Source organism: Pinus tabuliformis, chromosome 5_2 (genome assembly GCF_031772625.1).
Source record: "Pinus tabuliformis cultivar Carrire ecotype Pingquan chromosome 5_2, CPIR1, whole genome shotgun sequence".
NCBI classification, from domain to species: Eukaryota; Viridiplantae; Streptophyta; class Pinopsida; order Pinales; family Pinaceae; genus Pinus; species Pinus tabuliformis.
Window position 1 is genome coordinate 233,955,481 of NC_142306.1, and position 144,179 is coordinate 234,099,659.

The window sequence follows — 144,179 nt, forward strand, 5'->3', positions numbered from 1 at the left end:
GTGTCTCATCCTACAAAGTGGTTTATCAACCTTCTATTGGGTCAAGAAAAAGGTATGTTTTATCCTTGGTAATAGCTTTATTTAGCACTCATCCTCACATGATTATCTATATTTATGAATAAAAGTATAGGAAATAATAGCTAAAGTTGGGTAAAAGTAATCAATAACAAATTAGATGAATCTAAGCAGGAAAAACTAGTTTTTACTATCTTTATGTGGAGAAGACGTGAATTGATGGATAGTTGCTCAATCAGTAGAACAACAACATCTCATAAGGGAAAGGGACAACATCAGAGGCAAGGCAGGACAACGAAAGACCGGGAAAACCAATGACTATTTTATGAAAGAATCAGATCAAGTATAGTGAAATCCTCAGGATCCCCTGATCCTGAGGATTCACTTTTATATATTTACTTTCTAAAGGTAATATATAAGGCCGAAAGGCAAAATTGCACGAGAGTTCAGAATTTCACAATTTGTAATTATTCTTTTGGACATATAATACTGTTATCTGGATGTTGTAACTTGGTTACTTATTTTAATGAAGAAAGATTACGTTTAACTCATACTTATATTATGGGTATCTCTTAGAAGAGACTTATGGCGACTCTAGGCCCAGTTAAGTGAAGATCTATTTCTTCACCTATGTCATAATATTTTCTATTTTATTCTTTACTACTTGTTAGTTTTAAGTGAATATTACTTTTGATTATCGTAAGGATTGTCTATTCAATTTGCTTTTGTTGTTCATTCAAGATTCAGATTGATCCGTCTGTTATGTGTGAAGTAATACTTTTGATTGAATTGGTTATGCTAGTTATAGCTCAGATCGTTGTTCATTTTAAGTAATTTTATCATATATTTCAGAGATAGAATTGATCGTCTTATGCTTATACAAACATTTTCTATTCAGATACCATTTGTTATTCCAGTATCATTTGTTGTTCAATTAGGATTTGTTGTTCAATTCAGATTTGTTGTTCAATTAGGATTTGTTGTTTAATTATCATTGTTGTCAATTGTTACAGTTCTCTTTCATGAGTGAGTGAGTTATCTTCAATTCTATTTAAGACTGCCAAGCATGATTCTTTATAAGTTGTATTTAGGTCCATTTGATTTCATGATAGGTTAAGTAGAATTGCAGAGTATTTTATGAATTTCTTTTAGAGTTGTTTGGATTGAGTTTGAAGAAGATAGTCATTAGTAATTGCAACGATTTGTTATTATTTAACCTCTGAATTCACTGCATATATAGTGATGACACTCTTGAAATAAAAAGACTTTCCTTGGGTTGACAATTAATGTAGGAATTAAGGTTTCCTGTAAAAAGACATCCTAGTGCACCAACATTTTGGCATCGTTGTCGGAGAGAGTGTTTCAAAGTGATTTCATTTTTATCTTTCTGCAAAAGAATTGGTTTTAAAAATGGGAGGTAAGAACCTATGTACATAGAAAGTAAAGTGCTTTCTTACCAGCCTGCTTTTCAGCAAAATCTTAGAGGTTAAATAGGAATTGGTTTTTATGAATGACTACAAATAAAAAGATAGAAAAATAATAGAACCCCCCTCCAAAATCCACAAAACCCAAGGGATCGGTGAACGTTTGGAGAACAACCTTTATAGACGAAATTGTTAGAAAAGTAGAGTCTTAAGCATCAATAGGATTCCGGGCTATATCTAGAAAAAGTCCTACTGTAATCCCTCAAGTAGCAAGCTCACCATCTACAGCTCACGTTGAGATTCAAAGCCAAATTGGAGGATCTAAATAGAGACTTCAAGCTACAGTAAGTTTACATTATGATCCTCTACAAGAGGGAAAATCATGTAACTTAAGAGAAGGAGAAGGAGAAACTAGTGGAACTGCTAAGGCAGGACCTCAGTTATCTAACCAAGGGTCCCCTGTGATCCTAGATCTAGGCAGTGTTGCAAAGCCATCTCAGGTTGCTAATCCTCCGCTCACTCAAAAAGCACCTCCTGAAATCCCTGAAGGGTATTGGCACATCTTTGACCAAATGGAAAATCAACCACCTCAATGTCAAACCTCGACATTGGAATACCCCATAGTCGACCCAGTGGCCAATGCCCCCATGAAGGATATTCCTCTGCAGAGGATCCCAACTTTTCATGGGATGATCACAGAGGATCTTGATGCCTTCATGTTCAAATTTGATGTCCTCTGCAGAGGGTATGACTACAACACTGACCCCAAAAAGATAAAACTATTCCCTTCTACTTTGAAAGGAGAAGCTTTAAGATGGTTCATGGGTCTGGGTGGATGTAGCATTAATTCTTGGGATGATATGAAAACCTCCTTCCTCACAAGATACCAAGATTTTTTCAAGACTAGGGAGCTAAAAGATGAAGTCTTTAAGATGGTTGTAAAGGATAATGAAACTCTAGAAGAATACGTCAAACGATTTCATTATAAATTGCAGAGATCTCCACACACCACCCTACCAAAAGAAGTCCTAAGAGCTATCTTAATTAAAGGAATGAAAGAGGAGTGGTTAGAAACTCTAAATTTAATAAGGAAAGGAGATATTTCTTGGGAATATTATGCTGAAATCATTTGCTTTTGTATCAGGTGTTCACGAGGAAGCACATGCACATGAGTAGCAAGCTGAGATACCATGAGCAAGGGAAGAAAACCACACAGTGGATGTATAACACAAATGGAAATCAGTAACCTCCTAGAAGATTTCAAAACGAACATCCTAGGCACCCTCACAATGCAGCTGGACATCCTACAGGTTAAACAATAACAAGCTTAGCAGAACAAAACTTGGTCATTTTCTACCCACACTATTGGAAGAAGCATAGCCAACGAGAGTGTCCATTAGAGATGGGTCAGGCATGTGCTATCTATACCAAGGATCATGCCACTAAATAATTTCCATCACTTCTAGGGCTGTAAGAAGTGTTCAAGGAAGCAGAATAAGAGATAGAGCCAGTATATCTAATGAACCTGCATCGATAGTGGCAGGCCAACCTCCAGATATGTCACAAGATGCATCCTAGTTCTTTCCTTCTTCACAGTTTAATCAGCAACAAAACCTTGGGGCAGCATGGTGAGGCCAATCACACTACTCGAATTGGCAACCTCAACCATTCCCTATGACACCATGGTCAACTCAATCATTTCTGGGTAATGGATGGCCAAATTACTCATGTTTGACAAGGCAATTCCTATCAATCCTAGTGGCCTGCCTCCACTTCTCAAAATCCGAATTGGTCTACAAATTGGCAATGACCTTTGGGAATATCCAATGCTCCTATGGGGACAGGTCCTCAACCTCAACCTGCATTTTCAGCTCCCTATCCATTACAACAAAATCCTCAACCTCTTCTACACCCTCAACTAGCATCCCAACTGAATCCGAATCCCAATAACAGACCGGTCTAGTTGGTGCAAATTGTAGAAAGCTCAGACTATGAGATTGAGAAAAAATAATGTAATGAACTTAGATTGAGATAAGTACATATCATCACCCCTAAGGAAAACAGGGATTAGCCATCAATTGAGATTGAAACACCACCTATACATATACCACCACCTGTAATTGATACTGAAATAAAATGAGGAGAAGAGACGAATCAGCATAAAGATCCAGAGGAACTCATTGTCACTTCTCCCCCATTCCCGAAAGGTTAATGATACCTAAGCTGATTGGTTACCCAGATTTTGATCTTGTAGGGGAATTAAAAAATATCTGTATAAAAATTCTGCTCCTCCAGGCCATCCAAGACATTCCCATCTATGCTAAAACAATTAAAGAGGTATGTGTAAAGAAGCCTATGAGGAAAGAAAAAATTTCACCCACCATTCATGTTGTAGGAACCTTATTTTATTTACTCTTGGGAGGGGAAACTCGGTAAAGTATGAAGATCCTGGGAATCCCATAGTGACAGTTCAGATATATGGCCACTCTTTTCCTAATACGCTAGTTGATCCAGACGCATCCATTAACATTTTAATAGCAGAAACCTGTCAAGCACTTGGTATTACAACCTTGGAACCAACCACCACCTTACTAGAACTTGCTGATCGTTCAGTGGTAAGGCCAGAAGGAACTCTACAAGATATTATGGTTTCTATTGACTCATGGGAATATCCAGTAGATTTTCTTGTTATAAACCCGAAGACTCGATTGGATGGGCATCCTCTGATACTGGGCCGACCTTGGCTGGCGACAACTGATGCATATATAGGCTACTGAGAGGGAAGCATGACTATTGCAAAGGGGGATGCTGTAAAAAACCTTGTTTAATATCCCCCTGCCAAACCAAGTCTACCCATTGTAAAAATATGTAAACAACCACCAACATACCCGAAAGAAAGCATCTATGCACCACTCATAGTAGCAAAAGCACTGGAATTCAAAGATCAGACTAAAGATGATGTTATCAACAATTTCATCAATCAGCCAACTAATGTGAGCAATGTAAAGTGTCAAATGCTAAAATAAATTCTTGATAACGAAGCCTTGGAAGATCCCTTAAAGGATATCGATGATCAGCACATCCAGACGACTGTTGTTCATAACAGCAAGCTTGTGGAAATTGAAGCAGGGAAATTTTTAAACGTTAATGATAGGTTGGACAGTGATCAACAGCAAAATCTCATTCAGGTCTTGCAAAAATTAAAGGGGATTTTTCCTGGATTATCCCGATATGAAGGCTATAGATCTGCAACTGTGTACACATCACATCTATACCGAAAAGGATGCTCGACCTATCCGGCAACCTCAGTGGAGATTGAATCCACACCTTAAGGACATTGTGAAAGAAGAATTACAAAATTTGTTGGATGTGAATTTCATTTATCCTATTTCGGATAGCAAATGGATTTCTCCATTGGTGGTCGTCACCAAGAAAAATGGGAAGTGGCGTATCTGTGTAGATTACCAGGAATTTAACAAGGCAACACAAAAAGATCACTTACCTCTCCCATTTATCGATCAAATCCTTGATACCTTGGCAGGGAAGCGATTCTTTTCCTTCCTAGACGGCTTTAGTGGCTACAATCAGATTCAAATCACCCCTAAAGACCAAGACAAAAAAACCTTCACCTATCCCTCAGTACGTTCACTTATATATTATTACCATTTGGCTTGTGCAATGCCCTAGCCACATTTCAAAGAGCTATACTCAACATTTTTGCCGACCTGGTAAATAAAGGAATTGAGGTATATATGGATGAATTTACTCCATATGGGGATGACTTTGATCAAGCACTGTAAACATTAGAAAAGGTTTTAGAACAATGCATTGCTACCAGGTTATGTTTAAGCAATGTCAAGTGTCAAATGATGATGAACCAAGGTGTAATCTTGGAACACTATATTTCTGTAGCAGGGATGTGGGTAGATCCAACCAAAATACAGGTAATTCTTTTACTACCTACTCCTTGTACTCAGACAAAGGTACATAGTTTCCAAGGATATGAAAGCTATTAGCGCAGTTTTATTAAAAACTTCTCATGAATTGTTGTGCCTTTATATGCCTTAACTAGAAATGTTGATTACAAATGGTCTGACAAATGTGACATAGCTTTTATAGTTTTAAAGAAGCTAGTCTAGATGGCACCAGTATTACGTGGACTAAACTAGGATCTGCCTTTTCACATATCCACGGACACATCAGATGCATCTATAGGCATTTTCCTTGGCTAGGAAGAGGAAATGAAGCCATATGCTGTATATTATATTAGTAAAAATATTACTCCTACAGAACTTCATTATACAGTAACAGAAAAAGAATTCTTAGTTGCTATTTATGCAATAAACAAATTTAGACATTACATAACTGGCTACCAAGTTTTGTTGTATACTGATTACTCTACCATTCAGTATTTAGCTAACAAACCTATCACAAATGGTCGAGTGACTCGTTGGCTATTGTTTTTGCAGGAATTTGACATTACTATCAAGGATCGTCCAGGGAAGGAAAGCCTAGTTGTTGATTTTCTGTCTCGAATCCCAAAGGTAAATGATCCATTTGCAGTAGATGACCAATTCCCAAATGAACATTGGTTTGTCATGACATTCAAGATGCCATGGTATGCAGATGTGGAAAATTATCTAGTAGTAGGGAAGTTTCCCAAGCATTTGATAGCAAGGGAGAGGAAGCAGATCATTTAGCGTAACGCCCGATTTTCTTGGATTGGTGAATATCTTTTTCACGCAAGGTCCGACATGTGTATATGCAGATGCATTCGTGAGGATGATATTTATACATCCTGAAAGCTTGCCATGACGAGCCTTGCGGAGGACACTTCACAGACCGAGGGACAGGGCATAAGGTACTACAGATGAGCTATTATGGGCCCACTATTTTTAAAGATGCTAAGATATATGCCCAGGCTTGTGATAGCTACCAAAGGATGGGCCAACCCAGCCAATATGATGAAATATCGCTGCAACCCCACCTGGGAATAGAACCCTTCTAACGATGGCCGTTGGAATTTGTTGGCCCATTCCATTCGCCATCGAATCAAAAATCCTACATACTGGTTGCCACAAATTATGTGACGAAATGGGTGGAAACAGTAGATTTACCAAGAGCTAGAGAGGAAGCAGTGATTAACTTCCTCTTTGGTCTATTCGTGTAGTATGGTTTACTGTGGGAAGTGATAACAGACGGGGGAGGGGAATTCGTAGGACATAAGATTACTGCCACTCTTAGAAACCATCACATTCCACATAGGATCATGTCCCCGTAACACCCATAGGAGATTAGGTAGGTCGAAAGCACCAATAATGTCATTGAAGCAATTCTGACGAAAAAAGTCTTAATGCATCGGTGAGACTGGGCTACTAGACTGCCAAAGGCCTTGTGGGCCTATTGCATGACTTGGAGGAATACTACTAGATACTCTCTGTACCAACTCGTGTTCGAAAAAAACCTATTTTTCTGATCGAATTCGAAATAAAGACACTAAGAATGGCTGAGGAAGTGGGGTTGGATTTAACAAAAGCCAAAACCAAGTGACTTCAACGAATCAACAAAATTCTAGATGAAACTCAACTAGTAGCTTTGCAATGGACTGCAATTATTCAGCATTAAATGGAAAGTGGCATGAAAACCTTATAAAAAAGAAGACATTTCAAAAGGGGGATTGGGCACTCCTTTACGACTCCAGATTCTAGGATTTTTTGGGCAAGTTGCAAACAAGATGGCTCAGCCCTTATGAGATTCAAGAAGTACATAACAATGGCACTCTTACTTTGACTACCATTGACAGTTCTAGCCATTATTTTAAGGTGAATGGACATCGGGTTCGTCTCTACCACAAACCACTCACCAAGGAGTCTTTTTGCCAGCAGGTACGTGAGGACCCCTCCATGCAAATTTTAGCTGCATAGAGTGATGACCCTGCAGATTTTCTTTCAAAAAACTGAGATTTTCTTTAAATTGTAAATAATGTATATATTATTTTTGATTGATTATAATTCAGTTAGGTATCACCATGTAAATATGAGGATTTTTCTTGTTTTAGGTGCTTGGCAAGTGTTATTCAATCGATTGAACAATTGTTTTTCAATCAATTTAACAACATTTATTTTTATGTGTGCGTTGTTGTTCAGTCGATTCAACAATTTTTGTTCAATCAATTGAACAACACTTATTTTCGCATGAGTATTGTTGTTCAATCAATTGAACATCGCTTATTATTTTGTGTGAAAATTGTTGTTCAATCAATTGAGAAGCATTTTTGTGTTTTTTATTTTGTTATTCAAATGATTGAACGATTGTTGTTCAATCGATTGAACAACACTTCTACGGTTTTTGTTGATATTTCTTGTTCAAACGATTGAACGATTGTTGTTCAATCAATTGAACTATTGTTGTTCAATCGATTGAACAACACTTTTTGCACTTTTTATTTTTCAATTTTCATTGTTCAATCGACTGAACAATTACTATTCATTCGATTGAACAACACTTTTGTGTTTTTATTTATTGATATTTGTTTTTCAAATGATTGAACAATTGTTGTTCAATTGATTGAACAACACTTTTGAGCTTTTTATTTTTCAAATTTTTGTTGTTCAAACGATTGAATGATTGTTATTCAATTGATTGAACAACACTTTCACATTTTATTTGTTGATATTTTATGTTCAAACGATTAAACTATTGTTGTTCAATCAATTGAAAAACACTTTTGCACTTTTTATTTTTCAATTTTCGTTGTTCAAATGATTGAATGATTGCTGTTAAATAAATTGAACAACACTTTTGTGTTTTTTTTTATGATAGTTGCTGTTCAAATGATTGAACAATAATTTTGAGATTTTATTTTCAATTTTTTTTGTTCAAACAATTGAACGATTGTTGTTCAATCGATTGAACAACACTTTTGTGTTTTTTCTTATTGATATTTTGTTGTTCAAACAATTGAATGATTGTTGTTCAATCGATTGAACAACATTTTTGTGTGATTTCCTTTTTGATTTTTTTGTTCAATCGATTAAACAATTGTCATTCAATCAATTGAATAACAGTTTGGATTTCCTTTCGATTTTGTTGTTCAATCGATTGAATGATTGTCATTCAATCAATTGAATAGAAGTTTGGTTTTCCTTTCGTTTTTTCTATTCAAGCGATTGAACGATTGCTATTCAATCAATTGAACAATAGTTTTGTTTTCTTTTTTGATTTTTCTGTTCGAATGATTGAACGATCATTGTTCAATCAATTGAACAACACTTTTGTGCTTATTATATGATGAATTGTGATTTCTTTTATTGATTCATTGCTGATCATTGTGCCATATTTTTTTTTCTTTTATATTTTGAATAAACACCATCTGAGTGGATTTGTGCCTAACATAAAGAAAAACAATAATGTCAATACTATTATGATCTATGAAGCCTCTTGATGGTTATGTTTATTCAAAAGCTGTTATGGTGCATCTCTATAATGACTCGCTAAACATCTTTTCTTTGGACACATCATAAAATGATTCATTATTTTCAAACCATGCTGACTTATTTACCACACTTTCAAATGGACAAATCCTTTTGATATGATGAGATGGGGGTAAAAGTATAAACTATCCTTGGCATATTTTTACTTCTTACACCATCCCTATCTCTTAAGGAGAAAATTAGCCTCCCTCTTTTTATAAAATAATCAAAAGATAAAAAATTAAAATAAAGAAATATGAAAATGCAATGAACATTGTCTTAAAGAGGATAGGGGGTCTCATCATGAGACAGCCTACCATGATCATAACGATGTAACAGGTGACATTCCATTTTTGGCCACCAAACTAAGGTAATGACCTTCTTGATGATTAAAACTGTCAGAAGGACACAGGGTCTCATTATGAGCCAGCTTGATCACTTTGTTATATCTTGGTGAATGGCGCTATGATCATCTAGTCACCATGCCAGCATAGTGGTCTCCTCATGGCAGGAAAAAAAGAATCATCTACATACTAAAAGGAGGAATTTGACTCATTTGTGGGGTTAAAAAGAAACCCTGTCGAGGCTATGAACGCCTGCTGGCAATAGTGGCTATGCTTGTGGTATTGGAGTATTATCTTACACTTCCAAATGCTCTCCATTCTATTACCACCTATTGATTCATTTCTAAAGAAATTTCCCATTTGAACAACACTCTTACAAGCCCAAATGCATGGTAACTTATGTTATACATTCATTATATTATATTTGTCCAATCACTTTATGACAGTCATTACTACTTACCACCAATTATGCATTTATTACTAATACCACTTAAGGTGAAAATATTTTCACATAATGATTTAAATATCTGTTTTTATTTTTTCAGCCATTTTTACCTCTGATACGTGTATTGCTTTAATTTCTTTGTCATAAATTGCGCCGCTTTTATGGATTGGTTGCCTGCATTTATGAATTATCAATTCATGTGCTTGCTTTTCACATGCTTGGTAGACGTGGACGCCCTTTTCCCATTGGAGGGGGGATGGTCTGCATATGAACAACGTGTGTGACAGTTATGGATAATTGAATGATAATTATTAAATTGATTTCTAGGTAAGGACTGCATGATGATTGGGTATGTGTAATAATTATCAAGGTATTTCTGATTGGAGAAACAATGACGACCATTATGGATGGCATGTGAATTGATTATGAGCCTACATCAAATATGGTTGACAAGACAAATGACTTGACTGTATATGTTGTTAATTCCCAAATCAACATCATTTTCCTATTAATTTCTTTAACGATCTTTGTTGTTGTTCTAAATTGCGAAAGTGAAAGAGAAGTCCATGCAGGTGAACTGTTGGGCATGGAATCCCCCCACAGCATATTTTGGGGCTCAAAACGAAAGTTTTGATTAATATTATTGTAAAGCCCCGCGAATTGCAGGCGCGGAATGTATGTTAGAGTCATAGGGTTCTCTGCCCTAAGTTTGAATGTAATGTTGGCCTACTCATGATCCATGGACCATGGGATTGTATAAATAAGAATGAGGCTCTATGTTGTAAAGAGAATCAGATCATGATAGAATAAAATGGATAGAATGAGATAGTGAAGCATAAAAGAAGAGTCTAAGTGTGTCTTGGGTCATAGTAGCAGTAAGAGGCTCTGGAGATGAGTGCGCAGAGGCCTAGTAGAGTTTGCAACTGAGTGCACGGACCCCTGCAGCTGAGTGCACAGGGTAGAGCTGAGCCTGTAACTGGAGAAAGGATTAATAAAGAAAGGTTATGTTACAAATTTTGTGCATCTATTCTGAGTTATTACATGCTTGAGTTTAAATTGCAATTATACTGTTTATTTACTATGCGCACTTATATGAATTGTGAATACTATTAAGTGTAACCGAAAGCATACTAATATCAGGCTACTAGTAAGGATTCGGGTAATAACACTGTTTGGCCCCCGAGTAGGGTTGCGCGAAGGCAACATCCCAAGCTACGAGGTACATGTAAGCGCACTTAGCGACATATGCACAGGGTCAAACTGTGGACCACTTGAAGCCATTAGACATCTCCAGGGTGCAGAAACCTGGCTCTAGCACCCTCCCATACTACTTTGAGTGAGACCTCAATCCGCACTCTGCAGACTGTTGCCGAAAGGGCCAGTAGTACCGGGATTTGTTTGGCTAAATCACCTCTAAACCTGGGTCAGGCCCCAATAATCCAACAAATGGTTCTGTTACTGGGACCAAGATCTGCATAAGAGATGTCTGATGTTGTGTCATTGGATTATGACGAAGAAATAAATTGAAGGATGGTTGGACAGAAAGATTCACGAGTTCGCAACAGAGGAAAATAGGAATCCGCAAATATAAAAAGAAAAGTGGTTGGAGCACTACTTATATATGGAAATCCACGAAATTTTCTTTGCATCCTTCCCCTCTGAGTTGTATGAGTGGATCACGAAGCTAGCAGACAGTCAGGGAAGGTGTAGGCTCAACAAACCGATTGTGTGGACTCCAGAATTAGTGCACAGACTAGAAGCATCGGAAGATAAAATCATGCACGTTTTGGACAATTGGCTCGATCGAATTATAGGGGGGTTTATCACCGAGTTTGCAGTAGACACAACAGTCAGCTACAGCGAGGCGGAACGATGCTTCCTCAAAGGACCACCAGGTAAGTACATTAAATCTTTGAACACTTGGATTAAGATGCTATTGTGTGAAAAGTGGGTTATGCTAATAAATTGATGTTTAGGGCTACGTGAAGTGGGAAGATCTATAGAAATGAAGGTAGCACAGAGATAAGAAATAGCCCCTTGATTTTTCCACAGTGGGAAAGTGAGGAAGAGCTTGCAAAAGTTTCTCCGAGAAGCGCAATCAGTATGATAAGGTAACGAATTCCGTGCATACCACCTCCACCTACACCACCACCAGTGTCACTGCCTTCACCTCCATCTCTGCCCACACCACCTCCGCCACCACCACAGTTCAATATGGTGAGTGCGTTAAAATCGCTGGTATTCATAGGAGTAGGGAATGAAGATCCAGACCAATTTTGGTTCATGGTAAGGGCCGTATGGGAAGCACAAGGAGTCATGGATGACAATATAAAGAAGGCAATGCTAGTAAGCGCATTGCAGGATCACACACTAACATGGTACATTAAGCATTCTAATGACCATCCAAACGTGGGGATCGCAAATATCTAGGCCACGCTAAACAGGGAATTTAGCAGGCCAAAATTGGAGCCATAATCCATTATCAAGTTTAAGGAAATCGGGATTCTTCTAGGCGAGACCCCATGGGATCTGGACCAGATACTGAAGAGTATGATTCACGAAGCCAACATGACATTGACGGATGGACAACATCGCGCATGGTTTGTAGCATCACTAACACCACATTTAAGGACGACGTTGTCACAACAGAAGCTGTCCACCCAGGCCGAAGCTTTGGGGATTGCAATGAGACTGCACGAGACCCTAATACAAGATCCTAGACTGGGAGTCCAACAAATACATGCGCAACTATAAAATTTGTGTTTGGAAATGCAAGTTTTAAATAGTACAGGACAACTTGCCTAGAATCGTGCGAGGAGGTATGTTGCATAAAATGAAAAGGCCGAGGTCATGACAAGGACCATTATCCAGTCTTCGAGAACTACTTGGAGGTACAAGGGTTAATGCCATTAATACCAGAGGCACGAGCAGGACCGAGCACGACACCTGTATTATGGTGCGTGATTTTTCAGATAGGAGGAAAACATGCTACAGATAATTGTCATCTATTACAGAAGTATACAAAGACATCCCAGCAATTATTTTGTAATTTATGTAGGTGAGTAGGCCATGATGAGTGCACTTGCAGAAGCTATGAACTAATGATGGATCGGCCCCCTAGCTATAGAGTACAGACTGAAATGCAAGCCCTCAATCCGAATGTAGGGATGGCATGCACTAGATTTTAGGGGTGCAGACGAGGTTGAGGTGGAATGGTACTAGGAAGGGGTCACGGATAGTTGATTTGTTACAATTGTGGAGGGTCAAGGCATCATGCCCACAATTGTACAAATCGGACAAGAGCATCATGTTTATATTGTACTTAGTTTGATCATGAGATGGAGGACTACCCTACACTGATAGTGAGGCTATGTGATAAAGGGATACTCCAACCTCCCCCGACTCAGAATTCGCAAATGATGAGGTTTGAGCTGTGCAAAGAGGACCCAAATGTAAACATAGTGCTTTGAAGCAGTATCACGACAATAGATGACAAAGGTAAGCAACCTAAAGAAATTGCATGGGTTCACAAGGCTCCTACAAAGGAACCTGAATTTGATCTGAAGCACATGAAGGAGACATTCATGGAAGCTAAGAAGATCTTCACGGAGGCCTCCACTTCAGGTAGTAAGGATCAACTAGAACCGGGGATGGATCCTTCAATGCTCACTACCTTTCTAGAGACATGCATGAAACTACTACATGACAGCAAGGTTATAAAAGGACTACAGGAACTTATCACTAGGTGTGCTAGGTCCGGAGAACCGCACATAGTCCAGAAACTAGGAAAGCATGCACTATGAATAGGAAGGGAAATGAGATTGACTACATAAATCGGGGAGTATGAAATGGATCAAGTAATTCTGGATCTTGGATCGGATGTGAATGTACTACCAAAGAAAAGATGGGAACGCATGGGCAAGCCCACGTTGCAGTGGTCTCCCATTCAATTGTGAATGGTGAACCAGCAGAAGATCCTACCGATGGGAAGATTATAGGGAATAACGGTAGAAATCGAAGGTGTGAGCGCGCTTGCATATTTCGAGGTGATAGAGATTGTCGATGACAGCAATCCCTATCCCGCACTATTGGGAATATATTGGGCCAATGATATGAATGGAGTGATAAATCTAAAGAAGCGTAAAATGATCTTTGAGAAAAAGTCACTGCGCGTAGTGCTACCTTTAGACCCTGCGGAAGGATTGCGCTACACAGAGCCAGTGCGTGATGATGAGAGCGATGATGAAATAGAGTGTATCTATAAGATAACCACTTGAGAAGAGGATTGGGTAAATCCTACATCTGTTGATAGGATTTCGTGGGAACACGAAAGCTCCTGCACATCAGATTTAGATGAAGAAACAGAACGATGGCAGAACTGGTTACACGAGGTAACCGGCTCAATTGCAACATGATGGTAAGATCATTGTGCTGCATGACAATAGAGGTAAGGTATCTACCTATGTATGATGGGTTGATAGCAGTGGATGAATTCTTGAACAAATTTGAAAGCGCGATGCTGAAAGAGCAGCAGTTCGATGCTCTAAAATGGGCACTGTGCACTACGTCAGCAAGGTTGTGGGGTACGCATCAAAAAAGTATTGAGAGTTGGCGTGAATGTAGAAGGATGATGCGCTTACGATTTGGGAAGCCTTAGATATGGGTGGAAGCCGGGCATGATGGATGAAACAACCTGTGTGCTCACCCTTCTAGATGGGTACAGGTGTATGGTACGCAGCCTGCATGAACACACACCGCTATCATAATAGGAAACAGGAACAACAAGCAGAAGCAGGTAGGGCAAGTGCGTGAACGAAAAAGTAAGATAAGAGCTTGCACGCCAAAAATAATACACGGGGAATCCTTTGAAAAGGTGTGCGAAGTACTGAACAAGGTCCACCACATGAGACACACCGATTGAGACCTGTGCGTACCAGCGGTTGTATGGGCATATAGGACCATGTGCAAAACTCTGACTGTGCAACTTCCGAAGCTGAAGTATGAAGCAGGGGATAAAATCCCTGTGGAGCATGCGACGCTGAGTCCAAGCACAACAACACCCATAGATATGATGGTCCACGCAGACCGGAAAAAGAAATCACACAGCTACGGGAAATAGAACATATAAGACTTGAGGAAGAAATCTAACAGAGAAACTTTAGACTTCGCGAACTTGAAAAAGATCAGGTACGGCTAAGGGAGAAAACCACTTTAATGGATGCAGATGTCAAGAAGCTAGAAAACAAAATAGAGGAATCATTTCTCGACGAAAAACCAAGGATGGCAAGGAAAGGTGCGTACAATCATACTGAAAAATTCGAAAACTATCGTCATGAACTAGTTAGTCTGCTGCCATGGCTAAGACCACATCTTGCCAAATGTAGTGACCAGAGTAGTGCATTGCAAATAGTAGAGTGCACGATGCCGATCACCACAATGGAAGATGGGGATTCTTCACAAACCATGGTGGAAGATGAGATGAAGCCCCACACAGGTGGTGCGCCCACCTGACTAGCCATAGGAAGGATAGTCTTAGCACTCTAAGCAGTTGAAAGGGAGCACGGGACTATAAAATATTTTGCCTGGGGGCTGCGCGATATGGGAGATGCACATAGAATCATAACATCATAAGGTTTGCGACCGCACATGGAAGGCTATGCTGCCACACGTGTTGGCTAGGAAGTGACCGTTGGTGTCACTATTCACGATGGGATGTTTGATTTGAGGCCAAATGGAGTGGGTGGTGAGCATTTAAGACACAATTTACGGGAAATATTTGGGAAAATCTGCCACCAAGAAAGCATTAATGGCCCAAAATTGGGGGAAACGGTCGAACTCGAATTCGAAAGGCGTTATAAAACTCACAGGGCTAGCTAGCAAACAAAACTTGGTCATTTGAGAATTGAGTGTTTAAGCAGAGCACAGAATGTTGAGAGCCGAGTGATAATTGAGCCCCTAAGTTCACGAGAGACAGAATACAGACTAGAAATGATGACAGCCACTAAGGATGGGTTGGGGATTGAAGAGGTAACCAACGACGAGGCCACGTAGACCCAAATGGTGGGGGATGTCCCAGAAGGCATGGCAGTGGTGACAGAAATCCCCAAATCACCGCGAACACCACAGGCCAAGAAAGATAAACAAGTAATGGGTCTAGTACACATTTCCTTGAGGAATCCGCGACACAATAAACTATCCATGGAAGAGAAAGGGAAAGCAGTCACAATAGAAATGGACGAGGAAGAGGAAGACATGCAGGACCTGATTGCTATAGTAGAAGAAGAAGAAGACGTGGAGGAGGATATCCAACCATTGTGCACTACAAAAAAACTGTCAGCATATGTCCCTCCATGGAAAGGGGAAACCAAAGTGCTGAAGAACCTAGACGAAATGAAAAGATCCCTCCAGACCCCACTCCTCCCCAACGGCATTGTATTTGAGGGCACACACCTAGGCCGCATACCAACCATGAAATTTGAAGACTAGGACCTCATTGAAAGCAAAAATTTTCCACACATAAAGACCAAGAACTTAATGAAGCAGAACACCTAGGGAGCGGTGATAACATTAGAGCCACGAAAATGGTTGTGCGGTGTGGAAAAGGCCGGGTTGCTGCACTTGTTATGGATACCACATTTCCACCACGTGCCCATCACCATTTTCGTCATCAGGCAGCTACTCTACCTGGTGCATGATGGGTATCTATGGTTGGAGGAGCCTATTCCCATCACTGCAGACCTCATTCACAGGATTTCTCGGCTCCCCTGTAAAGGAAAGGACCCCGCGACTATAGCCAGAAAAGGAAGAGATTTGAGCCTTGCAGAAGCCATGAAGACAAAATATAAGCTGGAGAAGAAGAAGAGTGGCTATGTCATCTCAAGCATCAAGGAAAAAGGGGTGCCCATAGCGACCCAACTCCTAGCTGGCAAAATTATGAGAAAGTGTCGCATCGATGAGGTACTGGAACCAATGGTCGTGCTAGCCGAGCAGTGCGCAAAGGGGGTCTAGTTCAACTGGGTCGAATTCCTCTGCGAGGAGTTTTTGATAAACTATCGCAAAGCCCAAGAGCAAGGTAAGACCTTCCACTATCCGTGGTTGCTATTATCCATACTGCTCGTAGCAGGAGAACTACCGGAGGATAGTCAATTCCCCAACATTGATAGAGAGATATCAGAGGCTACAAACTACACTTCGCTCTTGGCCACCAAGGACGCAAAACGAATTCGCAACATCAATATTTTCTGGGTGCTCATGGAGGCGAGAATCCAGATGTGGATCAATAGGAGACCGCGCCTATCACCTACGGTGCACAATAGTCTGCAGAGTTTTGCAGAGTTCAAAGCTGATATGCACAACATCTATGTCAGGGTGTGAAAGGATCCAGTGAAGCAGTGGATGAAGCTGCCATTTGTAGCCACTGTCGACGTGATTTTCATTATCTTGGAGACATGGCCTCCCAAATGGCGCACTCCAGACCTCGAAAAACTGGAGAAGGCCGTAGCCCAGAAGAAAAAGGACGATGTGAAGTTGCACATCACTCAATTAGCAGAGAAAAGGCCGAATGAAAAAGTAGCAACTGAGGTAAGGGCAGTGCACGAAGCATCACAGAAAGCCGCGGAGCAGAAGAAGGCCGTAGAAGCAGTAGCAATAGCAGAGGCAGCAATGACACAGGAAGACGAGGGCCAAGCAACGTCCTTAGGGTAGGAGGTAGAAGAAACAAAAACAATAGAAGGGAGCACGGACCTAGGGACCGTGTCCACACAATTAAAGTGGCCACACATCGTAGAGAGATTGGACTCGAGAAAGAAGATCAAGGCATCGAAGTTGGCCATTGACCCAATCACCTTAACCAAAGGTGATCTCCATGACATCGGCGAGACAGTTTGTGATGTCACAAGTGAAGTGCTTTAGGAGTTCATGCAGGAGTATCAAACTATGTTTGGGGCTTTTAGGGCATAGCTACAGGAGTTACAAGTGCAGCCCCCTCAGGAAGACACCTTTTCCATGCGCGTTGCAATAGGAACTTTAGCAGCAGAGCAAATGTTGTTCGCAAGGATGGAAAACACAATAGTGTTGCCAGAGGGAGCTCTAGTGTTGTCCAATGTGATGGCTCGAATGTTGCTTAACATGATGAAAGACATTGGCCTTAACCTAGCTGCCATTCCCTGGGAAACGCTATATCACTTACAGGATGGGATAACGGCAGAGCTGCAGGCCATGGAGAGCCATGCGATCCAAGTTCTCAATGAGAAGAAAATTAACATATAACAACTCAGCTTGCAGTGCGACAAGTTCATGTCGTAGAATCAACATTTGGTGCACACAGTAGATGATGCTTGCCAATGCGTCCTAGAGTTAGCCATCACAGTAGATCTACCATTAGAAGTACGGATCCATAGTTTGGCAAGTGGAGTCTATGATGTGAGAGAAGAGATGACAAGGGTGAAACTAGAGCTGAATCTCCATAACACCAAGTTGCGATTGAAGGCACAGCCTTCCACTCCCCTGGAAATTAGAGAATAGCATGCCAGTGCTATTGTAGCAGAGTTGGAAGATATTGGAGGTGCAATGCACGACTATATGAATATGTTGGAAAAAGCACTAGAGGTCCTCATGACTGTGCAAGAGGATCCCAACATCCAGCGGCTGGAGACAGAGGCATGTGAACTCCAGTAGTAGTACAACAACATCAGAGGGACTACACAGACAGTAGTCCCCACTTAGCGACTTGTGAGGATGAAGGAAGCCAAGGCATTAAAGGAGCAGGTGGATGTGGCATGCCATAAGGAAGCAGTTCTCAAATCACGCATTCAACCATGGATTAATGAGGCCTTCACAATCATGGCGAATATTGAAGGGAAGCGCATGCACATTTAGGGGATGCATGCATAGATGCAAGAAAGTGCACCAACCACGGAGGTCTCAGGAAAAAGGATGCAGCAGGTTCAGCAAGCAGCAGCTCAGTGCACTGCAGACATCAGCACTATACAAGAATAGTTGGACGGACTCTGTGCCAAGATTGTAGCACCAATAGAGTGACTCGAGGGTGAGTCATGATGTTTGTGTTGGGAGCCTGTTGGGCATGGAATCCCCCCACATCATGTTTTGGGGCTCAAAACCCAAGTTTTGAGTAATATTATTGTAAAGCCCCGTGAATTGCGGGCACAGAATGTATGTTAGAGTCATAGGGCTATTCACCCTAAGTTTGAATGTAATGTTGGCCTACCCATGGTCTGCGGACCATGCGATTGTATAAATAATAGCGAGGCTCTAAGTTGTAAAGAGAATCAGATCATGATAGAATAGAATAGATAGAATGAGATAGCGAAGCATAGAAGAAGAGTCTAAGTGCATCTTGGGTCGTAGTAGTAGTAAGAGGCTCTGTAACTAAGTACACAGAGGCCTAGTAGAGTTTGTAGTTGAGTTCGCGGACCCCTACAGCTGAGTGCGCAGGGTAGAGTTGAGTCTATAACTGGAGAAAGGATTAATAAAGAAAGGTTCTGTTACAAATTATGTGCATCTATTTTGAGTTATTACATGTTTGATCTTAAATTTCAATTATACTATTTATTTACTCCACACACTTATATGAATTGTGAATATTGTTGAGTGTAACTAAAAGCATACTAATATCGAGCTACTAGTAAGGATTTGGGTAATAACATTGTTCGGCCCATGAGTAGGGCTGCGCGAAGGTAGCATCCCAGGCTGCGAGGTACGGGTAAGCGCACGTAGCGACGTATGCACAAGGTCAAACCGTGAACCACTTGAAATCATTAGACATCTCCAGGGTATGGAAACCTAGTTCTAGCACCCTCCCATACTACTTCAGGTGAGCCCTCAGTCTGTGCTCTACAGACTATTGCCGAAAGGGCCAGTAGTACCAGGATCTGTTTGGCTAAATCACTTTCGAACCTGAGTGAGGCCCCAATAATCCAACGACAATGACCATTAAGGATGGCATATGAATTGATTATGAGCCTGCGTCAAATATGGTTGACGAGACAAATGACTTGACTGTATATGTTGTTAATTCCCAAATCAACATAATTTTCCTGTTAATTTATTTAACGATCTTTGTTGTTGTTCTAAATTGCGAAAGTGCAAGAGAAGTCCATGCTTGTGAACCAGTCACAAGAACACAACAACCATGGGAGTTAGAGTTATCTGAAATGAACCCACAGTACTCATGGAATCGGACCAGGCTTGTGCAATTCTCGAGCGCACTGGCTGGCTGCAATATCTAAATAAATTGCACAAATTTCATGAAGAAATGACACTCGAATTCTTGTAGAATTTGTAGAATGGCAGTACCACAATAAAAAGCAGGGACATAATGGTCTCTAAAGCGGTCATAGCTGAATTCACTGGACTTCCGACTAAGGGAACAAAGTGGAAAAACAAGCACGTCATTCTGCACAATGCGGTCACAGTGTTCTAGAACTTAGGTGAGAAATTAGCGCAAATAGGGAAATGGATTCACCCTTCAGCGTTAAGACAGCCATGGCAAGAATTGGTAGTCATTGTGCAATGGTACATCACATGCGATGGTCGCCAGGATGTTCTAAAGCCCCACCAACTCAAATTTTAGCCATCCTAAATTAGAAAATTTCAATTAATTTGTTGTTTTATATGAATTCTTTATTGCATGCAGTCGCTCGAAGAGTTAGGAAATCTAAGGACCCATGCACCATCATCATTTGTCACAGATTGATCAAATTGATTATCATGCATGGACTAGCCATGCCGCAGCTAACCTGGGACAATATTGTAAATCCTACTCTAGCCCCACCTCTAAAAAATCTAGTAACAGAACAATAAGGGCCTAGAACCCTAGGTCTGAGAAGGACACTTAAGAGGAAAATTTCCTCTATGCCCTTGAACCCAACAAAATGTGGGTGCTCTGTGCAGGTGACATCCCAGGGACATACCCCAATTCAAATAAATGAGGCTGGGCCATTATTCACACCACCTCCAAGTCCACAGAATACCCCTTTGCAAGACTACAAGGAAGAGGTGGTCAGGGAATTGGAAAACATGGGGATGTTTGGTGAGGGAAGAGAACAATATGAGAATGTTTAAGGACAGAATTGTACCCCCAACCACTCTGCTTCTTCTAATAGCCCTGGTTGTGATCAAACCCTGCCATTTACTGATCTCTTGGAAGAACAAAGGGAACGAGTCCCTTCTTTGGAAAAACACCTTGAAGCCGAGGTGCATGAAGAAGAAGCCATTAGAGAAGAAAATTAGACAACAAATACCAATCTCCTGGATGCCCCAACTGAAGAAAATCCTGTAGATGAAACCCTGTGAGATGAATATCAACCAGGTAATACTAATTTTCCTAAGTCCCCTGAGGATGAGGCTTACCCAGAAGAAAATCTGGAGAACGATAACTGCTCAGGAGACGCCATTGTATTGGGGTCTCCTGAGAGAAAAAATCATGACAAATAAAATATAGAAGGTGAAGCTCCATTGAGAGACACATTGCCAGTTGAAACTCTCCTCGATGCTGACACAATACCACCTGAGCATGAACCTGAGGAAAATGTGGTTGCACCATCGCTGGTTGGAAGTCCTAGAATAAATAAGTCCTACAAGGACAGGCTCAGAAAAATTCTTTAAAAATATAGAAAACAGAAGTGAATAATTGGGCAGCTAAGAAAGTGGTTAAAAGAGGCAATCAAAGCCAAAAAATTGAAAGTGGAAATGGACACCATAGGAACATAGACAGAACATTGTTCTGGAAATGATGCTAAAACCGAAACTGAGATTCTTTTGGTCTGTTCAAAGGAAACTCAGACAGATCCATGTCTTCTAAAGGACACTGAAATGTAGACTGAAGACCCCTGTGTTTGTTCATAGGAGACCCAAACAGACTACCCTACTATGACTGTTTCCATTCAGACTGATGTTGAAGAAAGCATCCCAATTGATTGTTGCATAACTCAAGAAGTCGTTGAGGCTGCTGTTCAAACTAAGCCTATGGAGACACAAGATAATGAAGCCCAAATAGAGGACACACATGCTTACATTCCCTTAGTAAGGGAGGTATTTATTAGGAGACTGCAGAATGAACTATTGAAGGTTCAACAGGAATTAACTCATCACAAGGAGGAGGTAGTGCCCCTACGTATACATCAAGAATTAAGGAAAATTTTTGAGGGGCTCACAGTGACTGAGGATGAGACCTTCGCTCAGTACAAGGCTGAACAAAAAAAGGTTGAGAAAGCACAGGACAAATTACAAAAGGCTAAAGAGTAGTTGGAAATTGTCTGCTCTCTTTATTCAGACACCTTGTCATGCAGGGCCCCTGCTACAAACTATGAACTATTTCTCTTGGAAAGGTACCTCCTGCTGAAAATCAAAGTTGTTAAGGTTGGGGAGTCTATGGAAATCAAAACTACCACGGAATTTGTCAAGTGCTTTAGAGAGCAAAACGAGCAGGTCCAACGCCTCCTCTTTGAACTTTATATGCAGAATTTCTTTTTGGAAGATGACAGAGACAACAACCCTGGCCCCTTTGTAGGGGATGTCCAATTCTAGGAATTTCTCTCTTTTTCTACTAACCAACTCAAGTGGTCTAAGGCTCACAATACTTTTAGAAAGCATGAATATGGAATCGACCTATGGGTTATAGGGCAACCTACAAAACCCTCGCATCTCTCTGTTAGGCACGAGCAATTTATGAAGTGACATGGTGTTGTGGGCCAATTGGGGCCATGTCACACAAATATTATATAATATGGAGAGGAGTACTTCTAAGAGATTAAGGAGGAAGACTTGTCTGCATCCAGACAAAGGTGGGAAGTCTCCAGCACTACTGTTAGAAACTGAGAACCATTTGGATACCGGAACTTTAAAGCTGCCTTCTCTCGTTTCCATAAGTACAGTAACATGGTCTTAACCATGGGGCCTGAATGGATAGGATGTCAATATAGAACTCCAATTATATGGTATCCTCCAAATAAGTATCGCAGTGACTACAACTTGAAGGATCAAGAATTTAACTAGGATTTTGTTGTACTTAAGAAGAAAAATGGCTTTAGAATTTATAGGGAAGAGGTATATCCTGCCTATTCCCTAACTCAGCTACACCTAAACCATTTAATTGCATGAGGACACAAAACAAGGTAAGCTGGGGAGTAGTTGGGTCAAGAAAAAGTTATGTTTTCTACTTGGTAATAGCTTTATTTAGCACTCATCCTCACATGATTATCTCTGTTTATGAATAAAATTAGAGGAAATAATAGCTAAAGTCAGGTAAAAGTAATCAATAACTAATTAGACGAATCTAAGAAGGAAAAACTAATTTTAACTATCTTTATGTCTAGAATATGTGAATTGGTCGAAAGATGCTCAATCAACAGAACAACAACATCTCATAAGGGAAAGAGACAGTGTCAGAGGTAAGGCAGGATAACGGAAGACCGCGAAAACCAATGACTATTTTATGAAAGGATCAGATCAAGTATAGTGAAATCCTTAGGATCCCATGATCCTGATGATTCACTTTTATCTATTTACTTTCTAAATGTAATATATAAGGCCGAAAGGCAAAACTGCGTGGGAGTTCAAAATTTCACAGTTTGTAATTATTCTTTTGGACATATAATATTGTTATCTTGGATGTTGTAACTTGGTTACTTATTTTAGTGAAGAAAGATTGTGTTTAACTCATACTTATATTCTGAGTATCTCTTAGCGAAGACTTCTAGCAACTTTGGGCCCAATAAAGAGAAGATCTACTACTTCACTTGTGTCATAATATTTTCTATTTTATTCTTTACTACTTGCTAATGTTAATTTAATATTACTTTTGATTATCGTAAGGATTTTCGATTCAATTTTCTTTTGTTGTTCATTTGAGATTCAGATTGATCCATGTGTTATCTATGAGTAATAATTTTGATTGAATTGGTTATGATAGTTCCAAATCAAATCATTTTTCATTTCAAGTAATGTTATCATATATTTCAGAGATAGAATTGATCGCCTTATGCTTATATAGTCATTTTCGATTCAGATACCATTTGTTATTCCACTATTGTTTGTTGTTCAATTAGGATTTGTTGTTCAATTCGGATTTGTTGTTCAAATAGGATTTGCTATTTAATTATCATTGTTGTCAATTGTTATAGTTCTCTTTCATGAGTGAGTGAGTTAGCTTCAATTGTATTTAACACTGCCAAGCATGATTCTTTATAATTTGTATTCAGATCCATTTTCTTTCATGATAGGTTAAGTAGAATTGCAGAGAATGTTATGAATTTCTTTCAGAGTTACTTCTTTTAGAGTTGTTTGGATTGAGTTTGAAGAAGATAGTCATTAACAATTGCAATGATTTTTTATTAGTTACCTCTGAATTCACTACATATATAGTGCTGACACGCTTGAAATAAAAATACTTGCCTTGGGTTGACAATTAATGTAGGAATTAAGATTGCCTGTAAAAATACATCTTAGTGCACCAACACCTTCCAACAAGCACCCCACTGGTTTATTTTCCCCAAAGCAATCACTGAGTTATTCGATTTCTCCACTGAACTTTCATTTCTTAAACAATAATGTGAACCATACCATTCCTACAATTTGTGTTCCGTTCACATTTAGTGTTCAATTTTTCTTCTTTTGTGAGTTATCTTTCACTTCAATACCAAATTCTGTAACTTTTAATACCACACATACACGCCATGTAAGTATATTTATGCATATCACATCACGTATTACCAAATGCATCCCTTCTCTCTTGTTTGCCTTTTCCTTTCTCTTTGCATTGACCACACAACATGCTACATGAGAATCAAGATTGTACGGGCTTGTCCTTTTACACAAACAACCCATAAACCACTTGGCAACTCCTATTTCTTACCCCATAGAAAAGTTAATGCAGTCTGACATGCTAGGGGAATAGCAGTTTCCTTGCATTTATATTTCCCTCAAAGTTGACTTTGGCACTTTAGCAGCAAGGAAACTGCTATTCCCCTTGCATGTCAGACTGCATTAACTTTTCTATGGGGTAAGAAATAGGAGTTTCCTAAACCACTTGAATGCTTGCACGAACAAGGCCGTAAATTCATTAGGAGATACGTGGTAAAATAAATGCAGTATTTTCGGTTTACAATTATCACAAATAACTCCTCCTCCTCAGACCCAATTCATTTCCACTCCTCCGACCCAATCATTGTTTACATTTCAATAAAATTTACATGAATATCATTCATAGTAACTTCTAAAAGAGTGAGCGAAAAAAAGGGTTTTTATGGCACGCCTATCATTAACCATTCTATTATTAAAGATAATTAGAGCGAAGTTCTTTTACATCAAAATAGCTTTTTGTTTTAAATATTTTAATTAAAAATAAAATAAAACCAAAAAAATATTATCTATATTAATTCAAGTTATAAAAATATTGTTAAGTAATTAGTGTTAATAGTTTTGTTTGTTTCTATTTTTAAATGATTATATTATCATTATATAATTTATAACCTTGTTTTCTAATATTTTGAAAATTTTGTAATAGACTGTTAGTCACTTTCAACCCAACAAAAAATTGTCACTAAATTTATCTAAAACTTAATTAGAAATTTAATAATTTAAAGTCAAGTGATATAACTAAAATGACATAAAATTAATCAAAATGGTTCTATATTTCTAAAATATTTTTACTAAAAAGTTAGTTGTAATTAACTTATTAGAAATTAAAAACATTAATTAATATTGTTGTTAATTTTCTTTTATTCTTATTTAATATAACAAGAATATATATTAATCCTCATATGGTGGGCGATGGGTGTGTCCATTGTCACCCCGCAAGAATTAATGGTGGATGTGGCTAAAAACCACCTAAAGACATTACTTCAATATCACGTCCCAAATTTGAAATCAATGCTCACATGTAGGGAAATTATGTAGGTTAAACACAGTGACAAATTTGGGTTAATGGCATTGTCTACGGGAATTAGTCAACTAGTTATTAGTGAGAGAGGGAGGCTACAAGTGTTGTTAATGGGTTCACTACATCCCCTTATTCTCATGCTATTCTTTCTTTCTTAGCAAAGTGGGATGCATATTTGATGCAAACATGAAATATAGCATTCATAAAGGGTAATTTCAAGGTATATGTTTCAAATGTTGAATTTTTTATGGCCACTCATGTATCTTAGCTCCCGGTGATTGAGTTTATTATAGAAAATGTGCACCACAATGGATAAATTAACATTCTCTATATGGTTGTTGTCCCTAGTCAACTATTTCCATTTGGAACAAGGTTTTTTCTCAAGTATTTGGTTGACATGTTCACTGGGTAAGCTTATTTTATGGTCTTGTCTTTTATTTCATTTCCTTTCCCTACTTCTAACTGCCCAATTTTCTCCCCCACCTAGCCATTCTTGCCCCTTACTTTGTCTCTTGAACCTCTATGGCTTCATTTTCTTATCGCTTCTTGATTGACACTGCCATGCTCTTTCTTTGTTCTCATCTTAGCCTCCATCATCTATTATTGACCTTGACTCCTTATTGTGGCATTTCTCATCTCTAGCCATAAATCCTTTTATTTATCCTGGTTAATCGAACACTTTGCTCCTCCTTTCTCTCTCAACCCCCAATGGCTCCTTTCTATATTTTTAACCTACTCAACCTGGTTTCCCACCTTTTCAAGTTTCATCTTAGTATTGAACCCTCATTTCTTGTCTCAAACCTTTGCAACTTGTTCTTTGTTTGACAATCTAGTTGGTGGATTCAATGCCATGAAAACAAGATTGAATCTTCCTTGACGTTAACTATATATGAAGATTAAGGTGGCTCAAGAGCCTAGTAGAGGGCTCAATCCTCCATGAGGATATTTTCCTCTAATATAGACCAATCTAATCATTATGGAATTGACAAGGCTTAAAAGGAAATTATATGTAAACATGGATGCTTAACAAATACCGAGGTATTGAATGAAATCATTGATTGGATTCCTAATGTTGGCCACACTTCTGGTCATTTAGTTAGCATATGTACATGGTGGATGTCTACTGGTACTTGAAGACACTACTGGGGAAAGTTTCTCTCGACTCTAATGAAGCCAAGGAGAAGATCCTCCTAATTCTTGATGAAATTCAATTCTCTTTACGTCATCAGGATACACATTTGTAGCACATGAAAGCTCATTTGGGCCTCTATCCAGGGCTAGGCTACTTTGTAGGAAATAACAAAGAACCAATTGCACTAGAGGAATCAAACGATCAAACTCCCCTAAGATTGGTTGTTGGATTTTATTTACTTTGATTTTACTTATATTACATGTCACTCTTCTAATGTTCAGTTCATATTTGCACTATATGCCTCAAAACAAAGTTTTGTGTTCAAATTAAAAAATTAAAAAATACTTTTATCAAGCACAAAAATAATATTTATTAAAAAAAAGCTAAGTCCAATCATATTTGACCACTTTTATATTTTTACAAACTTTTAATAAATATTATTAAATAATATTTTATTTAAAACAACAACATTGTAAATCCACATCAAATTTTCATGATTCCACTGAAATCTTAAAAACATTCCGCTCGAAGTAACACATGCAATGATAACTTATGGGCCTCCAAATTAGACATAAATTAAGACCCATCTGACCATCCTTCAACACATTAAGCCTCTCTTTTTGCATTAGATAACATATTTTTAACTTTAATATGTTCATTAGGAAGGTTTATGGATAATTGCATATTTGTGCCTAATATTATTTATTTTTGTAGAATATTGTGAGAATATTGGGTAGATTATGGATATTTGGAGGAGATAATTTATGGAACTTCTCCTTGCTACCGGAGGTTCAATATTGGATAATAAATCAACAAGATATTCTGAAATTATTGCACTGATTATGGAGCTCCAAGGATTCAGAAAATCTAGGAATGTGTTCCCTATCATTTAATGCAAATTCCTAGTTTTGGGAACCAGATCCACTATTAGAGGGATTTTGGAGGGGAAAACTTCCTCCTTTCTTGGGGAATGCTTCCTAATAATTTTGTATAAGTACCAAGTCTAATTTTCCTCTAGAGGTGGATTTTTCTTAGTTTTCTTGGGGAGATAACTCATATTTTTATAGCTCCATTTTCATTTCTTACAGGGATGTAATGGTGTTGATGGAAATAATGAACATTGGTGCGATGTTAAACTTATAAAGCTTGGTATACTTCATATGACTCTGAGTTTCCTTAGGCTTGGCCATCCCAAGAGCCTCAGAACCCTTTTGTATCATTTATTTTTGTTCCTTTCACTTTTTATTCACATGCATCTCTTGTTCTTGTCTTTTTCTATTTCTGCATTTAGTATTAATGATTTCTCTTTCTAGGATTGGGTTAAATGGTTGAATTAAGTTATTTTTCAAGATAGAAAGCATCATTTCATCCTTGGAACAACTTTGGAAGGTCATAGTAATCATTGAGCTATTTAGATTAGTTTTCTTATTCCCAAATCTAAATTTCTGGAAGTCCCTTGTGGCACATAACAATAAATTTCTTCTATTTTTTAGAACATGCTAACGAGATTCAGTCAAGTTGATTCCACTTTCATCAGATCTCTTGTTGATATTATTTTCATCGATCATTACTGGTTTCCGTTGTTGAGAGTAGAGTAGATTCTTGTCTTATGTTTTAGTACATTTAACATGAGATGTTGAATCTACAAAAAAAATCTACATGGTATCAGAGTTGAAGACAGTATAAAAGAGGATATTTTGATTTTGTTGTGCAGGTGAAATTTGAATTTGCAGTTCATACTTTAGAGTCGAAAAATGGCTTTCTGCGGTTTGAGACTTGAGTATGCCTTGGAAGGCAACTCAAATTACATACCTTGGAAGGATAGGATGGAATAAGTTCTGGAAGAGAATGGCCTCAAGGAATTCATTAATAAAGACATTCTTAAGCCTTCAACATCAGATGCTAATGATTTGGCTTAATGGAGAAAGTGTGTGGAAAAGGAGAGGCAGGTTATGCTTGAGGGAGTTTGAGACCACATTTTCTTGAGTCTCCATGGCAAGGAAACTCCATACTCAATGTGGAAGGAATTAGCAGACCTGTTTCAAAATAGCAGTAGCCATAGGAAGTCGGTACTGAAGGACAAACTTAGAAAGATCAAGATGGAGAAGGGAAACTCAATTCTGAAATACTTGACCAAGTTCACTCATTATCGTGATGAGATTAGAAGTGTTGGGATTATTGTTTTTGAGAATGATATGGTGCACCTAGCTCTTCTAGGACTCCCCAAGAGTTGGCACAGTTATTAGGACTCTATCAATGGGAGGGAGAAGCTACAAAATTGGGAATGAAAGTGGTCAAATTTGGTACAGGAAGATATTCATAGGAGCACCAGGTACGGATCCTCATCAAAGACTGATGATGAGGAAAATTGTGCCTTAGTGGGTAAGGAAAAGAAAGGGAAGGGGAAGGCATCCCATTCCAAATCAGATTCGTATCATCGAGGAAAGAAGGACATGTAAAAAGTGAATTGTTTTCACTATTATGAGCTAGGACATTTTGCTACAAATTGTTTGCTCAAGAAGTCCAAGAAGAAGTCCTCAGGAGGAGAAGCAGGTGAGGCTCTTGCCTTACAATTCGAATTGAATTTACCCTCATCGCATGCATGGTTTCATCGATGATGGGTAGTGTATGGTACCTAAATAGTGGAGCTTCTTGCCACATGACTGGTAACAAGGAGCTCTTCAGTGACTTAGAGGAGAAGGATCTCCATATGCATATCCCTCCATATGCATATTGAGATGAGTGATGGCGAGAGGTATACTGCTACCAGGTTGGGTACATTTACGTTTCAGAGGGAGTCGGGTGCTCCCCTCACTTTGCAAGATGTTATGTATGTTCTTGGTTTTAAGAAGAACCTGGTATTTGTTTCCATGTTGGAGAAAAGAGGCTATGATGTGATATTTAGTAAGGAAAAGGCATTCCTTCGTCACATAGCCACAGGACAGGTAAAGAGGATATGGATTCAGGTGAAGAATCTCTATGAGTTGGAGTTATAATATTGTGTTTCCTTGAGAACGAAAGTAGATAAGGTGTAGAGTCAAAGCATCGGTGACTTGTGGCATACGCAGTTGGGTGCATCATGGTGCTTTGAAAATCATGAAACAAGTTTCTACTGGTCTTCCCAAAGCTACACTAGAGCCAGTTGTCACATGCAAAGGGTGTACTTTGGGAAAATTCACCAAATATTTCTTTCAATACAAAGATCTATCAAGCATAAACGATCATATATTGAGTCCATTCAGATGTGTGTGGACCATTCTCAACAATGTCCATCGCCAAGCACAGGTATTATGTTATATTTGTTGATGATTTTTCTCGTAAATGATGGATCTTTTTCATGTTGAAGAAAGATCATACTTTTGCAAAGTTTTGTGAATTTAAAGAATTGGTCAAGAAAGATATTGGTAGGAAGGTCAAAGCTCTCAGGAGTGATAATGGTGGAGAGTATGAGTCAAATGAGTTTGAAAACTTTTGTGCGATAGAAGGGATTGAACAAGAGTTGACAACACTCAATAACCCACAGTAGAATGGGGTGGCTGAAAGGAAGAATACAAGCATTCTAGGGGCATCACGAGTGATGTTGCATGATTAGGGCCTACCATTACACTTGTGGGCCAAGGCATGCAACATAATTGTTTATTTGCAGAACAAAAACCCTAATCGGATTCTTGGGATGAGTACACCAGAGGAGGCTTTCTCAGGGAAGAGAAAAGATGTGGGTCACTTCAAGATTTTTGGGTCATCGATATATTTCCATGTGACCAAAGATGCATGGAAGAATCTTGAGTCGAAAATAGAGTTGGGAATATCTCTGGGGTACACTGATACACCTCACAACTATCGGGTGTACCTATTGACCAACAAGATGACAGTGGTTCACAGGGATGCCAAATTCTATGAAGAGAAGGCCATGAGATGTTCCCTTGAGAGGGAGCTTCATATACATGCAGTTGAGGATATTTTAGCTCCTAAAGAGGAGACTCAGATTGATGTGGAACAACCACTTGTAGAGGATCCAGGAGTGCAAACATCCACTCAAGAAGAGTCTTCTAGAAATGGGATAAAGCACACTAGAGAGGCTGACAAGTTATTACAGGATGTGAGAGAGAATATGGGAGCACCTTGTTACATAGCATTTTGTCACTATCCCTGTACTCCTCATTCCTTGATCCTGGAGGACCTCTACATTGAACCCCACATGCTTTGCCTTCATGAAGAAATTACCTATATCCCTCTTCATGAACATATCATCTCCCTTTTGCACCATTTCCCTTGAAAATTTTGTTTTGCCCAATTTACAAGATTGGCACTGATGACCTTTGTCTTCCCCACGTCAATGTGCAGAGATTAACATTATTCCCCACGCTGATCGATGTGACTGAGCTTTGTTCTAGTTGTGCTGGTCCTGTTATGGAATTTTTTTTAAATTAGAGCCAAAGCTTCCATCTCTAGAAGCTCCGTAATAGAAGTTTGGTAAATGGTTTGGCCAGATGGGGTCAAGGATGACAGTTTGGGCTCCTTTCCCCTATAATGATGGAACTACCTCAAGGGATAAGTCCTTCTCCCATGAGAAGAGGATCCGTCTCCCATATATCTTTCCTATATAAACCTCCCTTCTTCCCAAGCACAAACTAGTGTGAAAGTCATAGTTACAGAATTAGAGTTTTGGCTAAGTGTTAGTATATTATTTTAGACAAGCAAGCTATTACTATTTGTAGCCATCTAGTTGTGTGAGGGAGAAGTTTGTTTGGTTTGGAGTGAAGCCTAAAGGGAAGAGTCTTTAAACTATTGTTGTTTGAAGCCATCATGAAGTGCTAGCAGAAGTGTGTGGGAACCTGGTCTTGTCAGAGGAAGACTGCAACGTCAAGACGAATGGTTGTAATCTCTCTTTGATATTAATATATGCAACTATCAATTGATTTCCTACATGTTTTGTAATATTACATATTCGTGTCTTAATGCTTCTTGACTCACTAAGTAGGTTGAATTGGAATTTGTCTGTTATTATGTTTGTGCATTGTTGTTGTTTACTTGTTTTAGGAGCTTGAAGAAGGAAGCAAGAGATTGCTGGAGAAAACAAGTGAGGAAATCATCAAGCAGGATAAGCAACCAAGAGATAGGCCCTCTTGATTGATTCTAACCTAAGGAAATCTTCCATAGAATGTATTTGTTATGGCTAGACCCATTATTGTGCTAGAGGAATTCGTTCGTGTCTGCACTTATAATTTTACTTCACCACAAATTGGTGACCATACCGGGGAGATCCCATCCATTTGTTTGTTTTGGATTTCATGATTTCATGATAAATTTGCTAGTTTCACTTTTTCCCTTTGATTTTGTTTCTTTTCTCCTTCTTACTGGCCTAAGTCTAAAATTCATAGTAGCAGATTTGGTCCCTGATTGGAAAAAAAATTATTTTTCCTTAGTTCACTTAGACAACACGTTTAATCGACTGACAGTCACACCGATCAACGCAAATTGATGAGGAACAATCGCGCCGACAAGCCTCTGGCACTTGTTGTCAGTTAGGCAGTCACGCCGATGTCTATAAGTGAAGATTTAGGCTTGACCCCAATCTTGGCCAGTGTGTTTTTCTCTTGTGTTTTTGACCCCGTAAGCTTTTTTGACTGTCTCCTCCCTAACTAGAAAGCTTTATTTAGCTTGCTTTATGTGCTTGCTTGGTTTAGCCCACCCTCTGATGTGTTAAGTCTGGCCCTGTGTGAAGTTCTTTTTTATTTTTTCTTTGAATCCATCGATTAGCGCTAGTTATCAGTTAGGTAGTCGCGTCGATCAGCCATCAGCACTAGTTGTAGTACTGGTTAGTCATGTTGATCATGCAAATCGGTGTTAGTTGTTGTACTATTCTGTCACGCCGGTCTCTGAGTTAAGAAAAAATCAGAATTTCTCCCATTCCAATGCCAGTGTGCCTTGACCCTCAGACTCTCTTCTTCTGCCAAAGGTGACTAGGATGCTTTGTTTGCTTCTGTTTCAATTGAATGAGTGAAAGAGTCTCATTTGTTCTCTTATTTCAAGTGTCTCTTTTCTCTTTTCAAGCATAGATTACTTTGCTTCGTTTGTCGATTGAAGCATTTATGTGTTTGGTTTGTTCGATTTGGGGAAGAAGTTGCTTTTAGTTTCATTTATAATGCTTTGGATTTGATTGATGCTTGTTTGTTTGGAATTGTGAAAATTTTCATTAAAGTGCTTTATGTAAAAGATTCATTTTGCATCTTATGAAAAGAACAACATCATTCTAGTTTACTTAAGTGAAAATATTACATTAGTAGCGTTATTAAGGAGCTAGAATTGCATCACCATAAGCATTGGAAATGAAATGAAACTTCTTATGTTGTTATAGGAAGATTAACTGCATTTAGGAGATTTATTAGTGACAGATTTCATTCTTTGATTGTTGCATTAATTTTTTGTTCTCTATCTCTCAATTAGTGATAACTTTCATCGAAGACAAAGATCTATTTTCTCATATCGCTGCATGTAGGAGTTTTGTTAGATGACAGCGGTAGGGCCTTGTAATTGAAACCTAATTCAAGATCAATAGTTAAAATCTATTGAATTAACCTAAGGAAGCATTGAAACTTAACGATCACATCTAGAAGGTCTAGGCTAGAGATGTGTTCCAACGTCTTTAAACCTAGCAGTTGTCATTAGCTTCGGCATTAGATAGCGCTAGTACGAATTTGTGCTCCCCATGTTGTCGAGTATATAATGGGAGACCCCTCTAGGCTGCAATCCTTTATCCATAGGATGCTGAGTCGACTGCCTTGCAAATGTGATACACCGAACACAGCATTTGGGGAGATTCCCTGCTCGTACGTCTCGGTTTGCCGGGAGGTATTCTGCAGGTCATGGTTGCCTGGTAATCCTATTTACTTAGATCATCTAGAGCAATCATTTTTTATCTTTACTGACTCTTTAAATTTGAAAAGATCATTTGAGAACTTGTCCTTTTGAGCTCGTTTCCAATCAAAATTGATAGAGTCACCTTTCGTCCTTTTCTCGACTCTTAAAATATGAAAAGGCCAAGTTTTGTTTCAGTGTTCTAAAATTAACTTCCCACAAAATATTCTTGGTAAGAGTTATCTTCCTTATTAATTCTTTAGATTCGATTCCAATGGCAACATTCCCAGAGTTTACCGGTCAAGGGTTCCCCTTGGATGGGAATCTTGGTTCTTTTCCTTCTTTTGGAAACACTGGTGCTCCTTATATGGCGACGTTGTCCCTCCCTGGGTTAACCATTGGTTTGTCTATCTAGTTATTTTCGACCTCTGTGGTCCCGAGTGTCCTGACTACTATCCAAATGTCTCCCTCATTTGAATCACATCACCATGATTCTAAGTTTGACCCCTCACCTTCTTCCCCCATTTCTTTATCCTCCTCTTCTACTTCGCCTGGTGAAAGTTTCAAATCTAGTAATCAGGAGGTGAAGAAGAAGAAGACAAAGACGAAGAAGAAGAAGTCATATAAGCAAGAGGCAAAGCCTGCAGTTATTGCTCTAAATGTACCTCCTGTAGACAAACCTTCTGATCCTCCACAGAAGGTCAAATTCCCTTGTAGGTTGTGTAATGGTGACCATCTCCTTCGAGACTGTCCTGGGATTCCTAGAGTCTTAGAGGTATGGTCTCAAAATATGGATCCACCATCCGCATCGACCTCTAGATATCATGTCGATGCTACACCCTCGGTTAGTGATGGTAAGAAGAAAGGGAAGATTAGATTCCCCTGTAGGTTATGTGAAGGAGAGCATCTTCTTCACCTTTGTCCTCTTATGAATAAATCTTCCAAAGTTTTGGAAAACCTTGCATCTCCTCAACCCCAACTTCCTATTGGTTATCAGAGGCTTTCTTCTAAACCTCTCCTAGTTGGTAAACATATTGACTTGGACTCATCTCTTTCCCATCCTACTCTTTCGAAGAAAAACTCTCTTGTGTCTATTCCTAACCAACCATTGGTCGAAAAGAGTGTCAACTTGTTTCCACCACCAGTTGCTCACTCTGTTCCAGAAGAGAGTGGTGATCATAATGTTCATGTTCTTCTTGTCTCCTCAGATTCTCATGAAACGAAGAGTGACCCTCTCATCCTGGTGGTCCAGGAAAGTCCTTCTTCTATTTCTACAAAGCATGGGGGCAGTCATATGATACCCCCACCAAGTAGTTATGTCATCTCTTTCGATTGGGGTCCATTGACTGCTTTCTGCCTCCCATGTTATGTGCCTTTCCAGATCACAGTACAAGCCTATAATATGGTAATACCTGGCACTATATTAGATGAAGGTGCATCTGTTAACATCATTTCTTCTACTACTTGGCAAGCTTTGGGCTCCCCACATCTTGTGCCTGTCACTTAGAATCTGTTGGCTTTCAATAGAGGAACCAGTCAACCCTTAGTGGTCCTTCTGAAGTTCCTTATTACTTTGGAAGGGAATATGGTCTATATAGACATGATGGTAGTCCAAGGTCCTTTAGATTTCAATATTCTCCTTGGATGCGACAATGTTTATGTCATGGGAGCTCTTTTTTCCTCAATTTTATATGTGGTTTATTTTCCGCGTGAAGGGAGAATTGACCATTGATCAATTGTCATTCATTGGTCACCAGGCACCTCCTTTGCAACCATCATCCCCTATTGGCTCTTGTTTGCAAACAGTACCTTCCATGCCACAGGTCAATTATGTGGCTACCCATTCCATCTCCACATTTGCAGATGATCACACAGATGGTATAGTATGTCATGTACTGGGGGCATTGGAACCCAATCTGTCTATGGCACCAATTGACATGTATTCCTCCCAGAGTGTGGTTCTTCCATCTAGTGAAGACCTCTTGGGAGCCATGTTCTCGTATCGTTCGTGAATAGATGAGTGAGGATATTTCCTGCTCTTGTGTCAACCTCGTTAAAAAATGAATTAAGGAGTTATGAGGATAGTTCTTGGTCTTGTGTCAACCTCGTTAAAAAATGAATCAAGGAGTTGTGAGGATAGTTCATGGTCTTGTGTCAACCTCGTTAAAAAATGAATCAAGGAGTTGTAAGGATAGTTCCTGTTCTTGTGTTAACCTTGTTAAAAAATGAATCAAGGAGTTATGAGGATAGTTCCTGGTCTTATCTCAACCTCATTAAAAAATGAAACAAGAGATGAGGATGGTTCCTTGTCTTGTGTCTACCTCATTAAAAAATGAAACAAGGGATGAACATAGTTCCTTGTCTTGCAGAAAGGTCATTAAAAAATGAATCAAGATGTCTGAGGATAGTTTGTTCCTATATCAACCTCATTATAATGAAGCAACTCCCTTTTCAAATCAAGTCTTTGATTAAGATCTCGTAAATGTTGAGTCTTTCCAAGATCTCACAAGTGAACCTTCATTCCATTCACCTATTTGAATGACATGAAGCTTGGGGGCATGTACCTCATTTGAATCATTATGCTAGGGGCATGCGAACTTATAGCAAGCATAGTTTTTCATTTCAAGTTTTTTTAAAAATGAAACCGAATACAAGAAAAGTTCTCCATGGTTCAAGCCTATCTAAAAATGAATCCATACCCAACGCTAGATGAGCCTTGGCTGTTTCATTCCATCGCCACCATCTCCTTGGCCAATCATATGCTTTCACTTGGTTTCCTTTCCTAAGGGACGACAACGATGAGTGGTTTGATAAGCTAGCCTCTTGACCATTACATGTTTTGAGAAGTTCCACCATTGCTGGAACTAGTTGCTACCCTTTATACCACTCATTCCTCTAGGATGAGTCACCTTTGAGCTCTTTTCTCGACTTGTTAAACTCATATGAAAATATTGCCGCGTGTTTTTCCCTTTTGACTCTTAAAAGAGAATATAAATGGGGGGTCTGCTTTCAGCTCTTTTCTGACCCTTTAAAAACGAAAAAGATGGTTGAGCCCTTGTCGTTTCAAACTCGTTAATGGATGTGAAACGTCATGCACCCAATATAAGTTTACCCCTTTTTCAAGCTAGGAGGCACTATTTACGAAAAAGGTACTCCTTGACTGAAATAGTCAAGCGGTTCTCTCAATTATTGTTTTCTACCTTTTCGGGCTCGAGAGACACAAATGTACAAAAAGGGAGCATGCAAAGTTTTCTTTTATGTGTCTTTTTTAAACTTTCTAAACATGAAAAAGATACCGAGTTACACCTTTGTCGAACTCATTAAACTATTAAAACGATATTGGATTCATCACCATGACGAACATGAGCTTATCCTTCCTAGGGCGCGTTAAACTTACTAGGTCGGATTCGTCTGAAGGATGAACTTATAGTGCAAGCATATGCTATCCCCTTCAAGCTTGTGATTAAAAAATATTTGGGGTACTCACCAGAAATGGTGGAGGGAAAATTTGGAAATCTATTAATCATGCCGGCATCTCACTCTTGAACATGACACTCTTTATTTTGTGTCGAGTTGGGACATCCTCCTCTGTATCGTTGACCTTCCTGGGTTTGGACCATTCATTTTTGCCTTCCATTTGATCTTTGCCACATCATCATGAACACCGATCCTATGGATCCAAAAGTTGTCGAACTTCTAGTTGTGTTGACGATATGTTCAAGAGTTGTCCTTCTGCAGTTACACTTACATCTAATTCTTTGTATCATCCAAAATCATTTTGCATCCCCTCATCTCGCGTCAATGATGTGAGATTCATTATGGCCCTCCTTTGACACGGTCACTTTCCGTCGACTTCAACTCATTATTCAGGAAGTTGATCGAGAGACTCCCTTCCAGTACCTTAGAGCTTGCAAGCCTTAATGGCAAGTTCTTTGCACTCGATGACAAGTTCACAACATTGGCTTTCGATCGAGTGATTTCACGGGTGTTCGACTTCAGTTCTTGTATTCACATTCTGTTAATTGTGCTGATAGTACTTTGAGGACATTGTCATTATTGGTGGTTTCTCTCACGCTTGTTAACAGTTTACATAATTGACTAGTAATCAAGTGACTTTCTAGCATGTTGAACATCAACACATCTATTCACATTCTAGGATCTGTACTTTGATCGGGTCATGTTGGAGCGCAAGACCCTGGACTCAGATCACAAAAGTCTAGGTTGCAAAGTGGTGTGACATGGTTATGATGATATGCATGTCTCTATCAGATGGCTAGCTACGACCATACCTTGGTTTCATTATGATCCTCTTTGAGAGATGGCTACACACATACCTGGATCCATTTACATGAACATTCTCTGGGCGGTTGCGTTCATGCCACGGTTCATGTATGTTAAAATTGGCAACCAGGGGAAAAATTCATCTGGGTCATCTTATTCATGACTAATAATATTTTTATTAGATTCCTCTTGTCGAGAGGTGTAGGATTGATATAAAGATCATCCGATTCCGATAAGTATTCATGGAGATATGAATTTATTTTGATTATGGAATTATTATCAAGCCGACCTACAACTCATGTAGGCTCAGAAGCCCAACAGTCGCATCTATTCAAACACCAACATTGTGTATAAATATAAGAGGAATTTTCCTCATTTTCATTCACCCTTATCCTCACATCTCTCTCTCTCTACTGCGCAGAAATGAGTCTCTTCTCTACTACGCAGAAATGGGTCTCTCTCTCACACATGTGAAGCCGGAAGCTGTTGAACCTGAAGCTGCAAGTGCAGAAGAAAAGATTGACCTACGTGGCCTAGAAGATCTCCTCTTTGGAATTGCACTGTAATTTCATCTGAACCTCCTCTGAAAACTGCAACTTTTGGTGGTGGAATGAAGTCAATCTGACGAACAGTTTGCAAAATATCGATTGCCCTAGTTTGAAGCCAGAAACTGCTGAAACTGAAGCTGCAACTATAGAAGTAAAGATTGACCTACGTGGCCTAGAAGATCTCCTCATCTGAACTACACTGTAGGTTCATCTGAACCTCATCTGGAAGCCGCAACTTTTGGTGGTGGAATGAAGTCAATCAGATAGTCGGTTTGTGAGATATCGTCTGCCCTAGTTTGATAATGAAGTCGCTAATGCTGATGCTACTGATCTAGTGTTTGCTACTGCTGATATGAATCAGATTTATTGTACTATTTCTCTCCGCTGAATTATTGAAGATAAAAGAAGATTTGATCAAAGGGTTTCCCCACACATTGTGGGGTTTGTCCCTGGCTAGTCGCCACATCTTGTGTCTCTTGTCTTGGCTTGTTTTCTGTCGATCGTTTAATGTTCTATCTGCACTTTACTTTATGTACATGTGATTGCTAATATGTGGAATATAATAAGAAAAGGAAGTAAACTGTTACAAGCATAGAACATACCATAAATTAACAATGTATAATTTGATAGAGATCTCATTTTATGTATATGTGTATGTAATTGCTTGCAAGTTTTCTAACGACAGACTGGTTCCCCGCAGTGATTTATAAATCATTTTATCCCTCACTCCGGCTCGGCCTTCACACCTTAGGGGGCATCTATTACACAACATTTTGTCACTGTCCCTGTACTCCCCGTTCCTTGATCCTGGAGGACCTCTACATTGAACCCCGCATGCTTTGCCTTCATGAAGAAATTCCCATTATATCCCTCTTCATGAACAGATCATTTCCCTTTTGCGCCATTTCCCCTAAAACTTTTGTTTTACCCAATTTACAAGACTGACAATGTTGACCTTTGTCTTCTCCACACCGATGTGCAGAGATTAGCACTATTCCCTGCGTCGATCGGTGTGACTGATCTATGTTCCAGTCACGCCTGTCCTGTTATGGAAATTTGTTTAAAGTAGAGTCGAACCTTCCATCTCTAGAAGCTCTGTAATGGAAGTCTAGCAAATGGTTTGGCCGAATGGGGTTGAGGATGACAATTTGGGCTCCTTTCCCCAATAATGATGGAACTACCTCAAGGGATAAGTCCTTCTCCCATGAGAAGAGGATCCATCTCCCATCCATCTTTCGTATATAAACCTCCCTTCTTTCCAAGCACAAACTAGTGTGAAAGTCACAGTTATAGAATTAGAGTTTTGGCTGAGTGTGAGTATATTATTTTAGACAAGCAAGCTATTACTAGTTGTAGCCATCTAGTTGTGTGAGGGAGAAGTCTGTTTGGTTTGGAGTGAAGCCTAAAGGGAAGAGTCTTTAAACTATTGTTGTTTGAAGCCATCATGAAGTGCTAGCAGAAGTGTGTGGGAACCTAGTCTTGTCAGAGGAAGACTGTGACGTCAAGATGAATGGTTGTAATCTCTATTTAATATTAATATATGCAACTATCGATTGATTTTCTACATGTTTACTAATATTACATATTCATGTCTTAATGCTTCTTGACTCATTAAGTAGGTTGAATTGCAATTTGTCTATTATTGTGTTTGTGTTTTGTTGTTGTTTACTTGTTTCAGGAGCTTGAAGAAGGAAGCAAGAGATTGCTGGAGCAAGCAAGTGAGGACATCATTAAGCAGGATAAGTGACCAAGTTGTAGGCCCTCTTGGTTGATTCTAACCTAATGAAATATTCCATAGAATGTATATGTTGTGTCTAGACCCATTATTGGGCTAGAGGAATTCGTTCGTGTCTGCACTAATAATTTTACTTCACCACACACCCACATCACAGTGTAGGAAGAGGAGGTCACCTGAGAGGTACACTGGATACATGGCTCCTTTGAGTGGATGTGTTGAGACAAAGCCATCTTATTTTGAGGAGATAGTGCAAAAACTAGTTTAGGTTGATGTCATGGTGGAGAGGTATTGCTCCATTATTCATAACAGTGTTTGGGATGTGGACCCAAGACTAGTAGACAAGTGGTGAGTTCCCAATGACTTTACAAGGTAAAGTAAGCAGTGGATGTTAGTGTGGAGAAACATAAGGCCAGGTTCATGGCTAGAGGATTTTCTCAGGTAGAGGGGACTGATTACGATGATATTTTTTCTCTTGTTGCAAGGTGCTCATCAATTAGATCCATTTTGGAACTATCAGCACAGATGGGTTGGAATATACATCAAATGGATTTAAAGACAACCTTCCTTAATGGCATGATTGAGGAAGAGGTGTATATTGATCAGCCTAAAGGTTTTGAGACCTTTTACTGAGATTTGCATGTGTGTCAACTCAAGCGATCTTTGTCCGGGTTCAGGGAAGCACCCCATGCTTAGTACACCAGAATCGATAGCTACTTCATTAGGTTGGGCTTTACCAAAAGTGAAGCAGATGTGAACTTGTACCATATTTTGGTGGAAGGTAAATTATTGATTATTATTTTATATGTCGACGATTTGATTCTAATAGGTGATGATAAGATGATCAAGTATTGCAAAGAGGAGCTTGTAAGAGAGTTCGGAATGAAGGACTTGGGGCTCATGCACTACTCTCTGGGCATGGAAGTATGGCAAGGTGATGGGGAACTTTTTGTCTCTCAAGGAAAGAATTCCAACGAGATACTGAAAAGGTTCCACATGGAGAGAAATAAACCCATGGAGAGTAGACTCCTCTAGCAGGTAATTAGACAAAGTAGGATACTACTTCAAGTGAAGTAGTGGAAGCTATTGTTTATAGCCAGCTTGTGGGTTCAATCATGTATTTTGTGAACGCACGACCAAACATGTGCTATGCAATTAACCATCTTAGTCAAGCGATGGTTAGGTTGACCAAGCTGTATTGGAAGGCATCCAAGCATGTGTTGAGATACCTCAAAGGCACTACTCAGTATTGATTGTGGTATAGACAGACAGAGGGAGTGAAGCTTCAAGGCCTCACCGACGCATATTGGGAAGGGATTCCATCCAACAGGAAGCACACATCAGGAGGGATATTTAGTATTGGGTCAGTAGTTGTTTCTTGGTACAGTAGGAAATAAAGATCAGTTGCACTCAGTTCATTAGAGGCAGAGTACATGGAAGCTAGTCATGCAGCTTGTGAGGCCAACTGGATTAGGAAGATTCTGGTTGGCTTGTTTGGTAAACATATGGATCCAACTGTGATTTAATGTGATAAGCATAGTTGTATCAAACTCTCTGAAAATCTAGTTTTTCATTATCAGTCCAAGCATATTGATATCATGTATCATCATCTTCGAGATTGTGTGTAAAGGCATATTATGTTGTTGGAGTACATTCCCACCAAGGAGTAGGATGCAGATATCTTGACAAAGGAATTGTCAAGATGTAAATTCAAGTTTCACAGAGACAGGATCAGGGCAGTTGATAATCCCTTTCCTATTGAGATGGAGTGCTAAAAATGGTAACAAGAAATTCCAATTTAATTTGTCCTTGAATTAAATTGTGAATTAAAATCAAATTCTATTCTCATAGCAACTTGTAAATAGTTAATTAAGTGAAATTGACTTAATTTCCTTGGTAATTTCGAGTTGGAAGTCTATCTGGAGTCATGTAACTGTGATCCCTATATTTTAGGGGCCCAGGTTGAGTTCTTTGGAGTTGTAATTAGATAAATTAGTCTAACTGAGTTATGGTCAGTTAAACTAGTTCTAATTGTTGGAGGAACTAGTAGAGGTTTAGTAGTGAGTCAGTGCACCAATGCATCCTCAATGCGACATAGGTTAACTGAAGATTCAATCACAAATAATTCATGCATGTCAGTTCATAGGAAGGCCCAATTGAGACTAGAGTGCAAGGACAATGTACTATCAGTTGTATAATTTTCCGAGCTGTACAGATTGTGCATGCAATCAGTTGAGGTCCTAAGTTTGGATTGCACAATTATGAAGGAAGGATTTCCTAATTAAATATGGGATGGTTCTCTCAGGAATTGTGCAAGGAAATAGGGGCTTGGTGGGCAGCAAAACTGGCTAGCCGTTGGTTAGAGCGGGCTTCTAAGGTAGAGAGTTGATCATACTTGTGTAGGGATTGTTCTAGTGAGAACAATCATTGTATTTTCTTCTCAGATCTTCTGATTAATGCAATATAAATAGTCAGGGTTTTGACTAGTTTCTTTCCCCAGAGAAATATTGTGTTATGTTTGATTGATATTCTTCCCCTTGTTGATTATTGTTTTCATCGATCATTATTGGTTTCTATTTTTGAGAGTAGAGTATATTCTTGTCTTATGTTTTAGTACATTACATCAGTTGTTGAATCTACAGAAAAATATACAATAATAACATTAACCATCTTGACTTCATAATTGGAACAAATTCTATAGTCAATAATAAGATGCCGCATCATCATTCTTTGGGGTTTTTTTCCCATAAGTTAGGGATTTTTCCTCCCAAAGAGCATATCTCACAAACTGTAAGGATCCATGAGGCATACCATATGCCATTGGAATCGACACAACTAGGAGCATTAACTAGTGATGGTATTTTGAGCATATACACTGATCTTCAACATTAAAATATTTAATAAGTGTGAGGACTCTAGGGTTTGTTAATCTTCCATTGTTCTATGTTATTACAATCACTTTAGCCCAATCTTTTCTTCAATTAAAAATCAAATTTAATATTTCAATAATAAATAGCAATTGTAGATAGAACAATGAATGAAATGTATAATAGAATACAATCAAGAGCAATAAGGGACACAAGATTTGGCCAAATACCATGGAAAAAACTCACAAGGGGGAAAACCCTTTCAAATTCTTCTTCTTATTAGATTGTCATAAAATGTTCGACAGAGAAATACACTGATTCAATTTGTCAACAAAAGAGTCAAATTCAATCCTTTGACTATCAAAGAGATCAACCAATCAATATCCAATAGATGAGCCTCAAAGTAAAATTTGGTCAACAAGTTAAACTCTGTGATTCTATGAAAGTAAATAGCAGACAGAGATTCCCTAACTAGTCCAAAAGCCAACAGTCAATCTCCTCCCAAAGTGCTCAACTAGAAATCAAAATATTTGGCCCTTCATCCCTCCAAGCTAGTCAAACCATAGTCAAAACAATTACAAAAAAATTAGCCAAAGGAGAGAGAATATTCTTAAGGTCAAAATTTAGATTTTATAGGTCAAAGTCAATGATTAGCAGTATTCAAAAGTCCCCAGAAAATATTGGCTCCTCCATATAAAAACTCGGCCTCCAAAAATTGAAATTATGTAAGTCAAACTTGGTCAACGGTCACCCAAACAGAAAGTCAACACAAAATTTTAGAATTTCCTCCATCACTTTGCACATGTGAGCTCAGACCTCTCAATTTCAAACCTATATGAACCAATCCAAGGACGATAGAGAATAAGATGCTTGTGATGCGATTTCTATATGAGGTTGCCTTGTCTTGTATTTATATGCTTCTTTGGAGGCCCAATTTGTACTTTAGGTCGACTTGTACTTTTGTGAACATGTGGGTTTTCATATTAAAAATATATTTTTCCTTAACCAAATTAAACTCTTTCAAGGGCAAAGAGGGTTTTCTTTGGATGAGGAAGGTTGTCCAAAGGAGGGAATTTGTCCCTAAGCTACCAAATTAATAGGGTTTTCAGGGCTTATCAACCATTGAAGCTTCAACTTATGTAATCCATACAAATATTAAGTGTTCAAGAAAAATTTTGACATCAATGACAACACCATTTAATAATATCCCCCTTTGTCATTGATGGCAACACATACTCCCCTTGTGATCATTGCTCCTCCTAATTCCATGCCTTTGATATTTTTGACCTGTTTTCTCTCCCCCTTTAACGTTAAAGGAAAAGGGTGACTCCCCTTAAATATATTCTTGTTACTAGTTATATGTAACTTACCTATGTTTCCCCTGACGAAATGCATTCCCCTCTCTTCCTGCAATAGATTTCTTCTCTCCCCTAACATGCTACAACCTTCTGCAATTTTGCATTGAAAACTTTTTATTCCTCAATCTGACTAATTTGCCCATAATGATGATGATTGCTTCACATCTTCCATCTAATAACCTATCAAGGATAGATCTTTGAACATGCAACTACTACTGGATAGACTCCCCCTCTTCAACATTCAGGGATTCAACAAGTTATATTCTTCAGAATAATGTATGAACCAGCTCTTCAATTGGATCATCCTAAATCTTGTCATCATCCATTATAGATTCATCACGATCATTTTCATTTACAAAACCTAAAATCATGACTACTAACCTATTCTTCTTGTTTCTATTTTCTTCTCCATACCTTCTTTTTCCTATTGTTAGGTTTGTCCCAGGAAGACTCTAACTTGTACCTGCAATCATGAGATATATGCCCATAGCCATGGAATTTGTAACATTTAATGTTGGGCCTTAATAATGGAGAAAATGGAATATACTTTCTACAGGAAAAGTTTTTCTAAAATTTGTCTTGCGATCTTGCAAACATGCTTCTAAGGTTTTAATAATCCCTTTGATATTCATCATTGTCATACATTCTATAATCCCTAGCCATATGCCCAAATATAGAAAATAAAAATCAATAACCATTAAACATGCTAGGGTACTTGGATGAGATTTCATGTCTTGATGATCTTCTAAATTCATCCTTCTTTGGAGGAGGTGCACCTTTTTGTTGATTACTTCTTAGAGAGACAACGTTTTTAACCTTCTTTTGTCCTTCATTTTTATTTGGCATTTGAGGGGTCTTGCTATTAATCTTCTCATCAATATTTCTCTACAGGGACTTGGAGCTTGTGCCTTCATGACATGGAGCTTTATCTTCTTATTTTTCCTTCATCTTTAACTGAACTATTTCTTGATATTTCCCTTCAATATCTTGTAAATTTTCCTTTTGCCATTCGTTGATTCTATTGATTTCAGTAAGAGTTGTGTCAAGTTCCTTTTTATTTTGACTAATTTTGCCTCACACTTCTGAATGGATTCTTATAGTCAGTTTTTCAAAATTTTCTCTTTCATTTCTACTTGTTTCACTTGATGCCTTAGAAGGTCAACTTCTTCTTCAAGTGTCTAATTTCACTTCCTTGCTTTTCTTAGGTCACATATTGTGCTAATCAATTTTTCCTCTACGTAAACTACTCCTTCTTCTTCTTCATTGTCATAATCTTTGACCTAACAATGTTATTCATTATCATATTGACATCCATGCTTCTTTGAGTAGATATCATGATGCTTCTTCCAAATACTTCTGGATGATGAGCATCGATCAACTTTGGATTTTACTATATTTGGAAATGCACTAAGAATAACATTCATGGACTTCACGTTGTAATTTCTAGATTCATTGGTAGACATGTCCCTAGAGATAACAAAATTACATACATGATATCCATGGGTTTGCAAGTAGGCTTCCATTTTAGCTTTCCAAAATACAAAACTTGATTCACTGAAGAGAGGAATTGGACCAACATGTTTCCCTTCATTATTGATAATAGGTTTTGAAATTGTTTGAATATCAGGGACTTTCTTTGATTCCTTTAAAAATTTGGTGACTTTCTTCCTTGAATTTCCCATCAAAATTCACTTGAGATCTTCCTTCCAGTTGTTAAGTTTCAATTGAAGGAACCTGCTCTGATACCAATTGTTGAAAATACTAAGAGGGTGGTGAATCAATATTTCTCTTCAATTAGTATTTTTAACTTCATAGAGCATTAATTATCATTAACATTAGATAAAAATAAATAATCATCACATGAACAGTAAATAACACCATTCAACAATGCAAAAGCATCAAGACAGTAGCTAACATAATTTTAGGTGGAAACCCTTCTTCGTGAAAAACCACTAAATGCTTCTTAATATTTGTCTTCAATAAAATGTACATCATATTTTTCAGCTCCAAATGAGGGAGGCTCCAACCTGAAGGATGCTCTAATTCCATGATTACCAGCTACAACTAAAAGGATGCTCCAATTCCCTAGTTGATAGGCTCTGGCCTTAATGATGATCCAACACCCTGTTCACTAGCTGCAACTGGAAGGATGCTCTAACGCCTTGTGAGGGCTCCCACTTTCCCTTGCACCACCCTATAGCCCTATAGTGGTCTCAGGATCCAACCTGAAGGAGACTCCACTCTCCTTCCTTGCACCAGCCTACCACCTTGATCAACTGGCGAACCACATTTCACAATTTTCAAATTGGATCCACCTATGCTCGATATCAATATAAGGAAAATAAAATAAACTATAAAATGATATTTTCAATAAAACCTTCCTCTGCTAAATCTGTACATCAAACCTTAGATGCATCAATAAATACTTCTCTGGCCAATAAAATTTCCATCTGCTCAATTTTCACATTAAACCCTTATATTAGTTTCCGTAGCAAACATCAACTTCCGTAAACAATCAATTAATTTCTCAGCATCTCAATCTATTATATACAATGATGTGAAATCATATCATTGATCAATGTCTAACTTGTCCTAATGTATTTTTTACTTTCAACAAAAATTCCTTTTGTGTTCAACATGTAGACCTTGTGAAGTAACTTCTATCCAAACAAATTGTTGTCGTAAGAGTCCTTAGCTTTGCTCACTCAATATGCATACATTAAAAATCTACCTTACATGCTTTCTAAACAATTAAGGGGCGGCCTAATATCTTAATGAATCAATCCAAAACCTCTCACATACATAACCCATAGCTTTCCTAACTCAACATTAGACTCTGGTCAATCAAAATGTCGACATGAAAGACTCCACACCATAAACTATAGCTCAACAATTTAGCAATAGCATCATATCCTCAAGCGCAAACTAGTCAAGAAATAACATTGCAACTTGTATTTAAGTGATTCAACCATATAAGCATAAATCATGTCATGTTAGTCATCACTTTGGAATGCCTTAATTTTGTCTTCAAGATGGGTTAGTAACAATGTCAAATCTTGATTCAAATTTCAAAACTTGTCTTCTACCTTTGGTGAAAGAGAAATTGTTGTCTCTTGGATTGCCTTATCCAAACCCTCTTAACAAGCCCTCTCATGCATGTTTCCACAAGTGTATTAACACATTAATGCTCCAATTACAATGCCCTAGAAGATAGTCAACAACATTATACATATTTTTCATGTGCATTCAACATGTGACAATTTGCAACACATATTCATTAGTATGTTGGCTTCGAAAGAAAAGCAACAATACAGATTCAATTTTATTTTCCTTTTTCCTTTATTTTCATATTAGTTCCTACACAATCTTTGTCATACCAAAGTGCTAATCTCATAACCAATCAATATACAACGTTTTCTAGCAGTGAGACAAGGTATGTTACAACAACCTCCACAATTTTCATACAATGGCTTGAGACTTCAAACCTCAAGCATATCACGTATCTTTAACCAATGCACACAATAACTTATATCTATGAATATCTTTACATGAAACTATTATTTCAATCCTTCCATAGTATGCATAAAATTATCCCTAGAATAGATATAGCTTCACATGATTTTTTTAATGATATAGAGCCTTCATTAATTAAACTTTATGCCACCAAATTATTCTTACATGTTTCATAAAAAATGCTTGTGCATACTTGTGATTTCAAAGAACTATAAGGATAAAACATTATTTTTATGGTTGCGGATAGAATAGAAAAATATCATGTTATGAAACCAACTCACAAAAAGATAGAAAAGATATATGAACGCCTTAGAAATAAGCCTCTTCGATGGGGCAACCTCCTTTACATTACACAAATGAACAATTCTTTTATGATACAAATGACAAGACCTCCTTTCTATATATAGGATCCTAAGGAGTCATAATATAATCAGAGCCGACATAACAATAATATGTAAGGGCACAATAATAAAAATAGTGGGCTTCTATGGGGCACAATAGTAACAATATGGGGACTACATGGGTACAAAAATATAATAAAGGGGCTGTACTAATAACAATAAGGGGTTACACTAGTAGTATAGGGGCCTAACATGCCCCTCTCCTTGAAAAAGTGTTGTCCTCAACGCTTGAGTAGTTCTTGATGCTTCTGTAGAATATTCTTGTCCTCCCATGTGGAATCTTCAGTGGGTAAGTTCTTCCACTTGATGAGATATTCTGAAATTGATTGATTTCGTAGCTATTGGGTTCTTGTTTCTATGACTGCTCCAGGTTCCAATATGATTTTCCCTTCCTCTTCAAGTTCTGGAAGTATTGTTTGAATTGGGATCTTCTGCAACTTTTGAATGAGTGGCCACACTTCTTCGTCCTTCTTCCATTCATCCCTTGCTTCGTTTCTCCAATCTAGTTGGATAATAAAAATAGCACAAGACAATGCTTCCACATCCTCATCCTTTCTTGAGAGTGCATCTGTAACAAAAATTTTCTTCCCTTTTCTATAGATGATGTCAAACTCATAACCCAATATATTTGTGACCCATTTTTTCTGTTCTTCTATAGATAATATTTGTTCTAAAAAGTATTTAAGACTATCATGATCCATTTTTACCTTGAAGTGTCTTCCCATTGGGTAACGTCTCCATTTCTTAAGTGCATGTAGTATTGCCAACATTTCCTTCTCATAAATAGCCTGCTTGAGATGTAGCCATAAAAATACCCAATCACCTACATCAAAACATTTTTCACTGCGATGTTTATCTACCAGTTGTTTCATTCGATTCTGCACCAAAGTGGCATTATCCTTTAAAAGTTGGAGAACTTGTTGTTGATGCTCGATGTGATCTTTCATTGCTTGAAATTTTTTCTTCTTGATATGTCCTTCTAGCTTTAGGGTTTTAGAAGTGGTAATTTCTTCCAATGCTTTACAAGATATGGTCAGATTCATTTCTTGATGCTCGATGTGATCTTTCACTTCTTGAACGTTTTTCTTCTTGATATGTCCTTCTATCTTGAGAGTTTGAGTGGTAATTCTTGCCAATGCTTTACAAGATATGGTTGGATTCATTTCTTATTTCTATGGGGTTGGTTCCTGGTGTATATACTCTTCTTTTGATGTTTCTTGATCCTTTTCTTCCTCCTCTTCATGCTCTATGTAAAATAATTTCTTCTCAGCACACTTATGACCTTTAGTGCATTTTCTATCACAAATGTAACAAAGCCCTTTTTCTCTTTTTTCTTCCAATTGTTTTGGTGTAAGCCTTGTAGGTTGTGGAAGGCTAGGAGAAGAAACACTTACATAATTATAGTCATGAGTGGTGGGATTCCTTCTTTTCATAAATTCGCTTTCATTTTTTCTTGCCAACTCGAATGCCTCCTCCAATGAATCAGGTTCCCAAAAACGAACTTCATGTTGAATGTTATCCTTTAAAGTCCCTATGAAGACATCAATCCTTTGCTTCTTTGGAATATAATTTACCCTTCTATTCAATTTTTGAAAGTCTTCAATGTTCTCTTCCATTGAACCCTTTTGTTTGAGATTTATCAATTGGCTAAAGAAGGAGTTTCTCTTTGTATCCTCATAATGTGCTATCATTTCCTCCGTGAAAATTGACAACGTGACAAGTGGTTTACGAGAAAAAATCCCTTTATACCATAAAAATTGATTCGTTTCTAAATAATTAGATGTAATACATACCTTTTGTAACAGTGGTACACCATGTAGATCAAAATATTTCTCCATTTGTAGTATCCAATTTACCAGATCCTTGCCATCAAACTTCCTCATCTTGCTTTTTCCTGATTTTAGGAGCTCAATCTTGAAACAATTGTAACTCTATAATTTCGGATCTTCTAGTTCTGAAATCATGACCTACAGTAGCCCTTTATGTCCTCTTTGCAATGCCACTAATCTGATCCAAATTGGATTCTCCAAGGAAGAGTTATGCCAAATCTCCCACGGTGACCTAATTATAGACTAGTTCAGTAGAGCGAACTTGTACGACATGTCACGTGTCACTATTTCAACCTTTAGATCTAAAAAATGTACGCAAGAAACTACAGTCTGTCCTCTTTCTGTAACTTCTTATGAAATTTCAATCCGATGCTCAGAGATAATTGTATGATGATTTTCCCCAGGTCAGCTGTTTGGAATGTAATTCAGGAGTCTGCAAAAACCCTAACTTCCTCAGACTATATCTCCGAAAATATAGTGAGACAGAATTTGAAATTTGGAGCCAAGGTTCAGACCGATTTTGTCTCAAATTTGTCTTTTTCTTAGCTTCTGAAACTTCATAGCAAAATAGTTATAGCGAAAATCCCATGAAGGCCTGTTTGGAGCATTGAAACCCTAGAATCCACAGCTCTGATACCAAATGTTATGAAACCAACTCACAAAAAGATAGAAAAGATAGATGAACACCTTAGAAATAAGCCTCTTCGAGGGGGCAACCTCCTTTACATTACACAAATCAACAATTCTTTGATGATACAAATGACAAGACCTCCTTTCTATATATAGGAGTCTAAGGAGTCATAATATAATTAGAGCTGACATAACAATAATAATGTAAGGGCACAATAATAACAATAGTGGGCTTCTATGGGGCACAATAGTAACAATATGGGCACTACATGGGTACAAAAATATAATAAGGGGGTTGTACTAATAAAAATAAGGGGTTACACTAGTAGTATAGGGGCCTAACATGCTCCAGAGATATTTGACAACACACTAAGAAACTTTTCCATAAAACCAATCAGATTCGGGCTCAAAATGAGTGTCACTATATGGATCTATTTTCCCTCTAAATCAAGGTCAAAACCATCACACATATTAGTGATAAAAACATAGAGCATTCTTAGCCAAATTTCTACCACAGAATAGAGACTGTTGAGATTTAGATCAGGTCATGCCTTGTAGAGATGAGGTTTCCAAGCAATCTAATAAGTGCTCCAGAAGATATAGTGATTTGTATCACTAAAACAAATGTGTTTCTATCCTTGATAGAGTGTCATAGGTTAGTGATCAAATTAGGGCTTGTTGTGTTGTATACAGGGAGGTTGTAGCAACGCTCATAATTTTTTTGCAGGGATGTTAACGACTTAAAACATATTCTCTTTGAATTATCATGAAAACCCTTGATCAAATATGTCTCAAGGGAACAAACAAGACCCAAAAACAAGAGAAGTTTTCCTTTTAATCTTCATAAGTTATTCAACAAGCTTCGGCCTTTTACTAAATATGGACATGAAAATTTCTTGGCCTTAGTGATCAACAAAATTTTGCAGCATAATACCCTAAGAGGAACTTCAAATTTGGATCAAAAGAAGGCCTCAGGACCTGTGCCCTTTCCAAAGGATTTTTCCTCAGAGAGTATATAGAGATTCCCTTAAAAATAGCCCAAATGAAATGATTACATCTAAGAAAAAACAAAAGTGTCAAGATATTGTAATTGCGTGCCACCAAAAGGCAGTTCATTGCTTCTACAAGGATGAGTAAGGTTACTTAAATAATGCACATAAATTACGAACCAAACCTTCGACATACTAATGATAGGTTATACATGCTCCATATAAGTTTTAACCCTGTATAGAAATTATCTGCATACAAATTCTAAGAACACAGGAAATAAACAATGCGAGAGCATAACACATAAAACACATATACACAGAGATTTTCCCTGGATCCCAAAACCAGGACTACCATATTGATTTTTCATTATGTTCCTTTCAATGTTATAATACATATTTATACATGTCGAAGCATCCAATACCATGGACCGAAAACCATCGCGTCCAAAAGCATGTGCGAAAATCATGCACAAAACCATAGGTGGGTCCACCCAACCTAACATAGGTTCCAAAACCAAAATTTTCTGGGGCAGCAATGGGGTTACTTGCATCCCTCAAATCCCTTGTGACCCCCCTGCTACACAATCGGCACAACAAAGGGGGGGCTCCGCCCCCCTCTAACCCACCCTGGTTAACTACGTGGGCTAGTCGTGGAAAGAATATACCACAACCCAACATTCTCCCACTTGTTGTTTTCTTTCCATAGGGGGCCACAAGAGAGCTTATTCATTTATCTAGCCCTGCAATGCCCATTGTTTCTCTACACCAAGAGAACTTCTCAGAGCTCACAGATTTTGTCAATACAACTGCAGTATTCTCCAAAGTGTCCACCTTTACCAGCAACACCTTTTTGTATTCTATCATATCCCTCACAAAGTGATACTGAACATCAATGTGCTTTGTCTTTGAATGGTAAGTAGGGTTCTTTGTGAAGAAAATTGAACTTTGGCTATCACAATCTATCCTTATAGCTCCCTGTACTAACACCATACTCAAACACAATCTCTGCAACCAAACTGCTTCCTTGCTTGCATGAGTGGTTGCCATGTATTCTGCCTCTGTAGTTGATAGTGCCACTATAGATTATTTCTTACTCATCCAACTGACTACACCTCCAAATAGGTTAAACACATACCCACTTGTAGATCTTCTTTGATCCAAATCTTCAGCCCAGTCTACATCAACAAAGCCACAAATATCCAACACTCTGTCCAATCCCGGTCTTCCTTGGTAGCACAAACCATAATCATTAGTGCCACGCAAATACCTAAAAACCCGCTTCACTGTTGTCCAGTGATCCTTCCTTGGTTTTGACATAAACCTACTCAATACTCCCACTGCATGTGCAATGTCTGGTCTAGTATAGACCATCGCATACATCAGGCTACCAACTGCACTTTCATATGGAACACGGGACATGTCCTCTTCTTCTTCTTGTGTCTTCTGACACTGTTCAACAAATAACTTTACACCTATAGGAATAGGAACCTTCACCAGTTTACTATCTCGCATATTAAACCTCTGCAACATTTTCTTGACATACTTCCTCTGGTTTAACCAGAGCTCCCTTTTTGTCCGATCTCTTTTAATTTCCATGCCTAAAATATAGTTTGCATCACCAAGATCTTTCATGTCAAATTTGGAGGACAATTGTGTCTTCAAATCCTGGATAATTTCTTTGTCATTTCCAACCAGCAACATATCATCCACATACAAGACCAGATAAATAACGCAGTCACCAATTAATTTAAAATACACACAGTGATCTGCTTTGCTTCTGGTGAAGCCAAGTCCCCGTATAAATGTATCAAATTTCTAATACCACATCCTTGGTGACTGTTTTAACCCATATAGAGACTTCTTTAACTTGCATACCAGTTATTTCTTACCCTTCACCGCAAAGCCTTCAGGTTTCTTCATGTAGACTTCTTCTTCCAAATCCCTGTGAAGAAATGTTGTCTTCACATCCATCTATTCTACCTCAAAATCAAAAGTAGCATCAATAGATAAAATTAATCTAATAGAAGTTACCTTGGCAAAAGGAGAAAAAATATCACCAAAATTAATTCCCGACACCTGGGAATAACCTTTTGCTACCAACCGAGCTTTATATTTCTCCACCTTTCCTTTTGCATTTGTCTTCTTCTTGAACACCCATTTGCTACCAATGGGTTTCCTTCCAGCTAGCAACTCTACCAGATCCCAAGCATCACTTTTATGCAAAGATGCCATTTCATCAACCATGGCCTCTTTCCAGAGTTTTCCATCCTCTAAATCTACTGCTTCCTTCACAGTTCTAGGATCATCATCAGTAATAGATAAAGCAAAATTTAAACAGAAAGTAGATGGACTATACCTTTTTGGCTACCTTCTTTTTTGAACTGATCTTCTCACACCCGCAGTTTGTGGCTCTTCGTCTTCTAATTCCTCCTCTGCTGTAGAGTTTGATTCTTCCTCCTTTATCTCAAACTTTATCTTCTAAGGTTCCTTTTGTTGGACTTCATGTTTAATAACATCTTTCACCTCTCTGAACACCACATCTTGGTTGTACACAACCTTCCTTGTTATTGGGTTCCAAAGCTTATAACCCTTTAAACCATCCTTATACCCAATAAAGATGCACTTTTCAGAGTTACTATCCAACTTGGTTCGTTTCTCCTTTGGAACATGTACATATGCATCACATCCAAATACCCTTAGATGTGAAAGAGAGGGTTTCTTACCAGTCCATACCTCTTGTGGAGTTTTATCCTGCAACGCTGATGAAGGTGATCTGTTGACCAGGTAACATGATGTCTCCACTGCCTCTACCCAAAATTCCTGTCCTAACCCAACACCACTGAGCATGGTTCTTGCCCTTTCCATCAACGTCTTGTTCATTCTTTTTGCAACTCCATTTTGCTGAGGTGTATATAGAGTAGTCTTCTGCCATGCTATACCATAATTGTTACAGAATTCTTCAAATTCCTTAATGAGAAACTCTCCACCATTATCTATCCTCAGCACCTTTATCTTCTTCTCTGTCTGGTTTTCCACCAGAGCCTTGAATTCTATAAACCTCTCAAAGACTTTAGATTTCTTCTTAAGGAAATATATCCATGTATTCCTTGAGAAGTCATCTATAAATGATACATAATACATAGACTTACCCAGTGATGGAACCTTCATAGGTCCAAACACATCACTATGCACAAGCTCTAATATATGTTTTGCCCTCTTACCACCAAAGGGGAAACTCACCCGATTTTGCTTCCCATATACATAATTTTCACAGAAATCAAAATCCAGAGAGTTATTTCTCATACCTTCTACCATACCTTTACCATGAAGTATTCAAAGGCCCTTCTCTCCAATATGTCCAAGCCTTTGATGCCACAGCATGGTCTTCTCTCCAGATACCACTAGATTTTCTGCTCCACTTTCAGGAACCACAGAATTGTTGCACCCATCAACAACAGTGCTACCTTGCAGCTTGTACAGAGTTCCAATCTAAACTCCCTGCATCAATACCAATGCTCCCCCAATCATCTTGCAGGTGTCCTTCTCAAACACTGTTTTTACACCTGCATCATCTAGCTTGCTTACAGAAATCAGATTTCTGGCCAATGCAGGAATATGCAGAACACCCAGAAGTGTTCTAACCCTTCCACCTTGCAACTTCAACTTTACCTTTCTGCAACCAATGATTCTAGCCTTCCTATCATCCCCTAAGAAGACATCACCACCATCGTATTTCTCATACTCGCAAAACCACTCTCTATGGGGAGTGAAGTGAAAGGATGCACCTAAGTCAATCAACCATGCCTCATGATCTACATGTGTACTTGAAGAATCCAAGTACACATCCCCACTTTCATCTGAGGTGGTTTTTGCCTCTGCATAAGGAGCATCATCAGATCCCTTTACTTTGTCAGGAGCTTTAGATTTACAATCACTTTTGTAGTGCCCTTCCTTTCTGCATTTCTAGCACACCACCTTTACAGGTTTTCCTAGAGATTTAGATCTCCCTCTAGATTTTAATCTCCCACTCGATGACTTATTTTTGTTTCCATTCTGGGACTGTCCTCGTACAGAGAAGGCATCACCATTCTGGCCCTCCATATTTTTCCATCTCATCTCCTCTGTCAGCAAGGATGAGACTATTTCATCAAACTGTAAGGCAGTTGCATTGCTACCTATTGCAATAACCAGACTATCCCACGAATCTGGTAGAGAACACAACAAACTGATGCACTTATCTTCATCTGAAATTTTAATATCAACAGATGCTAACTGACTTACCATAGTATTAAATGCATTCAGATGCTCTGTCACCGAGTCTCCATCTTTCATCCTCAAGTTATACAAATTTTTCCATAGGAACAGTTTATTCACCAGAGACTTAGATTGGTACAAAGTCCCTAACTTGTCCCACAAAGCCTTCGTCATAGCTTCCCTTGATACATTCAACAATACTAAATCTAAGACACACAATCGTATTGTGCTCTTTGCCTTCTGATCCAACTTATTACATTCTTCATCATACACTCCCATTGGTTTAGTACCTAGATCTACCATGATCCACTGATCTTTATCCACCAATAGATCCTTTATTGAGTTTCCACAACTCAAAACTCTGACCATTAAATTTCTCAATCTCTATTTTTCCACTGCTCGCCATCTTCTTTCACCACTAGAATCGATCTCCCAGATCTCCCACTGAACAAGGTCTACCATAGGCCCGAGTGAAACCCCTCAGCAACAAAGGTGCCCCTTGAAGCCCAAAAAGATCTGATACCAAATATAGGTTTTAACCCCGTACATAAATTATCTGCATAAAAATTCTAAGAACACATAAAATAAACAATGCGAGATCATAACACATAAAACACATATACACAGAGATTTTCCCTAGATCCCAAAACTGGGACTACAATCTTGATTTTTCATTATGTTCCTTTCAATGTTATAATACATATTTATACATGCCAAAGCATCCAATACCATGGATCGAAAACCATCGTGTCCAAAACCATGGACTAAAAACCATCGCGTCCAAAAACATGTGCAAAAATCATGCACAAAACCATAGATCGGTCCGCCCAACCTAACATAGGTTCCAAAACCAAAATTTTCCGAGGTACTGCCCCAGACCCCATATAGTGGGGTTACCTACATCTCTCAAACCCCCTGTGACCCCCCCGCTACGCAATCGGCCCAACGAAGGGGGGGCTCTGCCCCCCACTCTAACCCCCCCGGTTAACTACATGGGCTAGTCTTGGAAAGAATATAACACAACCCAACACTCCATGGGGCCAAAGTGGCTTTGTAATTTTCCCAATAAAAATAAATGAATACCAAGAATCATATGAATTAGATTGAAAAGGATCTTCAATTTTCAACCTCCTCATTTGCAAATTATTCATAGCCACATACCAATTTCAGAAGTGTATTAATAAAAAAAAAACTCTCTAATTTTTTAGGAGTTGAGTTGTTCATTTGTAGTGGTGTAGGTGGCTTTTAAGGAGATCCTCCATGGCCTTTTAGAGGGATCCTACCTACAAAAAACTTTAATTTGAATTTCAAATTTTAACAATTTTGGAGCCAAAAATTCAAATCTCTTTTAGGCCAACTTGACTTGGATTTAAATTTGAATTTTGATTCCTTCCACAAGATATTTTTTTCTTAATAAATTTGACCTTCTTGAATTCATAAGTGGGGAAAATTTTTGAGTCAATAATAATATATGCCACTTCATCTTTCTTTGGAGTTTTTTCCCACAAGTTGGGGCTTTGGCCTCCTGGAAGGCCTATCTCACAAACCGTAAGGAGCCATGAGGCATACGATATACCATTAGAATCAAAACGATGAGGATAATTAACTAGTGATGATCTTTCAAGAAGATACATTTATATTTAACCTTAAAATCTTTAATAATTGCAGGGCTTCTAGGGTGTCTAGGGATGCTCTACAATTGGAGCTTCAACTGATGTAATCTAGACAAATATTAAGAGCGTTTAAGAACAAATGTTGACATCAATGACAAAACCATTCAATAAGTTCAACAATTAATGCCACTAAAATGAAGCTACATGAAGGAATTGGTTCTTTTGATCAAAATCTAGTTTGACTCCCTCATACATGACAAAATCCAATGGAAACTTTGCAATCCCTCCAATCTTGAAATCCTAAAAATTGTTAAGTCTGCTAGAATTTGAGTGGGATCTAAAAGTCTACTTTCTCCATATGAAATCCAATGATTTTAGAACCACTCTAAAACATCCTGAGTCAATTCATTGTAATGTTAAAAACTTAAGTAAAAGGATGAAAATAAAAGGTAAAGGAGAATTTCACTTTTACTTTAAGAATTTAACATTACCATGAATTGCAACAACAATAGTAGGAACATTGGCTTTTATATTAGGCACCTATTGTGGGACAATAGCCAATTAAAAAAAAAAAATTAAATAAAATAAAAAAATAGCAAAATAGGCCCCATGTGTTATGTTGTACTTGGCTTTACTGAACTAGTGCTAAACTAGTGAATTCAGTACCAAACTAGCGAAAACCAATTTAGGAGGTAGGGCCAAACTGGTTTTTCCCTCCAACTAATGAATCGATCAATTCATATTATTTTGGTTTGATATTGATAACATTGATATTGATGTAGGATGGTAATCCAATCACCTTTCAGAGCTGGAATTTTAGGGAGCCAAAGAGGCTCTATTCCATATATGACAAGGAGATGGTGGCCACCATGCATGCACCGGAAAAATTTAGGTAGTAGAAATGGATCAGCAGAACTCAGTGCTATGATTTCAGCATTGAATATGTGAAAGGGGAAGAAGAATGTGGTGGTTAATGATCTCTCTATGATGTCAGTCTCCTGATCTCTCATGGAAATTAACAGTGATTGGAAGACACTTCTACTAGTAGAGCACTCAAAAAATAAATTTGCATGTGATTTGATGGACGGAATAATTTAGGATGACATATACTATGTTTTCAATGATGTTATTTATTACAAGGGAATTTTATTCTCTTGGTCCCTAAATTATAACTCAAGAAGAAAATCATGAGGGCCATGCATGAGTCATGACTAGCCGGACACTTGTAGAAATTATGGTTCATATTTGAAACTACTCATGAAGTTTTAATCAAAATCACAAGACACAAACCTATTATACTACTTTGTGGAATTCAATTCACAATTTAGAAAATCAATCACAAACATGCATTAAGAAATAACACATGCAAACAATATTTTTCCAGGGGAAATCAATCTGCTAAAACCCCCTATGCTTGCTTGCATTAATTTGATGAATAGATATGTATTACAATTTCTTTGCTCAACTCAGCACAACCTGTAAGTGAATAACCCATCTATCTACTTAATGAGAAGCTCTAACCCAAACTTAGTCAATTGATGCCTCTGCTTGAGCCCCTTTTTCCTCACACAATTTATGAGGAAATTAAGCCACTTTATTTAGGAATTTCCTCCAAAATTATTACGCAATTCCCAAGGTTGATCATCTGACTGCATGCAACACATGTACACTCAAGACTAGTCTACAATGGATGTCACACTGCCTTGGAATCTCCACCACAATTATGGAACTCAAATTATTTACATGCACTAGCTATTTTAGGTTGATTGATCAGTTAATTGGATGATTATTAAGTTAGACTGAAGTCTCACTGCAAAATTCACCTTCCACTAGTTCCTCTAACTGTTGGAGCTAGTTTAACTGAAGACAACTTGAAATAAATGGTCTTGATTGCTACAAATTAGCAATCACACATGCTTAATTGAACTCTAAGCCCTCTAACTTGAATTTACTAAGTGAACTGGGTGACACAATCCTTGCCACACAATTTAATTGCATCCAAGTTGTGTATTGATGTGGAAATTCGAATTTTCTCAATTTGAGAAAGGCAAAACCAAATTGAGGCTTTCTTTCTACAGTTCTCAACACTCCCTCTTAGCAAGAAAGGGATTGTCAAAAACCCCTATCCTGCAACTATGGAAATCAAACTTCCCTCTTGACAAAGCCTTTGTCAAAATGTCAGCATCTTGCTCCTCTGTTGGAATGTATTGCAGCAACATTCTCTGCCTCTGCACACAATCCCGTAAATGGTGATACCAGATATCTATATGCTTGGATCAATTGTGAAATATAGGATTCTCAGAGAGCTTTATGCAACTCTAATTATCACAATAGATCATAGTTGGATCCATCATCTGACCTAATAGTCCCACAAGTATCATTCTCATCTAGATTGCCTCAAATGATGCATGATTTTCAACCATGTATTATGCTTATGCGGAGCTGAGCCCCATAGATATTTTCTTCCTGTTGTACTAGGAAACAATTGTGGACCGAACACTAAAAATTCCAACTAGTGTACTCTTTCGGTTAGATGGACTCCCTACCCAATATGCATTTGTGAAGCCACACAACTTCACTCCCTTTGTCTATCTATACCATAGTCCAAACTAGTTAGTGCCTCTAAGGTATCATAAAACATGCTTAGTTGCCTTCTAATATAATTTGGTTGGCCTAGCCATAACTTGGCTCAATTGGTTGACTGAATAACACATATATATTCATGTATTCATAGGATACATTAGTCAACCCACTAGCTATCGATAAATGGTAACATCCACTTCTTCACCTGAAGTGGCATCCTCCTTCTTCCAGTTGGTCATTAAAGGTGTCTCCATGGGTTTACAACTCTCCATGTGGAATCTTTGTAGCATCTCATCTACATACATTCCTTGAGAAACAAATATTTCCCCATCACCTTTCCATACTTCCAACTCGAGGAAATAGTGCATGAGACCCATGTCCTTCATTTCAAATTCCCTTGCAAAGTCCTCCTTGTAATATTTGATCATTTTTTCATCACCAATCAAAATGAAATCATCAACATATAAGACAATAATAAGAATTTTACCTTCTACCAAGATGCGATAGAGGTCTTCTTCTGCTTCACTTTTGGTGAAGCCCAAACCAGTGAGATAAATGTCATTCCTAGTGTACCAAGCTATTGTAGCAGCTACAACCACGGTCCAATATTTTTCCTTAGCCTGTTTTGGAGCCTCCCTACCAACATTACACAACACTTTGTCTTGCTTCATCAAGCACTCAAGCTTCAAGTGTTTTCCTCACACAAAGGAAGCCTGTCGATCATAGTTGATCCATTCCCCTCACAGGCTGCTCACCCGGGCTTGGTCCAGTTGTAGGCTGAGTAGCGTCGCCTTGAAAATTGCACATTTCTGGAGGGAAACCAGCCTTCCCTCCAGGAATTATGTAATCCTCTCTGACAGCTTGCTAGGCTCCAGGATTATGCAATCCTATCAACCAACCCTCCCAGTAGGATTTGCACAAATTTTCCGATCAGCAGGCTGTTCAGCCTAGGATTTGCACAAATCTGGGCAACAATCAGTTGCTCTACCTAGAAATTGTGCAAATCTCTTGGGCAGCCTGCCCAGCTCCCAGCCAAAAATGTGCATTTTCTCCAGCAGTCGAGCAGTCTCTTGCATGTGTAGCTAAGTTGACCGGTTCCCTTCGGGACTGAGCAAAATAGACTTGCGTGCAGAGACTGCTTCTCCCAAGGGATCATGCAAAGGCATCGCTTGTTTCATGGATCTATGTTTAGCAGTTGGAGGTTACATGTAAGGTGAAATTCCAAAACCTCCCACCAAGTGTCGCTTCCCCTAGATTCATGGCATGCACATCATAACCTCAATGTTATCAAAACTCATCAACCGGATGCTGCAGAGCTTATTACTTGCATCAACCTTGCAGCTTTGACATCCTACATCACATCTAGGAACAGTCGGCACATTCAGCTCAACTGTTTTGGGATAAGCCCACGTCCCATGCCGTGTGCTACATTTCTATCTCTTTTTGTGTTTTCACTTGTAGGAGTGTTGTTTGCTTGATTTCTTTGAACGCTTTTCATCATTAACATATATACTAGATTGACCTAGATATGTTTAAGTTTTCGTTGCTATCTCACTGTTGTCACATGAATGAAACTATTTTGCACAGACATTCGCCCAACCAGTGAACTACCTCACCCACATGCATGTTGATCTGTTTGTTGAATCTTCCATTCATGTTTTTCATGCACTGTCAATCACTTTTGCTATCACTTAATGTCGCCATGAATTTACTGTCTTAGTTGGTTTCAGTTGCCCATCGGTGAGTCCTGCCAACCTTGGCCCAGACTCTGCCTTCGCCAAAGTTGCATTAGGCAATCTAGGGGAGGAAGGCTGACCTTCCTCTCTAGATTTGTGCATTCCTATGCAGCACTAGCCTCCAGGGCTGTTTTGTGCATTTCTGGAGGACAGTGGCTGCTTGGCCCAAGAAATTGCAAAAATTTGTCCATGGGCCAACAGTCCTTCCCAACTAGAATTACACATTTCACAATCCTAGAAGTCAGCAGCCAGACTAGATTGTGCATTGTGCAGTTCTAGCAATCAGACAGTCTCCCAGTGGCCCATACTATGCTTTGAGAAGTCTTGGCAGTTAATCTCCCCACCTCCCGATTTAAATTGCACAACCTTCGTGATCATTCATCCAGGTATGTTGCAAGTCAATTCTCATGTTCATTTTGGTTTTTCACTGACATATTTATTGCTATAAGTGTTTCCGTGTCTCCAGGTATTGCAGGTGTGCATCTGCCTCTCAGCAATACAGGTACAATGGTTTCCAGGATAGCAGAGATGAAGGCGTCATTCAAAGTATGTTTGGGGATGTAGTTGATTAAGCGTCTATGAGATTGCCTACTCATGAAGATATCAAGTTGTTCGTAGGTAAGGATATCAAGCAGCATCATGAATAATAGTTGAAGGCAGCATACTGAACACAGCAAATGCAGTGAATGCAGTGAATGTAGCGAATGCAAGAGGAAGGTTGTTGACAACACAGAGGCGGAACAAAGTTACAAGATCAAGCAGATCCACTAATAATGAAGGCAAATTTGGAGATTCAGGCTATGAGATGACGACGTGACATGAAGGTCGCGCAAATACAGAGAATGGAATGAAAAAGGAGTTGCATGTGTTGAAGTAGCAACTCAAGGAAGAACATGAAGCTACATAGATAGACGAATGAGTTGCAACATGATTAGGAATAGTAGTGGGCACAACATGCACTCACGGATGAAACTACACCTGTACAAGTTAAAGATCCATCCTAGCAGCTAACATAGAGCATACATGGTGGGTGGTGTTGTTGATTACATGCAAGTGATTCAGCAGCATGCATGTCATTGTCCGCACACATGCAATCTAACCAATTCAGCACACTCCCCAAGGAAAAGAAAAGAAGAAAGTCCAATTGAAGCTAAACATGTACTTCAACAAGTTGATGCGCATGACCACCACCACACACTTGAGGATCAGCACAGACACTATGCATCAGTGTGTTGCTGGTTCGGCTTCACGCAAGAAGACCATGCGCATGTTAACAGACGAGTTGGATGAAGGGGTTGAACCAATGCACCGGTTACAATGGAGGGAAGAGTTCGCTTCAACAAGATTTCATAATGAGGTGCATGCACACCATCACGAATGATCAAGCTTGGAATTAGCTTACCACTTTCACCATCAAAAGCATGTCAAAGAGTTTCTCTCATGTAGCGGACTGAGTCTCAGTGATGTCTTGCATGGCTTGCTCAAGCCATGTTGTCTCACATCAGTACATGTGCATTATAATGTTGGTCAAGTCAAATATAAGTCAAGTCTCAAGAGTTGGATTTAATAGTCATAGTGTAGGTGAAGAGTCATGAGGGTACTTGAACTGTCACAAAGGGGAATGCCAAGGGTCACCCCACCCTTTTCTATTAATAGTCCGTCATAACTCATTGTACAGCCTTTTGGTCAGCCAAGCTTATACTAAGACTATATTGAAGAAGACTTGGATAGTATTGTACATGCCTTGGCTTCTCCACTACATGGAGCTAGTACATCTCTTTAGAGGAGTAGGAAGATGTGGCTGTAATATTCCACTATTTGGGCTAACAGGTTTACATGGTGTATTGTATGATTGTGACTTACACTTCTTTAATAATAAGAAACAACACATTTCCATGCATATGTCGTTATTGTAGTTGGATTGTTCTGGGTTCCTTAATGATATATGTTGTTTATCTTACGTACTTGTATATGAACTGATTTGTATGCAATTATATAAATCTCGTTGTTAATGTGTTTCATATGTTGTTAATGTTGTCACCGTACATGTCGACTTCTCTGCCAGACATCAAACAAACCTTTCTCATGAACCTTGCTATATCAACCATCACACTCGTCTCGAACTGATCCATGAGTGTTGTTCGTGTTATCTAACCTTGAATGTTGTGACTGCCACATCTGAGTGGATTGCTCCACCAGAAGCTGTGCATGTCCTTTGTGTGGTGTGTTCCTAGCCAAGTTGGGACTGATCCCTTTCAACCTAGAACTCACCTTCACCTTCCTCTCCCTTCGAAGTGTTGGAACCTCTCATACACATTCCTTGACTCTCTGCATCAGTCACACCCTTTCTACTGACAGAGTTATCTTACTTTCCTCTGTGTGACATCGTGGTCAAGGCATTACCTTACAAACCACTACTAGGACTCCTACACCCAATGGTTTGAGGTCTATTTGGGACTTCTTAACGGGGATATCCCCTTTGACATGTTGGCAGTTCCAGCACCGTCAACATTTATGGTGCTAGAAGGAGGGCCTAATGACAAGCAGGGCCCTCTCATCCAGTTTTGAACCTTTGCATATCTTTCATGGAGTCTTGCACTCTTCTTCCCCTGAGGTGCTTTTCGAATCATGAAGATGTCTCCATCTTGGGGAATCTTTTTGATCTCTTGTCCACTCACACGTATGATGGTGAAGGCGAAGTGGCCTAGCTTGAGCACTTTTATAACTTTCTTTTCATGATTTATGAGGAAGATGAGTTTTCTAATGAACAGGACGGTATGCTACTTGCATACACACTTTGTGAATCGCCATTTCGTTGGGTGATCAACCTACCAACTGACACTATGTACTCATTTGAGCACTTATGTGATCTCATTGAAGATACATTCTATCATTTTGATCCAGACTATCTTGACCGGAAACTGTTACAACAACAGAGGGCTCTGTATGAATCCATTATTGGTTTTTGGCAGTGCCTCTGTGACTTGCAGTTTCAAGCTCTGAAGAGCCAAATGAAATTTATTTATCTTTGGGATCAGTTCGAGTATTTCCTTAAGAAATATTCCCATCCCAAGAGGAAGCTTGATATCAAGCCTCGCTCAACATTCTTCATTGATGGAACTACGCAATCTCATGTGGGAGTAGGCATTGTCTCAACTAATTGTCTGCCTCCCTCTCATTCAGCAGCTCCACCACTTCCCAGTGATGTTGAGGATCATGCTCACACACCTGTTCATCCTTCACACTCTCCCAACACCACTCCACTCAATTTTCGTGCAAATCGGTTTTGATTCCTTCGAGTTCTCATATGAATTATTTTCTTCAACCTCCATATTCACACTCAGGTGTTCCTTCAGATGATGTTGTCTTGTGTTCATCCACTCTGGACTCTCCACTTGTCGTGAACGAGTAACAACCCACTGACAGAGTCAGTGTTGCACAACCAACATGCGCTGTCATTCATGGAGAATATTAGTGGGTGCTTGAACATCAACACTCGGTGGAGGATGAATCCCTTCTATTTGAGTCCCCTCCATTCTTTCCTAACCTCTTTGTTGAACCTCCCATCCATGGATGCATCCATTATTGATCACTCGCAGGACTCACCGAATGTTAGTCCATCATTCGACAATGGAGAGGACAAGTTACTCATTGAAAATCCACTTGATCCTTCATCTGTCTTTCTGGAAACATAGAGGATGAGTTTGTTTGCTTTTCATATACCCCTCTAGGTAATTCATCCAACCATGAGTATGCCAACCAACATCCTGAATTTTATGATCTTGGTTGTCATGATCTCTTCACCTCATCATCTGATAACGATGTTGATTCACTCATTGTTAATCCATTTAAGCCACTGGTCTATGAAGGTCCATATTTCAACGAAGTCGAAACCCCACAGACCGTCGAGGCACTTCAACCTGAGCTAATGGTTATGTCAGGCCCTCGCTATCCTGAGGTTGGTTTCACTTCTAATCAAGAAATTGTTCAAACACTCAAGGCTCCTCATCACTCATCTGTAGGCACTCAAGATCAATCTAACAATCATATTTTACTTCCTCCACTCGAACTACACCATCCCATTGTTCATGCATTGGAGGAGTCTTACATTGCAAGAACTCGTGCGCGATGCAAGTTACCTTTGTTTCTTTCATTTTCTTGCATGTCACAGTTAAGAGTGTGCTTATGCTTCAAAATTGCATGTAGCATCTCACAGCACCATGATAAGTCCACATACTACCCATCATGCACATGCACTCACTTATGTCCCGTGGGCACTTTGAAACACGAAGTGTGGTTGTCTTCATTGTTATATCTTTCTTGGTTACTGGTTTGCACAATTAGGTTTCTCATGGACCAAGCCTTCACCAACATGGGTCTACCAATGCACCAGTGGCCACATTTGAATTATCACTTCACATGATCAGGCCCATGCACTGTTAGTGTAGGAGTAGGAGTACTGTTTTCTTTCATTTGTTTGCTTGCATGCTTGTTTTCTTATGTGCTTTGTTTTCTTGTTTGTTTACTTACTCCGCTTTCAGTTTTACTTCTTCTCTTGCTTTAATTTGTTGATTGTTACTTTGTTCCCTTGTTTTGTTCGTAGGTTAGTTTGCATGAAACCATGTGTGACTCATGAAATGAGCTGGGTAAAGTGAAAGAGGGCTTGTACATCTATCACTACTTGGTTATCTACCATATTGCCTCTGTATGATGAGCTTGTTACTTTTATTCCATGATACATCAAAGGAAAATACGTATTGTTCGAAGTGAACCTTGGTGAAAACACAATTCTTGTGCGCTAACTAGTGTCACCTTCTCTAGTCGGTTTTTTTTAGGTTAACCCTTGTCAGCTCAGTCAAGTAGAGTAAGGTGAGGGGAAAAACCTTAATAGGCACGTCAAAGATACAATAAACTACTTCTCTACTGGAGCAACCTCCTCTGCTCTCAATAAGTCAAGATCCCTCTTCCACCTCTAAAATGAATAAGTGCTATGTACAGTGAAAATGAAGAAAAAATGAAAAGTAAAAAAAAATCAAAATGAAAAATGAATAAGGTGAAAGAAGGCAAAGGCTTCCTACACAGGGAGGTGATGCAAGTAACTCCACGGAGGTACTGACCAGGCTCACTGGTAGTAGAGCCATGCTTGTGTTCCTATGTGACTCCACGGGGTACTATCCAGGCCTGCTGGCAGTGGAGAAACACCAGAGATGAAACTAAGACTTTGACGACTATACTGCTTGTGCACCTATATACCCCTCAACCCCAATCGAAACAATTGTGTTGCCTTGGCCTAGAATGTGTGTAAATTGACCAAGATCTGGTAGATGCTACATCTTACAATCAAACTAGTGTGAAGCCAAGATGAGTTGAGAGCTAAACAATACATCCGAAGGTATTAGACTTGATTTTCACGAACAAGGTCTATTCAAAGAGTTGGATTTCTACCAGTGTGTCGCCAAGTTTTGTAGCAGCTACAACCACCCTCTAAAATTTTTCCTTAGCCTGTTTTGGAGCCTCTCTTCCAACCTTACATAGCACTTTGTCTTGCTTCATCAAGAACTCAAGGTTCAATTGTTTTCCTCACACAAAGGCAGCTTGTCGATCACAGTTGATCCATTCCTGTCAGAGGCTGCTCACCCAGACTTGTTCCAGCTGCAGACTAAGCAACTTCTGCTTGAAAATCGCACATTTCTGGAGGGAAACTAGCCTTCCCTCTAGGAATTATGCAATCCTCTCTGAAAACTTGCTGGGCTCCAAGATTGCACAATCTTGCCAGCCAACCCTCCCAGCAGGATTTTCTCAATTTTCCCAAGAGCAAGTTGTTCAGCCCAGGATTTGTACAAATCTAGGTAGCAGTCAGCTACTCTGCCCAGAAATTTCACTAATTGCCTAAGCAGCCAACCCAGCTCCTAGCCAGAAATGCGCATTTTTCTCTAGCAGTCGAGCAGTCTCTTGCATGTGCAGTTGAGTTGACCGGTTCCCTTCAGGACCGAGTAAAACAAACTTTCATGCATAGGTTGCTTCTCCCAAGGCAGCATGCAAAGGCATCCATTTTTTCAGGGATCTATGTTTAACAGTTGGAGGTTACATGCAAGGAGCAATTCTGAAACCTCCCACCAAGTGTCGCTTCCGTTAGATTCATGGCATGCATGTAACAACCTTGATGTTATCAAAACTCATCAACCGGACGCTGCAGAGCTCATTCCTCACATCAACCTTGCAACTCTAACATCCCACATCGTATCTAGGAGCATCCGGCACATTCATCTCATATGTTTTAGGGTAAGCCAGCTTCCCATGCTTTGTGCTACATTTCTGTCACTTTTTGTGTTTTCGCTTGTAGGAGTATTGTTTGCTTGATTTATTTGAACACTTATTGTTGTTTGCATATATACTAGCTTGTCCTATCTCTGTTCCAGTTTTTGTTGCTATCTCAGTGCTGTCACATGCATGAAACTGTTTTACACGGACATTCGCCCAACCGTCGAACTTCCTCACCCACATGCATGTTGATCTATTTGTTGAATCTTTCTTTCATGTTTTCCATGCACTGTCAATCACTTCTACTATCACTTAGTGTCACTATTCATTTATTTTCTTAGTTGCTTTCAGTTGCCTATCGGCGAGTCGGGCCAACATTGGCCTAGACTCTACCTTCACCAAGGTTGCATTACATAATATGGGGAAGGAAGGCTCACCTTCCTCTCCAGATTTACACATTCCTTCCTAGCACTAGCCTCTAGGACTATTTTGTGCATTTTTGAAGGACAATGGATGCTTGGCCCAAGAAATTGCGCAAATTTGTCCTTGGGCTAGCAATCCTTCCCAGCAAGAATTGCACATTGCGGAATCCCAACAGTCAGTAGCCAGACTCGACTGTGCATTGCGCAGTTCCAATAGCCATCTAGTCTCCTAGCAGCCCAGACTATGCCTTGAGCAGTCTTGGCAGTCGGTCTCCTGACCTCCCGGCTGAAATTTCTCAACCTTCATGATCATTCACCCATGTATGTTGCAAGTCAGTTCTCATGTTCGTTTTGGTTTTTGACTGACAGATTTCTTGCTATGAGTGTTTCCATGTCTCTAGGTATCACAGGTGTTCATCTACATCTCATCAGTATAGGTACAATGGTTTCCACGAGAGCAGAGATGAAGACACCGTTCAGAGTATGCTTAGAGATGTAGTCAATCAAGCGTCTATGAGCTTGCCTACTCACGAAGACATCAAGTTGTTTGTAGACAAGGATATCAAGCGGTACCATCAAAATAAGCAGCATCATGTACAAGAGCTGAAGGAAACTTGCCAAATGCAGAGAATGCAGTGAATGCAGCAAATGCAAGAGGAAGGTTGTTGACAACATAGAGGCGGAACAAAGTTGCAAGATCAAGCAGATCCACTGATAATGAAGGAAACTTTGGAGACTTAGGCTATGAGATGATGACACAACATGAATTTGTGTGAATACAGAGAATGGAATGAAGAAGGAGTTGCATGTGCCAAAGAAAAAAATCAAGGAAGAACATGAAGCTACACAGACAGACGAATGAGTTGCAGTAGGATCAGGAACAATTGTGGGTGCAACATGCACTCACGGATGAAACTGCACCCGTACAAGTTAAATATCCATCCCAGCAGCTAGCATGGAGTAGACATGGTGGGCAGTGTTATTGATCGCATCCAAGGGATTCAACAACATGCATGTCATTGTCTGCATGCATGTAATCCAACCCATTCAGCACACTCCCCAAGGCAAAGACAAGAAGCAAGTATAATTGAAGCTGAACATGTACTTTGGCAAGTTGATGTGCATGACCACTAGCACACACTTGAAGATCAACATGGACACTATGCATTAGCATGTTTTGAGTTCATCCACACCCAAGAAGACCATAAGCATGTTAGAATATGAGTTGGATGAAGGGGCCAAACCAGTGCACCGGTTACAAGGGAGGCAAGAGTTCGCTTCAGCAAGATGTCACTATGAGGTGCATGCAAACGATCACAGATGAGAAAGCTTGGCATCATCTCACCATTTTCACCATCACAATCATGTCAAAGAGTTGGTCTCATGCACTGGACCGAGTGTCAGTGATGTCTTGCATGGCTTGCTCAAGCCATGTTGTCTCACATGAGAACATGTGCATTGTAATGTTGAGTCATGTCAAGTGTAAGTCAAGACTTAAGAGTTGGATGTAACAGTCATAGAGTAGGTGAAGAGTCATGAGGGTAGTTGAACTATCACAAAGGGGAATGTCAAGGGTCACCCCACCCTTTGCTATAAATAGTCCCTCATAACTCATTGTACAGGCTTTTGGTCAACAAAGCTTTTACTAAGACTATCTTGAAAAATACATGGATAGTATCGTAACGCGCCTTGGCTTCTCCACTACATGGAGCTAATACATCTCTTTGGAGGAGTAGGTGGATGTGGCTATAACATTCCATTGTTGGGGCTAGCAGGTTTACATGGTGTATTGTATGATTGTGACTTACACTTATTTAATAATAAGAGCCAACACATTTTCATGGATATGTTGTTATTGTAGTTGGACTATTCTGGTTTCCTTAATGATATATGTTGTTTAACTTACGTACTTGTATATGAAATGATTTGTATGCAATTATATGAATCTTGTTGTTAATTTGTTGCATATGTTGTTAATGTTGTCACCATCCATGTCGCTTTCTTTTCTAGACATCAAATAGGCCTTTCTCATGAACCTTTCTATATCAATCATCACACTCATCTCAGACTGATCTGTGAGTGTTGTTTGTGTTATCTTACCTTGAATGTTGTGACTACCGCATCTGAGTGGACTACTCCATCGAAATTTGTGCATGTCCTTTGAGTGGTGTGTTCATAGCCTATTTGGAACTTATCACTTTCAACCTGGAACTCACCTTCACCTTCCTCTCCCTTCGAAGTAGTGGAACCTCTCGTACACATTTCGTGACTCACTGCATCAGTCACACCCTTGCTACTGACAAAGTTATCTTACTTGCCTCTATGCGACATTGCAGTCAAGGCATTACCTTTTGACCCACTATTGGAACTCCTACACCAAATGGTTTGAGGTCTAATTGGGACTTCATACATGGGAGATACGCTTGACATGTTGGCAGGTCCAACGTCGTCAACACAAGCACATGGTTCTTGTTTGAGGCCATACAACACTCGCTTGAGTCTGCACACATGAGACTCTCGATCAAATGTCTCAAAACATTCTATATGCTCGATGTACACCTCCTCCTCAATAGCCCCATTAAGAAATTTTATTTTTACATCAATCTGGTGGATCTTCCACCCCATATGTTTAGTCAGTGCAATAATTTATATAAAGGATGAGTACCTTTTCTACAAGAGAAAAGTTCTCCTCATAGTCAATTCCCTCAACTTAATAGTGTCCCTTGGACACAAATATGGCCTTATACTTCTCTATTATTTCATCTATTGCATGCTTTACCTTAAAAATCCTTCTCGAACCCACAACTGATTTACCTATTGGTCTTAGGGCCACTTCCCCAACAATGTTATTTAGAATGGATTCATAATCCTCCATGTTATAGACATTTTTGGGCCCTAAAACCCCAATCATGAAATGTCCATAAGCCAAGGGCTCATAAGTCCCTAAAAGTGTTGTTCTAACCCCTAAAGGAACAAGGTCAACAGATTACAGCTTCTCCCAGAAGTTCTCCATGAGAAACTACTCAGAATTGGTCAAAACAGGATCATTGCAGCTGCTCCACTGGCTAAGTGCGTTGCATCTCACCTAAATACACTGTGAGGGTGCGTTGCATTTCAAAAGTCCCTTCTGTGGGGTGCGATGGGTGAGAAATGACAGATGGCAGTGTCATTCCGCGAGGTGGAGAGGCAATGGAAGCTTCCAGAATCTTCTCCTATGACACTTGCCTCATTGAATTCGACCAAGGATGAGTAAGAGGCCCTCAGTCTCCAAGTGGAAGCAAGAACTATCAGAGAGAAGACACTAATCAAATCACAAGCTGACTCATCCCCCTTATAGATATCTATATATGGATCCCTCATCCCAGAGATCCAGAGGCTGGAATTTTGCATATTGTAAGGAATTGCTGTTGGTTTCTAGAGACAAACATCAGATTGTTGGGTGATCTAAGCTTTGTTTGAGGTGAAGAGGGGCTTCTTTGCTGGGAGGTTGATGCTGGGTTGGAACAACTGGTTGTAACTCCTCCTGGATCTTTTCTTGTTTATCAATAAAAGCTATTTGAGCTTTCCTCCATGCTTTTGTATCATTGATGCTTGTTACATTTGTATGGTCAATTTACATCTGATCCTAGATTGTTTATGATTATAGATCCATGTCTTTGTATAGTGCTATGCTTTTGTGATCTTACAGGTACTTTGTGAAGATGGGCGTGCAAGGGAGCAGGTAGCCGAGGACTATCAAAGAGGAGAGGGATCGAATCAAGGGATTAGCGCAAGACAGAGGTTGGTCTTTCTGTTCCTCTCTATCTATAATTCATAAAGGAAAAACATAAGTAGCTTTTCTCTGTTTGTTTCTAAGGCAGCTGTCACACCTTACTGGGATAGAAAAGTTCTATATAGACACTTTTCCCTGTAACAAAATGGCGACTCAACTGGGGATCTAATTAGTTTGTTTGTTTATCATTCTTTGTTGTTTGTTTCATAAACTTATAAGTAGCATTCGAACTGCATTTGCCATAACAAATGCAAAGTAGATAACTGCTGCTTCAATCCATCCACTGGATCTGTTTATGATTTAAACAACTGATTCACAAACTATCTGATTGCCCTTGTGATAGCTCTTAGATCCTCCTTAGATCTACCCCTGATTGTTGCATTACTGATTGCTTTTTGCTCGGCCAAAACCCAAGAACTGAACTGCAAACTGTAACCTGGAACCCGAACAGAGTCTCGTTTTTGGCCCAGCGTAGGTACTGTTCAGAGATTCTGAATTTCAGTGCACTTCCCGAGTGGACAACCTACACTGCATTTCAGATTCTCTGTGTTACAGGTGCGCTGATCAGATTAACTCTGTGCAGTTGTGGCTTCTGTGGTTCATTCTTTCCAGTTCTATTCCTGAATTTTGCTGCCTGTGATAAGTGTATGTCTGTTTGAAACCCCTTTTCCTTGTTGTTATTCTTCCTCCTTTGTACAAAAGAACTGTAGATGTTTTTGTGTGTTTGTTGAGTCATTTACAGTTCTCCTTTGCAAAAGTAGCGTAGTCGTACTGTCGTCCTTTGATTTCAATCTGTCGCAAGTGTCGATTTCAATCGTAGGAAAGAGTTTGATTGCTGTTGATGGTCGATTATCCTGTTACTATTGCTTTTGGTCTGAATTTGTAATTTTCTAGTGTCAAGAACGAGTATTCATTTCAAAATCGTAAGGTGTTGTGATCTTCTCCATTTTTTGATTTCGAAAAGAAACTTGTTTATATTTGTCGCTTGAAAGAAATTCAGATTTGTGCATCAACTTTCTTTTTAGCATCCATATACTAAGAAAGTTGAAAAACAAATACATGCATGTGCATTTGCATATAGACAGTCTGATTGGCTTGATTTAGGAAAGTGCATTTAGAGTGTGCTCTTTGCTCTTTGTGAAAAGATTCTGTCATTCGTTTCCCTAGAAGCTAGGATTTTCATTGCATAAAGGAGATAAAAAGTTTGTTTATCATCTTAGATTGCATTTTAGGAATTACATATACATCTTGTGGTGAACCCGAAAGGCAAACTTCATAAACAAGATCAACTTAAAATAAATTCAATGAATCTAACAACGCTTTGGAACTTAACGCACAACATTTAGAAGTCTAGGCTAGAGACGTATTCCGGCGTCATAAAGCCTGGTAACTGTTGTTCTCATTGATGGTTGGGTGATTCCTCCACTTTGAGACGATAAGTGCCAGTACGGACTTGTGCTCCCACGTACCGTCGAGTATATTTTGGGAGACCCCAATAGGCTTAATCCTTTATCCATAGGAAGCCGTGTCTGCCGCCCTATCGATCGCAATGCAGTGAACACAACATTCGGGAAGATTGACTGTCGTACCGTAAAAAGTATTCTGCAGTTTTGTGATTGGTTTGGTACTCCCTCTACCTAGATTTCCAGAGCAGTCCCTTTCATTCCTTTTTAGATTCCTTAATGGAAAAGGTCCATCTGAGTACTTGTCACTTCGGGCTCATTAAAAATCGAAGGAGACTAGAGTCATCTTTTGTTTTTTCTCGACTCTTAAAAACTGAAAAAACAAGTTGTGTCAAAGCGTCTAAAATTTATTTTAAACAGAATATTCATTACCCCTTTCCTACGTTGATCTTGGGTTGAGAAAATGGAATCCACCAACCAAGGAATTACCCTTGGAGGAAATCCTAGTCCCTTCTCCTCTTGGGGAGATATTGGTGCACTCCATATGGCCACATTGTCACTTCCAGGACTGACAATTGGTTTGCCTGTATGGCTCTTCTCAACCTCTGTCGTTCAGAACACCACAATTCCTGAACAATCAAATCAACAACTAGACGAGTCCAGAGTTACCCACCAACCTTCTACTTCCTCTAATTCTTCCTCTCCTCCTTCCTCTTCGCTTGATGGGGCTGGTAAAGCCAAAAATCAAGTACCTAAGGAGAAGAAGGAAAAGAAGAAGAAAGACAAGAAGAAGAAGGAGCCAAAAGCGAATGGGGGCAAACGAGTGTCGTCTAGAAAAAATCCACACACTGCACCGACCAGGCCTAAATCGCCATGTGTCATTTGCAAAGGAGACCACTATCACAGAGATTGTCCTTGCATCCCTTGGATCTTAAGAGACTGGTCTCCTTGTTTGCACAACCCGGTGTCGTCAACCTCTGATGATCATGTTGAAAACACACTGTCAACTAGTGAAAGTGAAGCCCCAAGACAAAAAGGAAAATATAGATTTCCTTGTAAACTGTGTGAAGGCAATCATGCCATCCACCGTTGTCCCTTCTTAGACGAAGCTAAAAGAGTTTTGGACGATCATCCGGTTTCACCGTTACGACTTCCTCCTGGATATAAAAAGCTCTTGTCGAGTCCGTCACTAGTTGAAAATCCAGCTGGCCAGCTCAGGTGGTCGCCCGAAGCATCTATCATTGAATATAAACCATCTGAACCCATACCAGACGAAAGTCAAAAGGTCGAGGCGGAAATTGACCCGGTCTTGCCTTCAGAGGTTCCATCTTCAGATGATACAGTCACTGAAGAGAACAAGGATGACACTATCCAAATTCTTTTCATAAGCACAGACTCCAACGAACATGGGGGCAATTTACCCGTTCCTTTACTGCAGGAAGGAAGTTCGTCAGAGTCATACCCGGCCATCTATTCGGTCCCACCTCCAAGCAGCCTAGTTGTCTCCTTCGACTGGAATCAACTAGGCAGACCCCGTTTACCAGCTAGTGTACCATTCTGAATCATTGTTCAAATATATAGAATGGTTATGGCTGGTACCATCATAGATGAGGGGGCTTCTATGAGTATCCTTTCCTCAACTGCTTGGAAAGCGCTTGGTTCGCCATCGCTTTTGCCTGAGATGAGAAATCTAACAGGCTTTGATAAAGGAACCAGTCGACCGTTAGGGATCATTCCCGATGTGCCCATAACATTGAGAGGGAAAACCGTTCACATGAACGTAATGGTAGTTCAAGGACCCCTGGATTACAATCTACTCCTTGGACGAGACTATATTTATTGCATGGGAGCAATTGTCTCCTCACTCTTTAGAGTAATGTGTTTTCTGCACGAAGGAAGAGTGGTCAAGCTCGTGGACCAGCTTTCATTTCCTCGATCATACAGAGAAAATAGTCATACACCATCCCTGAATGGTCTTTTCACGCAAGAAATGTCTCAATCTCCAGTTCGTTCCCCCGATGAGCGCGAGTGATTCGGGGGACATGACTGAAACCCAGGGGGCATGCACCCTGGCTTGCTTCGGCAGGAAAACTTCAGGTATAGGGTAGCTTTCCGCAAGAGAATATGACCTCCGTACTCCCGTACGTGATTGGAAGGGGGAGTTGGACTGGAACAAGATCCTCTTGTCAAAGTTATGTGAGTTGGCGGGCATCGCCACTCACCTTTGTTTATCTCGGTAGACATCGCCGTAGAAGTGTTTTGTTTGCGCTGTGAATAGAACAATCTTTGGGTAACCTGTACGGGGTAGGCCTCTCTCGGTAAAACAAATGTTTTAACGGACTAAAGAAGGGGTAACCTTGAAACTCTGTTTTATACCTGGGGGCATGCAAACCTTTTGGAGAGCAAGCAAAGAGCGGTCATTTATCTGTTTTTTGGATTGGTCGTTTCCTAACTTGCATAAAGAAAGGATGTGGGGCAAAACTCTAAAAGTTGTCATTTTATATGAGACATTCTTATCACACAACTGGATTAATCGAGCAGTTTTAGCACATAGTTCAAGCTCGTTAAAAAATAAACATAAGACATGAGCAAATGTTTCCCCCCGCGTTTAAGCTCGTTAAAAAATGAACTATTCCCTGGTAAATAACCATCGTGAATGTAGTACTTCAGCCTTTAAAGCCTTGGTCGTGTTTGCACCGTCACCTCCACTTTTTCATTGGCCGATCATTCACCTCCATTTGATTGTTTACCCATTTTGAGGAACAGCTGCGAAGAGTGATTTCACTAGCCATCCTTGTGACACTGCCGTGATTGGAAAGTTCCAAACCTTACCTGGAATCAGCTGCTACCCATTTTATCACTCGTTCCTCAAAAGACGAGTCTCCTTTAAGCTCTTTTCAACTGACTCATAAAATATGAAAAGATTGCCGAGCCATTGACCTCTCCAGCTCGTTAATGGGACAGGAAGTGCTATCCCTCCTCTAGATTTTAATCTTTTTGGACCTGAGGGATTATTACACAAAAAGATCGAGCGCTTGTTTTGTTCGGCTCCTTAAAAGTATCAAAAATTCATCCCTTCTATATTGTTTTATACTTTTTCAGACTTAAGGGATTAGATGACGAAAAAGGAATTTTGGAGTTACCTTTACGTTCCTTTTCAGACTCTCTAAAATTGAAAAGGACCGAATTATCTTTGTCGTTAAACTCGTTAAAAAGATTAATAGCGACAAACTTGTCTATAGACGAGAACGAGTTTCACTATCGCTAGGCTCGTTAAAACATAGCGATGGGTTTGCCCGAAGGGCAAATTATAGAACAAGCATATGTTATCCTCCTCAAGCTTGACAAAAATAAAGAGGTACTGGTCAGCAATGACTGGGGAAAAATTGGGAAGAAAACTCAAAGAAACTTTGTTGGTAGCAAGTCGCTCTTGAACATGACACTTCCGCTCTATGTTTGAGTCGGGTTGGGTTGTTTCATTCACTGATCACATCACCATGGTCACGCCATACCATCCACATTTGGGGTTAATGCTACCAATCCATCACATCAGTGTCGCCGATATGTTCAAGAGAAGTCATTCAGTGAATTCACCTGTGTCTCACCCACTACCATACATTATACTCCATTCTTTCATGACCGCCGCCCTAAACCTTATATCACCAGATCATTTTCACCTCCATCAAAATCATTTGCTCCATTCCGTGTCATTGATGTGGGATTCATTAAGGCCCTCCTGTGATGGATCACTTCTTGTCAACATCAGCTCATTATCCAAGAAGTTGATCTAGGAACACCCCATTCAGTACTTTGAAACTTGCATGCCTCAATGGCAAGTTTCTCACTTCCGGTGACAGGTTTACATCAGTGGCCTTCGACCGAAATATTTTGCGTGGTGTTCAACGCCAAGTCCTTTATTCACATCACGTGAATTGTACTACAGTACCTTGAGGGTCATTATCATTATTGGTGATTCCTCTCGCACTTGTTAACAGTTTACATCATTGACTGGTAATCAAGCGATGTCTTTCCATGTTCAACTTCAGAACATTTCTCACATGGATTGACTTGTACTTCGAGTAAAGATCGGACGAGATTGAAGACCTCGGATCTAGTTTCATCCATCCGGGCTGCGATATATATTCAGGGAAATAAAGACGTTAAATGTACATCATTGTTGCACGGATAATCATCCACTCAAAAGGATGATGGCTCTATCAGAATCATCAGTCTACACTCAGACGATTGTCTGTCCTATGTACATGAAAATGAATTTATAAAGCTGAGCATGGGAATGCCCGCCTTAGCCAGATCATGAAAATAGTATGAAGATAATGTATTGTATTGTATCTTATTACAGGTCTCCTCCCAGCATTGAAAGAACTTCGGATCCTCATAATAAAGCATTTCACCCGACACCAAAAGATTAACGGCCTCATACTTTAGGGGGCAACTGTTATAGACATTTTTGGGCCGTACAACCCCAAGCATGAAATGTCCATAAACCAAGGGCTCCTAAGTCCCTAAAATTGTTGTTCTAACCCCTAAAGGAACAAGGTCAACAGATTACAGCTTCTCCCAGAAGTTCTCCATGAGAAACTGCTCAGAATTGGTCAAAACAGGATCATTGCAGCTGCTCCACTGGAAAAGTGCGTTGCATCTCACCTAAAGACACTGTGAGGGTGCATTGCATTTCAAAAGTCCCTTCTGTGGGGTGCGATGGGCGAGAAATGACAAATGGCAGTGTCATTCCGCGAGGTGGAGAGGCAATGGAAGCTTCCAGAATCTTCTCCTGTGACACTTGCCTCACTAAATTCGACCAAGGATGAGTAAGAGGCCCTCAGTCTCCAAGTGGAAGCAAGACTATCAGAGAGAAGACACTAATCAAATCACAAGCTGACTCATCCCCCTTACAGATATCTATATATGGATCCCTCATCCCAGAGATCCAGAGGCTGGAATTTTGCATATTGTAAGGAATTGTTGTTGGTTTCTAGAGACAAACATCAGATTGTTGGGTGATCTAAGCTTTGTTTGAGGTGAAGAGGGGCTTCTTTGCTGGGAGGTTGATGCTGGGTCAGAACAACGGGTTGTAACTCCTCCTGGATCTTTTCTTGTTTATCAATAAAAGCTATTTGAGCTTTCCTCCATGATTTTGTATCATTGATGCTTGTTACATTTGTATGGTCAATTTACATCTGATCCTAGATTGTTTATGATTATAGATCCATGTCTTTGTATAGTGCTATGCTTCTGTGATCTTACAGGTACTTTGTGAAGCTGGGCGTGCAAGGGAGCAGGTAGCCGAGGACTATCAAAGAGGAGAGGGATCGAATCAAGGGATTAGCGCAAGACAGAGGTTGGTCTTTCTGTTCCTCTCTATCTATAATTCATAAAGGAAAAACATAAGTAGCTTTTCTCTGTTTGTTTCTAAGGCAGCTGTCACACCTTACTGGGATAGAGCAGTTCTATATAGACACTTTTCCCTGTAACACTCCACCATTACATTAACCCATATATGTTTCTCTATTTCTTCCTTGAAAGAGGATGACTCAGTCTCTACAACCTTAGTCATTAGAGAGATGTAGCCAGTGTACCATTTAGGTGACCTTCTCTTCATGTGCAAATTTGAAGGAGCTCCCACATTCTCTCTCACATCCTATAGAAGTCTATCAAGTTCCCTAGTTATTTTTCTACCTTCTCTGGATGGGTATGCTTGAGTGGATATCACCACTCTCTACTCCTCAATTTGCAGTTTCTCCACAAATTCTTGTGGCTCCTCCTTTGGAGTTAAAACCTCCCCTTCTTATGGGATCTGAAGCTCCCTCTCAAGAGAGCATCGCAAGGCTTTCTCATCATAAAAATTTACATCCCTGCGCAAAACTATCATTATGGGAGAAGATAAATACACACAATAGCTATTAGGAGTTTCTTTGTAATCAACAAATACCCCCAACTCTATTGTCGACTCAATATCCTTCCTTGATTCTTTGGAGACATGGAAATAAATGAAGGCTCCAAAAATCTTGAAGTGAGACACATCTGACTTTATCCCTGAGAAATCCTTCTATGGTGTAATCATACCAATAATCCGATGAGGACTCCAGTTCTGCAGGTAGACCGTTGTGTTGCATGCCTTAGCCCAAAAATGCAAAGGTAGGCCTTGGTCATGTAACATAGCCCCCATAACTCCCTCAATGTTATGGTTCTTTCTCTCAGCCACCCCATTCTATTGTGGGTTTTTGGGTGTTTCAATTCTTTCACATGGAAATTTTTAAATTCATTGGAAACATACTCACCTCCATTATTTCTCCTAAGAGCCTTCACCTTCTTTCTGATTTCTTTCTCAACCAATGCCTTGAATTCTACGAACTTGGAGAATGTCTCATCTTTCTTCTGCATGAAAAATATCCAACACTTCCTTGAGAAACCATCAATAAATATGACAAAATATTTGTGTTTGATAGTGGACGCTATCAAGAAAGGTCCACAGACATCAAAGTGGGTCCTTTCCAAGACTGCATGTGCTTTTTTGTCCTGATCATGGAATGTGGATTTTGTGTACATCCCTAAAGTACATGCTTTGCATACATCCTGCTACTCAAGTGCTCCTTTAGAGAGGTCAGTGGTTATTTGCTGCATAATATTCAAGGTGCCATGATGCAAATGGCCAAGTCTTATGTGCCAAATTTCACCTACATCATGGCTCTACACTTCCTTCATCTTAGTTCTTAATGCATCACAATCTTCCACATCTGGCTTATACAGGTTCTTCACATGAACCTCGATATACCTCATCTGTCCCATGGCTATGTGTTTGAGGAATGTTTTCCCTTTACTAAATATCACATCATAACCACGGTCTTCGAAAATAGAAGATGTGATTCTTTTTTAGGACTGCAAGAAACATGACATCCTTGAGTCTGAGATGGGAGCCCAAATCCTTCTAAAAGGTGATTGTACCAATCCTAGTCACATTGTACCTTTCATTATCCCCCAGCTCAATATGTATCTCAAGATCTTTCTCCTCTAGGTCACTGAAAAATTCTCTACACCTTGTCATGTGGAATGATGCACTAATTCCAAGTACCACATGCTCCCCATCACTATGTTGGCCATGCATGCGATAAGAGTGAAGTCAAGCTCAAACTATGGAGCCAAAGTTTCACATGTTGCTCCTCTATTGGTCTTCTTGTTGTACTTTTTGTGTGCACATTTTGTGGCATAGTGCCTGAATTCATGACAATTGAAGCATTTAATTTTGGACAAATCCTTCTTCTTTCCCCCTTCGCTGGATTTTGGTTTGGTCTGCGATTTTTTCCCTTTTACTTTCTTTCCCTTTCCAACCAATGCAAAGTTTTCTTCATCCTCTCCCTTGGACGAATTCCCATCTCTGGTATTCTGCCTTATTTCCTCTTGTACCAAATCATACCATAAGCGTTCCCAATTCAGTAATTTATCCCTCTCATTCACCAAATCTTAGTAGTTATTCCAGCTCTTGGGAAGACCTAGAAGGGTAGGGCTTACCAAGTCATCACCTGAAACAACAACACAAACTCCTACAAGCACATCATGAACTTGTGTGAACCTGCTTAGATACTATTGAATAATGTCTTTCTTCTACATCTTGTTATTTCAAAGTTTATCCTTTGACTGACAATTTCCTATGGTCATTGTTATTTTGGAACAGATCTATCAGTTCCTGCCACATTCCATAAGGATTTTCTTTCACATGGATATTTGTGACAATGTGATCTCACACTCCTTCCAATATTATTCTCCTTGCCTTGGCTACATATTTCTTCCACTGGGTAAGCTTCTGAACATCAAATGCATGTGGTTTTGCAATATTTTTATTGATGTATTCTAGCAATCCATTGTCATCCAATACCGCCTCCATGTGATCCTTCCATGAAATGGAATTAGAGTTGCCTTCCAAGGCATAATATAGCTTCAGCCTATTGAAGGTCATCTTCCCAACTCTAAAGAGATCTTGCTATATTGAACTGCAAATTTGAACCTCCTTAGAAACAACTTCGAAATTACTGCTCTAATGTGAATCCTTCTCTAATACCATGTAGAAATTATGGTATAGATTTTCAACTTCTCATGAACTTTTAATCAAAATCACAAGACACAAACCTACTCTACTGCTCTCTGGAATGAAATCCATAATTTAGAACATCAATCACAAACATGCAATGAGAAATAACACACATGCACACAATATTTTTCGACGGGAAAGTAATATGCTAAAAACCCCCATGCCTGCTTGCATTAATCTGATGAATAGATATGTATTACAATTGATTTGCTCAACTGAGCACAACCTATAAGTCAATAACCTATCTCCCTACTCATTGAGAATATCTTACCCAAACTTAATCAATTTCAGCCTCTGCTTGAGCACCTATTTCAATTCACAATTCCTAAGGAAATTAGGCCACTATTATTTAGGAATTTCCTCCAAAATGATTGCACAATTCCCAAGGTTGATCATCTCACTGCTTGCAACACCTGTACACTCAAGACTAGTCTACAACTAATGTCACACTGCCTTGGAATATCCACCACAGCTTGGGAACTTGAATTCTTTGCATGCACTAGCTATTTTGGGTTGATTGATTAGTTAACTGGATGATCACTGAGTTAGAGTGAAGTCTCACTGCAAAACTAACCTTCCACTAGTTCCTCCAATAGTTGGAACTAGTTTAACTGAAAACAATTTGAAATAACTGATATTGATTGCTACAAATTAGCAATCACACATCCTTAACTGAAATCCAAGCCCTCTAACTTGAATTTACTGAGTAAATTGGGTGACACAAGCCATGTCACACAAGTTCACTGCATCCAAGTTGTCTATTGATGTGGAAATTTGAATTTTCTTAATTTGACCAAGGAAAAATCAATTTGAGACTTTCTTGTTGCATTTTTCAACAACACTAAGGGTTTTTCAAAACATACGGGCAAGCATGAGAGATGTTTACATGGAAAGGCCTCAAGGGAGACATTTGGAGACATGTAGTTGAGTGTGTCATGTGCCATCAAAACAAAACTAGGTAGTCCCATCCAGCAGGACTACCACAAACTTTTCCAATCCTAGATGAAATGGGAAAACATATATATGGATTTCATCACAAGGCTTATAAAGATGCATGGTGTTAGAAAATCAAAAAGGAAAAAATAATTTCTTTATGTTGATAATTACTTGTGGTATTATTATATTGTTTTAACTTTCTTAAGTTCTTCTTTTACTTTAGCTCATAAAGAAATTACCAAAACAATAACATGAAGATCATAGACACTAGATGTAGGTGAACAATAAGGAAAAAACCCCTATCTAGGGGAAAACCCAGTCAACAACTCTTCCTTTAATATTTTAACGAGATGATCCAAGACTTCTTGACCTAGACCCAAAGTTCCCCCAATAACCAAGTCAAACCTTCCTTTCTTCTGCAAATGATAACCTTCTAGTAACTTCGACCTAGCACTTTGATCTTCAACTTCCCCAACAAAAAAACTTTGACCAAGTAGAAAACTTCAACCGAGCAAAAACTATGACCCAGTGGAAACTTTGATCCAGCAGAAACTTCGACCTAGCAGAATCTTCGACCCGGTAGAAAATTTTACCCAACAGTAACTTTGAACGAGAAGAATCCATAATTTCAACCTTCTTAGTAGCAGAATTTCGACCCAATAAATACACATGTGCGAGAGAGACACAAACTCGAAAACTTATATTTTCTTTCTGCAACAAAACTTCTTCTTCTACAACTTCACACTTTTTCTACTTCCTCTTCTTGGATATTAAACTTGTGTGAGAGTTTCTTCCAAATGAATCAAACTACTTGTATATATACCCTTTTCTGGAGTGCGAATTACACTCATGTAGGCCAACTTGATCAGGTAAGGGCCAACTTAGTGTGGAGGTGACAAATGACTTATTTTACTCAATAATAATTATTTTTACATGATTCAAAAGCCTAATAAGGGTCTCATTAAATGGATAATGACTCTAGTGATTCAAGACAAAACCTAGAAGTAGTCAATAGGTACTTTGACCTAAAAAATGATGACCCAAGCATCAAACCCATGCTTTAACAAGGCATTATAATAATAATAATAAATTATTTTTCTTTCTTTTGATAAATACATTTCATTATGACTCAAATATAATTATGAAGACAAAACCTAGTTACATTATTCAACACTCCCTGTAACTAGGGAGGTATTCATACATACAAGTACATGGAAGATCTCAAAACACATGAACCATGAAGATTTTAAGCACTCAAAATGCCATGGACTAGATTCTTGACCAGGGAAATCTATCCCGGTGGTACTAAGATGGACTAAAGATTTCAACCGTTCTAGGTACCATTAGGCTTAGTTGCTAACCATCAACCTAGGGAACTAGGTGCATAATGTAAGGTCATAACTCTATGACCAACTCCACCCTCCCTACTTCGAGAACTATACATCAAGACATAGGTTTGCTAAATGTCCTCCCAGGAATTTTAAACATAATGCCTCAACACATCAAATATCTCCTGATCAAACAGATCGGTAACTTCGAGCATGCTTCCAAACTTCGAGATATTTACCTGAATAATCACAACCCCAATCAATAAAAACCTTACACATAAGTAAAAATAAAGCTTCAGGGTCAAATATCTTGATGTTATTTCATAATTTATCATAGTAGGACTTAGAGGCTTCCCAAACAAATCTTAACAGGAGATTCCTCAATCATGTAGCTTCCTTTCCTACTTCACATGCAACAACATATTCTACAACCTTATCCTTCTTTCCTTCTTTCAGCAACACCTCAATATTCATTCTCTAATTTCTTCAAGGTATCCATCATGACTATAATATGTCCTCCCTCTCAACTCGAGAGATATCCTTATTTCTTTTATGTAGGCTCCCTCTTAACTTAGGGAGATAAACTTCTTTCTATTACATTGAAAAATATTTCATGGCTTCCATCCTTATTATCAAAGTCATCTTGATGATCATCATTTATAAAAATTCCCTTATCATGCTTATCAATCAAATGAACTTTATTTACGAATATATTCAGTGTCTCGAAGATTATGTACCTACACAACTTAGATAGAAAGTACAAACAACTACATATATAGAAGCATGAACTTAAATATATCATAACCATATAATAGTGGAAGCATTGGACTTTAGACATCAAATAACTAAACTTAGTTAGGTTCATAGTCAACAAGAGACACATCCTTTTATACTTCAACATCTTGCTAGGGTTTTGTCATAATCCATAGATTTCATCATCAAGACTTTGAGAAACTCAATAAAGATAAAAATATTCATTATATCTAGGGTATCAATATTTCTTCAAGAGATATGATATACTCTACTAAAATATATTGCAAACCCTAGAATCAACTCAAACAAGTGTAGTTCTACAATGCATCCAACAACTTTAGAATTCATATGTTAGACTTCTAGTAGGATTTAATGCAAACTTTAGATTCAATATTTGAGATTCTAAGCCTTAGATGTCAACAATAAAAACCAATCACAACACAATCAAAGTTTTCAATTAAATGACTAAATTCTACAAGGGTTTGTTGTAAACCCAAGATTTTATCATCATAATCAAAACAACATCATCACATCATATCCTAGAATATCAAACTTTTACTAGGGCTTAGTTCCAAAAACCTAGATCTTATGAACATCAATAACTAGGTTAGCACATATACACATATAGGATTTCATATTCATGCATAAGCATACCATAACAACATATATCGGGTGAACCCAAGACACAAATATCCAAACATTAGAGTTAGACATATAATTCCAATTAGGTTATGGTTTTGATCAGACAGACAAACATACACCTATGGTTTCATTATTAGGACATCATCTTAGTTAAAATAAGGGTATGTTTTACAAACCCTACCAAAACTAAAGATCTAGGGTTTCAATACATAACACAACAAACCCTAAATTTCCAAAAAATATAAAGGTTTGGGATTTCAACACATAGACATTTTCATCCAAACCTAAAAGACTAGGGTTTCCATAGCAATACTTAAACTCCAAACATGACATTACCATAAAAACCCAAAACATTAAAAGGATAGTAATTCATCAATAACCTTAAGAAGACTAGGGTTCAATCAACAATATCGACAGAGCCTTAGGTTAGGGTTTTACAGAGAACCTTTTAGGGTTCCACAAAAATGATGATTTTAATGAGGGTAGATTTATCTAATTATTAATCACCCTTTCAAGAATATTTATGATTCAAAGGATCTAGAAACAAAAATGTTAGTAATGTAGAATAGATTATTAAAAGGAATGAATATACATTTATCATAAAGAGAACAAAGCTTATGGTCTAAGACATAACTTTGAGTTTTTTCTTAACAAACCTTGTAGGACATTAATTCCGATAGAACTTCTATAATTATTTGTGAGGTCTTCTCCATAACCCTTGAGTATTCAACAAGCCTTTCCTAAACATGGAAAATACAAAAGAAATTTTATTAGCATATAATACAAACACATCTAGATAAGAGAGGCAAATCAAATATAAAAGGATAATGCAAGGAGCAAGATACTTATTGTTGGCTTGAGGGGGCCTGACCCAGGTTCAACGTTAATTAGCCAAACAAATCCCTACACTATTGGCCCTTCTGGCATCAGCCTGTGGAGCGTGGACCGAAGTCTCACCCAAAGCAGTATGGGGGGATTCTGGAACCAAGTTTCCGCACCCTAAGATGGTCATGATGTCGTTTTATCCCCTTTATTCCTGCCTCTACGTAGGTCACTTCGCCCTAGGGCTTTCCAGACAAGCCCTCTATTCCATCCTTCAATACCTCTGTGAAATGGTATGGTTGACCTTCGCGCAGCCCTAACCCTTGATCTAGACACTTTCGCGCTACTAAGGCAGTGTACCATGTAGATTCTCAAACTAGTCTAAGTGTCTTACTTATCTTATTAGATACTCACAATTAGCACTGCATAAATATATATTATTATTTGTGTTCAGTTATCCAACATAACTATACACATTCACGCATCACATAAGCATTATAAAGGAAATTCATACATAAAATGACAAGATGCATCAATCGGAAGAAAGACACAGAAATTGTGGAATACTTCTCTTTATTGATATCTTCCAAGTGATTACAGACTCTATCCACCCTGTGCACACAGCTGTAGGGATCTGTGCACTCAGCTGCAGACTTCTACCTTAGGCCTCTGCACACTCAGCTATAGAGCCTCTACCTATGCTATGACCCGAAACTTAGACTTCTTTCTTTAGAGCTACGACTCTCTTACCTCATATTTCCATTGATTGATTAATCTAACTACTTAGAGCCTAGCTCTTTTTATACAATCCCATGGTCCGCGGACCATGAGTAGATCTCTTATAGCTGACTTTACTTTACAAACTAAGGGTGGACAACCCTTTATGACTTATGACACCTACACGCTCTGTGACACAAAATACAGAGTCTTTACAAGCTTATTACAAAATTTGACCTAAACATGGACCTTTAGCCCCAAAACTATCCTTTAGGGGATCCCGTTCGCAACAGGCCCCCAACAAAAACATCATGACTCGCCCTCAAGTCACTCGGTAGGCGCAGAGATCTTTGTGTGAAGCCCTTACAGCTCGACTCGTATGATTGCAACCTTAGCCGTGCATTGTGCGGTTGCCTACTTCGCATCTTCCACTGTCTACTCGGTCACTACTCCTGCGATGTCAGCCTGAAGCTTTTGTTGTGTTGCCTACAGAGTTGCAAGCTTGCCTTCGATATTTCTTGTCACTACGTAAGCCTCATCTAGCCAGGGTTTTAGTCTCACCTTGAGCACTGCTTCCTTGTGCAGTGCTACGTCCACATGTTCCTTTAGTTACCTGGCCTCCTGCAACTTGGCCAATTTATGTGTTAGTGTGATGGTTCGTGTTGTGCCCTCAACCTCATCATAGCGTTGCTCTAGCTCGCACGCTTCCGTTTCTCACCTCTGTACATTGGGGTCCTCCTGCAAGCTTGTTAGGACCTCAAATGACTACTCAAATAGTTTTGTACAGTCTACTGTTGCACTATCCATCGCCGCTATTGCTTATGTGACAGTGATCACCCATTGTTCCTTCACTTCTAGTGGAGTTGAAGACTGGGCCCTCAACTGTAACTCTGTAATTTGCAGGTTCAACTCCAACTAAACCCATGCCATCTCAATCTGAGTGTCACGCACCCCTGTGGCCAACTTGCAGATGCATACCTCGACTGGCTCCTCCTTCGAAATAGCCAACTCTAGGACCATTTGGCATGCCTCCTCAACGACCTGCATAATCCACTTGCTCTGATTGGTCACCTTGGTCTTAGCAATGATGGAAGAATTTTTATGTAGGGCCATCTGCTCATTATTGATCCCCTATTCACTGATCACTTGGAGGGTGCAGTGCTCTCGGGCCCTCAACTCTACAAGTACTCCATCCTGTAAGAAGTGGAGCGCTTCTCACGGGAGTGCTACCAGGTTCAACCCTACTCCTTTTAGGGTGCTGACAGTGGGCCTATGATCCTCAATATCTGTGGTTAGTGCTCCATCTGGTAGCACTATTACATTGGAGGCCTTCACACTCAACATATCAGCAGCCTCTGATGTGCCAATGGCCAGGCTGGTAGATACTATGCTAGCCTATGATGCACGAGTCTATAACTTCTACAACCCTATCTGCATAGCCCCCAGGATGATCTGTTGTTGCTGCTCAAATTGTTGCAGGGCCTTCACGGTGACATCCCTCACTGTGTCACTGATGTCATGTGAGTCACCTTTTGTTAATGTGATGGGGTCCAGTGAGGTCTTGGTCACCTTTTTTTTCTTCACGGGCCCTACTTTTTCCAGCTCCCTTGGGCACTTGATGCAGGCGGAAAACTCCTGAGGGTCCATGCCATGCTACTCATCTGTTTCCTCCTTGGTCTCAAGTGAAGGCGTCCTCGCACCTTTATCAGAGCCTTACTCTATCCCACCTGTCTATTGCATTGCCTCACACTCTGCGTAAGCCTTCTCAAAACACTCCTTCTTTCTCTTTTCATCCAGCTGTGTCATCTTAAGCTTAGCCTGCTCCTGTTTCTTCTACACGTGGACTTGCTTCTGCCCACCACCAAATCTATTGTACAACACCACTCTATTGGCTATTGATCAAGAACTGCATCAATGACATCATTCGTAGCCAGATACAACAAGCCATACCATTTCTATGCAAGGTCCTTTAGAACCCTGATGGATACTCGATGGAAGTCAACTTTGAATTTGGCGTAGCCCTACAGGTTGGCATACACCATAGGCGACAATCACGGTTTGCGATTGATCTGATAATCACCCTATGAGTGACCTCAGTTAAATATTTATTGAATAAAGGTATTACAGACTCATGTGTTGGTGTGTTTCTATGTTATTTAGGCAATGGATCGATCAAATTGCAAATACATAGACACTTGAAATGGAAAAACAATAGAGAAATATAGTAAGTAATATAAGAACATAAGAATTTAATAAGGAGTTCACCCTATCCTCCAGGGCTACATCTCCGGTCTAGCTCTCAGTGGTGGCCTTCTTTTATTGTGTCTTAAAGCAGAGAATTACAATGAAGGAGCTCAATGTGAGTCTCCTAAAACGGAATTTGTTTAGCAGGGTGGTTCTTGGATGCCCCAAGCCACTAGAGTACACAGACTCTTTTCCTTACCAACTCTGTGACCTTCTAGTCTATAATGGAGAGAGCCCAATGTGGTGCTCAGACCAGATAGATCCTCTCTGGGATGGTTTGAATCCCTTAAGCTCTCTGGTGCTCGACACTGCCTTCGGTCAGCTCGGCCCTCTGTCTTCTGTTTTGCTTTTGCTTCACTGTTTTTCTTTGGTTTTTCTCTGTCTTCTTCCTTTCTGTGTTCTGTCCTCCTCTCGAGGTTCTGGTGTTTGGTCGCCCGTGCTTTTTCTGTGTATGGTTTTAAAACCATTCATTCCCATGGCTATTTGATTCCTCTTCCATTTACCATCGAATCACCTGCTACAGCTGTGCTTGGAGTTCCCTATTTAGCATCATCATCAGGTTCACAGGGAGTGGCCACTTGTCCTCCTACAAACAGTGCCAGCCTGCTTCATCGGTTCAATTCTTCTGTTACATCATGGAATGAGTCTTCCGCCACCTTGGCAGTCAAATCAAATGTCAAATCTTTACAAACTGCGGCTTAATCCCCCGTCTATTCTGCTTTCCCATCGGGCGAGATCTCAGCCGCTAGATCTGGATCCCCCAAATCCAACGCCATCCACTCATTTCGCGCGATTGACTTTCTCTACCATTAGCGCGCAATGAGCAGTGGTTTTCTCTCTCCTCCACTTGCCACGTGTCGTCCGCTAAGTGGAATTGCTCCGTTCTCACCAATTCCTCTTACCGTTTGAGGGTGCCCCTGATCAATACTTCCGGTTTTCAGAGCGCGGCTCTCGCCTTGTCCTTTAGCATTTTCCCCACAGTTCTCCCAGCTCTCCATGCAACCAAGCACTCGGGGCTCCTCCATTTCAAGGGTTTTCTCCTAGTGATGCACGATTAGTGCTAAGCGCTAATCGCTAATCAAAAACTCCCTCTGTTTCCCGATCTGGGCCTCCTAGGGGCTAATTTCGCCTCCCACACAGTCTCCATGGGCCTCAGTTAGCGTGCTTTGATCGAGGTCCTCGTCATTCCATGCTGGCTGCTAACTGCCACTGTTTTTAGAGGTGTTTTTGATCGCAGCTCTCAATTCTTAGAAGTCTGTCCCGACCTGGTACAACCATGGTTCTTTTGATTATTCTTCATGGATCCAATTCAGATCATGGCCTTCCCACTAAAAATCTTTTGGACCACCAAAAGTTGGTTTTCAAGCATCGACTAAGTGAGGGTACTGCTGTCTCACTTGTCCGATCTTAATCCACTTTGCACTGCTCAGCTTTGAACCTTTGAGCCCAATCCTGAGGTACTCAACATCTCCCCTGTGCATTCTCCTCACCTTCCTATCCAGCACTATGTCTTCCTGCAATTCATTAAGATATTCAGGTAGCAAGTCATCAATAGAAGGCAATTGACTTTGCTTTTCAAGATTCTCAATCATTGAAGGTTCAAACAATATCAAGCAATTTGCATTTACAACTGAGTAGATGTGCATGTAAGCTGATAGATCAAGGCGAAAAGCATTTTCACCAATCTTCTCAAGTATCCTAAACGGTCGATACCTGATAGGCTTTAGCTTTTTACCTTCACCTTGCATCTTGTCCTTGCTGATATACAGCTAGACATGGTCACTAACTTGAAAAATATGCTCCATCCGATGCTTTTCATGTCTAGCCTTGTATTTGGCTTGGCTCTTTTCCAGTTGTTCCTATACTCCCTGGTGGATATCCTAGATCTGTTTAATGAACCTAGTTGCCCTGTCCACATCACTGTGTCCATCAACCATGGTATCTTTACCAAAGACAAAATCCAAAAGAGACCTTGGTGTGAAACCAAAACAGGTCTCAAAAGGAGATCTCTGTGTAGAAGAATGTTTTTCTCTATTGTAAGCATGCTGCACATAACACAAATGTTCATCCCAAAGCTTAGGATGTTTGCTGCAAAATCCTCTCAGTAACTGGATCACTGTCCTGTTAACTACTTCTGTCTGGCCATTAGTTTATGGATGAAAAGCTATGCTTTTCTTCAGTTTGGTGTCCATCAGTTCCCACAGACTTGACCAAAAATTCCCCACAAATTGGGTGTCTTGATTAGATACAATAGAAGTGGGTAACCCAAAATGAACCCATACATGTTCAAAGAACAATTTTGTAGTTTGTTCAGTTGTAATCTATTTATTACAAGGTATCAAAATACACATTTTGCTAAACCTATCCACAAAAACATACAGATAATCATGACCTTTCCTAGATTTAGGCAGTCCTCCAACAAAATCCATGGAAACACTTTCCCAAGGGTGAGAAGGAACTGGAAATGGAGTGTACAAGCCTAGTTTTTTGTTACTAGTCTTGCTTTTAGCACACATAGCACACCCTCTTACATATCTAGAAACTATTTCATTCATTTTTGGCCAATAACAAACCCTTTGTTGCTGTGCCACTATTTTAAACCCCAAAGTGACCTGATATCAGAGAAGTGTGTGCTTCCCTAATTATCTTTATTCTCTCAGTTTGTGGAATGTAGAGTTTCCCATAATGATATAAGAGTCGGTCCTTCACATGATAATCCAATTCTTCTACTCTTTTTCCTTGACTCAAAGTGGCATATACATCTTTAAAGTCCATATCATGAGCATATTGTTCAATGTAGCTTTCATGTAGTACAGAATTATGCTTAAGTATGGTAGATACATTTATAATGGATCTAGATAACATGTCTGCAACTTTGTTATGTATGCCCTTTTTATATCTAATGACTAAATGAAACTATTGTAGAAAACCCATCCATCTGTAGTGTCTTGATTTTTTCAACTTAGTTTGGGAGTGCAGCTATTGAAGTGGTTGATGATCAGTATGTATTACTGTCTCTTTTCCCATTAAGTAATGTTTCCACTTTTTCACACTCTGAACTAATGAATAAAATTCTTAAACATATGTAGGATAGTTAACTACTGTAGGATTAAAAGTCTCAGAATGATAGCATATGGGTTTACCGTGCTGTGTCAACACTGCTCCCATGGCATAGTCACTGGCATCTTTTTGGATCTCAAAAGGTCTTTGTAGATCAGGCAGTGCTAGTACAGGTGTTGTACTAATCTTTTCTTTCAAGGTGTCGAAGGCTTTCTGATGTTTGCCTCCCCACTGAAACACCTTCTTCAATCCTGTTAAAGCATGTAAGGGAGCTACAATTGAGGAAAAGTTAGAAATTAACTTCCTCCAATATTGTGTTGCTCCTAAGAAGCTTCTCACTTCTGTAGCAGACTTGGGTTTAGCCCAGTTTACAATGACTGCAACTCTAGAGGGATCTATCTTCAATTCACCACCCCCTACTATATGACCCAAATAATTCAGAGATGTCTTTCCAAATTCACATTTTGAGAGTTTAACATAAATTTTTTCTCTTTTCAAAACATCTAGTGTCTGCTTAACATGCTTTAAATGTTGTTCCCACGTTTTACTAAAAATCAGAATGTCATCCAGATACACAATAGCAAAATCATCAAGAAAAGGTCTGAGTACATCATTCGTTAATCTCATGAAAGTAGCAAGAGCATTAGTTAAGACAAAAGGCATAACCAGCCATTCATACAATCCCTGCTTTGTTTTGAAAGCAGTCTTCCATGCATCTTGTTCTGCAACTCTGAACTAATGGTATCCACTATGCAAGTCTAGCTTGGTGAAATAAACAGCTTCCTTTAATTGATCTAAAAGATCATCTATGTGGGGAAGGGGATAACAATTTTTGATTGTTATCTTATTCAGTGCTCAGTAGTCAATGCACATTCTCCACGAGCCATCTTTCTTTCTCACCAAAATGATTGGTGACCCACATGGTGATGTGCTAGGCCTGATGAATCCCTTCTCGAGCAACTCCTGCACCTGCTTCTTGATTTCAGCATTCTCTAAAGCAGACAACCTGTACATTCCAATGTTAGGCAATGGAACATCTTGCTGCAAAATAATATCATGTACTATTCCCTTTTTGGGTGGTAGACCTTTAGGTTCTTGAAATAATACATCATACTCTGAAACAACCATTTCTATATCAGCTTGTTGTTTAGCATTACAACCCTCAAATACATTGGTTTTATTAGGTTGCTTTTCTTTTACAACCATCAGTAAGAATTGTTTACATGAATTTATCACTCTTTTCATCTACCCTGAGTTTATGAGAGTATAATTATTCTTGAGCTTATGAGCTCTTACAATGTATTCGATTCCATCTTTAACAAGTAGATACTTGTCCTCAGCTCTATAGAAGATAGCTTTCCTATCATACAAGTAAGGACTTCCTAAAACAATTCCACATATATCCAAAGGAATTATGTCTAACACTACCTCATCTACAAATGCTGACCCAAAAGAAAACTTGAGTTTGCACTGTCTAGTCACTTGTAGTTGTGCTTTATCATTCAACCGTCCTAATGGGTATGCTTTCTTATGAGGTGTAGTTGCTAATCCCAATTTCTTTACAATTGCTTCAGAAATTAAATTTACTTGTGAGCCACTATCAAACAAAGTATCAATTTTTTGATATTTAGAAACAACTTGAATATGGAAAAGCTCATGTCTTTTTCTCTCGTTTTCTTCATCAATAATAGATTGAGCAGAATTACTAGTAGATGCTTCAGAATTCTCACCTTTTATACCTATGGCTGCAATAGTTGTTTCATCTCCCGAGTCTGACCCCAAATATTTTTGAATAGCTACAGCAATCTTCTTCTTCTTGCCCTCGAACTTCTTAGGTCTCAACTCTAGATGCAGAATCCAACAATGCTCATCATCATTCCCATCCTTTTTACAGTGAGTGCATGAAGCTTTGCTTTTCTGTGCAGTTTTAGCCTTCCTTTCTTTCCACTTCTGCTTTCTTTTCTCCTTGCTCTTGCTTGCAGTGGGTTGGGATGGTCCCCCAACTTCTGGATTTCCATTCTTTCCTCTAGCTTCTAAATGAGTAGCTTGTACAAATACCTCATCTATACTAGTGGGATTAAACATGAGGATGGTATGCCTCATGTAGCTGTGTAGACCACCAATGTACTTCAAAAGAGTCTCTGGTGAGTCTAATGAGATTCCTAGAATCAATGCTCTCTTTCTAAATTCTTGAGTGTACCCTTGCACACTTTGCCCTTTCAACTGTCGAAGAGTTTGCCAACTCATCATGGCTTATTGCATGTAGGCCAATGGATAGAACTGCTTTTTGATTACAGAAACAAATTCACTCCAGACAGAGATGGTCTTACCATGTCTTTTCATATCAGCTCGGGTTTTTCCTTCCCACCAAACCAAGGCAGTGCCTCCTAGGCGTAGGCTTGCCAGCTGAATCTTGCTCTTGTCTGAGTCGATGTTATGTACTCTGCAATACACATCAATTTGTCTAATACAATTGTCCAACTTCTCAACATTTAGCTCTCCATCATATATAGGCAAGTCAAATTTAACATCTAGCTTGATCAAAGATGATTTCTTATTATGCACAGAGCTATTAGGAGATGTGATAAAGCTTTCCTCTTTCCCTTTTCCCTTGGAGTGGTCATGGAAGTGAGACTCATCTTCTTCTTTGTCTTGTTTAGAACCTGATGAATCCTCATCCTTATGCTTTCTGAAGTCCCTATACATTTCTTCTACCATAGACTTTATAGCTAGGAAACTTTCTATGAATTGAGGGTCTGGCCCCACAGAACTTTCTTCTGACATTGTCTTCCGAGGATAGGCTCTCCCAATTTCAGGATTAGTTTCCACCAACTCTCCTTCTCCTAATTTGAGCTTTGATCTAGTGAGCATTCAACAGCTAAACCAACACAAGCTTGTCTAACCTTACAGCCTAAAGCTCTAATACCACTTGATTTGATAATCGCCCTATGAGTGACCTCAGTTAATGATTTATTGAATAAAGGTATTACAGACTCATGTTCTAGTGTGTGTCTATGTTATCTAGGAAATGGATCGATCAGATTGCAAATACACAGACACTTGAAATGGAAAAACAACAAAGAAATACAATAAGCAATATAAGAACACAAGAATTTAATAAGGAGTTCACCCTATCCTCCAGGGCTACATCTTTGTTCCAGCTCTCAGTGGTGGCCTTCTTTTATTGTGTCTTAAAGCAGAAAATTACAATGAAGGAGCTCAATGTGAGTCTCCTGAAACAGAATTTTCTTGGCAGGGTGGTTCTTGGATGCCCCAAGCCACTAGAGTACACAGACTCTTTTCCTTACTAGCTCTGTGACCTTCTGGTCTATAATGGAGAGAGCCCAATGTGGTGCTCAGTTTGGACAGATCCTCTCTAGGATGGCTTGAATCCCTCAAGCTCTCTGGTGCTCGACGCTGCCTTCGGTCAGCTCAGCCCTCTGTCTTCCTTTCTGCTTTTTCTTCACTGCATTTCTTTGGTTTTTCTCTGTCTTCTTCCTTTATGTGTTCCATCCTCGTCTCGGGGTTCTAATGTTCGGTCCCCTGTGCTTTTCCTGTGTATGGTTTTAAAACCATTCGTTCCCATGGCTGTTCGATTCCTCTTCCATTTCCCATCGAATCACCTACTGCAGCTGCGCTTAGAATTCCCTATTCGGCGTCATCATCAAGCTCACAAGGAGTGGCCACTTGTCCTCCTGCAAATGGCGCCAGCCTGCTTCGTCAGTTCAATTCTTCCGTTACGTCATGGAATGAGTCTTCTGCCACCTTGGCAGACAAATCAGATGTCAAATATTTACAAATTGCGGCTTAATCCCCCGTCAATTCTGCTTTCCCATCGGGCACGATTTCAGCTGTTAGATCTGGATCCCCTAGATCCAATGCCATCCACTCATTTCACGTGGTTGACTTGCTTGACCATTAGCACGCGATGAGTGGCAGTTTTCTCTCTCCTCTACTTGCCACACGTCGTCTGCTGAGTGGAATCCTTTGTTTTCGCCAATTCTGCTTACCATTTGAGGGTGCCCTTGATCAATACCGCCAGTTTTTGGAGCGCGGGTCAAGCCTTGTCCTTTAGCTTTTTCCCTACAGTTCTTCCGGCTCTCCATGCGACCAAGTGCTCAGGGCTCCTCCATTTCGAGGGTTTTCGCCCAGCAAGCACTAATTGCTAATCAAAAACTCCCTCTATTTCCCGATCTAGGCCTCCCAGGGGCTAATTTTGCTTCCCGTGCAGTCTCCATGGGCCTCAGTCAGCACGCTTTGACCGAGGTCCTCGTCATTCCATGCTGGCTGCTAACTGCCATAGTTTTTAGAGGTGTTTTTGATCGCTGCTCTCAATTGTTAGAAGTCTGTCCCAACCTGGTACAACCATGGTTCTTTTGATTATTCTTCATGGATCCAATTCAGATCAGCGATTGATGGGCATCTAGATGTGTTGGGTTGTGTTATATTCTTTCCACGACTAACCTACATAGTGAACCGGGGGGTTAGAGGGGGGGCGGCAGCCCCCCCTGTCTAGGGGGTTTGTGGGGGGCGAGTAGCCCCCCTCTATGGGGTCTAGGGCAGCGCCCCGGGAAAATTTTTTTTGGACCCTATATTAGGTTGGGCGAACCTACCTATGGTTTTTGATCCATGGTTTTGGACGCGATGGTTTTCGGTCCATGGTATTGGATGCTTCGGCATGTATAAATATGTATTATAACATTGAAAGGAATATAATGAAAAATCAAAGTGGTAGTCCCGGTTTTGGGATCCAGGGGAAAATCTCTGTGTATATTGTTTTATGTGTTATTCTCTCGCTATTGTTTATTTTCTTTGTTTTAGAATTCGCATGTAGCTAATTTCTATACAGGGTTAAAACCTACAGGATGTTCATCTCCATCAAGATCCAAAAGATCTTGCTATCCCTGACTCGCTGCGCGTCCTTGGTCACCCACAATGAAGTGTACTTCACTTCTTCAAGGAGGTTTGGCGAGACCGAAGGGAATTGGTTGTCCTCTGGTAGTTCCCATTCTACTAGCACAATTGACAGCAAGAGCCACGCGTAGTGGAACGTCTTGATGAGCTCTTATGCTTTTCGTCAGTTCGCCAAGAACTGTACACGAAGGTAGTCTAACTAGTTAAACTAGACTGCTTCAATGCACTGTGCTGCTAGCGTGATGATAAGTGTCGGCACCTCATTGGTGTGACACTTCTTCATTACCTTCCCTACAAGGATCTGCTTGGCTACTTTCACAGTAGGGTCACAGATGCTAGATATAGCATATCCGCGCGACTTCTTCACTAGTTTAAATTTTTCTTTCATTGACTCTGCAAGAGCCTCCTCGCCACCTTTTCTGCCAAAGATCATGGCCGGATTCTCTCTTGTATATGGAAATCACGTTATCCGATGAATCAACCTATATGTGATGGGTATCGGCTCCTCTAGCCATAGACACCCATCATGCACCAAGCACAACAGCTGCTTGATGACAAAAACTGTCACCGAGGTGTGGTTGTAGTGCGGCACCCAGAGTAGGTTGAGCAACCCTGCCTTTTCTACTCCCTTGAGGCACCTCTGCAGCTCCAATGCGGTCATTCTAGTATTCTTATCAATGATTTGGTGCATCAGCTGCTTAGTCACCATGTGTGGGAACTTCTCGTGGTCCGCCAAGTCCCAGTCTTCAAGTTTCAGTAGCGACACTCGTGCCAAGCACGGATCGTCGAAAACAATTTCGCCTTGCAGCAGAGGGGTTTGCAAGGGAGTCTTACTCTCATTAATATCCTTCAGCACCTTGGACTTGGGCTTGTGTAGAGGTACATTCTCCGACAACCGAGTAATAGCTTTTGCGCCCTAGGTTTCAACCTCCTCTACTTCAATTCCCACATCCTCATCATGCATCGGGGTGTCTTTGATTTCCTCTTCTTCTGACTCCAAATTTATAGCTTTTCCCTTCTCCTACGTGGTGGGTTTTGGTGGGTTTCTCGAAGATGTGCACACCAGTATAGCAGGTTGCTTGCCCTTCTTATCTTTCACGATTTCTTTGGTGGGGGTTAGCTTCGGTCTCGACATTCTCGGTGATTTAGGGATTTTGTTGTGGATCTTTTAGGATTGCCTTACCCTTTGAGGAAGTTGATTGAGTGGTAGGCCTCCTTATATAACTGATAGGGGACTTAGGGGAAGGCATTTTTCCTTTTTGTGTAGGGGAATATTCAATCTCAATAGGAATTTTGGTTGATGTTTGTGGCTTCCCCTGTCTTATTCTTGTGCTCTTTCAAGTCCTAGAATATATTGGGGTCTGCCTCTACATTTTTCCTTTTTTCTTGATTGCAGTGAGGGCAACTGTTGCCTCTATCTTAGTGGCCTCTAGAGACACCCTAGGTGACTCCTCCTTGTGTTCTGTCCCCTCTATTTTATTACCTTCTTCCTCTCTGTATTTCCTATTTTATTCTTCTTGTAGATCTTCATCATCTCTATCAGTTTCCTCCTTAATTTCCTCCTCTGTTTCTTCATCATCCTCCTTCTCTTCTCCCTCTTCTTCTTCATCTTCATCCTGTTCCTTTGTGTTGGTTCCTTCTTCATTCATCCCATCCTCATCTCCTTCTGTATCTTCCTCTTCCTGCTTTACTTCCTCTTCACTGATAGTAGGACTAACATCATATGTGAGAGCTTTGATGTCATCCTCTACTGGCATGTCTGTGAAAACTGACCATGTTATAGGGGTTCTAAGGTTTTTGAGGGCATCTTCAATGAGGATCCTAATCAACCCATGGTGAGCTAATTGTTGGGAATTCCCCTCCTTCACTTTGATGCTTGAGTCTATGAGTGATTGAAGCAAGAAATATGGTATGTTGAGCCTTTGGTGAGGGGATGTTTCTACTCCAAATCTTAATTCTTCAAGGATCCTAAAATGATAGCCATAGACAACACTATATATACCCTCACATGAGATGTATTTTATTATTTGGTAGCCTACCTCACTCCATGGATATGGCAGACTTTCCCTCTTTACTCCATTTTTGTCCTCAAGGGGTTCCTCACCTTCTAAAACGAATTTTCGTTTGGAAACCTGGCTATCTCCTTTCTCTTGTTTTCTCGATGGGACATTTAGGGGAAGTGTGGTGACCCTTTTGATGAGCTCATGGGTGAGATCTATAGTGAGGCCCCTTATTACAACAGTGGCATGTATTATGGTGTGTGGAGTGAGGGAGAGAGAAAATTATTGAGCCACCTCATCATCATACCCTCTGAATTTTTTGAAAAACCCCATCCAATTATGTCTTGTGAAGATTTCAAGCACTTGGGGGTGTTGTTGGATTCTCATAGTGTTTGTGGGCTCTCTCCTATTAAACCCTCCTGTCATCTTGTTGGTGAATCTGGAGTAGAAAATGAGAGGGTTGAAACAACTTTTTCAAATGCAGGAGCAAAACAGAGATGACTGTGTATCTAATTCCCTTTAAAAAGTTTCTAAATTCACTCAATTTTAGAGTATCCTTGGTTCATTTACTTGCAAAGGGGAATTTAATTTTAGAGCCTACCTCTTTAGACTGGTTACAGTGGCCAACTCCCATGATATCCCTTCTAAACTCTTCTCTCCCAATCTTGTAGACAGTCTCTGTGTATCCTATAGATTGTATCCTGTAGGAATTCTTGTGCATGCTCCTGTAGGAATTCCTATGCAGTGAACAATGGATCTTTTCTTCTGGTGGGTGGCCTGGGTTATGAGAGCAACTTGAGTGAGGGAGTTTCAAGGAGGTGAAATGAATGAATGCATGGGAACTATGTTTTATTTCCTCTTATGGTGATTTGGGGTGAGGTGGTGTGCTGGCAGCAAAGGTACATTGCCATTTTTGGACCGTTGGTCTCCACTACCACCTCATCATTTCCCATTCCTCATAATGAACTACCACCTCGTAGATCTGTAGTTTAACCACTTTTTGTCCTACTCCTTCTCTGACTTTGAGTTGACTTTAGCCATGTGTGAGAGGACACCCGGTTGTGCAAGTGTTGATTGCACGAAGGTGGCCAAGTTAATTGGCCACCTTTTCACTTATAAACCAACTATCTCATAACCCTTACAATTTTCGACTACATGATGCATATGAGAGAGTGAGTGAGATACTTACCTGTGGTTTCAATACTATGTTGCACTTGTCGAAGACCAGAGGTGATGTTGTGTATATTTGTTGCATGCCATTCTTCTTCCTCCTCTTGTTGTCTGCTAATGGTTTCTCTGTTTTTGTAGGTATCTGTGGTTGAAGATCTGATGTTGCTGCTTTGGAGCTCCTGGATCATCCTAGTGAAGACTTGTTGCTGGTGTGATTGGCATTCTATGGGATAGGCTGCTACAGGATTTCCTACAGGATGTCATGTAGCTGCTTCTCCCTCAAAATTATTTAATCATTTTGCTTGTTGGGGCTATGAGGATGGTGACATGGATGGAAAGAAGGAGTGGGAGTGTGGAGAGTAAAGGATACTCAGGTGATGCTCTTTACTCCTCTTTGTTTCCTTTTTTCTTTGAAGACTGAAAAAAACTGTTGAAACTGATCTTTTTTTTTTTTAATGATGAGTGTAGGGATGATGATGGTGGACGAGGTGAGGTGCTAGATCATGGAGAGGGTTGAACTTAGGGACCTAACAAGTCGATCATTTTCCTTCAGATTGATTCCTGTAGGATTTCTAGGGCACTGTAACTCCTATAGGATACTCCTGTAGGTTTTTAGGTGATCCTGTAGGAATATAGGGGATCCTGTAGAAAACACAGTCTTTGTATAAATCGAAGAAGTGGAGTGGGAAAATGACAAAAATGATGGAGGGATGCATGGTAAGGAGTGAAAAAATGAATATGTGAGTGGCAGGGGTCTCCTTGGGATCCTCTTTTTCTCCTTAACTGTCCTTCTCGCCCACCTGCAAATGGAATTTTCATGGAAAGAAATAATATATATATCTATATATATATATATATATATATTGAAAAACAACTAGGTTGCCTTAGAGAGGTTTTCACCCTAGCTATTTTCCCTGGGTGCCTCATGGAGGTTTTCACCTGAGTCCTTATTCTTTTTTATTTTTCCTCATTGATTTGATGAGGGAGGAGTTGGAACTTGCTCCACTATCATCACTATTTTATTGATATCATCAACAAACTCTTGTTTTGATAAAGGTCTCTTGTACATTTTCAATCGATGTCCATTAACAAGAAAAGGAATGGCTTCTTCATCTATGGTTTTGATTTGCACTGAACCATTATCATGGCATCTCTCCACAACATAAGGTCTGAGCCATCTTGTCCTTAGCTTGCCCTTGGAGTCCTTATACCTAGAATCATATAAAAATTCCCAATCGCCTTCATGAAATTGCTTCTCCTTGATATTTTTATCATGCCAGATCTTCCTCTAAAGTTGAACTACCTCTGTATGTAGGAGGGCTTGCATTTTGAATTCATCCAAACCATTCAATTGGAACAATCTCTCTTTTTGTGCATTGTTGAGATCCAAATCTAATTGGGCCACAATCCTTAATGTGTTATATTCAAATTCAATGGACAACAGGGCCTTTTTCCCATAGACTAGCTTATAGGGTGTGAATCCACTGGTGGTCTTCCATGTGGTATTATAGGCCCAAGTGGCCTCAACTAGCCATTTTTCCCAATCCTTCCTACTGCTACTCACCACCTTGGTTAAGATTCCCTCCAGTGCTTTGTTGCTCACCTCCACTTTCCCATTAGCTTGTGGATGATAGGGAGTGGAGGTCATATGCTTGATCTTGTGATGGTTGAGCAAGTCTTCGATCATGTTGGAGGTAAACTGGTTTCCTTGGTCTGTGACTAGCTCTCTAGGGTATCCAAATTTGTAGAATACATTCTCCCTTAGGAACTCATCCACCTTCTCTTCTATTGCTTCCTTAATTGCCTTGGTTTCAATGCACTTAGTCAAATAATCAGTGCATACAATAATGTATTTTTTTTTCTTTGAAGGAGGGTCAATAGGCCCAACGAAGTCCATTCCCCACTTGTCAAATGGCTTGAAAGCCACTTGAGGCTACAGAGGCATTTCATCTCTTGGAGTAGGCCTTCCCATCCTCTGGCACCAATCACACTGACTAGTGTATTTTTTCACATCTTGATGAAGAGTGGGCCAATAATTGCCATCTTGTAACACTTTGAATGTTGTCCCCTTTGCTGCAATGTGACCTCCATAAGGCCCATCATGACAGGTTAGAAGGATGTCAAAGACTTCCTCTTCCCTGACACACCTTCTCAAGATTTGATTTGGGCCAAGTTTGAAAATATTTCCCCCAATCCAAGAGAAGGGGGCACTTTTCCTAACTACCTTGCTCTTTTCTTTGGAGGACAAGTTTGGCGGGAACTATTTTGATACCAAATACTTTGCTATATCAGCAAACCATGGAGAGAGAACTGAAATAGCAAATAAGTGCTCGTCCGGTAATTGGTCATCCACCATTCCTTCTTCACTTGTAGGAAAATTTACCCTAGATAAAAAGTCTACAACAACATTTTCCTTACCAGGCTTATCAACAATGGTTAGATCAAACTATTGTAAAAAAAGTAACCGTCTTATAATTCAAGCATTGACATCTGGTTTGTTCATTAAATATTTGATTGCAGCATGGTCAGTATGCACAAATGTTTTATAGCCTGTAATGTAATGCCTGAATTTGTTTAATGAATGCACAACATCCAGGAGTTCCTTTTTGGTCACTATATAATTTAGTTCAGCCTTTGATAAGTTCTTACTGATAAAATAGATAGCATAAGGCAGTTTCTCAAATATCTAACCTAGGGTTGCTCCTATGGCTTTGTGTGAGGCATCAGCATGAATATGAAAGGGGAGGGCCCAGTTTGGGCCTCGAAGAATTGATGCAGTGGTTAACTTATCCTTTAGAATGTCTAAGGCCTCTTGAAAACTTTTTGACCATATCAACTCAGAATATTTGGCCAAAAAAACAAATAAAGGAGAGGCCAACTTGTTGAAGTCCTTTATGAGCCTTCAGTAGTATCCAACTAACCCTAGGAAAATTCTGACATCTCTCTGCTTTTGAGGAGGTGGGACCCTTTGGGTGATGGCTATTTTGTTTGGGTCCACTTGCAGTCCTTGCTGAGATATTGAATGACCTAGCATGGTACCCACAGTCATTATGAATTCACATTTTTCAGGACTGAGAGACAAGCTCATTTCAATGCACTTGTGCAGTACTTTTCCTAGGTTGGACAGGGCTTCTTGAAAATCACAACCATAAGGTGTAAAATCATCCATATAAATCTCCACCGCATCATGGACTAAATCAATGAAAATACTCAAAACTGCTCTCTGGAAAGTCGCAGGAGCATTGCATAGGCCAAAAGGAAGGACCCTATATGAAAATGTACCCCAAGGATAGGTGAATGTGGTATTATCCTGATCTTTTGGGCAGATCTGGATTTGGTTGTATCCACTGAATCCATCTAGGAAAGAGAAAAACCTTTTTCCTGCCAGGCCATCTAGCGCTTGGTCAATGAAGGGTAGAGGAAAATGATCCTTCTTTGTGGCTTTGTTCAACTCCCTGTAATCGACATAAATCCTCAACTTACCATTTTTCTTGGGAACCAACACCAGAGGAAAGACTTACTCACTGTCGGAGATAGGGTAAATGAATCTTGCATCTAGAAGTTTTTGTGGTTCTTCTTTGACTATATATTTAAGAGATGGATTCATCCTCCTTTATGGTTGTCAAACTGTCCTGCAACCTTCTTTGATGTATATGTGGTGAGTACACACTGAGGGGTGTACTCCCTTCATTTCCTTATAACTCTAGGTGAAGGCTTCTAGATTTTCCTTTAACATGTTGCATAGCTTCTCCTCTTTGAGCACAAAAAGAGATGGATTGATTTTTAAGGTTCTCTCTGGGTCAAATTCTACAGTTTTGACATGGAGTGGGTTGGAATCGTCCAAGCATAAGTCAATTGGATGATTGTTCTAGGTTTCCTTTGCTACTCCTTCTAAAGGTAATGAACCGGGAGTTGGACTTTGGAGCAGGTGTTCAATCAAGTCATCCTCATCTTGTTGTCCTCCTCCCATGGTTGCTTCCAAAGCATAAAGTTTGGTGGAATAAACTTCATCTTCTTCCTCCTCCTCCAACCATAAAGGTAAATCATGCTCTAGAGAAGGTTGAGTAGGAGGGTATAGGACTAACTTCTTGGACATATGCCCATTCTTGATGGTCATATTCCCAGCTCTGTAGCTAATGTAAGCATCAACAGTGTCCAACCATGGCCTTCCAAGGATGAGAGGATAACCAGCAAGCTTAGCCTTAGGCTGGGAAAATAGGAAATCTATAGGGTACTCCCAGGAGTCAATGGATACCATCACATCCTCCATAATTCCCTCAGGGGTTATTGTGGAACGATCTGCAAGTTACAAAACTATTGTGGTCTTCCTCAATGAAACTTGGAGGTTGAGCTTGAGAATGGTGTCCTTGGTCATCACATTAATGGTAGCTCCAATATTGATCAGAGTGTGTGGGACAATGGTGCCATTGATGTGCACATCTACTACAGGGCTTCCAGGTTCCAAATATTTTGGACATATTACCTACCCTAGCATTAATTCAGATAGCTACCCAATGACATTAATGGTAGCGGCATCCCTTTTTCGCCTCCCTAGATGCTTGAAGCACTTCTCCTTAATCAACTTATTGTAAATGGGAACATCTTTTATTGCTTGGAGAAGGGGATCTTTACACATATTTTTCAATTCTCCCAGAAGTTCAATCTCTTCTGGGGTAGGCTAGAGTGCTTGGGCTAATTTCTCAGGAAAGGGTGGATTTACTTGAAGGTTGCTTTCCTCTCTTTCTTCCTCAACCTCCCTAGGTGGAGGGGGAGGTTGGTTAGCCGAGAGAACTCTTCTCGATCTTAGGTTAATCTCCTGGATTTCCATAGCATAAGGTGGATATGATGTCTCTCCACTATATACTTGCTGAGCCTACCTATTGTTTGGGTTTAGATTTGGCTGGGCTAGAATTTGGGTTTGCTTGGGTGGAGCAAAGTGTAGGAGCTATGGTTGGGAAAGTGGTGGAGGAAATAGAGTTGGAGCATTGTTGTATTGGGGCCCCCATCCCTGGAGTGGTGTATTCCACTGAGGTTGTGGTGGAGCATAAGGTTGAAATGACTGGTTGGCTAATTGGGAATGATACTGAGATGCATAGGACCAAGGAGGAGGTGTAAACTAGGAAGGATGAGCAGGGGGTCCCCAAGAAGGTATAGTTGTGGTTTGGTTGGGGTTGTAATATGAATGGGATGACCCTTGCATGCCCTACTGGTATGGTCTAGGCCCAGGAGGTCTCTTTTCGTCAATGTAGCAAAGCTACTCAGTGACCCCTTCAACTCCTTGATATACAACTTTGAGTCCACGTAAATATGGGCACTTGTCTGTGGAGTGGTTTTCCTCACAGACCGAGCAAATTTCAATAGAGTTCAATGGACATTCATTCCTAGGATGCCTCCTAGTGCATCTAGGACAGAAGATGGCCAAGGCTCTCTCTGCTTCCTCCTGCTTCCTTTTAATATTCATGGTGTCCAGTTGCAAGGAAATGGTTTGCAGCATCTCACTTTTGAAATATTCTAGCATGTTTCCAATTTCATCCTTGATGGATGAGTTGGAAGATGATGTACTGGCCATAGGTTGACTACCCCTACCCTTTTTCTTGGTTGCCATAGAATGGTTTCTGAAGACAGTATTGATATCCTCATAGGGTAATTGGTAGATATCTCCTCCTCCTAACAAATGTAAGGTATCCAGAAGATCTTCTCTTACTCCCCTAAGCAGGACCAACTTTAGTGACTTAGGGTCAAGTGTGCACCTAGCCCTTTTGTGACTGAGATGGAATCTTTCTTCGTAGTCTTCTAAGGATTCATCATGGACTATGGTCATCCTAAAAATTTCTTCTTTAGTATTCTTTGACTAACAGTAATCCCGATATTTTTGTTAAATGCCTACTACATCTGAGCCCAAGTTGTGATGCTATCTCCAAGTAAACCCATGAGCCAGTGCAATGCTACATCCTTGAGGGTAGATGGAAATAGTTTTAACTTTTTCTCATCACTTTTATAATCATAGGTTCGACATATAACAACAAACTCAAACAGGAAAGTGTTGGGGTCCTCTATGGTCAGGCCATGGAAATGACGTAAGGCAGAGGGGCTTATATTTTTCATCTTAGTGTCCCCATTGGTTTCCCTGATGGGGAAGGCACCTTCAACTCTCTCTCTCTTCCCCCTGTCATTTCGGTTTTCAGCCATTGGCTCAGTAGGAATGGGTTCCTCTTCTTCTTCTTCCCCTGTAGGTTCTTCAAATATGTTAGGTTGCTCACCTAAGGGTTCCTCCAGTTCACAGCCACTGAAGAAGAGAGAAGGTTGGTTGTTGGATGTAGTGGGGGTATTTGGCAAATATTTTCCTAAGTTGTCCCTATTCCTATGAGGCATGAAAGGAAATATTTTTGGGTTGGTTTTGTATTCTTTTTAAAACTTGGAAAGTATTTATAGAATTGAAATTGCTTATTGAATGAAAATTACTGATAGAATGAAAAAGTTATTTGTTGAATTGAAATCCTACTTGCAAAATGGAAAGGAAAGCATATAATGCAAATTGAAAGAAAGGAAACAACTAGATTAATTTTACAGAAATAAACTAATGGCAAAATATTGAAGACAACAAATAGAAGAAAAGAAAGCAGTAATCACATTATACTCAGAAACCTCCCCAACAACAGCGCCAAAAAGTGATGAGCGCCAATATTGCAGAAAGAATGTTGCAACTCCTAGGCTACCAGCTTTACTTATCAACCCAGGGTTCAAACAAACTTGGAGGTGACAATGTTGTATTCATAAGTAAAAGTGATGGTTCTGCGTGTTTTCACTGTTCAGTTGGCGAGAGACCACTGGGATTCCAAGCCAGACTTCTATAGAGTCAGAAGAAGCTTGATTCTTTGATGGAAGAAGGGAAAATCTACTCTAAGAGAGTTACTCTACTGCAGTAATGGAAAAGGCCAACATGTAATGCTAAACCATACCATACCCTAGTTAACCATTTAAGAAGCTACGTTAAGTAGAATTTCTAAATCAATAATAAACAAATGCTACTATCTAAGTTGCAGAAGTAAAAAGCATCAAACCATACTAATGTGCAAGCATAGAAACTAAACTAAATTTGTTTTCATTTTTTTGGTTTCTCAGGCAAACTCAAGTATGAAAACTAATTGTTATGTGGATGTGATAGGTGGATGGAAGGTGTTTGAGGATGGCTAGAAGGTTTATGGAGTGGTTGGATGGTGTGGAGGGGTCCTAGGAGGCTTTTTGTGGCTTCCTAGAGGTTTCTCATCAATTTGGCCTCAAAACACGTCATTTCAGGAAAACGTACACAATGTACTAGAAACCTATAGGATGATCCTGTAGGAATTACAGGAAACCTATAGGATATAGACAAGACCTAATTGAGAGTTGTTGGAGGTGTTTGGAAGCTTAGGAAAGGTGTGTGATGGGTGGAATGGAGTGATATAAGGTCTAGGAGAACTCAAGAGTCAATATCCAAGATAAGAGATGGCTAGATTCGCTCAATGTGTTTAGGGAAATTTCAATGAAAAATGATGGAAAACTAGTGAGGGTGATGGTAAAACAAGGGATGGCGAAGGTGGATGAAGTGGAAGATGACTGCTAGTTATGAAGTCTTGGTCTCCTCCTGAGGTACCTACTCTACATAAAACATGTGTGTCTTCCAAAAAGAACTATGCAACAAGGTACATTTTTCATAAACTAGAAAGGCATGAATCAACTACCTATATTATGCATGGAGAAAGTTGTTGAAGGGAATCAAAGCATGAGTGAGATCTTATTGCAGAAATGGAGATGGAAAAGGATGACAATGAAATCTTCCTTGCAACATTAACCAACTACTGAATTAAAGACAACAAACTCCAAAGCTCATAAAAGAACTAGAAATCTATGTTTTTGGGGCTGCTGAAGGGTCCCTTCCTCAAGTCATGGTCCCAGAGGGAGGAAGTGAGGTTGAGACACCTACTGACAACCTTGTGGTGATCCTTTTTCTCCTTGATAACCTGCTACTTGAAAGAAGGCACAATTGGAAGCAAACTAACAACTAAGCTATGAATCTGCACTAAGCATACATGTACAATAAAGAGGAGCCTTGGCTACTAGGGTTGGGCCCTAACCCAATAGCTTCATCCCTCTAAGTTAACTTAGTGCTGAATAAAAAAAAAAAACTCATTCTTATTATCAAAACAATAGATTACATCAAAAATAACTGTCACACGTCTTGCAGCTCGAAAAATAGAGTAGAGTTTTACAATAAAAAATCTGAATCCTACTAAGGTCCTAGGCCTCTCTACTTATACATATGAAGTCTCCAATGACTTCCTTAAAATTAGGGAGGCTCAGCTCCCAAAATTGAGATAAACTAGTGCTTTGTCTTTCACTTGCTCGGCTGTCTTCTAGTCCTCATGATTTGGTTGTTTGCACTCCGAGCTAATGGAGGAATATTCGAATGGAGGGGTAGTAAACGAGGAGGATTACATCCTATAATCCTTCTCCCTTTTCCCATTAGAGTTTTGACCTTAGTCTTTGCCAAAATTCCTTGCTTTTCTCCTTTCATCCTGCATTAAATGCACATTAGACCACAAAGAAAAATATCCAACTCTAACTCATCTCATAAACAAAACATAATCAAAATTATGCAATAAGTTTTGAGAATAGTTGGTTTGACTAAGCTAGGAGGTGAATTAAGGCCCATATAATTACCCAATGATGAGGCTCATCACTCCTGTACCACCATAGGGTTTACCTAGTCAGATTCTTCCACAAGTTCAATGATATCTTCCACAAGAATATTGTATAGCTTTAAGCATACCTTCTCCTTATACTTCAGATTGAGATGGTAAAGTCTTTGCTTAACCGGGTTCACATTGGGTTTCAACGTGATCTTTATAATGCCTAGGTCCCTAATTATCCCTTTTAGATCCGTAAACTTGGTAGGGAATAAATCCTAGTATTCGCAGAGCAATTCAATGACCTTATCCACCGTCGCATCGTTCGAGTAATCTCCAATCTTTGTGAATTTGGGCTCTACCTCTATACCAATTTTCACTTGTTTCATTTTTAGTGGAGCGGTTATATCTGGATTCTCAACTTGCGGTCCTTTAACCTCGCGGTGACCTTCTGTTTTAGGGATGTTAATCTTTTGCGGATCCTCATCCTCTTTTTTAGTAGTTATGTTATAACATTCTAGTGCATGACTCAACTGAGTAGCCCATTCAGGCTGAATCAGGTCTAAAGGATCCTGCGGTATCCTAAATATTGCTGCTTTCACCTTTTGTAGTGCTTCATCAATACTATCAAACCCGTCTTCAAAAATGAATGTCATCATGAATCCTTCGCGTAGAATATCCCATTCACCTGACCCATGGCGAAGCTCTGTTTCTACATACTGGTTCATTAAGATAATATCCAGGGTATGACAGAACAAGTGCACCCATTCAGGTTGGGGCTTCTCTCCATAAGCTTGAGCCAATTTGGCCAAGTGTGTGCGCAGATCATCCTACCCATCATACTTGTTTGTCATTCACATCTTCGGCTTCCCACTCATCATTCTCCTACATTTGTGCCAATCATCAAAGTTACCCTTGTGCGTACCCCACCACCTTGCGGGCGTAGCGTGAAGTGCATAGTCCAATGCCTGGAAGCACTTCTTTTCTTGTACCTCCCTCTCAAATGCATCCAGAAATATATCTACATCATTCAATCCATCGTAAGTAGACAGATTTCTTACCTCTGATGACACACAGTGTAGCGACCGGGTCATCATGTTACAGCTCAGCATGGTTACTTTGTGTAATCGATTCTGTCAGTGCATGAACTCTCGCGATCCCAGGAAATTCGTCCATCCGTTGTTGGATTCACCCAATCTTGGTCTTGCACTGTTACCTTGGTCTTGCACTGTTACCTTATAGATACAGTCTAGATCATCATCGCTCTCATAATCGTGGACTCGTTTAGTATAGCACGATCCTTCAGTAGGATCTAGGGGTGCTATCACGCACAGCGATTTCTTCTCAAATATCATCTTCCACTTCTTTAGGTTGATTACCCCATTCATATTAGTAGCCCAGTCAATTCCCAGGAGCACAAGATACGGGTTGTTGTCATCCACTATCTCTATTACTTCAAAGTTAGCCAGTGTGCTCGCACCTTCAATATCTACAGTCACCCCCTACGGCTGCCCCAAGGGGATGATCTTCTACTGGTTCACCATCCTTAGCTGAATCCGAGACCATTGTAGTGCGGGTCTTCCCATCCACTCCCAAGTCTGTTTAGGTAGGAAATTCACCTCTGACCCTAGGTCCAAGATAACCTGATCCATCTCATACTCTCTTATCTACGTGGTCAGTCTCATCTCTTGTCCCATCCTTGTTTTATTCTTACCTATCTTTCATACCACGCGCGGTTCACTCGGGCTGTTTCTGGCGCATCTATTTATAAGTTCTTGTAACCCCTTCATAGCCTTACTATCATGCAGTAACTTCATACAGGTCTCCAGGAAAGTTGTAAGCATAGAAGGATCCCCTCAGTGAAGCTCTTCTTCGCTTCCATGAAGGTTTCATGTGTGCATTCCAAATCAAACTCAGTTTCCTTTGTTGGAGCTTTGTGAACCCATGTACTTTCTTCTGGTTGCTTCCCCTTGTCATATCCTGTTGTGATTCCACTTCAGAGCACTATATTCACATTTGGATCCTCTTCGTGTGGCTCAGACCTCATCATCTGCAAGTTCTGAGTGGGTTGTAGGGGTAGCGCCCCTTTGTTGCATATCCTTACAATCAGCATAGGATAGTCTTTCGTTTCATGATGAAACAGAGTACAATACTCGCAAGACGGACACGTAGGGTTAGTGCAATCGTGAGCATAGTGTCTTGGTCCTCCGCAATTGTAGTATATCAACTATCCTCAACTTCTGCCAGGTCCTCCTCTGCCTCAGCCTCATCCACACCCCTAAAATCTTGTCCTCACCATCCCCGCGCTCTGGTTAGGGGGCCGCGTTTTAGCGTAAACCCTATAGGTGGGAGTTCTATCCATCATCAATTCATAATTCCTACAATTATGCTCATCATGCCCTACCAGCCTACAAAATTTGCAAAACAATTGTTGCAGTTTCTGTACAAACTTCTGCAATAGATGACAGTTATCCATGGCATGTTTTCATGCTACCTGACAAATAGCACACCATAACACATGCCCCGCACTCAATCCTGCCTAAGCTTCTGGCCTTAAGGGCATCGGCCCTCCTCCTGCCAGGTAGTTCGAAAAGACCAAACAATGTTCTTTGTCATGCCCCTGACCCTTGCATTTTAGACACCATACCTCTTCTCACACCATTGGTCAAACTATTTTGTCTTGCTTCAAGCTTTGCATCTCAAGGCAAATATTTTTCAACTGCGCATGGATCTTCTAAACCCCCAAATTTGGATCTTGCATTGGTGTTTCATGTAGCCTCATTGTGATCTCTAAGGCCTCTGCCTGAGTTGTTATCTTCTGCTACGACAACGTAGCCCTTAAGTGTGGTAGGAGTGAAGCCACAAACCACTCGCGATGTTGTCTGTATGTTAGGTTCATGTTAGCTTTGTCGATTGTACACTTCAAACTCTAATCGAGTTCCCCAGGTGTCTCGCCTGGTTGCATGGTGATTTCTTTGAACCCTATAATAGACTGTGCTTTAGATTTAGGCCTACTAAATTCTCTATTTAGTGTTGTCTGTATGTCTGCCACTCTAGCATTAGGGTTATCATTAGCATACTTGATATACCAGGTTAGTGCATGATCCTGTAGAGCGCTAACCAATGTCGCCTTCTTCATGTTATCATATGTAACGCCCTCAACTTCCCATACAACTTTTACAATGAACCAGAATTGGTCTGGGTCCTCATTCCCCAAGCCTTTGAACAAAGGAAACTTCACTGAATTTTCCATATTGAACTACAGTGGAGGTGGAGGTGGTACAGGTGAAGTCACAAGTGATGGTGGTGAAGTTGGAGGTGGTGTGGGTGGAGGTGGTATTCGTGGGAATCCTTGCATTATTAACTAAATAACACTTTGCGGATAAACATGTGCTACTCCATCTTTGTCACATCGTGGAGGTGAATTCAATGGACTATATTCAAGACCTTTTTTCCTTCGTTTCTGTAATCCTTTCCGTTTCGCGTAGCTCCAAACATCAAGGTAGCTGCATAACCCATTTTTCGCACAATAACATTTTAATCCAGGTATTCAAATATTTCACATACTTACCTCGCGGTCCTTTAAAAAAACGTCACTCTGCCTCACTGTAGCTGACTAAGGTGTCGACCCCAAATTCAATTACAAATCCTCCTATGATGCGATCGAGCCAATGATCGACAATGTGGGTGATCTTATCCTCTGTTGCTTCCAACCTTCGCACTAGCTCTGGGGTCCACACAATAGGACCGTAAAGTTTCCACCTTCCTTGGCTATCTGCTAGCTTCATGATCCACTCATATAGCTCAATCGGAAAGGAGAAGAAAAATATTTTGTGGATCTCTATACACAGGTACCTATCCAACCATTGTTCCTTTGATAGTCATGAGTTTCTATTCTCCTGCGCTGCAAATTCGTGGATTTTCCTAACCAACCAGTCGTTGATCTCTTTCTTAATCAGATTCCAATGATATGACATCACACATCTCTTATGCAGATTACAGTCCCAACAATGGAATCATTTGTTGGCTTGAGGGGGCTTGACCCAGGTTCAACGTTAATTAGCCAAACAAATCCCTACACTACTGGCCCTTTCAGCATCAGCCCGTGGAGCGCGAACCGAAGTCTCACCCGAAGTAGTATGGGGGGATGCTGGAACCAAGTTTCCGCACCCTTAGATGGTCATGATGCAATTTTGTCCCCTTTATTCCTACCTTCGTGTAGGTCACTTCACCCTAGGCTTACTAGACGAGCCCTCTATTCCATCCTTCAATACCTCCGTGAAAGGGTACAACTGACCTTCGCACAACCCTAACCCTTGATCTAAACACTGTCGCACTGCTAAGGCAACGTACCATGCAGATTCCTAAACTAGTCTAAATGTCTTACTTATCTTATTAGATACTCACAGTTAGCCTGCTTAAACAGATATTCTTATTTGCATTCAGTTATCCAACATAATTATACACATTCGCGCATCACATAAGCATTATAAAGGAAATTCAAACATAAAATGACAAGATGCATCAATCGAAAGACACAGTAATTGCATAATACTTCTCTTTATTGATATCTTCCAAGTGATTACAGACTCTATCCACCCTGTGCACATAGCTGCAGGGGTCCACGCACTTAGCTGCAGACTTCTACCCTAGGCCTCTACGCACTTAGCTACAAAGCCTCTACCTGCGCTACAACCTGAAACTTAGACTTCTTTCTTCAGAGCTATGACTCTCTTACCTCATATTTCCATTGATTGATTACTCTAAATACTTAGAGCTTAGCTCTTTTTATATAATCCCATGGTCCGTAGACCATGGGTAGATCTATTACAGCCAACTTTACTTTACAAAACTAAGGGAGGGCAATCATTTATGACTTGTGACACCTACGCGCTCCACGGCCACAAAATGTGGAGTCTTTACAAGTTTATTACAAAATTTGACCAAAACATGGGCTTTTAGCCCCAAAACTGTCCTTTGGGGGATCCCATTTCCAACACTTATCTTTGGTAAAATGGTGATGTATCCCTCTTAATCCAAACTTGAGGGATACCTATACCAACTCAAAAATGCTCTTCTAAAGCATATTATACCTACAGGTACTATAAATCAAAGCATAAAGGAAAACAATTCAAAACTTAGAATAGAAGGATATGTAAGGGATAAAATCCCTAGCAAATAGGTCTTCAACTTTAGATCCTTCCATATTGTTCTTCTCTGGTGAACCTTCATTAACATTGTTTGCTTGATCCTCATCTCTTCTTTTATTCCTTGGATTCTTAGAACAATTACTTCTATAGTGACCCATCTTGTGACAATTGTAGCATTCAGTCTTGGATAGGTCTATCTTCTTCCTTGACCCTTTGGAATTCTTAAATGTTGCTTTATTCTTGTGATGAGCTGAATGGGAATTCAATATTTTCTCTTTTTCACTCTCCTTGTTTCTTACTAAAGATATTATGACTTCTTCTTGACTACGTGCATTTTCAAATGTATGAGTATCCTTCCAAATATCTTGAGCGGAATCTATGTTGGATATATATGGGGTGAGGTTATCCTTTATTCCATCCACTATTACGCTCATGGCCAAAATCTTTGTTTCTCTAAACTTTGTTTTTCTACATCACTTGACTCATTTTTAGGCTTCTTTACTTTTCCTTTGACTAGATCCAAGACTTTATTCTTCTCGAGGATGATATTTATCCTCTTTTTCCATGCCCTGTAATTGGATGCTCCTTATAATTTGTTTTTTCCCTTCATTAAGTTAGACATTGTTCTTGAAGATGGTAGGCTTGACTTCTTATATGATCCTTTTCCTTGATGACCCTTTATTCAAACTCCTTACAACTCATTATTCTCCTTGTAATAGATATTCAAGTTGTCACTTTCCTTGTTCTTCATCTTAGCTTTGATACCATGTTAAAAAATCAGAAAGACAGAAAGATTTTCTTTATGTTCATAATTACTTGTGATATCCTTATGTTCTTTTTAACTTTCTTATGTTCTTCTTTTACTTTAGTTCATCAAGAAATTACCAAAACAATAACATGAATATCATAGACACCATATGTAGGTGGAAAGCCAGGGAGAAACCCCTATATAAGGGTAAACCCATTCAACAACTCTTCCTTTAATAGTTTCACGAGATGATCTAAGACTTCTTGACCTAGACATAGACTTCCTCCAATTACCAAGTCATCTCTTCCTTTCTTCTACAGATGATAACCTTGCATTAACTTTGACCTAGCACTTTGATATTCAACTTCCCCAGCAACCTAACTTCAACCAAGCAGACCAATTCAAACCAACAGAAACTATGACCCAACAGAAACTTCGACGCAACAAAATCTTCAACCTAGTAAAAACTTTGACCCAACTATAACTTTGACCCAACAAAATCCATAATTTCAACCTTCCCAGTAGCAGAATTTTGACCTAGTAAATAGCCCATTAAATCCACACGTGAGAGAGAGAGACAACCCATAAAACTTCGATTTTCTTTCTCCTGCAAAACTCCTCCTTTTGTAACTTCGCACTCTTTTTGCTTCCTCTTCTTGGATATCGAACTTGCATGAGAGTGTCTTCCAAATGAATCAAAATGATTTTAAATATACCCTTCTCAGGAGTTTTAATTACCCTCATGTAGGCAAACTTGATCAGGTAAGGGATGACTTGGTGTGGAGGTGACAAATGACTTATTTTACTCAATAATAATTCATTTTACATGATTCAAAATCCCAAGAAGGATCTAATTAAATGGAAAATGACTCTAATGACTCAAGATAAAACCTAGAAGTCCTTAATGGGGAATTTGACCTAAAAATTGATGACCCAAGCATTAAACCCATGCTTTAAGAAGTCATAACAATAATAATAATAAATTATTTTTCATTCTTTTGATAAATAAATTTAATTATGACTTAAATGAAATTATGAAAACTAAACCTAGTTACATTCTTCAACAAATGGGAAATAATACATCTTCGTGGTGGTTTATTGATTGCAAAATTTTAACATTTCATGGCCATAGCTTCCAATTATTCAATAGAACAGGTGAGAAGATGTTCATACAGGAGGTCTTCAGATTGCATGGGATTCGTAAACATATTTTTAATGATCAAGATGGCATATTTCCCAATGCATTTTGGCAGGATCTCTTTAGATTGGCAGGTACAAAGTTGATCCTAAGCACTAGTTATCACCTGCAAATGGCTGGCTAGACAGAAATTGTTAACAAATGAGTGGAAGGATAATTAAGGAATTACGTGGCAGGGTAACAAAAGACTTGGATCAGGTGGTTGCACTCAAGTTGTTATAACACCACCTACCATATGTTTATCAAGATGACTCCATTCAAATCATTGTATGGATATGATGTTCCTACATATTGAGGGATGGATCTAGGAGATAGCAGGGCACCCATGGCCAAGGATTGGTTGTACGATAGTTAAGATCTTCAAATACTCCTCAAAGAGAATCTATAGGTAGCCTAGAATCAATAGAAGATGTACGCGAATCGTCCAGGGTGGAGCAAAGTTTCTAAGAAGGAGATCTTATTTTTATAAGGCTTCAACCATACAAGTAATTGACCTTGAAGAAGAGTGGTTTTGAGAAGTTAAAGAAACAATTATATGGACCCTACAAGGTGATTAGGAAGATAGGAGAGGTGGATTATGAGCTAGAAATTCCTAAAGACAACATAACCCACAATTTTTTCCATGTGTCATGTCTCAAAAAGGTACTTGGACAATAATTTGATACAATGATAGAGCTAGTACCACCTTTGGACAAGAAAGGACAATAAGTTCTCACTCCAGAAAAGGTCTTGGGAACAAGGCAGAAGAAGTTAAGGAGTATGGTCATTCAATAATATTTGATTCGATGGAAAGGCTTATTGGTAAAATATGTCACATGGGAAGGGGAGAAAGTGTTGAATTTGCTTGAGGAAAAGAAAACTTATGAAGGGAGGATTATGATGTCCCTTTATGATCCTTAGAAGAAAAAGGGACTTAATTCATAGCCTATATATATCCATGGGATATTGAAAAAAAGCAAAGGAGTCACCAAAATAAAAGAAATAATAATTAAATAAAATGGGTTGTAAAAGGTCACTCTAGAAAAATAAAGTGATATGTGGTCTTACCCATGGTTTTTGGAGAAGGAAATTACTATTAAAAAGGAGGAGGATATTGGAGGATATGTGAAGAATTATTGGAGAATTTTTTGAGGAACTATAATTGCATATTGAGAGAGTTGAAACTCTAATTTGGTTTCCAATTTTAACGTTGAAATATATACCCTAGCCAATATTGTGTTGTAGTTTAATCTCAAGGCCAAGGAGATTTGACTCAGGAGGATGATTTCCCAATCCATTGTGAAAATTAAATGATCATCTTACCTGGGAATCAAATTGTGCATTGGCAAGAGATGAGTTAGCTATATTTCCTATGTCGAGTTTATCAATTCTACAAGAGATATTTATTATTCTTGTTACGCCAAATCCATGAAGAAGGGGTTCAAATTCACCATTGTTAAAGATCGAAATTGCTTGGAAATCCAATGCAGATTTTAGAGGGTTATCTTTGGCTATTAAGGAAGGACACACCAAACCACAGCGTGGAGGAAAATAATAAATCTTAGCAGCATCTACTCTTAGGAACTTCTAGAGGTTGAATTTATGGATTGACAAGGGGTCGAATCATTATAGTTTTTGAGGATGATTTCCTTGGGTTATCAGGGCCGAGTTGGTGGATTTTGTTGGGTTAAACTCGTCATGTTTTCAGGCTAAGATTATTAACTTGGAAGGGAAAATTTTATGAAAATTACCAGGAGTTGATTATGTGATTTGTAAAATTTGAAATCGTGGGTTATTACTAGACCCAATTTGACATATTTTCTTGAGGCGAATTCCCAAACCATGTAGCAAATCGAGCTAAGCTAAGGGTCAAATTTTCATATTGTGAGCTGCCTAATCTAAAGAGAAATATAGAAGAGGTCAAGTTAATAAATTTTTGGAGACAATATCCATTACTAAGGGTCGAGTTAATCATTCACTTCGTAAAGTCTAGCCCATGAAATCACTAGGTGTCATAGTCTAAAAGGTCATTGTATAAAGAGTCATATGAGATTAGGTCATTGTAAATTTTCATGTCATAAAGGGATATTTTAACCCTAATTTGAATTTGTGAAGGTCTAATAGTCCATGAGGGGTCATTATTAGAGTTGAAGGGGTCATGTCATGGGTTTGTTAATGGCTTATACTTCTCATACCTCCATGATTTCAAATTTCATCATCATGACATGAGAGGGATTGTGGTGGCATAAAATTAAAAAATTCTTCAAGCCATCCCTCATTTCTCCTTCATCCAAAGTGAAATTTGAGCTCTAAACTAGTCTGAGGTTTTAAATAAGTTTGCAGATAGTCAAAGGAGGAGGTATAAGCTCAAGGTTCATGGTCGTTGCGCAACTTCTACGTTAACTAGTCAATCTATGAAACTGTTGCACACACGATTTAAAGTCTCCACAAGGGTCTATAGAGAAGCAACATAATGGATATTGCAGAATTTATAGGCTCATCTAGATACATGGTTGCAAGTTGTTAGCATTCTACAGAACTCGAAAAAATATGAATACAAATTTCTTTTCACTTAAGGTGATTGAAGGTGTAATCAAATATTGATGGAATGCTTTGTCGGTTGAACAACAAGATGGGATAAATAATTACATATCAGATATCATTGTTTAGCAGTAGTGAACCTTATTTTCATAGTGAGAAGCTTTATGTAAACAAGATTAATGTAATCTTGGTTCAAGTGTTGAAGCATGAATGGCCAAGTAGATGGCTGGGATTTATTCCTAATCTTGTTTCAGCTGCTAAGAGTAGTGAAACAATATGTGAAAATTGCATGGCTATTTTGAAGCTCCTCAATGAAGAATTTTTTGAATTTTCTAGAGGTGAGATGACATAGTAGGAATTAAAATAACCCAACCAACCCTTGAACAGTGAGTTTCAACTCATACACGAGTTATGTCTTTATGTATTCTCGATATCACAACGTCCTGAACTTATAAGGTCCAATTTGACCACACTACATGTTTTTTTATCATGGACCCCTCTTGGTTATATTTTTCAGACTCCTCTACCCGATACCCTACAAAATATTTTCCTTGCGGCAACCTATAGAAATTTGGCTCTAAAACACTTAACCAAGGTTGTAGCACTTAATTCTGGAGATTTTTATGATGAAAAATTTGTTAAGATTTATAATTTCTTTATGGAACACTCCAAAACATACTTCCACCAAGGAAAAATATCCTAGAAGCCTATGCAAATGGTTCCACTAAAGAATAGGCATTCATTCAAAACTTAGCACCCTTCTTCACCTCATTCTACAAGTCACACATTCTCGTACTTGAAACTACCCCTGAAAATTGGGCAGCACTTCTTATGGGTCTTCAGTAATTAATCAATATTTCCTATGTTGATGATACTGAAGTTTTCAAGGTTTGCTTGGATTATTGGAATGCCTTGGTTTTTGAAATTTTTGAAGTGCAACATTCTTCTGACAATCCTGCTGCTAGTGCCAATGTTATGGGTCTCCAGATTTCATTACTTTCAAGCATGGTTGATGGTCTACATTCGCATATTATCACAACGAAGGAATTTATATACTGTACCAATTTCAAAGCCAAGGTCGCATAGGGAGGACATGCTCATTTTTTCATTTTTAAAGTTTTGGCTATATGCTCTGTTTTTCTCCATTTTGTTGAAGTTTGAACCTGTGTAACCAAGGTCCTCTTATGTAGTTCCATGAATGTTTTGATGAAAGTGTGGAGGTTTTGGAAGGTTTGAAGTATGTTGGGTACTGTAAGGTGAATGAGATGGTTTATTGGTCACTCATAATCATTTTGGAGTAGGAGAATTCAGTACAATTTCAAAATTCAACTTTTGTTGCACAAATGCTACGCAAGTTTGGATCAGTAAGTTGGGAGGTCTTAAAAAGTTGAAAAGAGTACTTCAAAGGTTCTACACCAACACACCATCATCTCAAGCACATCCATCTACTTAGTTTTGTCCAGAACAATCTACAACCATGCTGGTTTTGAAGATTTATGCCCTCTGCTACGCAAACATATCAGCCAATTTTATTTTGGAAAATTTCAAATTTTGGAACTTCTAGAAGTAATTTTTGTTATTCGATAAGTGTTGATAAGTTTAAATTCATGTAGTTTTATTTGTTAAATAAATATTACAATTTGGTTGATGTTTCTAAATTGTATTAGTCTTGATATAACAGTTCCTATTTTTCTACATAGCAAGTAAACATGCATTGTATCTAGGCCATTCAACTTTTATGAAGTGAATTCGACCACCTAGAGTGGTAATTGAAATACCTCATTGTATATAATGATGTAAAGACATTGAAAATGGTTCTAGGTTGGAGTGTTAGAGGCTAGACTACATTTTTATGCAAGTATTGTATCTTTTCCTAAATGAATAGAAGAAGGTAGGTGCAATTTTGACAGAGATTCTTGTGTCAGTGCTTATTGGTATGTGTATTTTCTAATGATCTGTTTATGTATTTCCTTATTATCTACCCATAATAGATATTTTCATGGCGTAAACATTCTTCATGCTTAGTGTGAAAGGAAATTTTCATAATTCACCTAGTGCTCTCATAAATTTAGCTGATCGTTATATGTGTGTCATTTTATTCGATGGCAAGTTGAATTCATCCTTGTTTGGATGCTCAGTATGTCATTTTTATTTTACTTCACTCATCCTATGACTACATCGAATTTGATTGATTACCAATAGGTCTGCCTACCTTGCCCCTGTGTGGATTGCACAATATCCCTTATTCATTCAGATCTGTAATAGTGCTATGATCTTAAGTAGTCTTGTCCTTTGCAACCACCTTCAATAAATCAAACTTAATGCTACCCTTTCGATCGATATAACCACCCTAAAACCTAGATCCTATCAGTCATTTATTTGATTGATAGCACAAGACGATGAGAAAGCCCTCTCCAAGGTTGGGGGTTGGACCTTAGCCTCAAATAGGTTAGTGGTTACCTCAGAGATTTCTCTTCTTAGCCTAGGGAAATTTACGGAGTGACAAAATATTGGCAACGTTGCCTGGGACCGAAAGGTCACGTTTTACCTGGGTGTGAATGACAAAGATAAAATATAATTGTTGATGGTGAACAACAGATGGACATCAAAAGGTTGTAAATATTTAATCTGTCGACTCCAATTTCAAAGGATTCATAAGTTCAAACTTTCATGGTGACTCCACTATTCAAAGGTCAGTACTTTCAAGAAGTCTTGGGTAGCTTAAATGTTTTCAAGATTGGTTTAACTGCAAGAAAAAATACCTTGTATGATCCTATGGATAGGTCTCATATTCATGGCTTTCCAAATCATATGCCTTATGTTGATTGGTTAACCTATCTCCCAATATTCAGAGATAAAAAAGGAGAAGACGATGATCTTCATTTAATTAAGTTTCACATGCATGGATGTAGACTTGGATTTGAGTTTCATGAGGATTTCTTAGTGAATATTTTTATGGAAACCTTAGAGGACAATGCAAGATCATGGTATGAAGGATTTCTAGCTGCTAGTCTATGTTCGCTTAAGGATTTCTACGAAACATTTTGTAAAATTATAAGCAAAATTACCCTTCTATAGTATTGATAGAAAGATTTTATGGAGAGTTTGATGATCTTATTCAACATATGGGAGTTGAAATTTATGATCAGGATTTAATGTATGATGAAATTGAAGAATCTTTGTTCGAGTTATCTTTTCATCTGGATGGAATAATAGAAAATAGTTTCCATCACATTCAAGGAAACTTACAGTAGACAATAGTTTCTCACTTAGCTAAAGATGAAACCAATCTAGAACTTGATGTAGATATTCATGTCCTTTGTCCTAAGATAGGTGAATATTTGCAGCCACTTTTTTAGTTTTTGTGTGATCAAGATGCAAGTAGTGAACTAGTTCATGTTGGAAACATTCCACATTTACAAGAGGATCAGGTGCAAAAAATTGTCTCCTATCATGAAAATCAAATTGATAGTTTTCAAACAAAGTTATCTAATGAGACAACAACACAATTGTTTGATCAACAAAAGGATAGTCTTGGCATACATAATATGGCTATCATATTTGAAGATGCTAAAGAAAGTTTGGACATTTTATTCCATTTTATTTGAAGTTGAACTTGAGCATGAAAGGATAGAACAAGGAATAGTTATGAATGAAGATTATCCTTTGGATAATCAAGACAGGATAATGTTTCATGTTTTCAAGGATCCTTTTGTTGTAGTCATAAAAAGAGGTTATTTTTCATGATTTTCAAGATTCAATGGTAAGTCTATTGCAATTATCAAATAAGGAATATATATATATATATATATATATATATATATATATATATATATATATATAGATATATATAGATATATATATTTTTATGGAGTGTGGATTCAATTTTTATTCCAAGTTTCCAATAGTTAGTCCACTTAAGCATAGTCAAGGAGAATAGGTATTTGATCAACTCTTTCATTGGTTTTATTCGAGGTTTAATATTTCTTGAATCCAGCATTTGGTTCTCAGCTATTATGGTAGATTGCTATGTACATAGATAAGCTTGTTGGGCAAGCATTTATCTAGTTTGGGATGCAATATTTTCAATTTGATTTTAGCTCTTAGTGAGCAGTATCATTTTCTTGTTGTACAGTGGTTTTGGTTGTAGAATAGGGTTGAAGTTTGCATATTGCAGAAGACAAGAGAACTAAGGCATATGATTTTTCAGATTCTAGACTTACCATTCTATTTTCAATATTGCAAGTGTGGGTGGTCATCATTGGAACTTAAAGCCCAAGGAGAAGGACCTAAGGTTTCGGTGATCTGTTGTCATATGTAATGTAAAAAAAAATTAGTTATAGTCAGTTTTAGTCATTTTGAGTTTGACTCCATTGCCTAATGATTAGGCTACTAGTCTGCAGTGTTATTGGCACCTCACGGGGAGGCTTCCATCCCCAATGGAGCCAATGTTAGGGTCCTATAATTTAGGAACCAATATGCCTATCTTACTATTTCATTTTGGGGGTTACTTTGTAAAGTCTAGCCTATGAAATCACTAGGTGTCATAGTCTAAAGGGTCATTGTATAAAGAGTCATATGAGATTAGGTCATTGTAAATTTTCATATCATAAAGGGGTCTTTTAACCCTAATTTGAATTTGTGAAGGTCTAATAATCAACGAGGGGTCATTATTACAGTTGAAGGGGTTATGTCATGGGTTTGTTAGTGTTTTATACTTCTCATACCTCCATGATTTCAAATTTCATCATCACAACATGAGAGGGCTTGTGGTGGCATAAAATTCAAAAATTGTTCAAGCCATCCATCATTTCTCCTTCATTCAAAGTGAAATTTGAGCTCTGAACTAGTTTGAAGTTTCAAAGAAGGTTGCAGATAGTCGAAGGAGGAGGTATAATCTCAAGGTTCATGGTCATTACACAACTGTTGCACTAATTGGTCAAGCTACACAACTATTGCACACAAGATTTAAAATATCCACAAGGGTTTGTAGAGCAGTAGTAGAGTGGATATTGCAGGATTTATAGGCTCATCCAAATACATGGCTGCAAGTAGTTAGCATTCTACAGAACTCACAGAAATCTGAATAAAAAGTTTTTTTCACTTCAGGTGATTGAAGGTGTAATCAAATATCAATGGAAGTCTTTGTTGGTTGAACAATGGGATGGGATAAAGAATTACATATCATATCTCATTGTTCAGCTTTCAAGTAACGAAGCTTCGTTTCTTAGTGAAAAGCTTTATGTAAACAAGCTTAATGTAATCTTGATTTAGGTTTTGAAGCATGAATGGCCAAGTAGATGGCCTGGATTTATTTCTAATCTTGTTTCAGCTGCTAGGAGTAGTGAAACAATATGTGAAAATTGAATGGCTATTTTGAAGCTCCTCACAGTAGAAAATAAAACAACTCAAGCATTCCTTCAACATGAGTTATGTCTTTATGTATTGTTGATATCACATCGTCCTGAACTTATAAGAGAAACTTTGGCCAAACTGCATGTTTTTTTATCATGGACCCCTCTTGGTTATATTTTTATGTCTCCTCTTCTTGATACCCTACTAAATCTTTTCCCTACAACAACCTATAGAAATTTGGCTCTGCAGTGCTTAACCAAGGTTGCAACACTTAATTTTGGATATTTTATGATGAAACTTTTGTTAAGCTTTATACTTTATTTATGGCACAACTGCGTAACATAATTCCACCAAAGACAAATAACCCATAAGCCTATGTAAATGGTTCCACTGAAGAATAGGAATTCATTCAAAAATTGGCACCCTTCTTCACCTCATTCTACAAGTCACACATTCATGTACTTGAAACAAACCCTGAAAATAGGGAAGCACTAGTTATGGATCTTCAGTACTTAATCAGTATTTTCTATGTTGATGATACTAAAGTTTTCAAGGCTTTCCTGTATTATTGGAATGCCTTGGTTTTTGAACTTTTTGAAGCACGTCATTCTTTTGACAATCCTGTTGTTATGGGTCTCCAGATTCCATTACATGCAGGCATGGTTGATGGGCTAAGTTTGCAGATTACACAAAAAAGGAGGTTATATGTTGGACCAATTTAAAATTTGAGGTGGCATAAGGAGGACATGCTCATTTTGTCATTTTTAAAGTTTTTGCTACGTGCTCTATTTTGCTCAATTTTGCTGAAGTTTGAACTTGTGTAACCAAGGGCCTCTTATGTAGTTCCATGAATGTTTTGATGAAAGTGTGGAGGTTTTGGAAGGTTTGAATTATCCTGGGTATAGTAAGGTGAATGATATGGTTGATTGGTCCCTCATAATCATTTTCAAGCAGGAGAATTCAATACAAGGTCAAAATTCAACTTCTATTGCGCAGATGTTATGCAAGTTGGGATTAGTCAGTTGGGAGGTCTGAAAAGATGAAAAGATTAATTCAAAGGTTCCACACCAACACACAATCATCTCAAGAAAATCCATCTGCTTGGGTTTTTCCATAAAAATCTGCAACCATGCCCAATTTGAAGACTTATGCCCTCTGTTGCACAAACATATTAGTCAATTTTATTTTGGAAAATTTCAAATTTTGGAACTTATAGAAGTAATTTGGTTATTGGATAAGTGTCGATAAGTTTAAATTCATTTAGTTTGAGTTGTTAAACAAATAGTCCAACTTGGTTGATGTTTCTAAATTGTATTAGCCTTGATATAGCAGTTCCTATTTTTCTGCATAACAAGTAAACATGCATTATATCTAGACCATTCGACTTTTATGAAGTGAATTCGACCACCTAGAGTGGTAATTCTAATTCTTCATTATATATAATGATGTAAAGACATGGAAAATGGTTATGGGTTGGAGTGTTAGAGGCTAGACTACATTTTTATGCAAGTATTGTATCTTTTCCTAAATGAATAGAAGAAGGAAGGTGCAGTTTTGACATAGATTCTTGTGTCAGTGCTTATTGGTATGTGTATTTTCTAATGGTTTGTTTATGTATTTCCTTATGATCTGATTATAATATATATTTTCATGATGTAAACATTCTTCATGCTCAGTCTGAAAACAAATTTTTTAGAATTCACCTAGTGCTCTGATAAATTCAGTTGATCATTATATGTGTGTCATTTTCTTCCATGGAAATTTGAATTCATCCTTGTTTGGATGCTCAGTTTGTCAATATACTTTTACTTAACTCATCCTACCACTATTACGAATTTGATCGATTACCAATAGGTCTACCTACCTTTCCCTTGTGTGGATTTCACCATATCCCTTACTCATTCAGATCTATAATAGTGCTTTGATCTTAAGTAGTCCTGTCCTTTGCACCCACCTTCAATAAATAAAACTTAAAGCTACCCTTTTGATCAGTATAACCACCCTAAAACCTAGATCCTATCATTCATTTCTTTGATTGATAGAACAAGACAGTGAGAGAGCCCTCTCCAAGGCTAGGGGATTGGACCTTACCCTAAAAGAGGTTTATGGTTACCTCCGATATTTCTCTCCTCGGCCTAAGGAAATTTACAGAATGTTAATAGACGTGATGGTCATTGAAACCAATATAACAAGGAAGATCTATCTAATATCCAATAGAATAGTCCACAAATATGTGACAATGATAAACATCTACAACACATTCTCAATATGATAAGTACCAAAATAACCAAAATAGTTCAAATGCATTAGCATAGATGAAAGAAAACATGAATTACAAACATTCACATAATATTATTACAAATATCCATAATCCATGCATGAAGAACGTGTTGGACCATAGGGCTTTTCATATTAGGTAAAATTTTCAAGACACATGTAAGCAATGAACACCACTAGCTCCAATAGTGCAGCGTTGGAACCACTCCTTCCTCCTCAATAGAACTATAATATCTCTCTGATTCCTTTCAGGAGGATCCAAGGTGAAAAATTACTTTTCTCATTCATTGAGGGTGTATATATAACCAAGGGGTGATGCTTCACCTTCCTTATGACTCTTTGACTACCCTCATGACTGTTTGACTTCCTACGAATTTTCGACTTACATGCCTCTTCATATTCCATGTGTGTCTTTTGTACTTCCACTTTACAATACATTTTGAATAGGTAATTACATAATACACAATAATGATGTGGCATATGATGACTTGTGACAGGACGTGGCGTGACACTAATGACATGGACTACATGATGATGTGATAATACCAAGTTTTCCTACTTGTTTCTTCTTTATTTATGTCTTCTTGAACTGATGGTACATGTTCTTCTTCTTCCTCCTCCTTATGACTTGAATATGAAGAGTCTTCCACATGATCTTGATCTTCATATTTTGTTAGAGTTTAATGTTCCATCATCTTCTCACCTGCTGGTCATATTATCTCTTAAGCTCCATATGTGTCTTCTAGTATGTTCTACTTTTCCATCTACTTCTTCATCATCTTTCCATAGAATGATAGAGTTCCTGTATCTGCAATTCACTCATGACAAGATGACATCAGTCCGATAAACCCCTAGTCTAAGATGGTGTACATTGATCCACTAATTGAGCTGGAACTGGTTGACAGGCTGGGAAAAAGGCTCAGTAATTGTGCAATTGTATATTTCAAGCAGTCAAGGGTGAATACTAAGCCTTGAGAATACACAATGCATATTTCACACTAGGTTGAGTGAGAAAATTGCGCATTCTATGAGCTACGATGACAGGCTAAGGGGATAGTCACTGGATCAACCTATTGCATAGTTCTGTATGAAAGATGAGCCCAGGTGACTTTGCAATTGCACAGTTCAAGTGCTTAAGTCTGAGGCTTGAGCCTTGAGAGTACGCAATGCATAGTTCAAGCTGGCGTGAGGGAGAAAATTGGGGAGTTTTGGGAGCCAATGAGGCAAGCTAAGGGGATGGAACTCAGTGAACACATTGCATAGTTCCAGGAGACAAGGGAGACTGAGACACTACACAATTATTCATATTAGGAGCTCAATGGATGATCTTAAGACTAGAGATTGTGAAGTGAAAAATTGAGGACAGGTTGGGAGGATTAATTGCGCAACTATGGGAGGCAAGGTCAGGCTTGAGCATTGAAGTTGTGAAATGTGCAGTTCTAGGCTTGAGCATTGAAGTTACGAGATGCATAGTTCTAGGCTTGATAATTGAATTTTCGAAATGTGAAGTTTTGGGCTTGAGCACTGAGGTTTTGAAATGCACAGTTCTGGGCTTAAGCACTAAAGTTGCAAAATGTGTCATTTTGGAGGGTTGGATGAGGCTAGGTTGCTAGGAATTTTTCAAAATTTGGCGAAGTGTGGGACTGAAGAGTCTATTGTGAGCAGTGATATGATGTGACTGTGATCACACACTTGAGACACTTTGAAAAAAAGACAACATAGATCATCTGGAACATGTTAACAACATCTTTCTCTTAATGAGACAACTTTACGACAAGTGCGACACTAAAGGTACACTTTGCAATGACCGTGATGACACTTGTGCGACAATGCTTAAAAATTTTGGAATGAATGTGAATGATGTCTATATGGTTATACAATCTAATTCACACAAATATAACCCCTTGAAATGACTAGAACGAGCATGCATACATTGCGCGACAACTAACATGTGAAAAGACGCCAGTTGTTAAATTGTGAATGACTCTTGCAATATTTGAACGACAGTGAAAGTAACACATGCTAGAGAAAATATAACATGAAAATGACACTAATTAGAGTGAAAGAAAGTGAAAGAGACAACCGAAAACATGAAAATGACACTCACGAAAACAAAGGTGCACGACGGCGACAATTTGAAAAACTCACCGAAATGGAAGAACAAATGCAGCTAGTGTTATAGACATTTTTAGGAACTACAACCCCAAGCATGAAATTTCCATAAACCAAGGGATCCTAAGTCCCTAAAAGTGTTTTTATAACCCTTAAAGGAACAAGGTCAATAGATTACAGCTTCTCCCAGAAGTTCTCGATGAAAAACTGCTCAGAATTGGTCAAAACAGGATCATTTCAGCTGCTCCACTGGCCAAGTGCGTTGCATCTCACCTAAGTACACTGTGTGGGTGCGTTGCATTTCAAAAAGCCCTTCTATGGGGTGCGATGGGTGAGAAATGACAAATGTCAGTGTCATTCCGTGAGGTGGAGAGGCAATGGAAGCTTCCAGAAACTTCTCCTGTGACACTTGCCTCTTTGAATTCAACCAAGGATGAGTAGGAGACCATCAATATCCAAGTGGAAGCAAGAACTATCAGAGAGAAGACACTAATCAAATCACAAGCTGACTCATCCCCCTTACAGATATCTATATATGGATCCCTCATCCCAGAGATCTAGAGGCTGGAATTTTGCATATTGTAAGGAATTGCTGTTGGTTTCTTGAGACAAACATCAGATTGTTGGGTGATCTAAGCTTTGTATGAGGTGAAGAGGGGCTTCTTTGCCGAGAGGTTGATGCTGGGTCAGAACAACTGGTTGTAACTCCTCTTGGATCTTTCTTGTTTATCAATAAAAGCTATTCAAGTTTTCCTCCATACTCTTGTGTCATTGATGTTTGCTGCATTTGTATGGTCAATTTACATCTGATCCTAGATTGTTTATGATTATAGATCCATGTCTTTGTATAGTGCTATGCTACTGTGATCTTACAGGTACTTTGTGAAGCTGGGCGTGCAAGGGAACAAGTAGCGAAATACTATCAAGGAAGAGAGGAATCAAATCAGGAGATTAGCGCAAGACAGAGGTTGGTCTTTTTGTTCCTCTCTATCTATAATTCATAAAGGAAAAATGAAAGTAGCTTTACTCTGTTTGTTTCTAAGGTAGTTGTCACACCTTAGTGGGATAAGCAGTTCTGAGTAGACACTTTTCCCTGTAACAAAATGGCGACTCCGCTGGGGAAGAATTAGTTTGTTTGTTTATCTTCCTTGTTGTCTATTTCATAAACTTACAGGTAGCATTCAAACTACATTTGCCGTAGCAAATGCAAAGTAGATAAATGCTACTTCAGTCCATCTACTGGATCTGTTTATGATTTAAACAACTGATTCACAAACTCTCTGATTGCCCTTGTGATAGCTCTTAGATCCTCCTTAGATCTACCCCTGATTGTTGCATTACTGATTACCTTTTGCTCGGCCAAAACCCACAAACTGAACTGCAAACTGTGACTCGGAACCCAAGCAAAGGCTCGTTTCTGGCCCAGCGCATGTACTGTTCTGAGAATCTGAACTTCAGCACACTTCCCGAGTGGAGAAGGTGCGCTGCATTTCAAATTCCCTGTGTTACAGGTGTGCTGATCAAACTAGGCTTTGTGCAGTATTGGTTTCTGTGATTCATTCTTTCCAGTTCTATTCCTGAATTTTGCTGCCAGTGATCAGTATATGTCTGTTTGAAACCCCTTTTCCTTGCTGTTATTCTGCCTCCTTTGTACAAAAGAACTGTAAATGTTTTTGTGTGTTTGTTGAGTCATTTTCAGTTCTCCTTTGCAAAAGTAGCATAATCATACTGTTGTTCTTTGATTTGAAACTGTCGCAAGTGTTGATTTTGATCATAGGAAAGAGTTTGATTGCTGTTGATAGCCGATTATCCTGTTACTATTGTTTTTGGTCTGAATTTGTAATTTTCTAGTGTCAAAAACAAGTATTCATTTCAAAATCGTAAGGTGTTGTGATCGTCTCCATTTTTGATTTCGAAAAGAAACTTGTTGATATTTGTCTCTTGAAAAGAAATTCAGATTTGTGCATCAACTTTCTTTTTATCATTCATATACTAAGAAAGTCGAAAACAAATACATGCATGTGCATTTGCATATAGACAGTCTGATTGGTTTGATTTAGGAAAGTGCATTTAGAGTGTGCTCTTTGCTCTTTGTGAAAAGATTCTGTCTTTCTTTCCTTAGTAGCTAGGATTTTCATTGCACAAAGAAGATAAAAAGATTGTTTATCATCTTAGATTGCATTTTAGGAATTACATCTACATCTCACGGTGAACCTGAAAGGCAAACTTCATAAACAAGATCAACCATAAAATAAATTCAATGAATCTAACAATGCTTTGGAACTTAACACACAACATTTAGAAGTCTAGGCTAGAGACGTATTCCGGCGTCATAAAGCCTGGTAACTGTTGTTCTCACTGATGGTTGGGTGATTCCTCCACTTTGAGACAATAAGTTCCAGTAAGGACTTGTGCTCCCACGTACCGTCGAGTATTTTTGGGAGACCCCAATAGGCTTAATCCTTTATCCATAGGAAGCCGTGTCTGCCACCCTATCGATCGCAATGCACTGAACACAGCATTCGGGAAGATTGACTGCCGTACCGTAAAAAGTATTCTGCATTTTTTTGATTGGTTTGGTAAGCACTCTACCTAGATTTCCAGAGCAGTCCCTTTCATTCCTTTTCAGACTATTTAACAGAAAAGGTCCATCTGAGCACTTGTCACTTCAGGCTCATTAAAAATCGAAGGAGACTAGAGTCATCTTTTGTTTTTTCTCGACTCTTAAAAATTGAAAAAACAAGTTGTGTCAAAGCATCTAAAATTCATTTAATTCGGAAACATACTTCCCCTTTATTTTTAGTTGATCGAGTAATCCGCAATCGTGGAAGAAAGTCAATTGAAACCTCGTCGTTTGCGGAGGCTTACAAGTCAACCGTCTTTGTCTCCGGAATCGAAGCTAATACGGACAAAGCGAACTCATTTAACCGGTTCCAAATCTCCTGTTAAAGTTAGAACAAGTGTTCCAATAACATCAGAGACTTCGGTTACTCCAAACATTTCTGGAATCCCTGCCTCTACAGAAGAAGTTCAGCAGCCACAGAAGGACAGTAGTACAGATCCTAGTCTGAGGGTAAACACTTGTGTTACCGAACCAGTTCCATTTACAATCGGTTCGGAGAGTCTTGCTCCTCAAACATCTGTCGCTGCCGATTCCATACCTTCTTCAGCACCAGAAATATTCTATGGACCTGACGGTCTACCCCTTCCACCTGGTCTGATTGCCATATAAGAGATTGTGGAAGATCCTCCAACTAGTACTCCATCGCAATTTGGAGTCGGGATCACTTTGTATCCTTCTTCATCAGAAGTTAGTCTACCGCCAGTGGAAGCTCCTGTAGAATCGCTAGGTAATCTTTTGGATAGACTAGAAATGTCTGAACAACCGTCAACATCTAGGACTGTGTCATCTGACACAGCGACGGCAGAACCCCCTGCTATCACTCCAACAATGTTCGCCGATATACCATCTGTCCCAACTAGCTCTCAATTGCTAGAAGGAGCCCACTGAGGGGCCATTTCGACAGTATGGTCTGTTCCTGTTTGTTCATTCGGAATAATATCCGGAAACTCTTATGTTGAGTCTCAACAAATTGATCCATTTGGAGGTCAATTTGGGCAGTCCGGCCCTCAAGGGCAAGCCATTCCCATAAGTTCTGGATTACCACCGTATGGGGGGGCAGTATACCCTTTCGTTATCCCCTCCGGGAGGACAACCATACGGGAGTTCACAACAAAATTGGGGTTATTTTGGAATTACTTCTAGCAGTTGGGTACCAATACTACCTCAACAACCAAGAGTTGTATACTCGATGCAACAATGCTTACCTATGTCAAATATACCAACTACGCCAGCTATTGTGAAAGTGTCGCAAGTTCAAGTGCTGCCTGTTGTATGCCAACCTCAGGTTTCTCAGGTTGTAATGCAACAGCCCCTTGACCCTGTAACTCAACCACAATCGCCGACTGGTGGAATGACACAGGTTCAGACGGGTACAATTACCCCTCATCTTGGTCAAACTATTAGTATCGGGCAATAGGACATGGCTTCACAACCATGGCTAATACAATACCAACAACCGCAATTCCAACAAGTATACCAAGGTTCTGAGCAACAAATCTTTGCAAATAGTGGACAGCTGTATATTCAAAACGGTCAAAATCAACCATTTTACAATGGTCATGCCCACCAACCTTACCAAAGTTACCAGCATCAAATGCATTATGCCGGTATGCAAAGACCAACTGCTCAGGCAATCCCATCTTATCCTGGGTATGCTTCACCTAACCTGAATCAGCAGTTACCCTTTGTGGCAACTTTAGAGTTACCTGATTTAAATCGGTTAACAAACGATCCAATCACTTACGCCCCTTGGTGGCCAGCGATTCCACATAAACTTCCATCAGATATTCCTAAATTTAATGGAAATCTGGGTGAAGATCCGTCGAATCATGTGATGACCTTTCATCTGTGGTGTTCATCAAACACCCTAAATGATGATTCGATAAGGCTTCGCCTTTTTCAGAGGACGTTAACTGGTCCGGCAGAAAAATGGTACATCGAATTGCCTAGAGCCTTGTTAGACACAAGGATAATTTTAGGGGCGAATGTTCGCCCTTTGGCGAAATTAAGGGGTTTTAAATTTTTAGTGAGCGAATATTTTGTATCATAGTACATTTTTACAAATCACCTCAAATAGCCCACCTTATTTTAAGGGAGAGGGTAAAAAAGGTAAATTTAGCCCCTTAAATTAGGACTTACAACCTTCCATTCGCCCATTTTCAAGAATAGGTTTTATTTAAGTGAATCCTATGGGCCAAATACCATATTTATAAAAGAGGTATGGTAAATTAATAAAAATATAAATAAATGAGACGTATGGTAAATAAATAAAACATTTTTTATATTTACTCCATAAGTCACCTTATATACATGTAAGGGTGTAAACAAATAAAAATATAAGTAAAGTGGAGGTATGGTAAATAAATAAAACGTCTTTTTATACTTACTCAAAAGGTATGGTAAATCAATAAAAATATAAATAAATTAGACGTATCGTAAATAAATAAAACCTCTTTTTATATTTAGTCCATAACCCTCGTTCTATTTATGAAGGCTCAAGAAAGAGGTTTTATTTAAGTGAATCCTATGGGCCAAATACCATATTTGTAAAAGAGGTATGGTAAATTAATAAAAATATAAATAAATGAGAGGTATGGTAAACAAATAAAACATTTTTTTATATTTACTTGATAAGTCACCTTATATTTACGAACACTCAAAAAATGGGTTATATTTAGGTGAAACCTATGGCCAAAATACTATGGGACAAATACCATGGACTAGATTGTTATTAATACCATGCAAAAAACCATTATTAACCCTAATATTAAAATTAATAAAAATAAAAATGGCACATGGTATTGACCCATGGTATTCACCAAAATGGCACATGGTATTGACCCATGGTATTCACCTCGAATGTAGCCTATTTAAATGGGGGAATTAAACCAACATGTAGCCTATGCTAAGATTCACTAGGACTTTACAAAGTTTTATTATTTAGTGAAAGACTCGCCAAGATCTTACAAGATTTTATAATTGAGTAAAATATTCACCATGCCTGGTGAGAGATTCGCCAAAAAATTATATATACATATTAGATTATTGATAAAATCGCCTTCCATTTTTCCTATATACCATGGAGATTCGCCCATTTATTATATTTATAAATTTAGGGGGGGTTCTTAAAATTTTCCCTGGTTAGACAACTTCAGTACCTTAGCCACAACCTTTTTAACCCATTTTCAATTACCAATAAAGTACGAAACGGGAACAGAACTCCTTACCAACTTCAAACAGACGATGGCCACTCACATATCTAATCATATACATGAGTGCCAACTTCGTCATAGAATGGTAAAAACGTATGTTCCCGATCAGCTCTTAGCTGAATGGTTTATCAAGTCATTACTACCTTCCATCATGGAAGATGTGGCAAAGGGGGGAGTCATAACAGAAGAGCAAGTTATCGCTCGTGCGCAATATTTGGACTTGATTTACACTCAGTCCGGCACGCTCTACGATAAAATACCTGATGCCCCTAGACCAGAATTCTCAGTTCCTCCTCCTCCTAAATCAAACAATGACTCTCATGCCGGTGATGGCGTGATTGGCGCAACAGACACGAAATTGACAAAGGCTACATCCAAAAAGGCCCATAAGATTTCAGGTCAAAATTCAAAAGATGAACTTCTTGCCTCGGAAGTAAATGCCGTATCGACAGATAAAGGCAAAGAAACCAATCAACCAGGGGGCAAGAATAAAGGCAAAGGGAAGAAGAAGAAACAGGAAGAATCATCACCTGAAAAATCTTCTGCAAACCCTCCTGGAAATAGGAAACCAAAAAATCCATGCTTTATATGTGATGAGGATCATTGGACTGCAGATTGTCCACATAGAGCTGAGCTTAAAAAATTCTTCAAGAATTCAAAAACCTCCGCAGTGTTAACTGATCCGTTTCCAAATCCAGGAACAAATCTGGTTGAGAGTGGAAATGCTTCCTCGTCCCAAGTGCTAATGTTGTCGGTTTCAAAATAGCAAAATGATGCTCTGATATCGACGAGGAACAAAGATTATGGGAATCCACAGCTGTCGAACAACAAGGATAAAGATCAGCCTAGTAGTTCGACAACAACTTCGACAGAAGTTGCGCCGCCCATCATTCCTGAATTGACAATAAAGTTGCCAAAGGGAGTAGTACACAAGTCGACGTTTAATCCCCACGCTAGAATGGCACAGCATTATAATATAGTGGAAGATTTGGCCCAATCGCCATCCGCTATGTCGACTCTTGAAGTACTATAAAATTGCCCATCCCAAAAGCAGGCTTTATTATCAGCCATTGGTGGGATAGACCCAAAGGATTCCAATCTTGTATCCTTTGATCATAAAGGATACGATCCTTAATTACCAGCTCAACTAGCTTTCCTTGTTCAAGTGAAAGCCCTCAACAAAACTGTTCATCGAACAATTATTGATGAGGGGGCATCTACATGCATTATGTCGATGAGTTGCTGGAAGACTTTAGGATCTCCAACCTTGTCGCGATCTTCGACGACATTGAAAGCATTCGACGGAAGGACATATACCCCATATGGTATTCTAAGTAACTTGAAGGTTGAACTAGGAGGGAAAATAGTAGAAATAGATGTTGAAGTAATCGATGGAAATCTCGATTACAACATCCTACTAGGAAGACCATGGATATATGCCATGGCTGCTGTTGTGTCGACCTATTTTAGGAAGATTTCATTTCCCTTTCAAGGAGGGATTACAATCGTCGATCAACAAAACTTCCTCCCCAATGGTTCTCAAGTTACGGGAAGCATTCCTATGATCCATGGAAGCCCCCATTCGCTTCAAAATATCGGAGTAGGCCTACTAAAAGATCCTATATTAATGGGAACTTTCGCCCTTCCACCTCCAATCCATCTGGCGGAAGTAGCGTCGGTAGGAACCTGCAATATGATATCTTCTAAAAAGATCTCAGAAAACGATATCGACATGGATCATGCAATGGTTTTGCCTCCGAGCCCAACGAAAATATTGTAGCAATCAATGTTCCTAGCCTGGATGGTGAACCCAAATCGACGCTCATCGAGTGTCTGGATAGATAGGTCTAAGGAATATGGCACCCCTTCGGATCCTTGGTCGATAGTGCATGACACCGATGAAGGAATTGTTCAATCAATGGTAATTGAAGGAGCACCATGGAATGATTCCCACCATCGTTCCCTTCTTCCGTATTGTGGAGAAGATACTCCTGATGACCTTTATCATCCTTCGGTTTTTGATTTTGTATAAAATACTGTAAACACGGTGGATTCCGAGCGAAACCTGTCCAACATTGAAGAGACTATTGCCATAAATATCTCGACCAAAACAGATGTTGTAGAGAATATTTATGTTGGAAAATGTTGTTCTCCTTCAGAACTGGAAATATATAACGCTCTTTTTCGCAAATTCAGAGATGTCTTTGCTTGGTCATATAATGAAATGCCAGGCATTGACTCGAGTATCATTGAACATGAAATTAAGATGTATCCAGATGTCAAACCAGTACGACAACGGCTACGGCAGGTGCACCCCAAGAAATCCGCTACCATTAAGGCAGAAGTTGAGAAACTTCTCCATGCTGGTTTCATTTACCCGGTTCCCCTGACCGATTGGGTATCGAATATTGTCCCTGTTATGAAAAAACAAGGAACAATTAGAGTGTGTGTCGATTATAGAGATGTAAATCAAGCTTTTCCAAAAGACAACTACCCTACACCCTTCATCGACCAGATAATTGATGAATGCGCCGGATGCGAAATCTTTTCATTTATGGATGGATTCTCCAGGTATAATCAAATAAATATCCACCCACAGGACCAGTCAAAGACTGCATTTATTTGTCCGTGGGGCACATTTGCATATCAAAAATTACCCTTTGGTTTAAAAAACGCAGGGGCAACATTTCAAAGGGCAATGAACTATGCCTTCCATGACATCAAAAACATCGTTCAACCATACCTCGATGACCTTTCGGCTCATTCACGAAAGCGGACTGATCATCCGCAGCATTTAAGAGCGATATTTCTACGTTGCCGACACTACAAGATACGACTCAATCCACACAAATGTGTATTTTGCGTCAGTTCTGGTCGTTTACTTGGCTTTGTAGTCTCAAAGGATGGGATTCGTCTCGACCCATGTAAGGTTCAGGCAATCATAAATTTGCCTCCACCTTCAAATTTGCTTTAGATTCAGAAACTCCAAGGGAAAGCAAACTTTCTGAGGAGTTTCATTCCAAATTACGTCGAACTTGCTAAAGGTTATACGCGTCTTTTGAAAGAGGAAGTACCCTTTGTCTGGGATCAGGTTGCGCAAGCTTCCTTTGATGCTTTAAAAGAATCCCTAATGAAAGCATCATTAATGTACGCCCCTGATTATCAAAAAGATTTTAACCTGTATCTAGTTGCAGCGGATACAACCATCGCAATGGTTTTAGTTCAAGAAGACAACAGAATCGAACATCCTATATATTATTTAAGCAAGAACTTAAATGATACAGAAAGAAAATATTCTTATGTTGAAAAGCTAGCGCTCGTAGCTGTTCAAGCGATACAGAGATTTCGACACTATGTCCTCTTTCGAAAAACTACCATTCTGTCAGATTGCAACCCCATGACTTATATATTGTCGCGACACTTGCTGGGGGGCAAATATTCAAAATGGATAGCAATCCTACAAGAGTTTGATCTGGAATTTGTAAAATCCAAGTCAAAGAAAGCTCTGGTTTTTGCAGAATTATTATGCAATCTCCCATCATCGTTCAATGATGAAACATCCGAAGAAAAGATCGTGGACGAAAGTTTGTTTCTGATATCTTCAAGCAATCAATGGTATGGGGATATAATCATTTATCTCCAAACCTAAAAATATAGGCCAAATACCTCTCGCTCCGAACAAAAACGTATTCAATACCAAGCAAAAGACTACATGATCGTCGGTGATACACTTTACCGTCGCGGTATCGATACAGTTTTGAGAAGGTGCCTCACGCATGAGGAGGCCGAAAAAGTCCTGAATGATTGCCATTTAGGCACGTGTGGGGGGCATCAATCCAGTTATGATACAGCGCAAAAACTTTTACGAGCAGGATACTTCTGGCCAACAATGTTTAAAGATTGCATAAACGCAGTCAGAAGTTGCCATGCTTGTAAAATTTTCGATAGCAAAACCAGAAGACCACCCGCACCTCTACATCCAATAGTTGTTGTCAGGCCATTTGCCAAATGGGGCATCGATTTCATGACATGCAAACCCACCTCGACCGGGGGGCATGGGTATATCATAGTCGCAGTTGACTATTTTACCAAATGGGCCGAGGCGATGCCTACATTAGATAATACTGGTAAAACAGCTGCCCTCTTCTTTTTCAATCATGTAGTCACTAGATTCGGCATACCACAAGCTATAGTCACAGATCATGGATTGCATTTTCACAATCACATGATGGTCGAATTAGCTGCCAAACTAGGGTTGTCTCACGACAGCTCTACTCCATATTATCCTCAAGCCAACGGACAAGTTGAAGCAATCAACAAGGTCCTGAAACGCATGCTGCAAAGGATGATTGGAGTTCACAAAAGAAGATGGCACCTAATCCTGTACTCAGCTTTGTGGGCTTATCGAACATCAGTAAGGAATGCAACTAGGTTTACACCTTTCCAACTGGTATATGGCCTGGAAGCAGTCTTACCAATCCAGTGCCAAATCTCGTCTCTCAAACTCGCAATTGATCTCCTCCCTGGAACTTCAGAAGAAGAAGCTCGTTTCTTGGAACTAATCTAATTGGATGAAACCCATCTTGATGCCACTTTGGCTAACGAAGCCCATAAGAAATGAGTCAAAGCGCAGTTCGACAAAAATGTCAAACCCCGTGTCTTCTCAGAAGGTGACTTGGTCTTGCTTTATGACCAAGAATCTTATAAATTGGGAGCAAGTAAATTTAAGTCTTTATGGATGGGCCCCTATATTATTAAGCGAGTGTTAGCAAAAGGAGCCTACGAGTTAATGGATTATGACGGAATTCCACTGGCGCAACCTCGTAACGGGTTGTACCTCAAGCGTTACTATGCGTAATTCAGTATGGTAACCTGTATGCTTTTGTTACATTTTTGTTTTCACTAAAGTGTTTATTTTGGTCAAGTAATCCACTTTTTACATTTATTGCAGATGTCAAACCTATTAGAGTCATGTGTTGGATATGCTGACAGAGCGAGTCGTAGTTCGCGGAACCTATCTTCCGCGGCCTGGGCCATTTTTGATCCAAGCAGCGAGTTAGTAAGTTTCAGAGGGGTATGTATTGGTCGATCAACGAATAACATCGCTGAATATAGCGCGTTGATAGAAATTCTCTCTGATTCCATCACATATGGTATACGCCGACTGATTGTCAGGCTAGAATCACAACTCGTCATACTACAACTCACTGGTATCTACTCTGTCCGAAATCCAGCTATTTATCGCATGTTCCTAAGGGTTAAGATTTTGGAAAGACAATTTGATTTTATTCAATATCAACATATTTCCAGAAACTTAAACACATTAACTGACTCATTGGCAAATTATGTGTTAGATAGACATTTACAACATTTATAAAAAGAAGCATACCATCAATATTTGCATTTGGATCATGTAACTTAACCAAAATAAAACTACGAAAATCAAAAATATATATAACTATTTATGGTTTACACATAATGTTCTGTAACCAAGACAAAATTGGTCAAATGACCAAAAAACTCAAAACATTAGGGGGCACCCTAGTCTAATGATGCTCGTGATAGCAAGTCACAGCCTGTGCGATCATGCGTAGGAGCCAAGTCCATCGTCTTGTCACACCAGTAGTATGTCGCTACAACCTCAAGGGAAGCTCATCAGTCCTCACATCTGGAATACCAAGAGTGAGGCCCTCAACCTGCTCCTGTAATGCTGTGAGAGTCTCGGCCACATCGAGGTTGTGAAGGATAGCCCTTCCAACAGCCTCTCCTACTGGGGCGGCAGCTGGCACTCTCAGGCGTGCTACTGGCCAAACAGGACCAACATCTGCCTGAACACATGAGTTTGATTAAGTCTTGACAGAATAAAGCATAAGGACATTATAAATGAAAAACGATAAACAGGAATATGGTCAAATAATTTACCAAAGGCGCCCCACTGTTCGCCATCCGGCAGTACTAAATCTGGGTCACCCCGGAAGTCCATACCGGCATATGGATACTCGGAGTAAACCATATCCTGACGATCAAACCACCCAAAGAAGGTATCAGAAAATGAAATCTGAGATTGACCAGCATGCCTAGACATATGGTCGACCCATCTCTGCATACGTGGTTCAGTCGGTGAAGGTAAATCGAGTGCAATATACTGCGGCTGCATTAGTGGTATCTTTTCCAAGGCAAAGGCGGTCAAAATAGAACCATACCCAAAGTTCTTCAACCTCCCGCTCTTTACCTTGGTCAACTGTTCTTTCATCACAAGAAGTACTGCGTCACACCAGTTGAACACCTTCGGTTGGAGGCATTCCAAGGCATACTGCATATAAGATCGATTGGCTACATGAAGAGCCACACCACCAGCCATCCTACCAAAAGTAAACAGAATAGTCCTGAGGGACCTGTCAGTAACATCACGGATGATGATCTTGCCGTCTTTACTCGGCTGAGATCCCTCTCTGCAATACCGGTGAACATAATCTCTCACAGCTTCATCTCCTCGGGTCGAACCTGATAAAGAGATGGGGACACCCCGCCTCGACAAGCCAGTTAAGAAATAGATGTCTACTACAGTCAAGGGGATGGATTTGCCCCTGATCTGGAAAACCTGGTTGGTAGGATCCCAAGCATCGAGCAAATACTGCAGTAAGTTGATCTGTTGTCTCATGCTAGAAATGCGGAAAAACTTCAGCAAGCCACAGTTCCGCAGTGCGTTTACTGTAACCGGATCATGTAGGGCAAGCATGTCCTCTTCTTCATGCTCATGTTCTTGCCATGTAATAGTCATCTTACTCCAAAGATCTCTGAAAAACAAACAAGAGAAGAGTTAGATCCTGATTTTGGTAAGAAACAGGCAAAATTTCCATCAAAAACTGTGCATAAAATTCCTTCTCTGCGCCCATCGCACCTACAGTAGTGCTCTGGGTGCATTGCATGTCAGATGGCTAGTGAACAGGCCAACATCCAATGCACCTTTCGATACACAGAGGGTGCGCTGAAGGCAGAATGAGTTTTTCAAACCCCAGAGGCTCAGAAAAACTAGGAATCAAGCTCAGAATGCAAAATGGAAAGCATGAAATGAAAGAGCTCAAGTTTAGCTCCTACCTGGTCCAGACGGCGCCGAGAATCGTCCACAGAATCTCCTGAAATCAGCTGATGAAAATCAAAGGGGGAAAGCACCTCCAAAGCTCCAACAAGCCAAAGTTCAAATGAAATGGTAAAATGAGAGGTAAAAACACTTTTTCATTACTTTTTACGTAGTTCAAAGTAGAATATTAGTGTTCTAACTCATTTTTCAAGCATATATTGTTCATTTCTGACTAGTTTGATGAAGCAATTGAAAATACAGTACAATCTTTGAAAGAACAAATCCATTTATGGTAAAGTAAAAAATAGACCATTTAATCGAGCAGTTTTAGCGAATAGTTCAAGCTCGTTAAAAAATAAACATAAGCCATGAGCAAATGTTTCCCCCCGCATTTAAGCTCATTAAAAAATGAAATATTCCCCGGTAAATAACCATCGTGAATGTAGTACTTCAGCCATTAAAGCCTTGGTCGTGTTTGCACCGTCACCTCCACTTTTGCATTGGCCGATCATTCACCCCCATTTGATTGTTTACCCATTTTGAGGAATAGCTGCGAAGAGTGATCTCACTAGCCATCCTTGTAACACTGCCGCGATTGGAAAATTCCAAACCTTACCTGGAATCAGTTGCTACCCATTTTATCACTCCTTCCTCAAAAGACGAGTCTCCTTTCAGCTCTTTTCAACTGACTCGTAAAATATGAAAAGATTGCCGAGCCATTGGCCTCTCCAGCTCGTTAAAGGGACCGAAAGTGCTATCCCTCCTCTAAATTTTAATCTTTTTGGACCTAAGGGATTATTACACAAAAAGATCGAGCACTTGTTTTGTTCGGCTCGTTAAAAGTATCGAAAATCCATCCCTTCTGTATTGGTTTATACTTTTTCGGACTTAAGGGATTAGATGACGAAAAAGGAATTTTGGAGTTTCCTTTACGTTCCTTTTCAGACTCTCTAAAATTGAAAAGGACCGAGTTATCTTTGTTGTTAAACTTGTTAAAATTTTAATAGTGACAAACTTGTCTATAGACGAGAACGAGTTTCACTATCACTAGGCTCGTTAAAACATAGCGATGGGTTTGCCCAAAGGGAAAATTATAGAACAAGCATATGTTATCCTCCTCAAGCTTGATAAAAATAAAGAGGTATCGGTCAGCAATGACTGGGGAAAAATTGGGAAGAAAACTTGAGGAAACTTTGTTGGTAGCAAGTCACTCTTGAACATGACACTTTCACTCCGCATCCAAGTCGGGTTGGGTTGTTTCATTCATCGGTCACATCACCATGGTCCCATCATACCATCCACATTTGGGGTTAATGCTACCAATCCATCACGTCAGTGTGGCCGATATGTTCAAGAGAAGTCATTCAGAGAATTCACCTGTTTCTCACCCACTACAATACATTTATACTCCATTCTTTCATGACCGCCGCCCTGAACCTTATATCACCATATTGTTTTCACCTCCATTAAAATCATTTGCTCCGTTCCGTGTCATTGATGTGGGATTCATTAAGGCCCTCCTATGACGGATCACTTCTTGTCGACATCAGCTCATTATCCAAGAAGTTGATCTAGGAACACCCCATTCAGTACTTTGAAGCTTGCATGCCTCAATGGCAAGTTTCTCACTTCCGGCGACAGGTTTACATCAATGACCTTCGACCAAAATATTTTGCGTGGTGTTCGACGCCAAGTCCTTTATTCACACCACGTGAATTGTACTGCAGTACCTTGAGGGTCATTATCATTATCGGTGATTCCTCTCGCACCTATTAACAGCTTACATCATTGGCTGGTAATCAGGTGATGTCTTTCCATGTTCGACTTCAGAACATTTCTCACATGGATAGACTTGTACTTCGAGTGAAGATCGAATGAGAATGAAGACCCCAGATCTAGTTTCATCCATCCGTGCTGCGATATACATTCAGGAAAATAAAAACATCAAATGTACATCATTGCTACACAGATAGTCATCCAATCAAAGGGATGATGGCTCTATCAGAATCATCAGTCTACACTCAGACGATTTTCTGTCCTATGTATATGAAAATGAATTTATAAAGCTGAGCATGGGAATGCCCGCCTCAGCTATATCATGAAAATATTATGAAGATAATGTATTGTATTGTATCTTATTACAGGTCTCCTCCCAGCATTGAAAGAACTTCAGATCCTCATAATAAAGCATTTCAGCCGACATCAAAAGATTAACGACCTCATGCTTTAGGGGGCAACTGTGATAGACATTTTTGGGCACTACAACCCCAAGCATGAAATGTCCATAAACCAAGGGCTCCTAAGTCCCTAAAAGTGTTGTTCTAACCCTTAAAGGAACAAGGTCAACAGATTACAGCTTCTCCCAAAAGTTCTCCATGAAAAACTGCTCATAATTGGTCAAAACAGGATCATTTCAGCTGCTCCACTGGCCAAGTGCGTTGCATCTCACCTAAGTACACTGTGTGGGTGCGTTGCATTTCAAAAAGCCCTTCTATGGGGTGCGATGGGCGAGAAATGACAAATGGCAGTGTCATTCCGTGAGGTGGAGAGGCAATGGAAGCTTCCAGAAACTTCTCCTGTGACACTTACCTCTTTGAATTCAACCAAGGATGAGTAGGAGACCATCAATCTCCAAGTGGAAGCAAGAACTATCAGAGAGAAGACACTAATCAAATCACAAGCTGACTCATCCCCCTTACAGATATCTATATATGGATCCCTCATCCCAGAGATCCAGAGGCTAGAATTTTGCATATTGTAAGGA

General features: G+C 39.4%; 2 pseudogenes; both read left to right on the forward strand.

Annotated features, from left to right (window-relative positions):
- The first annotated feature begins 29,468 nt into the window (after positions 1-29,468).
- LOC149158394 (protein EXPORTIN 1A pseudogene) lies at positions 29,469-119,926 on the forward strand (annotated as a pseudogene).
- Positions 119,927-123,445: 3,519 nt separating this feature from the next.
- On the forward strand, positions 123,446-124,832 carry LOC149158395 (protein EXPORTIN 1A pseudogene; annotated as a pseudogene).
- The last annotated feature ends 19,347 nt before the right edge of the window (positions 124,833-144,179 follow it).